Genomic DNA, 144,179 nt, shown 5'->3' on the forward strand with positions numbered 1-144,179 from the left:
GTTTCCAAGGAGTTGGATCGTATGGTCGAAGAGGGAATTCTGTCACCAGATTACCTCTTGGGCGACACCACTGCTTCCCATGTTTAAAAATAACAGGTTATTTCGTTTGTGTGGGTATTTAAAAGTGACTGCAAACGCCGCGTGCAACATTGATCAATGCCTCTCACCGCGAATTCGAGACATTTTTGCATACGTGAACGGCGACGAGGTATTCAGTCCTATTGACCTGGAGGACGGTTATGATCAACTACCGGTAGATGAAGATTCGAAAAAAATCTTGGTGGTGAACACACCGAAATCATTATCTTATTACAACAGGTTGCCCTACGGTGTTACTTCAACCACGGTGATATTTCAGAGGTGTATACACGGAGGAAATTTGCGAGGTCGGACAGGCGTGCAAGTTTACTTTAGATGGTGTTGTGATTGCAGAAAAGCGGGACAACTGTGACACATTCCGCGAAGTGTTCCGGAAGTTTCGTCAGAATATATAAACGGTGTCAAGCTACACCTAGAAAAGTACGAGCTCAGACAGCCAGAGCGTGAGTATACTTGGGGTACCGTATCAATGAGGCTGTATTGTTCCCGAAGTCCGAAAATTTGGACTATGACCTTGATAGAAATGCCAAGGTCAACTTGCGTTGCAGAAATGCGGCATCTATTGGTCTTGCAACGTACTACACTATATTTTTGAGGAGCCTGTCGACCCTACTAGCTCCGCTTTAGGCCCATGCTCAACAAGAATGCCCGCTAGCAGTGGGCGACGAGAGGAAGAGGCGCATTCGAGGCCGCCAAGCGAGCAATAAAAGGTGCTATCGTTTTAATCCGCTATGATCCCAAAAAGCCACTGGTCTTGGAAACTGACGCGCCTTCACGCGGCGTTGGGTCTGCTGTTCATCATCAGACGGAAGGAGGCTTTCGACCAATTGGTTTTCGCTCACGCAGGCTCACAGGCGCGGAACGAAGTAGTCTCAAATTGAGCGGAAAGTCGTTGCGATGGCGTTCGGTGTTACAAAATTCCGCGTGTACTCCTTGGAAAACCATTTTAATTATACTCTTATTATGGATCTAGGAAAACCAGTTCCGGCCATGGCTGCGGGGCGGACTCAGTGTTGGTCTCTATACTCCTGAGCGCCTATTCAGCCCAAGCAAGGAAAGGAGCACTGTACCTAATTCCTGTGGTTATATGCTCAGCCGCTTGCCACTGCAGCAAACGTATGGCCACATAGCCGCGGTAGCAAGCAAAACGGCCGCTCGTGAGCACGTGCTTCTGACAAGTGGTGTTGACACTGCCCTCGTGTCATCAAGGAATCTCGCCAGGCTAACTGCCCGCGGCAGGGTATTGACACAAGTAATCGGGTGGTTAGACGCGAAAGTTGAAGCAGTTCCATAAAGTGCTTCATGATTACATCAAAAAGAAAGGCGAGCTTAAGTTCAGCCATGGAGGAGGAGGAAGAAGATGAGGAGGAAAGGCAGGGAGGCTAACCCATAGAAAAAACCGGCTTGCTACCCTGCACTGGGGGAAAGGGGTGAGTGGATATAAAAGTTGTAAGAGAGGGATGGGTGAAGTTAGTACAATCACATCACAGACATGTCACATCACATCACGTCACAGTAATATCACGTAACGTAACAGAAAAATCATAGGCTTTCGATTAGGCCTGCGCTTTTCACAAAGCGGAGCAGTGCCTGGGAGACCTTCACCGCAGACGATCGCCGTGGCCAGAGACCTAAAATCTTGATTTCAGTCAATGGGCTTCCATCTAGACGCTCCAGCGCACGGCATAGACAATGTCTTTCCTCGCTGTATATGGATACGTACTCACAAATAATGTGGCCTATAGTCTCATCGCACCCACAGTTTGTACATGCAGGGCTATTTGCCATACCTATCACAAAAGAATAAAAATTTGTAAATGCTACACTAACCAACAGGCGGCACGTAGCAGAGTTTCTTCACATCGGGGTAGGCCAGGTGGAAGCCGGAGCTTGAGGTCAGGGTCCAGGGATTTTAAGCGGCAGTTCGCAAACTGGCCAGAATTCCACAAGGAGATTCAGCCATGGACCTCTTTACCTCGCCATTGGGCTGTAATGGGTGTTGCATGCCACATAACGATGAAAAAGTTAGCTCGCTCACTCCTCTGGTACCCGGCACTCGACAAAGACATTGAAACAATGCTGAACACGTGTACAATATGAATCGAATAGAGCAGCATGCAGTCGGCCAAGCGGCCCGCTGCTTGGCCCGAAACAGAAGAGAAATGGTCGATGATCAACGTGGGATTTGCAGGACATATCGGGAGGGGCAAGTGCTAAGTTGTCGCGGATTACCACAATAGGTGGATAGAAGCAGCTCCACCCAGTGCTAGTGCTGCGAAGACAATTGAAGTCCTACAAACATTGTTCACCAGGTCCGGCCTATAGCTCGGACTGTCATTTCGGACAAGTCACCAGTTTCATTCCTTTGAAAATGAATGCGCTATCCAACATTTGCGCACAGCCCCGCACCATCCGCAGTCAAATGAGTTAGATGTGAGGGCTGTAATATTTGAAGGGCGCCCTTCACAGAAAGACGCAGTAAGCCTTGCAGTCAAAGTTGGACCGTATCTTGCTCTACTATCGCCGAACACGGACACAAAAATGGGAAGACTCCTGCTTGACTTGGATGTGAGCCATGATCACTGTTGGACAACGTGGCGTCCCGTCCACTTCCGTCCGCAGGTGGCAACAGCGAACATCCATCAGGCTAGCAGCCCTCATGACCAACCGTCTTGGACCGTCTTCGTATCACTAGCATTTCTGAGTACAACAGCCTATAACATTTTGGTGTGGGAATCCGCGACAACTGGTAGCCCCTCGAGAGGTCCTGCAAAATCAACATAGATCTTTAGTCATTTCTCAGGATCTATTTCTCGCCAAGGAGCGGGCTGTTTGGCTGGTGGCATGCTTATTCATTGGATACATATCGGGCCCGAGTTCAGCATTGTTTCAATGTCCTTGTCGAGTCCCGGGTGCAGAAAGAGCGAGCGAACTAACTTTCTCCTCGCTGTGGTTCCCTGTAGTGTGTCTCATGCGACATGTCTAACACATGCTTATATCACGCGGTCACATCCACATGGTGTAATGTGCATGCTGGAGATTTTCCCCAGGTGTTCTAGAGATCTTCAGTCGCTCTGTAAGCTTGCTCAGGTGTGACGTGAGCAAGCTCAAGTTTGTGAAGGGCGCGAAATGACTGAGGTAACTAAGCCAGGCGGGCTGTTCGCCCTGCTTGAATTAAGGGCACCTCCGTTATCATTAATAACAGCGCTTCCGTCGGCTCTAAACTGCTTCCTATCCTCTTATTAGACACCCGCACAAATTAAACGCACGTTATGCAAGTGGGAAAGGAATTCGCACTGGGTACGTGCAAGGAACAAAGGGAATTAACTGAGGACACATACACCTGCTCAAAATTCCACTTGAAGCTGGCTGACTCCGTGAGTACATGCACACAAGTCTCTGCGCGCGTGTGGGCGGGTATGATGACCACGCCTGCACTGATTGAGTCTTGCATCCCCGTCTCACAGCGGTAAGTCAGTGGAAAAAGCAGTGGGGGGGGGGGGGGGGGGGGGGGTTGAAAGCAGAGGCGGCCGGGTAATGAGAAACTCGCGCATCGCGAACACTGAGTCTAAAACTGTCTCCGAGTCATCCACTAGAGATGCCCCCTGCCGCTGGCACGCATGCAGCGTCGCCGTGGTCATTTGCGGAGAAAGAGGCCAAGACCACCGGGAAAGCAGCGGCAGTACTTGCGTCGAGGGTGGCCTAGCTTTGCGCACATTACGCATCTACCGGTTGGGACGCCGATACTTTCGCGGAGGTCCCCGCGTTGATCGAATCGCGCTGCCAATATGACAGGAACAAGAATAAAAGGAGGGCTGGTTTGATCAAGAGGACGAAACTCGCTGCGGTAGGTTGGCGTCAACGTTAATGGAACGTTGGATTCGCGTATGTACAAGCAGTGCGCTTTGCTCGATGTTGGTGGCCCACCGTAGCCGGCTCAGTATAGGGCCGGCGTATAATGCAACAAACCGTTCTTTTTTTTCTTCTGTGAATTCAATTGCTTCCTTATCACCTGCCGCGCAGATTTGGCGGGTCCTGAAATTTGGGTGGATGTTAATTTCTACGTAACACCCGCACAAATAGATCAAGCCAGTGCCTTCAAATCCCTTCAGGCAATACCGAAGAGGGGGAGAAAGGAATATAAACGATCCAGGCCAAAGGCCTTTTAGGGGCTATTTCGTAAATATGTCTGCAGCCAGGCCCCAGTGCAAGGCCCCAGGGAGCAAGGCACCAGTGAGATACTGGGCTGGAGCGAATGCTAATAGGCTTTATACAGAGTTAGTGATGCGCCTTTAAAGGCGTATGAAACTTTGGTGCTGACGTACGCGATCAAGAGCCGTTGAGCGGACTCATCTCAATTGCGATAACGTTCCCCGTCTTCGCCAAGCACAAGCTCGACGGATCGAAACAAGCTGACCGACATGGCTCTAAATAAAAGCGGCCTCTTAACTCGCCTGTATCCATGTCAGGTGCTGCCGAGTGGTGACGCGAAAATTTAGTGTAACCGAAGCTTAGAAAATGTTCTAGATAAAAAAAGAAGTGAACTGAAGGTGTCAGCCCGATTGGAAAACGAAGTTCTCATCCAGATGTTAAGCGAAAGTATCGTGGGCGAAACATTATATCCACGCGACTTGGTTTTTTTTTTTAAATAAAATATATGGTATCATTACTTAGACCTTTAGTTTCCCAAGCATTCTGAGACAAAAAAAAAAGTCAAACTTTTTATAAGTTCGAACTCTTTAAACCCTTCCAGTCTTTCAATCTTCAGCGATGATAATCTATTTTTTTTTTTTTCAGGCGCAGCTTAAAAAGTTGTATACACATGTACTGTAACCGCATAGAACAGAAATGGTGCTTTTGTCAGCGTAGTCGTCCTGAACTTACGTGAGCTGTCGAGATTTACTCATTAGGCATTAACCCCGCCGGGGTGGCGCAGTGGTTACGGCGCTTGAATACTGTTCCCAAGGGCGCGGGATCGAATCCTGGCCTCGGCGACCGCATTTCGATGGAGGCGAAAAGCAAGGCGCCCGTATGCTGTGCGATGTGAGTGCACGTTAAAGAACCCCAGGTGGTCGAAATTTCTGGAGTCCTCCACTACGGCGTCTCTCATAGCCCGAGTCGATTTTGGATGTTAAACCCCAGAAACCAAACCATCATTAGGTATCACCTTCACATCAGGTAAACGAATCAAGGCGGTTTTTAATAGCCATGAAGCATGCTATCTTTCTTCAGGGCTTGTGTGCTTTCCAGGCAGCATCAATTAATCGCTTTGGGGTCTACTACACAAGTTAGTCCTTCAGTGCATGTTAGAGCCACGGCCGGTCTCGAAAGAGAGCGAAAGAGCGCGCGCTCTCCCTCGAGTCCGGCCATAGTTAGAGCGAGGCTTCCGGCATGTTTTACGGATGTAGCGGCTACAGACACTGCTAGTTAATCAATGATTAGCTGTGTAATGTTTCGGTTTTTATTCACACGGTAGCGTCAAAGGTCCTGCTCTCAAGGAAATCCGGCATCGGTGCTGAGTGGTGGTGGTTAAAAACTTTAATCTCCAAAGGATACAGGATAGGCGTCCACCTATCCGCCTACACGACGGCCTGGAATCCTCGGACCCGGGCGGCGTGTTCGGCCAGTAGGATTACACCTAGCCGAGTCTCAAGGTGTGAGCTCAACGGTAGAGTATCCCAAAATTCTTCCATTTTTGTCCGCTCATTGGGAGCGAAACATCATGAGCAAGGCTTTGGCATGCAGGTGACATGGCCGAGATTCCAGGAGCTGCGAATTCGGGGCTCTCCTTTGGAATTGGAGATCGACATGAAGATCCAGCCCACCGAGACCTTTGGATCCGAAGTCAGACATGCTACAGAATAAGTAGAGCCGACACCAGGCCGCCTCTGACTGCCTTCAATCACCGGATTCCTGTCTTGCTCAGAGCCTCTGAACGTCCGCCTTCTTCACGTTCGCAAGGCTTGGTTAAAGATGATGCGTTGTAAAGCGGGTCTCAACGTCAGACTTATTCTGACCTAGAGCCTGAATAGCGCGACGAAGCCAACAGATCTATGCGATGATGATGATGATGAGAATCACCTAAAAGTGATAAGGATTAAAGATACGTGGACAGGCGATCACACTATTTAGGGTGTTATTTTTTAACAACATTGTTTATTGTCTTCAAGCATAAAGGGAGTTGAGAAAAAAAAAAAAGGTTGTCCAATCGAATGAAGTCGATGTGGGAGCGGTGATTACGTCCATGCGTCCAGGCAAAACTGGGTGGTCTCTCGCATAATGTGTTAACTAACGACTGTTTGCTAATCAGTATGTGTGAGTTACTTCAGGTACAAATTAGGGGATTAGTGATTAGGGAGGGACGTGTACGCGAACGAATGTTCGCAAGAGAAGCCGGTCCATTAGAAACGCTGTCGGATCCCTTAAAGGCGTAGCTTAAGTCTCCCCCCATTTGGCGGACTAAATGTTTTTTATTGTTCCAGAACGCCGATTTTGCTTTGCTTTTTTTTTTTGTGTGTGTGTGTGTGAAGATCTTTCTCGACAAAAAAGATAATTGCTGACTTTATTTGCAATATAATTTAGCAATCATGCGGGAACACAAGTAACTTACATTCTGTCTCGGCGTTTTTGCCAGCATGAATAGCTTTCTCCCCAGAATATAGTTATTGCTTAAATTCTAGTATTTGTAGCTGCTAGCAGATGAAAATACTATCACGCAGACAAAATAGGCGTACGTATATACGTATATATACGAGAGTGAAAGATCGTATGAATCCGGTAGAACATAAAAGAAGATGCAGTGACGCAAGGTCTAACAGTGAACGGCTTTACTATTATATGGATATACGTATATGTTTCGACTATAGCCTCTGGTCTTCGTACATCCGTGATGATACGATACACAAAAGACAGTGCTTTTATATTTTCACTTGTGGTCTCCTCGAACAAGATTGGCTGGCGAATCACAGTGGTAAACTATACACATTTATATGACATAACATGGAGAATAAAGCGTGGTTCGGCATAAAAAAAAAAAAAAGCAGTATTTGCAAACATGGCATGTCAATTCAGTAGGCAAAATATTTGACGAGCATTGCATATTAACTAGGGCAATGCGTCTGAGTCAATGCCAGTTGACATGTTTTAAGGAAAACTAGGAAAAAAATTGTCTTGAGCGTCAAGGGGCAAAAAGCGGAACTTTTCTCAACTGTGTGTCCGCTTTTGTTTTCGTCATTGTTGCGATGTAATCACACTATACTTACGTACTGCCGAGAAGCTCTGTACTATTTGTTCACTCTCAATGGCTCCAAGGCATGACTTTTCAAGGCGAAAGCCTGATGTGCCACTTCTCAATCATCCTGACGACGTTATCAGAAGAGTAAAAATCCTGTCCTCACCGGGAATCGAACTTCCCTCTCTCGTATACCAAGCCGAGCACTTGAACCAACTGTGCCACGTCAGAGATTCTTTTTTTTTTTCAGCAAGCTATTCATTATACGCGCTTAGATGCAAAAAAGAGCTATATACATTAATTACAAAGTAATCAGCCTGTAGCTGAACAAGTTCAATTGAAATATACGACATCACACAACTAAAACTAGTCTTAACACAACTCCACTGAAACAATGGCAAAGAAAAACAACACATCGATAGTGGGAGCCAGTCCGGTTGGTAGACAATATTTTCGTAACTGTCTCTCAGCTGATTTCCATCTGACCGAAATGAGTACTGGGGGAAACGAGAGGCTCAGCATTCCGCTCCAACATCCGCGTTTTTCAAATGTAGGCTGTGCAGTCCAAGGCGGAAAATCATGTCAAAGAGTTCATGTTGGGTGGCCATTAGGTAATTCAAAACAAAGTCTTTCTTCAGTGTTCTTTGTAGAACGCCCCAAAATATTATCGCATCTTTGGAGGCAATAAAACAGCGTTCGAAGGTTTTAGGTGTGTCGCATAGCCAACAATTAACAGAAGAAATTAAAAAATTAAAGAGCACTGCTGAATCTGCATTGGAGTAATGCGAAAGTACGGATGCTGCTGTTGGTTGCTTCTAGTTGCTTAATTCATTTCTTGTTTGCCCATTTTAGTCTTCGGTACTTTCAAATTGCGCGCCAATCACTTCATATGCCCTTTTTCGGCTCTAGTTCCAGTTGCGTGACATCACATCTTTGACGTCACCCTAATTGACTGACTTAACTTTTAGTCTTTGGTAGTTTCAAATTTCACGCCAATCCCTTCATATGCCCTTTTTTGGTTCGACTTCAGGTTGCGTGACGTCACGTTTCACTTCTTGGGCTCCAAGATTACCCCGGAAGATGAGTGCAGTCATGAAATTAGGAGACGCCTGCTTCTGGGAAAGAGAGCCATGGCTAGCCTTGACCACCTACTGCCAATCAAGATCCGTATAACTCGCGCTATGGTCTTTCTAGTTGTGATGTATGGATGCGAGAGTTGGACTGTAAAGAAGGCTGACCGTCGAAGAATTGACGCTTTTGAATGGTGCTGGCGGAGACTCTTGAGAGTTCCTTGGAGTGCCAGAAGATAAAATCAGTCGATATTGTCGACCATAAACCCTGACTGCTCATTGGAGGGTCAAATTCTAAAGTTAAAGCTCAGATACTTTGGTCATCTGATGAGAAGAGAGGAGTCGCTGGAGAAAACTTTGATGCTGGGAAAATTTGAGGGTAACAGAAGGAGTAGGCAGCGAACGCGATGGTTAGATGGCATACTCGAGGTGCTGCAGATGAAGCTATGTGATATTTGAAAGACAGTGGGAGACCGGAAAGCTTGGCGTGATATGGTTCATAGGGTCACGAAGAGTCGGACACGACTGAACTGAGTGTTATTACCCAGTGAAAGCTTTTTAGATGCAGTTGCGGCTTCGCTACTTATTTGCCGGCAGTCAGATTACGATATATATTCGCATAAAAAAAAAAGACGACGAACGCAAAAACAAAACAAAACAAAAAAGGGCACATTCTGCATGGTGCACCGCATCCATGGATACAGTATCCATGGCAGACCACAACAAATTAAAAAATGGCGCCTCGCAACAACAACGAAAAGAGCCCCATTATAATAATCAAAGGAGAAGGTTCATAAATTTAAAACAGTATAACTATTTATTAGATAAATGAAGACGTTTCAAACGTTATCACATCTTTTCTGTCATTCTTTTTCTACTTCTCTCTTCACTCTCAGCACAGAAGTGCAGAGTAGCAGGGGCCATTTTTTTACCTTACACCAGATACAAAACCTCCCTGGAGATATACCTCTATGGAGGTATAGGAAATTTTCTACGCTGGTGCCTGCTGGATCCTGGAGCGAACAAAGGGAGCACACCGTCGCTGCAGTTGCGTGGCGCCGCCACTCATCGTGGTGGGGGCACCACACTTAGGCATGAATCGTAGTTAGGGGCTATATTTAAGGGTCACAAAATCCTTTAGTTTTGCGGTGGATACTTGACTAAAAGACTGGAATGCGATGTTTTCATTTTTTTTTTTTATCTTTATTGAGCTTGCCACATGGTAGGCTTATTGCTTAGTTTAAGATTTCACATTTGTCTTGATCGAATGAGTGCTTAGGAGCTTGTTTTCATATTGAGTTGCATAGTGCTGAATGTTAGCTTTCATTGAACGTGAGTACCAGTAGTTAGTCTGCATGAAAAGAATACTATTACTCCAAAGGACATTTCTGTATATACCAGGTGTTTTTGAATAATTTATGTATTCAACATACACTCAAAGGCCGCCTTAATTGATGACATTAGATAGCGAAATTACAATTTGTGAACTACAAACAAAAATAATATGGGAGTTTGTGTTATAAACCTAAAGTTGCAGTTAAAGAAATAAGACACTGAGAACAAGGAAAAATTTCGAAGCTAGCCACTGAAAAGATCAGTCATTGCTATACATAAGAAACTAGCAGATTTGTCCTTATTCTTAGGGCTATTAATACTTTTCATGCCTGTTTTGATGTAGGGCAGCGTGGACTGGACTTGATGCGGTCTATAAGTGATGGTCAGGAGCAGCAGAAATGCTCGGTGAAGAACTGGAGGTGTGCAAGAGTAATGTGCAGTGAAGTAAATCGGTCACTAGTTCTTTTTTTAAATTAAAATTCATAAGCTAACAGCATGGGATGAAACATGAACACAGGAAGAAGGCAAATGAACAGACTGGCAAGTCATTTGTCGACTTCATAGCCCCCGCCTGGTTCTCTGTCGCCACCAAATATGGTTTCTGTCTTTTGCGTTCCACTGTGCCACATTTAACAGATCGTTGGTTATCGGTTTTTGCATCGTGTGTGCCTTGAAAGCCCTTTTATCGACCCTAAATTGTGCTAAAATATTGTTACCTGGTGAAAGACTTCGTGAGGACCCGGGCACAGCTTCCAAGCCAAGAACGCAAGGTCCACACTGACCACTAAAGCATCAAGTAGTACTGACAGTGGAAACACGTGCCACTGAAAGAGTTCATTCACCTCGATGTCATGATTATTCTTAGCATGGCCCCCTGGCCTCAAAAGCAGAGCTTCAGTGTATAAGAGTGTTGGCACAGAGAATGGTAGGGCTATGGTTGAGTGACATATGGCTGAGGCACAAAATTTTATGACATTGAGCTAGGTCTGAGATGATTTTTGATATGGCCAGAGTGATCTCGGGGCGATCTGGTACAGCACACACTACTGATCATAAGAAGACAAAAGGTTTTCGAAGAGCCTGATGCTATGAGATGAGGACAAAGTAAACCAGGGGAGAAAGACCATGTAGTGGTGGTGCTCATAGTAGTCCCGCAGTGATGTGTGGGACAGAGAGAGAGAGAGAGAGATATTTTAATGGCAACAGGAGATGTCTGCCTGGTGGTAAGCCTAGCATGCTACTCCTGATGAGGGTTGAGGGTGACAGAGTGTGGGAGGGGAAGGGGAAATAAATGAGAAAAAAAGAGAATCGGTGTCGCACACCTTCACACGCACATAATCGCACACAGATGAGTTTTAAAGGGTATTGATATACCCTGTGTCCTTAAGAAAAGTTAACTTTCACATGCACATAATCACACACACACACATAGTGGAGTCCTCGTAGCGGGTAAGCTTCTACAGGACTCCACTATAGACAAATGTGTGGGAGGTAAGTAATTGTAACGATGCTATTTGGCGGGTGTGGTCGGCACGATCAAAGCTGTACTCATATGGCGGAGCAAGAGGTGTAGAAAGCCGTGTGTCCACAGAAACTGATGCTCTCGTATCTATACAAAATGTAGAAATGTTGGGGTGCTGCACATGCAGTTTCAGGGGTGCATTGATGGTAGGTTCCGCATTTTTCTGTTAATTTCTGAAACGTATGCTGAAGGGTACATGCATGAATATTCACGCGGATAGCACATGCATGCTAAAACAAGGAACTTGCACTTACCACGTCTAAAAAGCATCATTTTAAGCGAGAACTTTTACAGCTCGTTTGGTAGCAGCTGTTGTCGGCACCGCATGTCGGAAATAATCAGGGGCTGCGTAAAAAAAAATTTATCATGGTAATTTGTATCTCTAGTAATTGATTGTTGTGTGGTATAGCTAGGCAATGTCGAGTAATGTAATTGATGAATTGAAAAATAAAAAAAATGCAAATATTAAAAAGGGGGTTAAAACGTGTTAAAATGCTCAGAATGGGAAGCAAATACTTGATGATGCTAATTAACGGAATAAAAATTTTCATTCCGTGAATAACAATTAAAGCGGTATTAAAGGCGCTACATCGGCATCTTCTCTTAAGACAAAGCTTGAGCGTCCCTCTAATTTTTAGGTACCTGAACACTGCATGCACATCAGACAGAAAAATCAAACTTCTTTTTACATTCATACAGAACAAGGGAAAAAATTTATTCCCATCTTGGAAAGGAAACACAGTGAAGCATCAATTTATAACTTCACATACTTTCTTCACAGTGGCTTCTGAAAGTATGTTACAAGGAAAAAAATTATTCCCAGCTTAGAAAGGAAACACACTGAAGCATTCATTTACAAGTTCACATACTTCCGTGACAATAGTTTCTGGAAGAAAGTTTTGTAAATGTCACTCTTATCAGTGGCTGCAAAGGCATAGTTCACGAGCAGCGTAGGTTAGGTTAGGTTAGGATGGAAGTAATCGTGGTGAATATCAGAACGATGGCTGGCTCTATGGATGGGCATTCGTCTACTCAAAGGGCAGTGTTACCTGATTAGCCGGGCACAAAGATAGGCGTATACGAGTGGGGGCACTTGTCTATAAGCTAAGGGATCAATATACACTTTTTTTTAATATAATGTTGTTTATTGCCTCAGGGCGTAAGGGAAAATGTAAAAAAAAGCGGTTTTATAAATCTTGAGCACACCAACTTAGCTACATCATGATGGCACTGGCAGTTGGGGCAGTGAAAAAGGCCAGATTTTGAAACAGCTGCTACTGCTGCATCTAAGGGCGTTTGCAGTGGTTTGTGAAGCGTTGGGCATTTTTGAAGTGCTGTCTGGACAAATATCTGCAAAGTCTCTAGGACATGAAGTAGGCTATCTGAAGGGTATAACAATCCACCTCTGTCCAAGTGAAAAGTGAGCATTTCAAGAGGCTGCTTTGTCAAAGGTTTGGTGACGATTGCACTGCAGTTATCACATTGCATATGCTCCTTAACAACACGGGCAATATATCCACCAACATAAACTGTTGCTGACACTTGTAGTGTTGCAAACCTTGCCACATTTGGCTGCTTTAGATGTTCCAGTACATTTACAGCTTGCTTTGGAAGCTCAGCTGAGATTTTCGACACCTGTGGAGTTTCGAGCAAAACACCCGTTGATGGCCCAGGCTCTTCAGCGCAAAGAATGTTACTGTTCTTACGTTACTGTTCCTGCAATGCTCGTCTTCAGAACTTTTTCTAGCCCCAAGATCGCAAAACGGACATCCAGCTGGTCATTGCAACCCACCGACCGCCTTATTGCTCCAAAATATTATTCGATGGGGTCACTGCTAAACCTCCTTGTTAATACAAAACCAAGCTTTTTTCTAGTAAGAAGGTAGCGGACGCAATGAACAGTGGAGTACGGTCGTGAACAGGAGCGCTTCATATGTTTCAGCCATAAGGAATCCACGAGGAGATGATGCATTGCTCTTCAACTCCTCCATGTACGAGGGAAACGCAATTTATAGCCACTTAAGGCGATCATCATCTGGGCTGTCATAGTGTCTCACATCAGGAAAGCGTTGCTGGACATGTTGCACAGTGTTGCTTGTATCATGCAAAAGGAACCATCGATATACATTTCGCATGAAATGTATTGTTGGGCCTGCAGCAGCAAAAGCAGGATGGCAGCTATGGCCCGCTTGCTTCACGAGAACTTTTAGTGCTGAAGTAACATTGAAAGAGAATACCTCCACTGCCCTCTTAACGCTAATTTTTTCAATATTATTGGGGTAGACGTGTTTCCTGCTAAAGTTCTTCACTGGCCTGACCAGCCATGTTTTTTGCATTTCATAGAGTTTTTTTAGGTGGGAAGAAGACACCTCACCAACTTTGCCGAGGTCTCGTGACAAAAACTGGGACCGCACATTTTTCATTATGTGACAGTAATCGAAGCTTAGGAAAAGTTCTTGGTCAGGATTGCATGAGTGTTGGATTCTATAGGCTAAAAGCCACCACAGAGCTCTTTCATAGCACTTACGTTGACTTTGTGATTATCTGTCACCAGGCGCACTATTTGGAAGCCTAATTCTTCCACTTTTTTCATCTCATAGAGAAGCAACTTTGATAGCTGAGAGCCGCTTAACCCTTTCGTAAAAAAGTATGCAACATGAATCTTATAAGTAGTGCTGAGCCCATTTATGACAAAGCAAAGCAAGGAGTTTGCCAAAACAAGCTCACTGTTAGGTGAATTTGCTATGCCCATATCAACTTGACCAAATTTAGAAGCAATCTCGTTGCTTGTTGTATTGAAGTTTGGGCTTTATCCGCATCTCATCTACTATCAGTGAGCAGGTTCTAGATTGGGGTGCATCAAGCTTCTCTAATTCTGCCTTCAGTCTGGCTTGCACTAAGTGGTTGACAATTGTCTCACCTGAGCTGCTTCCAAGGTAATTCAGAAGGGTACTTCTGCTAGGTAGCTTGAGTAGCATCTCCCTCTTTGCGTGCTCGCAAACTTTTGTGGACAGGTGGCGCAGGATGATGCAATGGTGCACTACGTCTTCAGTCCAAGTTGGTTTCTTGCGGTTAAAGTTTATTATTTGATCCCATAAAAAAGACCTGAAATATTCTTCTCTTCTGTCTGCTGACGAATGTACTGCAGATTACAGAAATCACAATCATTTTTCAATTTTTCAAGCTCTGTTTTGTAGTGGTCTACAGTGCATCGAAGCTTTTCAATTTGTTTTTTGAGATCCCTTTCTCTGCGTTTCCATCTTGCTCTTTCAGTTACAAGTAAGCTGAACACTCCAACGTTCACTTGTATTGCTTGGTGTGAAAAATTCGCATGTGTGCTATTCGGAGCCTCCTGTGGTTTCTTTTCATTTTCAGGTTTGGCCTGTTCATCTCTTTCTGGATAAGACGGGCTGGCCTCTTGAAAATTGTCCTCTGACATTTCTGCATCTGTGCCGTCCTGGAACTTCTGCCGCTTTGTAGCCGGCTCAGGTTCCTTTTCATTGATTTTCAGAAACGCCCTTTTCCTGATGCTTTCTGTACTCCTTTGCTGTAACTGCCAATTGGCTTCATGTACGAAGGATATTCTGGAAACAAAGAAGGCACTACACTTTTCTTGCCGTTTGCCCTCCGCAAAGTCGGTTTCCTTGAAGTGCCGGCTACACACTTGAATAATTCGAGGTTGCGCTCGGCATAGTTGTCCCTCCGTATGGCTTTCAACCACTGCTCCCGTTGCGCCGTGTCCGCCGGAATTTTGTGGAACGAGATTCCTGGAACCTTGCTTTTCCCATCTGAGCGGTGATGCGGCACATAGCGGTATGCAATTAAGTATCTACAAGGCAACTGTCAGCGACTTGACAAAGCGCTTTGATATTACAATCGTGTACTTAAAAAGTTCCGTGCAAGCACAAATTCGTCGAGCACAAGTACAAAAACAAAACTAAGGCTGGCAGTCTGAGAAAATATGACCATTAATATTGATGTAATTATGGACAGGGTACGCCACAGGCAGATTTAGGCAGGCTACAAATAACATCATTGCTATCCGGACAAAAGAATTCTTGGCTCACCGTTGGAAGGGAGCAGACGGTGCTGCATGCGTTGATCGTCGCCGATTTTTGGGTCGCTGACGCACGAATTTAGCGTCTAAGCAGTGCTGTCACAATAACGAACGCCAGCAAGGTTAAGGTGTTTGCACGTATGAGCCAAAGAGACTGATTTATGAGTGTACAAGGATCAAAGTACGCGCGCGCGACTGAGTGACAGCGTGGTGCAGCCGCGGCGAATGCAGACGAACCCCAACGTGACTAGCGCCACCACTCTGCACTATGTGGCGTTCAAGCCGAGTCGCGTCGACGGCCGCGCAGAGTTAAAAAAATGCTTTTCCTCCTTAAATACATTTTTATGCTTTTTTTCTTTGTTTGGTAAAGGTAGATAATTATAGATTATTGACACGATGACCCGCAAGTCACCTGATACTTGATAGCTCAGCAGGTCAGCAGCATCAGCGGCTGATGCGAAAACCATGGAGGAAAGAACAAATTGGATGGCGGGATTGCGGGGTGTTTTGTTCTGTTTAGCCACCGTAATGTACTCTGTGCTAGAGGAACGGTGTCTTTCCAATTCATTTCACGGCAGCCTGCTAAAAGCAACGTGCCTGGTGCAATGGTGCAATGCTCAGAAACGCGCCGTGTGCCGACCTCCGTATGCGAGTGGTGCTGCCGTGATCCATTTACCTTGATGTTGTGCTGGCCTACAACTACAACGGAGAAGGTCCGAGTACCGCACTTTGGTGCTTAAATCTATTGTGTGATTTGCAAAAAGTGCATGTGCCAATGCAATCCAGCAGCGTTGAGTACAATCTGTCGGGGGCAGAAATTCACCCAAGTTCCCTACACCAGTTCGCAACAGTTCAAACAGTCGGTGTTTTGATATCTGCCATGCGGGACAAGAAGTCGTGTACGTTTCAGAGGTTGCAACACGCAGTTGTATCGCTTCAGCTAATCCTGTTTGCCTAGCACCAATAAATTGTTCTGTCAGCATGAATCGTAGTTAAGGGCTATATTTAAAGGTCACAAAATCCTTCAGTTTTGCGGTGAATACTTGAATGAAAAACTGGAATGTGATGTTTTCATATTTTTTTTAAATTTTTATTGAGCTTGCCACATGATTGGCTTATTGCTTAGTTTGAGATTTCACACTTCTCTTGATCGAATGAGTGCTTAGGAGCTTGTTTTCATATTGAGTTGCATAGTGCTGAATGTTAGCTTTCATTGAACGTGAGCACCAGTAGTTAGTCTGCATGAAAAGAATACTATTACTCTAAAGGACATTTCTGTATATGCCAAGTGTTCTTGAATAGTTTATGCATTCGGCATACACCCAAAGGCCGCCTTAATTGATGGCATTAGATAGCGAAATTACAGTTTGTGAACTACAAAGAAAAATAATATGGGAGTTTGTGTTATAAACCTAAAGTTGCAGTTAAAGAAAGAAGGCATTGAGAACAAGGGAAAATTTGGAAGCTAGCCACTGAAAAGATCAGCCATTTCTATACATAAGAATGTAGCAGATTTGTTTTTGTTCTTAGGGCTATTAATACTTTTCATGCGTGTTTTGTGCAGAGCAGCTTGGACTGGACTTGGTGCGGTCTGTAAGTGATGGTCAGGAGCAGCAGAAATGCTCGGTGAAGAACTGGAGGTGTGAAAGTGGAATGTGCAGTGAAGGAAATCGGTCAGTAGTTCCTTTTTATTTATTAAAATTGATAAGCTAACAGCATGTGATGAAACATGATCACGGGAAGAGGGCAAATGAACAGGCTGGCAAGTCATTTGTCGACTTCATAGCCCCCGTCTAGTTCTCTGTCGCCTCCAAATATGGTTTCTGTCCTTTGCTTTTCACTGTGCCACATTTAACAGATTGTTGGTTATCGGTTTTTGCATCTTGTGACCCTTGAAAACCCTTTTATCGACCATAAATTGTGCTAAAATATTGTTACCTGGTGAAAGCCTTCGTGACAACCCAGGCACAGCTTCCAAGCCAAGAACACAAGGTCCACACTGAGCACAAATGCATCAAGTAGTACTGACAGTGGAAACACGTGCCATTGAAAGAGTTCATTCACCTCGATGTCATGATTATTCTTAGCATGGCCCCCTGGCCTCAAAAGCAGAGCTTCAGTGTATAATAGTGTTAGGGCACAGAGAATGGTAGGGCTATGGTTGAGTGATATGGCTGAGGCACAAAACGTGCACCATATCATGTTGAGCTAGGTCTGAGATTATCTCTGATACGGCCGGAGTGATCTCGCGGATGACGGCAGCGATCTGGTAACAGCACACAGTACTACCCATAAGGAGACAAGTTTTTCGAAGAGCCTGGTGCTATGAAATGAGGACAAAGTAAGCCAGGAGAGAAAAACCATGTGGTGGTGGGGCTCATAGTAGTCCCGTAGTGATGTGTGGGAGGTTAGTAATTGTAAGGATGTTATTTGGCGGGTGTGGTCGGCACGGTCAAGGCTGTACTCATATAGCGGAGCAAGAGGTGTAGAAAGCTGTGTGTTTACAGGAACTGATGCTCTCACATTTATACAAAATGTAGAATTAGGGAGCAACCGGTAATGTCATGACAGGAAGAGTTACAACCAAATGTAGTGCACAGGTACACGAGAATGGTATACTAGTCACTGTGGTCTTGTGACATGTATATTGCAAGCATATTTGTGAGAATGTATTTGAAGCGCTGAGTGAGGCATTTTGCTTAAGGTTGACATGCAATAGATAGCTTATGTTAACGCGACGGCATCAAAGAACACATTCTCTACAAAATCTGCTGGCGTTGGCATTGGCGTTGGCATATGCCACCAGCACGAGCTGGTTCGTAGGTGACATGGCTCTCACTGATTCGTTGGCGAATTATGTGAAATCATAAGTCACTGTTTTGAGTGGATATGTGAGGTGGGAATCGAACCTTATGGGACCCTTGGATCTTGAGTCAGACATGCTAGATAGACATAAGTCGCGCACACACATCCATAGTACTTTGTCAAAGCGGGCTCTGGGTCTTTGTATGATGGTCTTTCACGTAATGAGATAGCCTAAAAATGTATGCTGACGAGAATATGCGAGATAATAGAGGTGCAAATTAGTGGTTTAGTGATTGAGTAGCAAGGTACATGAACTGACTCTATTGTGTCATATTCTTGAGCTTAGGTGTCCCCCAAACTTTCAGTGGAGCAGGAATGGAGAGTATCACCAACAACTTTTGAGAGAGTGCAGCACCTTGGTCAGTAAGAAGTTCATTAAGAAGACGAGCTCATTAAGAGACGAGCTCAGTAAGAAGACGAGCTCATTAAGAGACGAGCTCAGTAAGAAGACGAGCTCATTGAGAAGAAAGAGTCATAAATAGGAGTATACATAAAAAGCTTCTGCGTGATGATGTAGTGGGTAGCATAGTCTGTAGCAGCCACAATTTGTTTGTCTCCGGCGGTGGGCTCAGGAAATGGACCCGGGAGGTCTGAGTCAGCATAGTAGAAAGGTTTAAGTGGGACATCAATAGGTTGGATTAGGCCTGTTGAAAGAGTGGTAGAGCATTTCTGGTGCTGGTACTGGTTATATCGGTTCTACACTCCAATGCGTCTCTGTCTGTCATTGTTACTGGTCACATGCCTCTCTTTTGGCCCCTCAGCACTTCTGTTTTGTGTTCACTAGAACACACCAGCACCTTGCTTTGATTTTGACACTAGGGGTGGTTCAAAGAATCCAATGGGGTGCGACTACCCATCTTCCTGAGTGTGAGTTTTCTGTGGGAAAGGCACCATCGGCCTTCATTTTTTCAGTGGAAAAAATTACAAGGGTTCAACGCTGCTGAACCAAATATTGAGCGAAAGCATTAGCTGCGGGTGACCGAGTGCTCTTCTTTTTATCTTTTTCTTCTCCCTCAGCCCACATATAAAGCCCCGTTTTAACCAAGCCATATGAACGTGCCTTAGTGGCCTATAGGGGTAACGTGAATGCCAGGGCCCTAGCAGGCTAATTCTGACATAACCGTTCCATGTGAAACGAGAGACCCAAGTTGGCAGCTCCTGCCAGCCCGTGTGTCACGTGGGGTGTGATGTCACAGCGTCACGTGGGTAAGACGTAACTGCGGCCGGGTCACGCGAAGGGTTGAAAGTGCGAGTAGTATTGCTTTCTCAATAAAAAAATGCATATGCAAGCAGGACTGCCCGCCCATCTGCTCCCTTCTGGCGTTGCCCATGAATCTGTTCCTATATAACGCCTTGATTGTGGTGGGCAAAGTAGTCTCGACCTCATTCCATCGGCCCATTCACATACCAACCAAGGGGCAAACCACCATTAGACACTCTTGTGACGAGTTCTTCTTCTCCGAATTCGCGCATATGCAGCTCAGGCTTGCTAAGCCAACCTCATTGCTGCCGAATTCTGGGTCACTCGTGTGCATCTGGAATGCACATAGCATGGCCGTTTTCACTTCTTCAAGCCCTTTGACATTTTGAAAACATTTAATGATTGTACGGTGCATGTACCCTTAGTAGTGTTTTTATTGCATCGCCATTTGTGCAGCCAGCCATGGAGACTCCTGCTGTGGCATGATTCACAACGTTGAGGGCTACCCAAGTAAAGGCCCTGACCATTTTATGCATTCTCGATTTCACTGTCGTCTGTGCCTTCATGATGGGAGATGGGTGAGATAGCACATTTTACATTTCAACATACAGTCTTTGTAAAAAATTTAGACCCCAGGAGGCCTGTTTCTTGGCCATGTAGTGATGTTCCTGTAACATTTGTAAAAATCTTCCCATTGGAGAGGGTAGGACAAAAAAATTCCTTATCTTCACGAGATTTGGAAGACTGGGAATGCTATACAAGCCACAGGGTGTGGCTCAGAAGCAAACCCTCTGAGCTCTAAACTTTTCACAAAGGCTGTACCTTTATATTTTGTGCTGTCTATTGCGGCTTTGTTGAGTATGACTCTCTTTCCGCACTACACTAGGCTAGTTTTGTTCAGTCGTCTCAACGCTGGCCGCTTATTTAATTCAACTATATATTTATTTTACTGGGGACCTGCAGCATCTTATGAGGGCAATGTTGCATTTGCAAAAGGTACAGGCGGAAAGTTGGGATGAAAGTAGGACACTTGTTGAAGAAACAAAAAGTGCATTCTCAGAAAGCAGTGTGCATAAATAAAAAGATACAGAAACAAAGTGGGCCAACATTTACACCCTTTTGCATCCATTATTTCCAAAGGCATGCTCAAATTGAACTGCACGGCATGCCCAACTCACTGTAGTAGCCTGTATGCCGTGAACTTCTACAATTATTCATTCTTTCTAACAGCCAAGCGATCATGACTGTCCGTTCACCCTTTCAACCATTACATTACCAGCATTTTTTTACCAATGTATACGTGTATACATATTGTTACTTAGCGGTATTTGCTGGTCGTGCTGAGGATGATGAAGTGCAATAGACTCCCAGAAGAAGAAGACGCTGAGGGTGGTGAAATCGGTGCTGTGATCAATGTTAGTTGTGCGGACAGCTTTCGGACTGTGGATCTTCGCCGTAACATCTCTTGGTGGAGGTGAATCCATTCGATCCCTTGTGACAAGCTGGATCTCCGCACGCGGAGTGGGGACGGCACAAATCTTGTCAGGGTCAGGCTGAATGCCGGAAGCATTTACCAATTGACCAAGGACTTTGATTTCTCGATGACCAAAGCTGCACTTCCTAGAGTTTAGTTGAAGTCCGGCGCGACCAAAAAGCGAAAGGGTTGTAGAAAGGCGAAGGAGATGGCTGTCAAATGTAGAGGAGAAAATAGTTACGTTGTCAAGATAACGCAAACGAGTGGTCCACTTGAAGCCTCTGAGCAAAGAGTCCATCATGCGTTTGAAGGTTGCTGGGGCATTTCAAAGGCCAAAAGGCATGACTTTAAATTGATAGAGGCCGTCGGGGGTGATGAACACTGTTTTTTCACGGTCTGTCTCATCGGCAGAGATACACTAGTAGCCGGAATGAAGGTCAATGGACGAAAAGTAGCTGGCTTCGTGCAAACTATCAAGCGTGTCGTCGATACGTGGTAGAGGATAGACATCTTTTTTGGTTATCTTATTCAAATGGCGGTAGTCAACGCAGAATCTTCAACTGTTATCCTTCTTCTTGACCAACACGACAGGGGACGCCCAGGGTATACTGGAAGGCTCGATTACATCGTTCGCTAACAATTGAATTAAGCACCTTAACGAAGTCATGCAATAGATCTGCACTGCTTTTAGACAATTTTATTCACTTGTTCGAGAACGAAAGGTAATACACGTGTACCACTGCCCTTATGTGTGCAGTCACTCACTTATGGAATGGCCTGAAGCATTTAAAGCACAACCCAGAGGCTTCTCCAGCTCGCATTAAGCTCTCAGAAAAATACAGCAGGTTCCAGGTTCTTGGTTAATGAGCCGCCTTTGTAGGTGAGGTTTCAAAAAAAGGTTCAAATTTTATTGTTGTCTTCCTCAATAATGGCTCATTGTATGAGGGAAAGGAATACTGATCCGGTCATCTTTCTTTTCTGTGGCCTCTCTGAAAAGTGTGCTTTTGTTTTTTGGATCATTGATAATGTAGGGCTTTTCAAATTCTAAGTTCTTCATGTGCGAGTGTCTGCATTGATCCCATTAATGCCTGGCCGTTACCATAGTTTCATTCATTGCTCAGTTATTGAGCAACTCGAAAAAGAGGGTGAGAGCCCATTTTTGTGCGAGATGTCGATCTGTAACATATTCACTTAGGTCCATTAGGTTCACACTGTTCTGCTGCTAAGGTGCATCACTATTTCTTGAAAGAAAACATGACTCAGATGAATTAACCTCTGGCCAGGCACCACCTTTGATCTTCACTCCATTATTGAAAGTTTGCAGCAACTGACATGTCAGTGAGATCATCACCTAGCATTGAACCTCTTGTAACAGTAGTTGAAAAGGGCCAACCGACACATTTTCCTGCCATCATAAATCGAAGACTCAGGCTTCTATTTCTATACTGAAATGTCGTCCTAGAGTGGCCATACCAATGTACAAGTGCAAAGATGTGATAAAGATAGCATACTTTTTGTGAGAAAGAAAAGTAAATTCTAAAAAAAAAATGTACAAAGAATATGATGACACTGAGTGGGCCAACATTTGTTCTATACTGAGGACTGACTTCATGGCTTCACTTACATACAGCATTTTCAAAGCTATGGTCAAGATGTCATGGCTTCACTTACATACAGCATTTTCAAAGCTATGGTCAAGATGAACGGCACAGCACACCCACCTCGCTGCGTACACTTCAGTGGTCTGTGAATGTGCAGCATGCACAGGAAACGTCTGTGGCAGAGAACAAAACGCTTTGGGGACACTTATAAGCTTTAGTTTGTTGACTCTCATCAGCAGCTCGCCGTGTGGATCGTCAGTCATGTGCAGGAATTTAGTTGCATGTTTAATCACCAATTCCTTAATATGTATCTCTCTCATACTGTCACAACATATTGTCTTAAGCTGCAACATTTGTGAAAGACCACCTGACATAGATATAAAGTGCCACTTTACGCAAGCCGTATGAGCCTGCCTGTGTGGCTAGGGGTAGTGTGTCTGACTTGGGATCCACGGACGGATCCCAGAGGGTTCGATACCCATCACAATCACAAAGGGATTACCAGAGGCAGCTCCTGCCATTGTGTGGTCTTGTCTCACAGCTCACTGGCCAATGAGTGCAAGGCCATTTCACCTGCCATCTCACCTGCTTCTTTAACATCATGCTAGATGGTGGTATGAACTGAAATGGTTCATTATGTACCACTACAAGAGCTTGAATTGTGGAGTATAAGTGGTGCCTGTCTCTACCTCTGTCCTACAGATGGTCAAGTGAGTCGAGAGTTTACCTTGGTGACCTGTGAACGTCTCCGCCGACTTCATACGGCTGTGCAACTTACAGCAAGTCCTGGGGTCGTGCCGGCAGCTAGTCCCACCACTGGGCCACCAACGAGGGGATTGTCATCGGGACCCTGTTTAGGCATCCCTGCTCTATGTTTGGTGACTGTTCTGGCTGGCGTGGTGAGTTGGTCTTCTGTCCTGCCGTTCTGCTCTCATTGCCTGTCACCAGAGCCTCATCTTTTGCTTCCCTCTTCTCACGGTGAACCCTCATCTGCACTAACATCTGCACTAACATCTGAAACCCCTGTACTCCAACTCAAGATGTAAATACAATAAAACCAGCCCCGCCGGGGTGGCGCAGTGGTTAGGGCGCTCGACTACTGTTCCCAAGGATGCGGGATCGAATCCCGTCCTTGGCGGTCGCTTTTCGATGGAGGGGAAAAGCAAGGCGCCCGTGAGCTGTGCGATGTCAGTGCACATTAAAGAACCCCAGGCGGTCGAAATTTCCGGAAACCTTCACTACGACGTCTCTCATAGCCTGAGTCGCATTTGGACGTTAAACCCATAAACTAAACTGAATAAATCACAGGAAAACCTTGTCAATACACTCCTGTGACACATGTGCAAAAAAAACGAGGTGTACAAAAAATTCGTAATCCAAATTGCCTGGTTTTGAAAATTTTAACCGTCAAATGAGGTACAGAGGTATTTAATGTTGACGTTTTCATCGCATAAGAGTGTAGATTGACACTTGTCGACATGAAATATGAACAGCTCCTTATTTAGGTCTTACAGAATTCAGTTCGGTGCCCTAAGTGCAGAAGAGATATAGCAACAAATCCAGTCCGTTGACAACAACACAAAGTTGAAATTGCTTTGGTTTCTTTCGGATGCTTCGCCCCCTAACGCCAATGCATTGTGGAGAAGCCATCATGCTAGCTGACGGTCACATTTTTGTTGTTCATACTGTGTTCACCAAACACTACCCACTCGTAAGTAAGTGCATAGTTGTAGTTCTCAAACAGTTCAACTCTATTCCCCTAAGGCACTGCAAAGAAGCCACTGCATGAAGCCTCATGAAGTCGTCCGGAGGAATAGGCACATCATATATTGGTTATTACTATTTTTTTTTCCTTTAGGTTTTGTTTCGCCCCTTGCACGTAGGCACTGCAGGAAAGCAACCGCAGTGGGTGAGTGCCACTGTTCTGTTCACATTTTTCATATCGCGTGCCCCCAGGTTTGAAACCCTTGTATGCTACCATATGTATAGTTGGCCGCTAAATGTATTATACAACCATAATTTGCTGAACTTTTGAACAATATAACCGGGAAATCGGATGAGCCGGAAAGGTATCGATGAGGTTCTACTGCACATTCCTTCCTGCAGACATGACACTCCTTGACCGCATCACTAATTTTTGGCAGAATTCAATTCCTTGGTCTCTAGGCTTAATACTTTCATGGCCATTGGAGGAAGACTTCCTGGCTCACAGATGCTAACCATTTTAGAGGATCAGGGCGCGAGACGTAGCTCAGGAATGTGTTAGGTTGTTACCAAGCTTGGACAACTTATCCACGCCGTGAACATAAGCTGTAGCTTTCATGTTTGTCTTTGCATGTTGATAAGTTCTTATTCTTGGAATTCCTCCACCTATGAGGCCACTGAAGCAACTCAGGGAGACGATAGTGTTGATTTACACTACCACTGAACGAACACAAAAGACTGATGTTTTTGGCAGGGCAGTTGCCCAATCATGGTTTAAAATATTCATAGTTACAAGCAGGCATATTCAAACTCGCTGAGGTTAGCATCTCTGCACATACTCTCTCAGTAAGCCTTACCTCATTTGTAGAAAGAACCCAGAGGGAAAAGTTGCACTGGTCTATGAACCAGAGTTCCACTTGGTAGTTGCGCCATGGCTGCCCGGGTCTGTCAGTCATGTTCAGCTAATACCTCAGTGACTTCTACTATCTGTTAGAGTTGCTATGGTAACAGATGCTTGTAAACTTGTTCCTCTTTTCTTGAGGGCATTAGATGATGTCGGTACATTGAAATGTGCAGTGTGTGGACTGGTAGTCCTTTTGCCATCTGTGCCAAATATGGTCAGCCATCCTTTTACGGTATCGGCGATTGTTGTCGAGTTCATTTGACTGAGATTGCTCAGATGTGGAATTAACTGTGACGGACAGAGAGGTCAAATGCTTTCCCACCGGAAAACGCAACAGGGTTGGTCGAATGTTTAGGCAGGGAGGCCGCCAAGGTGGAGTAGATTTGTCAGAAGTGAGTGACTACTCATTACTCATTAGTATTCATTCGAGTGCAGCCATGCAGTTGCGAAGCTATACAGCTCTCTCAGAAACTTTGTAGTTAAAGAAAAATTCATCTTGGTCTAGGGTTTGAACCCGGGACCAGGACGAATTTATGAAGTTTCTGAGAATGCGGTATATCTTTCCTTTGTAGCCATGTGGCTGCTCATGGTGGGTGCTGATGTGTAATTACTCCCTTGTTGCAAAATGGAGTGAAATGAGACATTATGGTTCATTAGCTTTTGTGTACACCTACGTCAGTGGCGCAGAATTGGTGACTAGCTTACGTTCTGTGAAGATCATTGCAAGCTGTTCATAATTGCAGTACCTGGCTCCCAGCCCTTTCTTCGAGTGTAGGCTTGGCAAGCCATGTCATTCATCTTTCAGTGACGAAGATGCACTGGACTTGATGGTCAGAAAAATTTCTTTGGAGCTCTTTTCCATCAGCGGCTATGCACATCGTTTTTAGATTTCATGGTGCGCAGGGAGATGTTTCTGCATCGCCTTAGAAAATAACTGGACATGTTCTTCGCTTTGTGCCATATTTAGTTAACCTTTCATGAAGGTCCATTATCAGTACAAGATGTCTTTTCCCTTGTGACGTCACACGTGAAAAGGAGAATTTAATGATTCTTGTTCTTGTCATTATTTCTGGCCACTTGCAATCACGTAATTATTCAGAACTGCTTTTTTAGCTAAGTGAACATATCAGATGCACAAGCATGTTAAAGACAGGAACCAACTGCTCAATGAAGGGATGGTTTGCTGAGAGAACAGCGGGATATTCGGCATTACAAGAAACCTCGGTATGCTTGAGACAGTCCCCATCTCTATATATTACACCATTGTTCAAGAAGGCACTCAGGCCATCCTTTGGAGTGACAAATGCACTGGAATCCTTCAGGAAAGGTCTCACATCATACATCCTCTTCGATCACACGTATTTGAGCATTGCTCGTTTCTTGTGCCGTCAGGTATCCCTTGTGTATCTTGGAGGGATGTCTTGAGTTGTGAGAAAGTGGTTGAATCCAGGCAGCAACTCTGACCAGCTTAGACAAGGAGGTGTGCCATTTCAAAAATAAAACAGATTCTTCTGCCTTTCGTATCATGCTGCAGACATGAAATGGCTTCCTCTCTTTACCTGCAGCATGGTCTTCAAACGTGACTTTGTTACCACACGTTTAAACGAGCCAAGGAGGTCCCATCCACCAAATCATCGTTGACCGGTGCAAGGAGGTCAGCCGGTATTTCCCCTGCTCTGCAGTGGTCTCAAAGGTGATCATTCAGCTGTTGTATTCCCTGCATGCGGTTGAAAACGAAAGATTTTTGCTTTTGAACACAACCCCACAGCCAGTGCATTGCAATTTTTGAATCAACCCAGAGAAACTACTTGGAGAGAGAGTGATCATGTCAGGTAGTCTTTTAACCGGGCACCTGTTAGCATTCCCATGAATTCGTCTTAAAAGGAATGACTTTCAATGGGGCCACTCTCGGTTTGCGCAGGGTCAAAATGGCTATCAGCATCAAACTGTGTTGCTGGGCGAATTGATGACTGATCATGGTAGAAGCAAATAGCGCTCGTGTTGTCTACTGCCTTGTTCCGTCTCTCACGCTATTTTCTTCTATGACTATCAGTGTAACTCACTAACGTGAACAAAAGTATGTAATGGCTCCATATGCTCTGGGGTTTGCACCTGTGTAGATATGAACTTCCAGTTGATTATCAGCAGCACTGGGACACCATATTGAAACAGATATCTCTGCCGAGTTGTGTGATGCTGTTTGCCGCTGTATCCACATGCATTGCTTGCACTTGGTCGAGAGGTGTTGAGTACAAATCTACACATGGCACTCGGGGCGCTCGGAACATCAACCTGAATTTCACACTGATTGGAGAGATCCCAAGGGGCTTCTTAAAGGGATACTAATGACACCCAAATATGCTATCAAAATCTGATAAACTACATTTGGTGACACTGTCACTGCATATCCGGCAGCAAAAAATCGAAATATTGCTGAGATATTGCGATAAAAAGCTGAGGTTTTCTTGTTCCCGCCGGTCGAATTCAAACTGTTTTCTCCTACTACGTAGTAGGGTAGGATGACGCACACTATGACGCAAGAGGAGACTTCGTGATTGCTGGCGCGTGAGGAGTGGAGAATACTTCTTAGATGCCTGCCGAGTCATGGCCTTCATTCGATACGCACTTAGGGTAGGCGCATTTGCTGCTCCGAGCTCGTATTTCAGGCGCCGCTGGTCCAAAACAAAAATATCAGAGCACGCACAAAGTGCCTGAGCCGGAACATAACTGAAACTGAAGTGGACACCTGTGGTGCCGCCAAGTATATCTTTATATTTGCCTTGCAACATTTACGTTGTCCTTTCATCTTTTCGCCGTTGTTTATGGGTGATAAAAGCATGTTATCATATTCAAGACAAAATCGACTACCGGTCAACATAATTTGCATTTGTTAGCCTCTGGGATCCCTTGCACGTCACGTGATTTGTAGTTGTGACCTCGGCCGTTTCGGTTGTGGCGGCGATACCTGTATTTCTGTTCTTTCTCTTTACTACCTTATAACAGTTCTGTTTTCTGTAAGAGTGTATTTTTTTTGTAACCAGGAATTGCCATTCTATCGATGCAAGCCCACTTCACTTCATTTCTCTCTTTAGTGTCCCTTTAATACATCTTGATTCTTGTAAGATAAATCTTCAGCCTATACAACATAGAGCAGAAAAATGGAGACAAACAGGCACAAGGGATAAGACAGGCACTAACTTGTGTGTGTGAAATCTTTGTTTTTCAGCTATGTGTTGTAGTAAGAGAAAGCAAACTAGCCCAGCTTTCTGTTATTCTCCTTGTGCTGAAGTTTCAATCTAGGGACGCAAAGACTGGTTTCACTGGAAAGCCCCAACAGTCTTCTTTTTTTTGATGCCGTACAAGTCCTAATGCATGTGTGATGCTGGCTGTGGAACGTTCCACTTGTCTTCTAGGGCATCCAGTTTATTCCCCTTGGAAGAGGGAGTATAATTTGGCCTCTTGAAATTGCAATTCCAGTGTCAAAGGGTCATGCTTGCGGCTTTTGTCCTGTGCAATGCCTGTCGAGAAAAATCTTCTGTTGCTTCTTCGATGGCTGTACATGTGAGGAGGTAATCAACATGGAATCTCTTGACAAGTGTGGTTGCTGTGTTCGGACAATTACTAATTGTACGCAGATTTTGATGTATTATCAGCCTATGCGACAGTCTGGAGATGTGCCGCACTTCATATGGAATATGCGTACACACACACTGGATATAATGTTAGCAGAAAGAGCTTTAGTGCACATTGAAAACCTCCTTCTAGAACTTTTCACCTTCGTGACTATAATAATTTCGCATTCACACTCATAAGCAGTGCTGAGTGTTTCTGCCAAATTTTTTTACTTTGCTCAACAGTGCCTATCAGATGCCCTGTGAGTGCTGTTGTACGAGTTTGCTGAAGTTTGCTCTCAGAGTGAAACTTATTTTAAGCAAAAAATGTGCGACGCAATTCATCTTATACAGATTTTTTGTTTTTTTTTACACTGAGTCGTATGGCTAATCAATCAAGTGGTCTTGCAGTTTTATCATTTTATCCGAGTTTGTCTTACCGAAAGTCTACTCTAGTACAGTCTTCTCATTGTCTTGCTACTGTCATTCTTTGGGAGCCTCTCAAGAAACCTCCGTTGCAGGAACTGATGCATGGTCTCATTGTACGTGGCCAGTATTGCCTCATCTGTTAACAGCTTCTATGTGAGGCTGGCCAGCTTTTTCCTAACCATTCCTTTATTTTTGGTGAGAAGAACCACTGGGTAGTACCTCCATTGATGGGCTCAACAGAAGATTCATAGGCCTTATGAACTTATATGTGAAGGGGTTCAGCTGTGGAGACCTCAAGAATTGCTTATACCGGGGCCTTGCTATGCTAATGCATGCACACAGATTGGCCACGACGCATTGACGGTGTGCGGTAAAGGCATGCATCTGAGCTCAGAGGTCAATGCATTTGTATTTTTCAGTTGGCTTAAAGAACAGCTATGGCTGCGCAAGTGTTGCTGCAATGAACCGCTACCTAGCTAGGCTGCCCTGCATCTTCAGCCTTTGCTGGTCTTGAGTTTGATAATAGCAACGTACAGAATGCCAATGCCATTTTGCAGGTGGTGTAGCAACTTCTGCAAGGTCGGTCACGTCTTTTTAACATGTTGTGCAATGTTCCCAGGGAAAATAAGCCTAAGAACAGATCTCGAATAGTGGAGGCCCGCTATAATAAACTCAGGTACAGTAAAAACTCGGATTCAGTAAAGTGAAACTGAAGCCTCAGTTCATCTTCCATAGACTAGACGACTCTACATTTTCTCCACATTTTTGGCATAACCGGTTATAGTGAAGTGCCTCCGGCCGCGGCAGTGACATTCCACGAAATGATATCGCTGCACGTGCGCTGTCGAGGATCGCAAGGCATCAAGTGTTTTGTTAAAAGGCTTTACCATTGGGCTTAGCACCTTTCAGAAGAAGCTAACTTTATGTAGGCCTTGGAGCCGTGAGGGAAAGCATGCAGCACATAGAAAAAAAAAACAATAAAGCTGTCAACAAACACGGAAAGAAGGTGATGCAGACCATTCAAAAAGTAAAAGAGAGCAATAGTGCAGCAAGAAATAGGGAAGGGAAGAAGCGGCTGAACATTTGCAGCACTGTGCAGCACAAATCACGATCGAGGCAATGGTGGCGAGAACTGGAGGTTGCGGCATGTGCAGTTTTGCGGCATTTGACTGCCACACGCATTTCTCGTCTACTGCCTTTTAAAACACAGAAACAGCAGAAGATGACACAGTGTTCATGCAAGGCTTTTGTTTTCACATGAAATCAAACTTGGTTGTATTCGAGGCCACGTTGCCGTCATGCTTAAGAGGTACAAGATGTAAACGAAAAATCTTGTAACTGAAGAAAATAGCGTGAAGAGATGATGGGAGAGAAATCGGAGATATTTTAGAGTTTTTTTCATTAAGTAATAAAATGTATTCAGCAGGTAGGCATTTAATTAGCAGACAGCATCTTCAGGGCCATGCCATGACCAACAACTGATACAGTAAAGACCCTGTTACAGTAAGGATATTTGCCAGTCCTTGTGACTTTACTATAAAGGGGTTCTACTCTACTATTTCCAAGACACTAGACAGTGATCTCTTTGGTCATACTGGCACCTGAACCAAATTCTCACTTGTCTTCACTTTTCTTTCATTATATATTGCCTGATCCATTGACAGGACAGATGACAACATGACATCTTTTACGCTCACTATCTCTCAATGCAGGTGACGAGGCAGTTCTTAACTGCGCAGGTTTGTTGACTTCCACCGTCAAGAAGTACACAGGTGAGGACTCCTTCACTGGCTACCCTTTGCCTAGACATGAGTTTTTAATTTTCTAGAGTTGCATGCTGGAAGGCTTTTCTGCCTTATCGTGTATCGCAGAGTGCAACTTTAGTCGTCATACTTTCCGGTCTTTCCAGTAGTAAATCGCACATCATAATGAAAGATTCTCTCGTGTGCAACCGACTTTGGAAGTTGTGCCCTGGAATCTTTCTGCACATTTTAACTTGATGATGGTCAGTTAGTTAGGATGACAGAGTTCAGTTTGTTCAGTTGCGTCTTGCACTTAGCTGTGAGTTGCATCTTAATTTGCTGTGCCAAATCGGCAATTACGACAGGGCTGGACACTGGGAATGGGTGTAAGCCTATTCAAAAGTTGCACGCCATAACATTGATGTAGCTGCAATTTTTCTTACCATTTGCGATGTGATTAAAGAAACATTCGTTTAATAAATGCCTCCAAGGGAGCATACATTTTATACATCATCGCTGCTCTGGTCAGTGTCCACCTTCAACCATTTTTCAAATTAATCCAAGTTTTGATGGAGGCGAAATGGAGAGGTATCCGTGTGCTGTGTGATGTCAGTGCACATTCAAGATCCCCAGGGGGTCGAAATTGCTCCGGATTCCTCCACTGCGGCACCTTTTTCTCTCTCTCCGCTTTCATTCCTGTCTTCCTCCGTTCCCTTACTGAGGGGCGTGGGGGTTCAGTTGTCCACATAAAAAGTGTGACAGATACTGCGCCTTTCCTTTCCTGTGAACCAATTATTATTATAATTATTATTATTATTATTATCCAAGAGAGGAGCAGCACACTTCAATCCTAGGGCACCATCATAAATGTGAACAGAAGCTCAGGGTTAATTAATGATGTGTGTAATTGTGCTAAGAATAAAAAAAAAACATGGATTGGCTATTCCTGAAGTGTTGGCACCCCACACTCTCAGTTTCATGTAAATTTACCACTTCTTGGTGGATAAAAAAAGAGTATACTTCACTGTGTAGCAGTTTCTTCTCAAGAGACCTTTAACTGGCGACTCTTATTCAGTTCAAAAAGCACAATTCACATTCCCCACTGCAGAGCAGAAAAATTTGTTCCAGACTGACTAGTGGCATTCACCATTAGTAAGCGCAGTGTTGTCATGACTGGCCTGCTGAAACTGCTTGCCAGAATGGCTGTCATTCTTTTGCATCACCTCCATTTTGGCTGTTTCACCTTTCATGCGATGTTGCTGTCGCCTTCCTCAGGAAGGCATGTTGATTCCTCGACCACCACTCTGTATAGGTGAGCCTCTTTCACTTCCTGCTCCAACTTCAATACCGACATTGTGGTTGCTTGGAGGACACCACAAGACAAAGGTTCTGTTGGCCTGACTGTTTACCTGTTTCGGTTTTTGTGTCACGTCTGGATGGGGTGCTTGCCTGATTCGGAAAGAATCTATTCCTAAATCCTCATTGTCTGGCATCGTAACCTTAGCATCATTTGTGCCTATTGAAGGAACAAACGGTCTACTTTGAGTGCAGTGAACAAGCGTTATATGTAATAAAAGTGCAAATTGGCGCAAGTTCTACTGCCCTTTCTGGCCTCCATGACACGCAGTGTGCATCGAAAACGGCATGTGGCTACTTGCAAGCATAGCTGTGGTCTGCAAGCACTCCAGCGCCATATTCACAGCGACACTTTCACTCTGCACAATTTTCATTTTTAGAATGGTCATTCAGGCCACACGAGCTAGGAAAGAGAATGTTTGAAACAGAAGCCTTGTTGCAAGTTCGCGCAAGAGTATCCAGTAGAATGTGGCCCATGCGCTCTCTTTTTTCCAGCATATATAGTTTAAACTCCTTTAGATGTGACCACCACTCTTTGGAACTAAGCTAATCCTTGCACTTCCTGCAGATTTTTTTATTTACCGTTAGTTGGTTACAAAATCCTTTTGTCCATTTGCTAGTTGTTTTTTAGCACTGAGAATTTTAAAGTTGGGTTTATGATGTTTCGTGTTAATGGTTTGAAGGGGGAGGAAGGGGGGGGGGGGGGGTTGATCACACTGACAATCTACACTTGCTGTTATGAAAAGCTAAAATTCTGCTTAACTCCCTTTTTTTTTTTCTGTTCTACAACAAGCTAAATTTTTTTGGCAAAGGGCAGTTCTTTTCTTGCAGTAAAACCAGAAACATATGCTATATAAATGTCTTTAAAACCTAAATATGCTGCTACAAATTACATTTTTTTCCGCTGCGAAAGCTGCTGCAAGAAGCCCACTGTCAGTTCAAACACTACCAGTGTAATTGGAGCAGGGTAAGCATGTCTGCCTGATTTTCTGCGGATATCAGGTGCTTGTGCTGGGTTATGTGGTAAGGATCTCGGGTGACGTGTGCATACTCTACTTTGGTGAACAAGACTGACTGGTGTCAGAATAGGTTTGAGGAACGGGAGATGCTATGCTAGTGGTATATTATAATACTGCTTCATTTTATTCTGTTTACTAAGCTGAGCATATCGGAGGACCAAAAGATATGAGAGGTGAGGTAATTCAGTTAAGCGGGACATTGATGCCTAAGTACTCTTGTGAAAGTGTGGCGTTTATGCATAACAGAACTCTAGAATCCTCTTTGGGGGTCGTTTATACCTCTAAGTAGTTTTTGGATTTAGTTTAACTAGAGGCATGTCACATAGTTCTATGCAGGGCCACTATGCTGCAGGTATGGCTACATTGGCTGCCTATTTGAAAGAAATTGTCAAAATTTCATGTAAAGGGAGTGTCAGAGAAGTAACAAGTAATTTTTTTTTTCAAGTAATTATTCACAACCCATCGAAATCAAAACCCAGAAGAATGTTAGCATTCATTTTACAACATAAGGGGGAGCCATACATCTTCATGATTTTTTTACTCAGTTCTACAACCGCTTGTGCCACCTCCCCCCCTCCCGCTTTTTTGACACCTACTCCTTCATTCACGTTATGGTTTCTTATCATGTCAAGGTTGCTCTGGAACTGGGCAGTTTCCTAGATGACGAATAAAATGGCGCCTGATAAATGATGCACATCATTGTATCATAGTTGCCATTTGCTGTTCGCCTTATCAATTAAAGTGCGGCACATAGTGCTCCTTCTGTTTCCATTTTCTTTGGCAGGCTGACGGATGCATCATGTTTCTTGGGTCCAGGTGAAGTGCCCAAAGCATGTCCTTTTCATATCGAGGGCACTCTTTGTTGACCTGAAGTGTGGCCTACGTAATTGTCCCGATGCTGTCCAGTGCAACCACTCCATTGCTGTTCAAGGTGAGGTGACAGCACATTTGTTAGCAGATTGCAATTTGAGGTCAGCCCACATTGATAGGCTACCAGAGCCAAAGAATTCGTTATCACTGAGAACATAGCTTTTGTAAGCCATCGAAGATGAAAAAGTGAAATATGGCATTTGCTACGAACCACAGCGGCAGCAGTACAGATCTTAGGATATGGATTTCTTGAGGCTACAATGCATCGGCGGTTCACACTGTTGGCGGCGATCAAAGAGCTCTTTCTTATACTGATGTCACAATTTTAATCCTATTGGAGAGGAAAGGAGGGAAGGGGCTGGGGAATAACAATGCAACATATTTATTTATAATATTATTTGTAGTAAGAGTGTGTTTTGCCCCCGAACAAACATAAATGTAGCTCAGAAATCATGAGAGAATCTGTTTTTGCCAAGAACTGTCATTAGATGGAGTTAGCACTCTTAGTGCGGCTTTGACACCTTGTGTTCTTATGCTATCATGGTTAAAGTTTCTCTGTGGCTGATCGATTAGGTAGAAACCAGGTTATTTCACTGGACTTCTACCACTTCTTTCTATGTATGGAGCTGTCACTATTGAACCTGGCTGTGCTTGTTGCTGGAATGTAATTGGGTAAGGCTGTTTTGCTCGAAGGGCTGCCAAGTGTGGGACGACGTGGGATGCTCGGTGAGGTTACGAGGACTGGGGAAGTAGGCACGCAATTTGAATGTAGCTTCTGTCACTGCTGCCTCTGGGCCGTGGACTGGCCTTCAATTTTCTGCTGTGGAAAACTTTCTCAAAGTGAGAATGAAGAATCTTCAATATTGTGCACGAAGTTTTTCATGCATTAACACATGTCGCTTTGCACAGAAGTGGCGGCACTCTTCACCTCTGTTGCCCAAGTTTGCTGAGAAATTACGTATCTCTAACTGAAGCAAATGACTGGAGAAAGGCAAAAAAAAACAAAGGCTCAATACATTTGTACAAACATGGTACATTATACGTACTGTTTTCAATAGGAGCTGGTATTGTGACTGATTTCATAAAAGCATGTGGAGACGTTGGCGGCAGAACCACAGCACGTGGTGCACTAGCTTACTTGAGCATACAGGGGAGCAAGCATTTCGAGGAACCAGTAGAACTTCATTTGTTTTGAGAGTCTATGTTAAAGTAATACGCAATTAAATTAACTGCATCTCTATCCTTCTATTATTTCCGCAGACACTGTATATAAAAAAAAAGGGTGGCCACTAGCACACAATTCCCCTAAAATTTGTGAAATCCGCAATTTTTTTTTTTTCGTAATTGTGGGATACTAGGGACCTTGCCTTGGGCTAAGATCACCACCTGGGAAGGTTGCCGTGAACTTCCTGAATATATTTTTAATCAGTCACTGCCTCTCTTCTTCTGGGGCTTGACAAGCATGAGAAGAACATGGAGTAACTTTTTGATCCATTAAGAAATAGGAAGAAGGTGGGAGAATGTTTTCTGACAAGAGAGATGCAGTTGTTGCAGGGACGCTTGTTGTGAAGTAACGCTGGACACCTCGTGGGAGTGTGCTCCAATATCCAATCAAATGATGTTGGGATAGGCAAGTCTTGTGAGGGTAATGCCGAATTGGTGATGTCTGGTGTGACGATCTGGTACATTGTGAAATAATTGGTCACTTCCGCAAAATGCATGAAGAACCTCAATTGCCCTTTATGTTTCTCTGCTATTCCTGATCTATTCAAAGTGTAGAGGTATTTCAATGAGTGTCACGGCAATGTCATTGTGAGATTTGCATTAGTGTGGGTTTGTATAGGAAGCAGACAAAAGACATTGAAAACATTTAGACCAACTTGCTAGATTGGGAATACATGCTGTAATTCTTTAAATTGAGAAAACCTGTGTCACATTGTGAAGGACAGGCTTAGTATAATAACACTAACTGGATTAGTAATCTTGGGAATCCATAGCTGTGTGCTGTAGGGCAGCCAAACAGTACATTGAATATGTTCCCCAAGAGATAAAGGGCTGTAGTAAGGAATACCCAGAGCAGAAAGTTTCTAGCCCAAACATATGGTACACCCATTGTCAAAAGTTTAGAGCCCAGGAGGTCTACTTCTGGGCCATACTATGTGGCTCATAATGCATTCCCAGCTTTCCAAACTTATTGAAGGGAATAACATGTTTCGTCCTACCCTCTCCAATGGCTAGGACTTCCACGATTGTTATAGAAGTCATAATGAATGGCTTAAAAGCAAACCCACTGGGCTCTAAACTTTTGACAAAGGCTGTACATCTAGCAGAGCTATCAGAATAGCTAAGCAGACAGAAAGCTTGGACTTGGCAGCTTTTGGTTGGAACACACAATGGCAGCAGCAGCAGCAGCCTCGATTGCTCTGTGAATGATCATAAAGCCATTTCAGTTGCAAAACGCGTGTAAGCAACGGATGGTGATGTTTGGCGGCTTGAAAAGAGCATGACTTTTTGGCAGCTGTTGGGGCACCGAAAGTACATAGCGAGAAAGTATATACATGGCTCTGATGCTATGATAATGAATCTACCAGGATGATAAGAACAGAATGGGAGTGCTTTTGGCAAGCACTTTCAGGTTGTGAACAATGTGTTACCAGCACTCTCTTGGAACGAACATGCACTGTACAACCGACGTATTTGCCGGTACTCACTTCTGCTTTTCAAACCTGGAGGTAAACCACAAGACCTTGATATAACACTAAGGGTACTTGTGGTGGGAGGTCGTTCTTGATTTACCTGCTTTGACTTCCATGGCTTTTGGAATGTGAATCGAACTTTTGGTGTGATCAGAATTAGTAGGCTCGGGTGACACCATATGTCACTGAAAAACTTTGCTAAGACAAAATTTACAGGTGCATCAAGTTACTGCATCGCTGGGATTAAGGTGCTGTTGTGAACTTGTGGTGCTGCGGTATCATTCAGCGGTGTGCCACATGGAAACTGAGAGCACTGAGAAGCGTGCAGAGCAGATGCTCTCGAGATGCTAACTGAACCATCATTGGAGCCAAATCTTTTCAGTGAAGCTTTCTTGAAGCTTCCTTGGAATGAAGGAAGGATGCTTCCACTGGTGGAGCTTCCTTGCAATGTGCGCTGCTGTTCCTGGACGCTTTATGAGATACCTCTTCGACTTCTAACGTGATGGTAGCTATGTACTAGTCAAGCCGTTTGGGATTTTCTTTCTCTATTAATCATAGATATGTGGTATTGAAATAAGCCTCTGAATTCTCCTCATTTAGGTGAAAGTAAGCTGGATCATGTTCTGTTGTTGTTGGGAACTGGTGTCATTTGTATTGAGCCAGGACCGTCTCAAAAGCACGGTTTTCTCACCATTTTCAGTGACTACACAAAAAAAAAAGTCAGCTTTTGAACTTGTACAGCATATTTTGTTAAAACTTTTCATCATGAGGAGTCTCGAGAGTTGCGCAAAATGTAAATAAATTGGGGAATCGAAAATATTTATCAAGTTGTCCATCTTATGTGCCACTTTCTCTCAACAGAAACAGAGGTGGGGTATATCATGTCTCCACGTCTTTGGTGACACTAGTAGTTTCATTAAACTGTACACTTTAATGTTTTACTGCATTAGGTAGAAGATTTCATTGAGCACAGGTTCTGGTGTAGTCCTTTTTTTTTTTTTTTTTTTTCAAATGCTTTTCATTTTTTTTTTTTTTTTTAGATATTTATATGAGACTGTCAGCTGGGCACACACCCAGTGGGATTGCTTGGAAATGAATGCGTGTTAATGGTTTGGTTTGGCTTTATAGGGTTTATGTCGTAATGGAGGGCTCTGGACAATTTCGACCACCCTTGGTGTTGTTTAACGTGCACTGACATTGACGCGTTTGAATTGTGGTGCTGGCGAAGACTCTTGAGAGTTCCTTGGACTGCCAGAAGATCAAATCAGTCGATATTGTCGACCATAAACCCTTACTGCTCATTGGAGGGTCAAATTCTAAAGTTAAAGCTCAGCTACTTTGGTCATCTGATGAGAAGAGAGGAGTCACTGGAGAAAGATTTGATGTTGAGAAAGGTTGAGGGTCGCCGGAGAAGGGGTAGGCAGCGAACGCGATGGTTAGATGGCATCCTCGAGGCACTGCAGATGAAGTTATGTGATGTTAGAAAGATAGTGAGAGACCGGAAAGCGTGGGGTGACATGGTCCATAGGGTCACGAAGAGTCGGACACGACTGAACGACTGAACTGAACTGAACTGATATTGCACAGCACATGGCCACCTTGCTTTTCGCCTCCACCAAAAAGTGGCCGGTGCGGCCATGATTCGATCCCAGGTGCCCTGGATGAGTAGTTGAGTGCCCTAAGCGCTGAGGCACTGAGAGGTTTCAGTCAAAGTTATTTCTGAGTAGTGCGCTGGCCTATCTACCTCTGCAGTGTCTCTTCCTTCATAACGCTGTACAGTGCTGCATGAGCAAGCACTGGCATTTACATGCCTGTAAACTGCCCATTTGGGATAGCTGATACATTATGATTATTAGGTCACTATTTTAGTAAGAAACATTGGGGGAAAGTCCCTCACGATTATCTCTGTGAGAAAAGTTGCAGGAGCCTTCATTTCTGACTGTACCTGAACTTTTGTCTTCAGTTGATGTCTCGGGTGCTTATAATGAGCTTATCCATACATGTGAACAAAGCCTAGCACAGTATATTATATATCTGTCTCATTCTTGGGGAAAAGAACGTGTAGAGCCAGGACACAGTGGGAGGTAGTACTTTGATCACCAAATGTCGTCGGTTTCTGCCCCTCTCAGCAGCAGTCATCACTCAGTGCCTATAGATCCAGAGCTGTAGGTATTTGGGCTGCAAGGTTAAGTTTATAGCGAAATCGGTCTGCTAGCCTGATATCCGAAGGAGCCAAGCTTGGTGTCAGAGCGTCAAAATGGTATCTGAGTTGTAAAATTAGCTCTTGTCACTGAAGTATTTCAATCTGAGACATTTACTCGACAGGTTGTGGAAAATCCTGCAGCAAGTCGTGCATCCTGTTGGGAGACACCAGCTTCCAGCAGTGGGTGATGATGGTCTTGGTCACCAAGGGCCACCACGGTGTATTCTAGGATTTCGCATGACTACTGACTAATTGGTCGCCTTGTTCACTTGATCTACTGAAGAGGCTCGTGTGCCAGGTAAGCAAGAGAAATGTCTCCACTTTCTTGAAGCGCATCTAAATCACTCTCGCATTTTTCTAAATGCTCAAGGCTGTGCTGTATTGCAGCGTCTTAAATGGTCTGTGTGCCTCAATGCCGGTATCACCATTCCAGGGTGGTGTGACATTGGTGGTGCTTTTTGGTAGGTGCCATTTTGGGTCGCAAGACTGTAGGCATCTGTTGATATCACAAAGGCTCTGAGATCCTGCAAGCCCTGTTCTAATGCTGTTAGGCACGGACATCAGCCAATTATCTCGACAAGATAGTTTTTGTGTTAAGGGTCTACTTATTTAATGTGAAAAGATTATTAATAGGAAGACAGCTCCGTCAGCTGTTCTTAGAGTATCTCAGCTCAGCTGGGGTGTCTGTACTGTTGCCGATTAGTCTAGCCTTAAAAGCAGTTTTACATACCTGTCTGCATTTGTTGCAGCCTGGTTATTTTCTGTTATTTGCTTGCTAGTGCTACATGTCACCATAGTCGTTAATCATTGTTATTAGTACTCTGTCATCTTTCTGTCTTGCCACGTTCAGAACCATCAAGTAAACCCCTTTCTTAGTTTATCAAGCTTTCAGCTGGCAGCATGCTTTGTTCATCTTATGCTGCCGCTGCCAGGTCCCCGATATTCATGGGGGATCTACACTTGCGACCAAGTAAGCTTGTACTCTGAGTATCAAATCAATCTAGGATCCACAATATTGAATTGATTTTTCCCAGAGTTAACAGTTGCTCAGAAGCGGCATGCTGAGCGTATCTTATTCTCGAAACGTTTTGATGTCTTTTGATGGAAAACATGCTGATACTGTGGTGTCTGTTTAGTTATTGGATGGTGAAAGTGTTTTATGCTTACCTACGTTGCTATATACTCCCTTAAAGCAAACTTGGTCAAGCTGAGTTCTCAGACAAGCTGAACAGTGTCAGAACAATTGGTTGGTTTCAGATCTAGCAGTATTTATAAACTGAAACTCTGCGTAAGAAAAACTGTTTCACGTGTCCTTCAGTTAAGACGAAATTACTTACCAAGCATGACCCACTGTGACGCCACGCAGCGGGGAACGTCTGCTAAGCGCACTCAAGGCAAGCAAACTGGAGAGAAAAACCAAAATAATAGCGCCTTACAAAAAAACATGACCCGCCGGAGAGTTTCCTCGCATCTCTTGCCCATTCGTGCAATGTGGCTTCTCTATGTATCTGAGGAAAGGTGCGATGAAGCTTCTTTTTGAGTGCGGGTTGGGATGTCAAGGTTCCTTCGTGGCGCAGTAATCTGATACTTCCAGGCCTCTGCATCGCACACATGTCACAGTGGGGAAAAAAATATGGGGAGTATACGTGCTAGTCGACATGCCGCTTAAACAATTAGGTGGAAGCTGAATTTTTACAGAATTTGTTTTCATGGCACAGAGATAGCAACATACCAGTGTAACTTGCATGTCGTTGGCAGTGAATGTAAAAAATTACACAGCTTCAACGCTGCTGAACCGAGTGTGGAGCGAAAGCTTTGGCTGCAGGTGACCCAGCGTTGCATTGAACACAACCACCGTTCCGTGCATCAAATTTCACCGGCGTTTTAGGTGGTGCTGGTAAAGGCGTTTATTGTATCTAAATATGGGGACACTTAAGCTCCGCCTTTAAGGGTATGGCACGATAGCGTAGGCTACCAGCCCACATATAAAGCCCTGCTTTAACCAAGCCGTATGAACGTGCCTTTGTGGCCTATAGGGTAACGTGAATGCCAGGGTCCTAGCAGGCTGATTCTGACATAACCATCCCATGTGAAACGAGAGACCCAAATTGGCAGCTCCTGCCATTTGCGGCTACGGCATACGAGCATATGTGGCGAGCTGAGCTGGCTGGCGTAGTGTTGCTTTCGCAACAAAATGTAAGGTGTGCTTGCTCGTCTTGTTAGTAACAGCCATGGTGCATAAGGAGTTAAGGAATGTAAGAGAGAGAAAGGTACTCGTATTCTTTCACAGCTTGTACTGCCGGCTTTGGTGCACGTGAGGGTGTTGAGAAAATGAAAAATGGGAATAAAAATGCAAATAGTGGTCACTTCGGAAGGGAGAAAAGGAAACTAGACCAGTTCTGCTTTCAGCTAGGATGACATGAGCTTTCACAAACCATCACATCGTGTTCGCTTCGTGTTCAGTGCTCCCTTTGTCCATTGTCCTATCATTAATCTTATTTTCTTCTCATATAACACATATCATTACCACTCCTAGCTTGCTCTTTTGGGGGCACATTTGAAAAGTAAGCTGTGCGGCATTGAATGAATTTTTGCCATGAGTGGAGGAGCCAAGAGGCCAAACGCAGTGGAATGCCTGTCAGCAATTATGTGATGGGCAGATCTCATTGTGAAACTTCAGCTGTCATTGGTTAATACTGCATGGATACCGCCTCATTATGTGCATGCTGTATGGTCTGACAGCAACCATTAGGCAGCATGATTTCGCCTCTGCTAAGTTTGTTTAGAGTGTGGTAAACGGCCTTAGAAACTTAGCTTTATGTGTATTGGGGGTGAGATAGTTTCCTTCATTGCATGACCAGAGTTTGTTTAAAAGGAACGTCCATATTTGGTCCACTCTGATAAGCAAGTCGACATGGTTGCCTTCATTTGAGCGTGGCAAAAGCAAGCAAATACGTCAGCAAAATATAGTTCTTCTGAATGAAGCCAGCTTCAGAATGAATACTTAAAGGGACAGTCTAACTGCCGGAGATGAGTATACGAATATTGGCATATTCTGGTAGATCTTACCACTTAGTGACAGTACTGAGGGTAGAACACGTGGTTTAACTGGGAATTTACCGTATACACGCGTGTAATGGCCGCACCCGAACTTTAAAAAGAAAATTGGGAAAAAAGCTTTTAAAAACTTTCCAGAGTAAAAGCCGTACCATGAGTTTCAGGAAGTTGGGCAGTGCCGTCTACTGTGCGGTGCAAGAAATACGGAACGTTTTGTGGTTACTGCCGCCAGGTGGGGCCCAAAAATCAAGTGAAAGCCAAAATGAAGCGTACAAAGGGGGCGCTCCTAGCCGCAGCAATGCCCGCCCGTTACAAAGGGTGAGGCCAGCAAATCCAATCCAGTCCAATCTAAGTCTGTTCGCTCCTCCGTTTTACAGCCATTTCCTCGATCGCCCGAGGCATATCACGTGCGATCTCGCAATCGGAACGCATCGCTGCCCTGATTTGTTCTGCGCTCGTGAGCTGAAGATTTTCTTTTTCCTCGATGGGAAAATACGTTAGTTATACCTCTCACTTTAAGCTGAAGGTGATTCACTACGCGAAAGAAGAAGGAAAAAGAGCGGCTGTGTACGGCGATGGTTCTCCCAAGAAGATGCCCTCAGGAAAACAAATGTTCAGAGGCACACTTTCCGAGGGAAGCAGAGCATGTTTCCGGAAGTTGAAGACTCACTTCTCGAGTATGTGATGAAGACGCGGCGCAACGGCTTTCGGAGGAGGAGGACGACGATGACGAGGAGTGATGTTTTGGACACGGGACGAGCCTGAAATCCCGACGAGTTTAGCGGAGGAGGACGAGGAGTTTTTTGACAATAATAAAGGCAGGTACCACCGCACATAATTTTTTTTGCTGTCTTTTTTATCATGTAATCGCCGCACCCCCTGATTTTCACCCCAATCTCGGAAGTATATTTTAAATTGATCAGGAAAGTCAGGTTTTAGCAGATGGTGGCACTATACTGTGTCTTTTCGTTGCTACTAACATGTCATCTGTTTGGAGCACCTGAAGTGAATATTATATACATCACCATACAGAAACGGATTTGTGTTCATATCAACTTAATAAAGCAGCCTACTTTTTCTCTTTAAATAATTCCCAGCTACTTTTATTCTTTAATATTGCCTGATTCGCTCTTAAAACGCGTTCAGAACAGAAAATCACTAAACCAAAGACACCGCCATACTTGTAGCGGCGCCGCCATTGACTCCTTTGCTATAGGCAAAAACGGTTGTTGGTATCTGCGTTAGATGTCACCGGGTTTACTTAGCTTATTTATTCATTTCATTCTGTTTCAAGCAATTCTAGTATTCACAATTGTAGTATTAAAAAAATCTGTGCATCTTGTTAATGACACGCTGTGCACGCAGCTGATGCATTGCAGTAGTCGCTGCGTTCAAAGAGCTGCACAGTGTTACTGTATTAAATTTGCATGTCGTGTCCACGATGCGAGTGTTTGCAGATGCGGGCTACCACTGAGAAAACGAGACTACCATATGGAACAAATTTGATTTTAAGTGGTTCTGCCGTGTTTCTCAGCTTCACAGCCAGGCATTCATTGATTTGGAGATGGTGCTTCCCAATAAAGCGAGAAAGAAATTGTTGAAAAAGTCAGTGCAGTAGTCTGTTCTTTTAATGGGCACACTTCAGTTCATTGCAGATGACGGGTACTTTGATTGCCTTGATTTTATGACCCGCCGCATTGGCTCGACTACTGAACCCAAGGATGGGACGAGGGATCGAATCCCGGCCGTGGTGGCCGCTTTTCGATGGATGTGGAAAGCAAGGCGCTCATGTGCTATGCGATGTCAGTGCACGTGAAAGAACCCCAGGCGGTTGAAATTTCCAGGGCCCTTCACCCCACAAACCAAACCAATAAGGTCCTTGTGCAAGGCGTAGTGCACCCCGCAGGTCTGAAGATTCTACGACATTTCTGAATCGCCCACGATTGTAAGGGGGAGAAATATATTTGCAAAAGAAGAAAAAAGATATATACATTGGAGAGACAGCCAAGGAGCCAGGCAATGAGGGCCCAGCATTCGACGTCCTTCTTTCTTTCCACCTTCGATGCACGAACACACCACTTGGTCCTCATCGTTCTCCACCCGTAACAATATAGTATCTAGTCGCATTTTTTGTCTCGATGTTGCAGATTAGCTGCGAGAGGCACCGCAAGGAATGATTTGGAATCAGTTTTATACACGTGAAGTTCCTGATGCACTGTAGCATCGGGCAGCACACAGATATTTTTTGCAATCACCTCCATCATAAGCGGATTACACAAAAAGACGATAAAGTTCAATGAGCAAGCAACGTTTTAGTGAAATGGAAAAATTGTGAAAGGCATGGAGAAATGCCTCATTAAAACAGTGTTTCTGGGCTGCAATCGTTTACTGCAATGGTTCTACAGCGCACATTACCTTCTTTCTTGTACACACAGTTTCTTCCATACAGCCCCGGCTAGGGGTGCTGGCAAGAAGTGTGAACAGCAGATCGAACGCGTGGAAAAAGACCCAGTTCAGGCCGTCTGGATGTCATCATCTGAGATAGGCGTGAGCATCCGGTTACTAATAGTTTTGCTCTTGTTCTTGTTTTCTTTTACATTTGATACCTCACTTTGCCACTGGAGTGCCACATTCATGCTTTCCACCAATCACATCTGGCACAGCAGTTTCTTACGCGGCAGTGGCTGTCGCCAGCACTGGTCAAGCGGTGCTCAAAGCTCCCCGATAGTGGTCTGATCTCGCTTCCTTCACCCCAGTGTTATCGGCTTCTTGATGCGGTACGGACGAAGGGCGAATAGATTAACAAAGCTCTAGTGTATATACGTTGAACAGCTACCTGCGACATACTACTGTCTCGAACTCTGTTGGTCCGAAGAAGCGAAAGCGAGCTCTCACTGACGCCGCCTCTTAAAATGAACGTCTGGGGTGCACATACTCCCACACTCATGGAAGCTCTGGTGACCATATTATTTCAGTATTAACATCATCAGTTCCGTCGACATCTATTTTTACTGCTGGGCATTTTTTAAGAACCTGAAATCCAAACCTGCTTGCATTTTATATACTTGGCGGGCAAGAAGTTGGATCTACCGTATACACGCGTGTAATGGCCGCACTTTTTTTTCCGAGATTGGGGTGAAAACCAGGGGGTGCGGCGATTACATGAGAAAAAAGACAGCAAAAAAAATTATTTGCGGTGGTACCTGCCTTTATTATTGTCAAAAAACTCCTCGTCCTCCTCCGCTAAACTCGTCAGGATTTCAGGCTCGTCCCGTGTCCAAAACATCACTCCTCGTCGTCGTCCTCCTCCCTTCTCCGAACTCATCGGGACTTCAGGCTCGTCCTTGTCCCAGATGAGGTCGTCCTCCTTACCATCCAGCCTGTTTGATATCCCTATCACCTTGAAAATTTTTTCCACAGTCTCGAACGAAACCGTGGCCCACGCTTCGAGTATCCAGTGGCAAACGGCCACAAGCGATGCCCGTTTCAGCTCACGAGCACAGAACGAATCAGGGCAGCGATGCGTTCCAATTGCGAGATCGCACGTGATATGCTTCGGGCGATCGAGGAAATGGCTGTAAAACGGAGGAGCGAACAGACTTGGATTGGATTGGATCGGATTTGCTGGCCTCACCCTTTGTAACGGGCAGGCATCGCTGTGGCTAGGAGCGCCCCCTTTGTAACGGAGGTGGTGGCCGCTGCCCCCATGCTTGCCTTTTTTTTTCCTCAAATATTTTGTTCTTAATTCTTATTGGCAGTTCTACTTCTAACCTTACGCTTCATTTTGGCTTTCACTTGATTTTTGGGCCCCACCTGGCGGCAATAACCACAAAACGTTCCGTATTTCTTGCACCGCAGTGTAGACGGCACTGCCCAACTTCCTGAAACTCGTGGTGTGGCTTTTACTCGGGAAAATTTTTAAAAGCTTTTTTTCCCAATTTTCTTTCTAAAGTTTGGGGTGCGGCCATTACATGCGTGCGGCCATTACACGCGTGTATACGGTATGTACGACAAATGCCAATTCTTGTGTAAGGGTCTTATTAGACTGGTCGTAAATACTAATGCACCAATATTATGCCATATGTTTTTAATGATATTGAAAGCTGAAGTAAAGAAGACAAGGACAAAGTTCAGCAAATATCAAAAGTGCTTCTTTTTTTTAAAATTGGCCTCAGAAATTTTCATTGTTCACTGTTTTCTTGAAATTAGCGCGATCGTGTCTCAGTATGTTGATAGATAACTATGCTGAGAACATAGTGTCAAATTATTGCTGCTTTTTTTTAGATAAAGGCCTGCAAAGTAGGTAAAATTTTGTTTCCTGGGCCGGATTTGAGAAAATTTATAAAAATATCTACAATACCCATTAAAGTGATGATTAATTGAATACAAATAAAAACATGCATATGTTTAGTCAGACAACTTTAAGCTACCTGGCTTTAATATACATATATTTTGTGTAATTCATAACTAAAATTGGCCAAAACAGCAGAGAAGATAAGCGCGGCATTCCACCTCTTCGTCACTATTAATTCCGTGTGCCTCAAAAAAATTTTGGCAGCAAAACCAATTGCAGATCTATTCTTTCCAGTCATTAGGCAGCAATATAAAAAATTATGAAATAAGTACAGACCGACCATACTTTCTTTGATCTTACATGGAAAGATCTTGGGTGCTGTTGATTCGATCTTGGCTGCAAAGATTTGAGTGGTGCCTGATCCACTCTAGTCTTTTGCCATGCCAAGCACTAACTGAAAATGCTAGGCAAAAGTGTAAAACTGCAGCGTTCTCAGAAAATTCGCAATTAAAGAAACATTTATTCAGGCCCGAGGCTTAAAAGCCTAGGCCACGCTGCCTGTTTGGGGCAGTTACTTTACCAACTAAGCTATGGGCGTGAGATGTGAGGACCCTACCTTGAAGTGGGGAGAATCTGCCATCTTAAATTGTTACAGAGAAACTGGCAGACCATTTGGAGGTGGGAGCATGTGTAATGAAGAAACTGGCGTCCTCATACAAATGCATCAGCTACAACTTCCGAGTGACCTTACTGACTAATGCAGAATCATTTCAACCACTTGTTCTTGTTAACCTGTAGCCTTGCTTATCCAAGGTCATTACTGTAAGCCAATTTGTCTCCCAAACAGATGCGAGCAACAAGGTTAAGATACAGGTTATTAAGCAGTTAGTGAGAATGAGGTCAATATATCTACTTCCCCACTGCCCCACTAGTTATGGAAATGTTGCTCCAATTATGCCAATCTATGCCATTGCATATTAAACCTGCTACAAATCGGCGTTTTGCTTAATCCATCCTGGCTTTCCCTAATCGAGTTCATTCAATTGGAGCATTTTGAAGGCTGCTGACGCCATGATGCAGGAGTGCAGTCACGTGCCATTTTTAAAATCTGGCAGGCCCTTTTTGAAGATTTTAAGACTAAAATGATGTTTATGAAAGGAACTAAGACGGATGTTTTTCAAAATTGCACTCTTTCTTTGTAAACAGTGAGTTAATTTGGGTGTAATTAAAAAATATGCAAACCTGGACCTAGTCAGATTACTGTGCAACTCCACACAGTTTAAATCCTTGTGCAACATATCGTCATTTTTTAAACTATGGCTCATGTTTGTTGTCGAAGCACCCTGTATTTGCATTTATATTTTTTACTTCTGGGCTCTTGCTACAGAATATGTGGAACCACTGTATATATACCACTGCCAGTACATTGAGGAGCAGTGACAATAATTGTAATCTCATGTGCCTTGACTTATCTGTATAGCAGTGTACTAGAATCACATGTGGCAGCACATTGTGTGATCATAAATAACTGCATCTCTTTTTTTCTTTTTCCAGGAATGAGCTTGAATGGTGCCCTAGAACAAAGGAGAGATGCTTTTGTTGAATCCACTGCTCGGTTTTGAACTTCTTGTCAAGGGTGCTCAATTTCAAGCACTTGTGACAGCACAAGGACAGCTGTCTGCGAAATATAGTAGAGTTTCACTCGACTGCAAATAAACAAAGGAGGTTTGTTGACAGTTTTCTTTGTTGCAGTGCATTGTTTTATCTCTGGAGTCATATAGCTTTGGACTCCAGTTAATGTGCATCTTTGCCATAAAAAACAAATGTCTTCTTTTCTCTGCACATCTGGGATTATTCTAGGCTTAGTGTAAGGTGTCAGTTTCTTCAGGGGGACATGGCAGTTAAAGCACAGTTAGGACTTGGTGCTATTTAGACACACTGCACTTGTATCAGCTGCACTTCTTTTCCAGACATGAAATGGGTGTAGTCTTCCTCTTGAAGCAAACTCAAGCAGCCGCCATGTCGAAAGCAACGGGTGTTGCCAGCCACTTGCTAATGTTTGCATCCACCACAGTGAGACATCAAATGAGGCTGCAAATGGAAGTCATGTATTTCTCCGCAATCGTCGACTTTCTCACAACCTTACAAAGTCCCACAAGCTGAAGACACATTGCACAGAGGGCGACAAACAGCAAGAGCTGCACATGGAGCATGACGACGCACTGCCTCGAAAAAGAGTGACACCGAAAACCACATCACGCGTCGATTCCTGCACATTAAGAAGCAATTATAAATAGATTACGCTGCCCGACACCAGCCAGCACGAAAAGAATTCATGCTACGTAGATCACCATGACTAGCAATGAGATTTTAACAAACACTGCTGTCGAAATGCGTGAACACTCAGTGGTTACAGGGTTCGACTGCTCAGCACGAGGCCATAGGATTAAACCTTGGCCGCAGCAGCAGCACCTTGATAGAGACGAGACAATTAACCAGAAGCCTTTCACTAAAACACGTATCTCTCTCCTTCGATCTTTCTCCCGAAGCCTTCCACTAAGACATCGGTCTTGCAACATACTTCAGGTATCTACACTGTATGGCGCAGTAACTTCACCTTTCCTTTCGCGATAACCAGTTTATTATTACTGTTGTTGCAAACTCTGCTGTTCATTGAAGCACTGACCATAGCACAGAGTCGGGACAAGTCACGCAGTTGTCACTTGTTCTAAAGCTGAAGTATGATGGCTATGATCTTTGGTATTTTTTGCTTGCCCATGGTGTGGAAAAAAAGGGTTCACTGTTCCAATTGATTCTTATCAAATTATGCCAGTTTCACATTTTGCCGTCTCTGAACATTAATTCATGGGTAGAAGTGCTGCTCCATTCTGTTCCAAACTGTTTTTCCGTGCTCCAAGAGAAAATACTATTGCTCCAAAACTGCTGCAAACCAGCTGCTGCAATGTTTTGTCATCAAATTTAACCGAACGCGAGAATGATGGCAGTGCACTGCTGGCAGAGGTAGGATGCATCTTGCACTGGACTCAATACAAACGAAATTTTCAAAAGCTAGGGAAGCGTGGAACATAATAAACATTCGTTCACAAGTAAATTTAATGTGACCTACAAGCCAGAACTTCGTTGTAGGGTTCGGGAACCGAGGTTAGCGCTAGCGAAATGACGGCTACGGCCGGTGGTAGCTTTAATTTGGGCTACTGCTACACAGCACCGCTCCTTGCATGCCAGCAGTCACAGAGTCTCCACTTATGTCATAGTTTGCGTCATTTTATCCCACTACGTGTTTGGGGAAAAAACATTATGAATTTGACTGGCATTCACCACCGCGCCTCTTTGCCAATGACAAACGTGTCGGGCGTACGTCAGACAAAAGCATACTTGAAGAATTCATTATGGGATGGTGCGCCAAAGGTGCCAATCACTAGAAACTTTGAGGGCGTTGAAATGCCATACAGTGTATATCGCCAGCATTTTAAAGGCCCACTGTCCACCCTCCGGTCGAAAATATTTTCTTCCCTGGTGACTGCGAGACTTCGCCCCTAGAACGCAAGGCCGCAAAATGTTTTTGAAAAGAGTAACTAATACCGCAGTTACAGCCACAGCAATCACCCGGTTCTGTCATGCCTCTCTCCTTCCGTTCCCTCGCAAAGGTTTTTCACTCTCCTGCCCGTCTAGCCTCCGCAATACAAATTCCCCTTCCTCCTCCGCGTTTGGCGGGAGGTGGGGCGTGGCTCTCCGCGAGCGCGAAAAAAAAAACGGTCGAGGGAGCGCGCGCCGCTGGATTCAGTCTGGCCGTGGCGAAGGAAAAGCGCGGTGCGAGCGGTAGACACCCATCCTTCTCCCTTCTGTCAGCAAGACGGACCAATGGACATCGTTCGCGGTACGTACGTCATTGCTGTGGGCCGTCGGGCCAGCGCAGGAAACGGGGAAGCTGGCTTCCCGGAGGAGAGCATGAGAGAGCTTTGAATTGTATTTTCGATGCTTTGCGGCGCGCGTGTCACTGTAGCATTTTGCACACACTATCTCCGGTACCTGATCGAAACACTGGGCTCCTTTGCTTAAAAGGGCCTTCCCTGGACAGTGGCCCTTTAAAACCGAAGCCCCAGACCTGCTCAAGCAAATACACAAGCTATTGGCGGGAGGCAGCAAACTAAAGAGGCTGAAGGATCAAAAGCTACCCTTCAATGCCATCTATCCTCCCTGGAGGCATAACTGACCTGTGCTCAGGAATTTATCAGCACAGGCGTAGGATCATAAAGGATATGCACAAGATATCGGAAATGTTGTGCCCGTCGATGTGAACTCGGAACTAGTGGTGCTGCTTGAGCGCATTGAAATGGTAGCCTCCATGTTTGAATCAATTAGGTCAAAATATACTCCAAAGGCTTAGGTCAAACTTTGTGTTGATTTATGAAGAACATAAGAAAGCATTCCATTTGCTGCAAGTCTGTTCTGAATTGTTGCTTAGGTCAACCTGTGTTGTTTTAAATATCTTTACATGATTTGGCCGTTTGCCCCGCCGGGGTGGCGCAGTGGTTACGGTGCCCGACTACTGTTCCCAAGGATGCGGGATCGAATCCCGGCCTCAGCGGCTGCTTTTCGATGGAGGCGAAAAGCAAGGCACCCGTGTGCTGTGCGATGTCAGTGCACGTTAAAGGACCCCAGGTGGTCGAAATTTCCGGAGTCCTCCTCTACGGCGTCTCTCATAGCCTGAGCTGCTTTGAGACGTTAAACCCCACAAACCAAACCATGATTTGGCTGTTTGTTTTTTCTAGTCAGGGATGTGTGTGTAGAAAAAGGAATAAAATGAATAAGGAAATGAAAAAGGAAAAAGGAATAAAAAGGAATAAAATGGGGGACTTTGTGTGTCAGGAATAGAAAACTGAAATTATCAAAGATGTTTGACCTTACAAACATGCTCTAAATCTCATTTAATTGCTCCGAAGCTGCTCCAAAATGGTGTTACCACTGCTCCTCGAGCTGCTCCGAAATACTTGAACCTGCTTCGAACCCTGTATTTTGGTCAACATCTGTTTTCAACCCTTCTTTCTAGTAATTTGAAAGTAATAATTATTGTGCATTGTGCTGTCATTGCATGACATGCTTGTACAAAATGTTCTTAACTTGCGAATGTTTGGTTTTATAGTCACCATGCCTTCAGTATCTTATTGTTTGCTTATTTTTGCTTCCAATATTCTGCTCTGACACTGCAGGATACCTATAACAGAAACGTTACAGAGCCATAGCAACAGAAATGATTTATCCTAACCATGATAAAAGTTTGGGCACCGAAATTTGCATTTTTATCTCTTTCAAACCAAGTTAGGCTTCAAATGATGCGGATCAATGGCATGAGCAATAAAAGAAGCCCACGTCAGAAACTCCCTCACCGCTCTGTGTGTGACAAGTGTGTGACTAGTCTGTAATGCACTAAACGTGGTATTTCATGAATTTGGGAGGATACTTAAGTTCGCCTGAAGAATGCTACATGGACAGCAGCATTAGGATTTGGACACTATGCATTGATGTACTGTAACCTACACAATGTCTGAGACACGCTGCTTTTTGTTAAAAATGCCTCCATTCAGCCTCACTGAACGTTTCTTAGTGGCATAGGGGTAACCTGCCTGGTTCACGACCCAAAGGTCAGAGGTTGCATTCCAGTACTTGACCACATTTTTTCCTTTTAAGCAATATCATGTGCAATGTCGAGCCTCGTCATGAGCCCTCTTGACCTGTCAGGATTTCTGCCCTAGGGCCGAAACTGGATCATCTGCTGAAAGGCAACTTTAAAGTAAAGCTATCACGTAAAAAAAAAGGACTCTCAGATGCTTATAAGAATGTGATACGATAGATACGTGCCAGCTGTAGTGGTTGTATGTTTCACCTTCACTTTTTGCCCGATTTTGTATAAGTCATCGCTTTTGGCTTCCTTGCCATGTGGGCTGAAAGGTTTAGACGTAACTCACTGAAGCTTCTTACGTCGCCGTTTTAGGGGATGCCAAATGCAGCAAAATGTGCGTGAATGAATATCCTGTTTTTCTGAGATTACATACAATATCCACAACATGCACAAGCAAGCTTTCATCGTTTTAACGCAGAATGCATTTAAGCCTATTCTTCCGAGTTTTTTTCTTTGTCCTGAGCCTTTGAAATGAAATTTTTTTTAGAATTTTCTGCGGTAAGAACCCTCACAAGGAGTGCAAAAAATTCACCCAGGAAGCAGCAAAGTTCAATCTAATCGTTGACTATGCAATTTTTGTCGCTAGCTGCACCTTTGCTCAGGGTTCTTAGAACAACTGCTTAAGCAGCACACTTGTTTTCTCCATCTACTGGCACTGCAACCATATTATCAAAATTTTAGCAGAGCGGCAGAAGAAAGATATGTACATTGACATAACAGCAAAAACTAATATCTAAATATACACATCGAAGCAAGGACAAAGAATTTAAAAAGCATAAAACCTCCGCCTGATTGCCTCTACTCGCTTATGCTTTGTGCGTATTATTACTATGTGTGTATTATGTGAAAATTAATGAAAATGAATGAGGTTGTTAAAGAAAGCACTTCAAACTGATAAATTATGCTTGTTGATCAGCTGGTTCTAGCTGAAGCCTATCGATGCGGAAATGCAGCCTGGTAGCATCTTCCACAGGTCAACATGCCTCCTAGTTTTGCCATGTCCTGTTTTTCATTTCGTGGCTATGCCATTCAGATCAGCTGCAGTCTTGGACCAAGGGCCACGGCTACCTTTTAGAGACAATAAAGTTTCCTCGTCCCCCTGCTTGCCTCTGTTCTTTCCTTTTACAGCGCTATATATTAACAGAGTATCTCCAAGCATCAAGGCATTTGATGCTGTTTGCACAGTGCGATAGTGAAAGAGTGTTATAGGGTGGGATTGTGAAGTGTGTCAACGGGAATGACAGGTGGAGTGCCTCTGCATAGAATACCGAGACAGAATGGCACAATGTAGCCGGGTGAAGCCGGGTTCATTTCCAACTGTGGTGGCCAAATTTCAATGGAAGGGAAACTCAAATGGAACCTGATGCTATGGCAATGTCGGTGCACATAGGAGTTACTCCCAAGCCCTTTAGTAGGGAAGTGCGATAGTTGCGCTGCCCTTTCCTTGAAACCAGTTCTGTACTTCTTTTCAACAGAACCACAGATATCGCCACACCAAGTTGTCATTAGGGGCACATGCATCGAGGCACCCTAATGGCAGCTGTGGCAAGCCACCATGCGGTGGTGGCGGGAGGAGGAAAGCACCACAGTGGAAGAGCAAGCTATAGAGAAGGATGCAGTAGCTGAAAACGAAAGAAGCTGAAGAATGGCGAGATTGTTTGACTTGCCTGTAGACAGACTACTCATTCAGGACAACAATTTGGTACAATACCTCGAGAATTTGCTGATGGCCACACAAGACTCGCCCTTTTGGATGAACTGTCGCTTCTGTGTCCATTAAATACAAAAGCATGTGACAGGGCACTCTAGGGTGCAAAGAAGACAAAGTGACGATAGGGCAAGTTAAGCGCATTCCTCTGTATTCATGCAATGTTGTGAGGGAGTGTACCAAAGCTGGCTCGAGCAGTGGGAGAAAAACGCAGAAGGCAACAATTCAGCTAGCAAACGCAAAGTCTGCAGGATATTAATGGGATAGCATTATAGGCCCCTTTCTCCAGAAAATCTGGTGTCACCATTGGTTGAAAATCACTGGCAGTTCACACTGCCAGGCATTCCATTTCATGAGCCTAGAAAGACTTTTGCCTTAAAAACAAGAAAACAAGCCACGATGACGCCCCACCACGCCCTGTCCCACCCTCGCAACTTGGGAGCATCCAATGAGCGGGTGCAGCCCCGCTTGACGTCTGTGGGGAGGATGTGAGCAGTCACTCGGAGCACTCTTTAAAAATTTGTAAATTATTGGCTTCATGCAAAGCTTTCAAATTTGACTCTAATAATTACAAAGACCACCTCTACGAATTGCACGCATCAGAATTTTGCTCCAAGCAGCATTCCAGGGGCCCTTTGAGTGTCCCCAATTTCAACCGGATAGTGACAAAAAATGCGGCATTGTAAGCAAACAATCACAGGCACAGTGACATAGCCAGGTGCTTATTTATCATCACACTGTGCGATGTCACGAGAACACGGCATGACAGGAACTGCCAACCTGGGCTCCCCCTTCAAGACGTGCGTGAGATGGGAATTGAACCATCCAGGACCCCTGGGTATCAAGACAAGCTACTTTGAAGCCAAGCAGACACATCAGTATGGCTTGGTTTAAAACGGGGCTTTATAGAAATCTATGTCGGGTGGTCTTTCACATAAGTGGGCAGCTTATAACAGACAGCTCATAATGAGATAAAAAAGGCACAAATTAAGGGATTAGAGGTCAAGCAGGTAGAAAAGTGGATATAGGGGAACGAGGATCCACAAGAGGAACGGCAGATGGCAGCCATTAATGCTATTATCTAATTCTCTTAAAGCAGAAGTCCTCCTGAATTTTTCGCCATAGTCAAAATGTGAAAGCTGGCGGCCCCGAATGCATTTCTGCTTTAAGTCACTGGTATCTAAATGGTATAACTCTACCCTCATCTATACAGGAGGGCTGTCACATTTTAGAATACTCGCATCAATTTATTAGGAGAAATAAGGTTAAATGTCGCACTATTCAATGGCTCCCAAGATCATTATCACACATCATTAGCTTGCAGCTCAGTCTACTCAATGGCTCCCAAGATCATTATGACACATCATTAGCTTGCAGCTCAGTCCAACCTTTCACTCTGTAGCCATTGGAGACCCTTACAGTTCTCTATCAATTTGATACTATGAGTTTGATTATAGTTGCCAATGCATTGGTCGTTGTCCACACGGCAAAATCACTTCTTGAGGAACCCTGGTATGCTACTTGCCTCAAGCATGCTTAAAGAGCACCGTCAACAAATATGCACCGGCAAAAACCTTTCCATGAATATCGACATCTGCAGATGATGCGTGGCACAAATGACACAAGCACATGTAATGCAGGCTTGAGAAGAGCACACCTGGCTTGGCTGAGTGCAGGCGGTATAGGTACAGTTCAAACATTCATCAACACAAGCGGGCACCAAGCATGTATATTACGAGTTTCTCCATGACCAAGGGCCACCAAACAAGCACGCACAGCCCCTTGAAGTGCAGCATTTTCTCCTGTGACAGGCCATTCTTCCACGTGAAATACAAACTATCACAACGAGCTTGTTCTTCCAGTGGCTGAAGAGCGCACTCAGTGGTGTAGTAGTCTTTATATTCGATGAAAACGCTGCAAAGGCGAACTCAGCAGAAAGCGCATGTAGCTGACCGCAACCACAAACTGCCGCTTGCCGCCAGAGGATGGCATTGTCAAGAGACGGGGCTAAGGCTACTCGCTCGTCAATACCACAAACCGGCATAGTTGCCCTGGAGGCTGGCGGGCAGCGGCCCACCGGCAGTAAACAGCCGCAGACCAGACGGGTCATAACAGTGTGTGTAAATGGCTGGGTTGTACTCAGTGTTCCAGAAAACCTCGCGATACAGCTCGTCCGCATGAACCCAGCCCCTGTTGGCCTTGAGCATGCTGTAACGCGCCCGGTCGGCGCACTCCAGGTATTTGGAGGCGCGTAAATCGAAGAAGAGTAGCACGCCAATGCCTGTCCCGATGGTCAGCAGGTCGTCCATGAAGCTTAACGAGCGTATTCCACAGCCGATGCACTTGGAAGGCACCTTGTGCGTTTGCTGCAGCGTCCTCGAGTCTAGGAACGTCACATACGACTTGGAACCGACAGCGTAGACGTTCCGCTCGGGCTGTTGCGCCAAGCAGACGTTCTCCTGACAGTAGGGCATCTTGTGGGACGCCTTCCAGCGCAGCGCGCAGGCATCCCACAGGTGGATGTAAGCGTTGAGCGAGAGTGCGACAATCTCGCCGTGCCGTCGACTGAAGAGCAGGGCTCGCACCTTGTCGGCGTCTTTGCAACCACGCACTGCGAGCGCTCGCATCTGCCTCGGCATCAGCGCGGACTCGTCCCAGGTCATTACCCGCGGCTCCCGCACCCTCCACAGGGCAAGCGTGGCGTCCCGCGAGCCCGTCACGTAAAACTCGTCGTCGAGCCAGGCTAGGTCGAAGATCCAATCCGTGTGAGCCCAGTCGCCGACACACACGGGGTCTAACGTCGGCAACCTATACACGGCCGTGTCGTTCGAGTGGTGCGCACCTGTGGCGAGCAGAGTTCGCGACGGGTTCATCTGCAGCGCATGGATTCCGCAGTGGTTCTCAGGCGGTAAGCTGGCACGCGAGCTCTGCAGGCTCGGTATCTGGCAGAGCTTACCGTTCTCCGTGTCGAGCACCATGAGCTTGTTGCATTTGGTGCCGAACACAATCTGGCGCTCAGAGAGCCAGGCCGAGCAGAACACCTTGTTGATGCGGCCCAGGGTGATCTCACGCTCGCGGTACAAGCCATTCTGGAGCAGGTGTCGTGTGCCATAGGTTTCGTCCACGCCAAGACGCTGCCGATACTGAAGACCGAGCTCACGGCACTGAGCGTAGTCGCCGAAGTTGCGCGACGTCCTCCTGGAGCAGTACAGGTCACCTCGGATGAGCGACTCGAGATGCGCCAGACGGAACGCGTCTCTCAAGAACCCTGGAGTCGGCTGTTCGCTACTGACCGTCGACTCGCCAGGCCAAGCGAACTTGTAGGATACATTGAGGGCATCAGCGCTGTCCTCGTCCGAACGGGATCCGCTAACGTTCAGTTTCCTGACATGAGCCATCGCCCTTGCTGTTGTCGCCGTTGACACCTGCACGGTTTTCTTTCGACAAACACAACTGCGCGGAAACAATGCTGGAGTCTACTTGCACTGATTTCCCAATTTTAGACTTCCCAGCTGATGACTGCCATGACAGAAACAAATTCACTGACGACCGCTAAGCGTCGCTCGTGCTTTTGTGAAGTCGAAACCGAAACTTATGTAGAGCTTCCAATGTTTTGTTCTTATAGTCAATTTGTGATGGTTTCGAACGCATATCAACACAGGTTGTCCTTTATAAAATGACGAACCGTATTAAACCCCTTGGGAAAACATGTAACATTTATCGGGTAAACTTAACGCTACATCGTGTACCAACTGCGCTGCAGCCAAGAGGCTCCCAGGGTCTGTGCTTTCTTGGCTGGAGTCCTTTGTCCGTGGCAGAACTCGGCGCGTTGTATTCCGAGGGCACACTTCCTCGTCTAGCGCCGCTCTGTCCGGCGTACCCCAAAGCAGTGTCCTTGGTCCTACTCTCTTACACCGCGGCCGCCTCCAGCTCTGGCGCGTCTGCTAGTGACGGCGCCGGTGGTGCTTGGTCGTCTGCAACTGTGCGCGGTCAGTTTATCGAGCTGGGAACCAACGTCACTTGCTGTGAATAGTCCCGTAAATCGTCGGACTTGCAGTGATTGCAAGGGAATGTAGTGTGCGCTGCAGCAACGTCGGACTACGTGAAAAGCTTGTCGTAATCGGATAAACAGCGCTACAATGAAAAGCTGTACGTTGACGGCGTTGTTAACCCGGATCCATTTGCTGTGCCTGAAACACATTGGGAAGTCTTCTGGAGTGACGCGGGAGCTCTGCCACCATTGGGCATAGTTTCCGTCCAGGCATACAAGTCACTGGATGCATACAATTATATTATTTTGAATCAGGTGGGTGCGTGCAAGGTGATCAACGAGCATATATGCTAATTAACCATTTTTTTCGTTTATTTTATTTTCCCCCGCGGTATCGCTATGGTTTTCATCATATATCGTTTTGCGCTTTCTGTGCGGTTTCCTCGTCTCCCCCCCCCCCCCCCCCCCCCCGTCCGGCGCAGACCACGCAACGCCTGTACGGACTCGGAATATAAAGGCTGTCAAAATGTTTGTTTACGACTTGCTCACCACGTACATGTATCGTGATCTACATATGCATGCATTTTGATACTTACCGCCTCTACTTAGCCACGATCGATGTTTTCAGAACTGATTGACGTCGTGCCCGTTATTTTGCGTTTGATTCATCTCCACTTACAAAATGAACCGTGTCTCGGCAGCATCAATTACTGTCTTACGCGACTCAAGCGCTTCGCCAACACTTGGAATGTTTTTATTTTACTTGCGCTATGTAACATAATGTCAGGGCGTGGTGCAAGAGGCTCACAAAAAACAAGAATGCCGCTTGGGCCGCACATATTTATAGATAAATATGCTTTACAGAGATATCAGATGCGAAATCTTGTTGCATACGTATATTCATGGTCGTAAAATAATGCACCAACTTTTAACAAACGACTGGCTTAGTAGGCGCAAGATCAGCTTCTTCGCGAACCATTCTTTGCATATATATTGTATACGGGCCGCGCTATAGCCACCATAGCCGCGCTACCGCAGTGAATTTCTAACTCGGATTCTTGGCTCGGATTCTTGAGCATACTTTGTCACACACTTCTTCAAAGCGCTAGACAACGTTTAACGACCGGCCGCCACTTCTGATGCTCGGCGAAATGAGAAAAATGTTGCGGTAAGTTGTGTTTACATGTGTTTCTACGGATCGCCCTCCCAACTCGTACCCGCCTACGTTTCGCGGTGTTTTAAAAATACTTCGCCTCATTAATGAGATTTCATACTTTCAAAATCTGTTTTAGGATGTTCATGGTTGCTCTGTACCGAATAATAAGATCCTAGATGCGCTGTGAAATTGGAAAATTTCTTTGAAATGTTTTGGGTCCATGAATTCCTATGGGCGCTAAGCCTAGTTCTCACCCCCCAACCGGCCCAGCCAGGGGACAGAAGCGCCACCGCATCGCGCTTACGTCACAGATCGGTGTTGGTCCCGATTCTCTAGTTATGCATGCTGATGACATTTCGTTACTGCAACCAATTCGCACCCTAGTAGACTACTCCGCTTTTCAGAACGACCTCAATACCTCTCACTCATGGGCACTACAACACCAGTTTAAACATCTTGAAGTCGTCCACAATGACCTTCTCAACCCTGCGTTACCCTCGCCTTATTCCACCTTTGCTGACCATTGGAGAGAGAGAGAGAGAGAGAGAGAGAGAGAGAGAGAGAGAAAACATTTATTGCTCTAAAAAGTTTCTGGTTTTAGCGGCGGGCCGATGTCTTCATATCTTCGGCCTCTTCACAAGGTCGGCGCCCCTATTCCAGGGCACCGCTGAGTCTTGCTGCTTCGCAGGCGTGCCGCACCAGTGCCCTTTGGGCCGTGAGCTCGTTGCTGGTCAGCAGACCCTCCCATTGTTCCGCACTCGGGTTATTTAGTTTGTGGAAGGCTCTGTTTCGTTCGCATTCCCATGTGATGTGGTATAGTGTGCGGGTTGCCCCGCACCACGGACATGTGTTCCTGTATTGTGTAGGGAACATCTTGTGTAGTATGTATAGATTGTGGAAAGTCCCTGCTTGCAGTCTTCGCCAGCAGACCGCCTCGTGCTGTGTTAATGATGTGTGGGGTGGTGGGTATTTGAATCTCCGTCCTCTGTGGCAGTTTAGTATTTCTGTATACGTTGGTTCCACCGTTATGGGGTCCTCCAGGGCTTCTGACTGCCCTGCTCGGTTCGTGATCTCGCGAAGCCAAGCCCTTCAGCGCGACGTGACAACCACGACAGTGCTGGGCATTGAACTGGATGCACGCTTGTAATTTTCATGCCATGTTCACCGCACACTTGCAGAATCGAGGCGTATGCTGGGTTTTATCACCCGGCTCACAGCAGACATGCCTCCCGGTACGTTTCGGGGCCTCTACACGACCCTTGTGCTTCTCATAGTGGAGTATAGTGTTGTGCAGTCTGGCTACCAAACTCTGCTGCTTTACGTATCCGCCTGTGTCCAGCGACGCGCAGCATATTCCTATTATCGTCGGACTACTCCACGAAATCAATGCCTACCTTACGCAAAAGTCTCATCTGCGACTCTCCTCCGACACGAATCCTGGCAGCCCCTCTCCTCACGCGTACAAGCTTCTACGATGCGCCACTTTTGCCACTGTGCCTCACCAGGTCAGCAAACACTGATTGATGGCCCGCGCCCCCACCGCCGCACTGCTACCATCCAACCGCTCCTCGCACGCACTGTGCGCCACGAACAATCCTGGCTCCTCCGTGCCGTCTCTATGCGGCGATGGTTGCCTGCCACCATCGCCGGATCTTTCCCACCTCAAACCTTTAATGTCTCCACCACTGCGAAGGCGGCGCAACGCGGCTCTCATAGTTTCATCCTCTTTCTTCCTCATTCCTCATCTCATTCCCTCTCATTTCCCAGAAAAACACGCCTACCGCGAAATCGACGCCAAGTGAAGTACTCATGCAGAAACAAAGACAGTGTGAAAAGCCATCGAGTCAAGCGAGCAGAAGTGCAGAGCTTTCCCTGGGGTGCCTGCAGTCGATACAGACAGGGCAAGCACGGTGATGTATGCTGTGCCGTCACTGCAGTCTTTGCTCAGCTGACTCCACGTCACAGTTCTTTGATGACGTCATAATGTTTACCTATGTACACGTTTTCGTCACAGGGATGTCACTGCCGATGGGTGTTGAAAAACGGAGACTTTGCCTGGCTAGTATTTAAAACCAAAATATGTTCGCGGCAAAATGAGAGGTTGGGTTCACTCGGGGAGCATCTCTGTATAACCAGGAAAGCAACCTTACTCCTTCTGACGCTTCAAAAATTGGTGTCTACACTCCTCTAAGTTAAGGTCAATCGATGAGAGCTACCGAAGCTTTGTTCTGCGTATTCTGCTGAATTAAACGGGCAATGAGCTATACTCTGCGTTTTGTGCATGATACATTAGGAAATTGTGATGCAGGGTTTACTATACATCCTTACATTGTTCCCGCTTTTGACGCGCAGGAAGGAATCCATGCATCCGATGATAAGGAAAGTGTATTTTCATGCAAACCCCGCCTATCACGTAAAGGCGTGCGCTCTCTGCGAGTATAAATTGGCTTCCGCGGTTACTTGCTATCGAAAAGAAATATCGTTTCATGGCTGCGCGCGCGCCCCGAAATCCAGTTTCAAAGAGAAGAGTGCACAGCAATGTAGTAAAAAGAATCAGCGAAAACATAAATGAAATATAAATAAATATTTGTTTGTTCTGTCGAAACAATAAATATTCCCTATGTATCACCGGCTATTCTGATTTAATAAAATTAGCTATTTCATTAACGTGATCAACAGTTTGGGCATGTGAGTGTAGCATGACAGGTATGAACAGCGCGCGGACGCAAGGAAAGGAACGACGAGGCACACGAGCGCTGACCTACAACGGTTTATTCGAGCCTCAGCTTGGCATATGCAAGAAAAAAAAAAAAAAAAAAAAAAAAGAAACGGCCAGCGTCGCGTATGAGCGGCAAGCGGAACATTCAGGGGCTGGAAAAGGTGGAAAGGTTCCTTTTCGAGGACAGCGATCGATGTCTTTGATACGCAAGGATTAGCTAAACGATCATTTCGGCTTCAATAATTTCGCGAGTTAGTTACATCCGTTTTTGGATATTACAGTGTAGTTCTCTTTTACGCCACAGGGTGCAAAAAAGCGCCGAACCATGTTCATTACCCCGCCGGGGTGGCGCAGTGGTTACGGCGCTCGACTACTGTTCCCAAGGATGCGGGATCGAATCCCGGCCTCGGCGGCAGCTTTTCGATGGAGGCGAAAAGCAAGGCGCCCGTGTGCTGTGCGATGTCAGTGCACGTTAAAGAACCCCAGGTGGTCGAAATTTCCGGAGTCCTCCACTACGGCGTCTCTCATAGCCTGAGTTGCTTTGGGACGTTAAACCCCACAAACCAAACCAAACCAATGTTCCGGCTCAGTTGCATACAGCACTCCTGTCATGACGGAAAATCTGCATTGGCCCAAGCAATAGATGTTTTAACGAACGACTCCGGGAACATTTTGACATTTTGAAGTCCTGCTTCGATGTAGTGCGCCGCACCTTATACACTGCCTGGTGACACTCGAAGTTTACACAAAAGCGCCTTCGGACGGCACTCTATGCGCATTTCATGTGTTGCATTTGAGACGTGTTTCAGTGCACAGTGTGTGTAGTACATTGTTCGAGTGGGCCAGCTCATGCGGCTTTCTCGCGCCCGTCCACAGGCGCGAGGTTAAAAGCGCTAACAGAGATCGCAAAGCAGCTTGCGGTAACCGTGGCTAGCGGCGTGAGTTCTGGTGGTCCGCCACCTCGGTTTCGCGTAACCGCGGCTGACGCTGCTCTTGCACAGAAAATGCAGCAGACGACGCGGCGTCTCTTTATGTCGTCACCGGCTACGCCGGTGGCTGCAGATCAGCAGGCTGTTCATGAAGAAACGAAAATACTAGTTTTAAAAATATCTGCAGCTCCGGTGGAGCTGACACTTTCAGGTTTAGTTGCTTGGTGCTTTGGGAACAAGATTCAATAGACAGTTAATAATCCAAAATTGATGCCGTGACCTCTTTAACTAATATGCAATAGTTAACTTTCTATTTATCGCAATCGGGTGGTTAGTCTCAAAAGCGATTTCGCAGCTGTGAACAACACATGCCATACCAGTTTTTCAAACAAAGAAAACATCATTTTGTAAAACCCCGCAATGCAAGGAAATCTCTCCGAAACCGAAACTGACCGCAAGAATGCACAGGATACTTAATCCGGTGATGATGATATTTAACTATAGAATATTTGAATTCTTGTAGGCTCTATAACTGTATCTGTGATGCAATGGGAATGGCGCCAAAATGGAACTATGTGATGTATTTTATTCCTTCGCTCTTGAATGTAGCGACCACGTAGCTTGTAGTGACCGGCCGTTAAAATGCACCAAGCTGCGAAGCGAAATATCGCACGCCACGTGGCGCGCAATACCGTTTGCAGTTCGAACAACGTTGTAATTGATGATTACTCACGTTGTGAATCCTGTTTTTGAGGCAGGATGTCTTCAGCTTTTCGGTGAATTAAATAGAGCAAAGGTTATGTAGCAGCATTGTCATCTATCACTTTCACGACACACTTCACGACTTTCACGACACAGGTATAGCTCGGCTACATCGCAAAATCGGTTACAGACAATTTAGCGGTCGTAGGCAAATATTAGGCAGTGATTCATGTACAGTAATGTAATGAATTGCACATAGTTACAAATAAATATAATAAAATACGAACCAAAAGTTACATGCGTATACTCATTGAATGACAATACATAAGTTACCGGTGCCGAATAAAAGCTGTGCCGTCCTTCGTACATATTACGCTCACGGTATATGAAGAAAATAACATTAGCAATTTGTTTCTCTAAGTAGGAACGTAAGAATGTTTAACCTGCACCTTGGAGACGTTTAAAAATTCAAGCTGATATTTAACAGCCTTGTTACATATGACTGCGCGTTCAAGCTAATCGTGTACTTTCTACCATATTTTGTAAGCAGGCGTGCACGTTATAAAGCGCAAATGTATGACACAATTGCTTCGTCCGAGTAGAAAAAGCGAAAACAGCAGAAACCGCTTCGTTTCCGGAGCAATGACAATGGATCTGAATCTTATCGAGAGCAGCAGCTAAAAGCGGCTGACTTCTCTATGAACGAGAACAGTAAACCGAGCACTATCGTCAAGATAACACCTGAATACCAAGCAACGAACCAACATCGACCGCAAAACTCAAGGTGGAAAACATGGCAAGTGATAGATCGTTCTGCGAGGCTGATAAGAATTTTTAATCAGCCCGCATTTCTTTCCCTTTCGGTTCTTATATTGGTCCCCAGCCGTGAATTCGGGTGATTCCGCATCGCAGCGGACGTGAGCTTCATATGGCAGAGGGCAGTGACCGTGACCGCTTCGGAGTCAGGCTGAACGGCTTCGGGGACTTTCTGGACGAGAAGGCCATCCACTTCGTAGGACGCCGTCCCGTACGTAACGAATGCGTCTCTTGCGGCGTCGTGTACTGCTGTGTCAAGATTTCGAAGTGCATGCACAGCTTCTGCCTGGCATGCAGCGAGAGAATCACGAGATTGAACGCGCTCTGCCCGGTGGACGGCCGGCGAGTGGTCTTCGGGAAGGCTGTTTGTCACCTCGACGAGTCTCACCTGGCCTTCTACACAGTGCGCTGCCTGAACTCACCACACGGATGCCAATTCGAGGGAAGTCTGACGGACTTGGAAGAGCATGTCCTCAAACGCTGCCCCTATAGCCCAGTGACCTGCAGGAGGTGCGGGGAACCGATGCCTCAGTCCCAGCTTGCGGACCATAGAGCAGCGTGTCGCGAAAAACGAGTCACCGCGGCTTCTGGTTTTTCGAAAAACGCATGCCGGAAAGTGGACAAGAGTAAAGGTGGCTCTGATATCATGGCAGGCAGTTCGACCAGTGCTTCCGATCTAGCAGAGGGAGCAGTGCAGTCGACATTGCCGAAGGAAGTTGCAACCGAGAAAGATAGTGATTCTTCCTCTGAAAGCTTCTTAGAGCCGATGCCATTCGGCGACGGCGTCATAAAGGATAACCACCGGTGCGCTCTTGTGAGGCAGCTACTCAGTGTCGAAGATGTTGACTGCTACTTTGTTCACTCAGAGGCGGCAACCATTTCTCCTGGCTCCATCGGTGGCGCAGGAGCATCAATGACTGACGGGAACAGGCCGGCCACTAGCAGCGCAAAGTCTACCGGTGAGGGGAATAACAAACAAAACGGGAAGCCTCCAGACCCACGCAAGATCTTGCGTCAGATACACACGGATGCGTCGACCGTCACTCCAGAAGTACTTAAAGAAGCCTTGCAGTATGCTATCCTGCGGTCTTCACCCAAAGCCAGAGCAGCAGCAGCAGCCGCATTCGAAGGAATGTTGGCAGGGATAGAGCGCGAGATAAAGGTGATAAAGGTACGAAACTCATCTGCACTGAAAGCTGCCATGATGGAATCCGTGAAACACAAAGGTAACCAAGAAAGCCTGGCTCACGACAACCCTCAAAGCGAGCGCACAGCATTGGCTGCACCTTCAGCGTCTTCTTTCGCACACGTCCAGAGTACTTCGACTCCGGCTCCTTCCGCTTCCAAAGACTCCTCCGATACTTCTGGAAGATCGACCGCAGCTCCTGAGAAAACGCTTGATGATCTCAGCACCGACGAGGAAGACACTGCGCTGTGAATTCGGCTAAGCAGCGCGACAGCCAATGGAAGTGCTTGTGAGAACACTGCTTTTCGCACATAGTACACCAGGTCGTTATAAATACCAGTGCGTACAGGCTAAGCAAACTTGACGGCCCCGCTGAATGCTATGAACGCAGCAGAGGAACCCTCGGCATTGCTCGAAAGTTTCAACGTGACTTTTAACCAGGACTGAGCATAGCGAAAACACGACCAAGTAATGACCAAATTCTAAACAGGTTGAATGTGATACTGCGAACCCCTGTTGTTGGCAAGCATTCCCGGGACAGAGGACAAGGTAGTGGCGGTGGGTGAAAAAGGTATTCACTGCGTTTATATCTTCCGAACGGCTGCCTATTACGAGCACTCACCCTGTTCTCGCTAGAGCTACCCTTCCTTTTGGCAGTTTATGATCCTTTCTACTCTTAACCAGCCTACGTATCAACCGTTCATCCTTCTAGGGACCCAGTTTGATCAAAGTGTAGCTTCATCTGAAACATTCAAGTCTACCTACAGCGGTTGTGTAACCTGTTGCCTGACTGAGCGAACCACTGCTGTGTATGTGAAGAATATTCATGGAACACTTCTGGGACAGCAGTCTGCCACCTGTAGTTCTCAGTTTATTGACGTGACGTTTTTAAGCTTTATTTTATTGACCAGCTCACATTTGAGAATAAAGCATGGAATGACCAGCAGTAGTTCTTCCTTTTTCGCGCGTGCCCCAGTGTTTTTGAATACACTGAAAACGCGTAATAACGGCCGAACCATGTAGCAGCATGAGTCAGCGCCGCATGACTGTTAGCCCCAATATATGCGTTCAGTGCGCTTGTGCTGGACACATAACGCCTCTTCTAAATGTTCTAAACGGATTCAGCTGGGCCCTTGGAATAGCCCCGTAAGCAGCAACGTCAAGCAAACACTGCCAAATTGAGTTGTGTCAAACACTTCTCATTCAGGCATGTGGTGCTCCCTTCGCGAAAAACATCGATTGATTCGCGCGGCTCTGTTATTTATCTTTTGTATTATACACACACGCCAGGAGATAAACGGTGCGCGCGGCGTCACTACGAAAGAACTGCATCGTGCAAGCTCGACCTGCACTCCGTGGCGTACACTGACGCAGCCACCGGGAAATCTGGAGCAGGAGTGATGGCAGTATTGGACGGAACCGGAGCCCCTCTAATCACGGCATCGATAAAAACAAGAAATGCGGTCATCGCTGAAGAAGTAGTAATTGCGCTAGCCTGTATCGGTACAAAAGCTAAAGTGATTATAAGTGACAGCAAAACAGCCATTTCGAATTTGACAAAAGGAAGAGTATTAGCCGCGGATAAGAAAATTCTCGAATCCAGAGAGATCTCATGGAGAATCACAATAAAATTAACCCCAGGCCACGAATCGGTGTCTGGAAACGAATTCGCTCACGCGCTCGCCCGAGATATCTACCACCGGACGAACGTCGAGATGGTCGACAGCCCAGAACCCGAGGAAAGGTTAAACACTTACCACGAGATCTGTTATTATACAAACTCAACAGAAAAACATTCTCCACTGCACATAAAGAGCTAAACAACGAAGAGGCCAAAATCTTTGCAGACTACAGGCTGGACATTACCCTAACCCATTATAAAATAATTAGGTCAATAAGTTAATTTGGTAATTAGTTACAGGTAAACATGTAAAAGTAAAGGCGAAAATGGTCTCATTAGGCAATGGCTTAGTGCCACATTTAAATGTATCAAATAATAAAATAATTAAGTCAGTCAATTAGGATGACGTCACGACGTCTCAAATACTAAATAGTTAGTTATGTCAGTCAATTAAGGTGACGTAAAGGATGTGATGTCACGCAACCTGAAGTCGAGCCGAAAAATGGCATAGGAAGGGATTGGCGCGCAATTTGAAAGTACCGAAGACTGAAATAGGTAATTAAGTCAGTCAATTATTGTAACGTCAAGGATGTGACATTACGCAACCGGAAGAAGAGCCGAAAAAGGGCAAAGGAAGGGACTGGCGCGCAATTCGGAAGTACCAAAGACTAAGATGGGCAAACAAGAAGTGAATTAATGTGACGTCAAGGATGTGACATCGCGCAACCAGAAGGAGAGACAAAAAGTTCATAGGAAGGGATTGGCGCGCAACCAAACGGCTACAAAAACAAACAAAAAACAAACCCAAATTTAAAAACAGCCAACTCCAATGCAGATTCTGCAGTGCTCTTTAATTGCGTTGTTCCCACGTGTGACTCATTTGTTGCTGTACTTCCCACGCGACTACTTACTTTGATGACAAAATATACACTACGTCTCCTTGCGCTTGATAAATTTAAAAATTGTTTGTTTCAAAACATGATACAGCATCATTTCTTCTGTGGTTTCGACTTTATTATCGGTACCAACCGCTAAGATGTGTTAAACCGCCGTGCGCGAAAGAAAAAAGTTAATTAGTAACTTTTGACAATTCCACTACATATTTCGAATTATTTTTGCGAATTAAGGCCTCCGCGGTGGAGGATATGTGCACGAAAGTATTTTATTTTCGAAGTATTTTTAAATGATGACGATGGCTATTTACAAGAGAGAAGGATGAAGACGAAGCTGCATGCATGTTAGAAAGACGAAGCTCCATACAGCACTCACATTCTTCATTACTTTAAAGTGGGCACTAAAATATCCGCAATACACGAGAAGAAAAACGGCGAGACAGCGCAGAACGGCACAATTTACAGCGCGACTTTTGATGCAGTCAGCAATGCTCTCGATCGTCGAAAGGGAGCAATTTATTTTGCGCCAAAAAACTCGCAACATTTTGTCAACGTTACACAACAGCTAACATTTACATATTTGGTTTGCACACTGGTACTCGCCCTGCAAATTTTCCCGTAGTGTTCTTTTCACTCCCATAAGGCTTCTCGCCTGACGCGATATTTTGACTTTTTACGCTGGAAAGCGTGGTACAACAACACCACGTGCCGCGCTTGTAGCTTTGGATTGTCTGGCACTGACAGAAAAACAGGTGTTTCTCAGCTTCGGCCGCCGTCATTACCTTATATGCCAGCCACCAGCTGCGCCCGGTATCCAGCATGGGGGATATTCGACATTGGCTGTACTTCGTGCCGTTAAAAAAAAAAAAAAAAAATCGTTTGATTTAAAAGCTCTGCTAAGCACCGTTCCGGCCCTGGATTTTTAAAATTTTGAACATAAATTTTTTTCATGCCTTTTATATTTATCAATACGTCCCGATAACCACGTAGCAAAAATTTATTGCTATTTATGCTATTTCATGCGTACTAAAAGGTATTTGTGGATTTAGATAAATGGTGTCAAAAGTGGACATCAGGGCTCAGTGGGTGTAAAAAACGAAACGGGCCGCTTGGGTTACCGCAAGTCAATACGAATAAGTTAATGAAAATGTTGTTACAGTATAAGCAGTCACGGAGACGACGACGAAGTGCTGGAGTAGTGAACAACGACGACGCTGAAGCTAGGCAACTGCTGCGGTTACGTCGGAGTGTGCCACGTAATATTGTGGTAGAGCTTGCCTGGTAAGACACCAATACCACAATCTGGATCTCCATAGCGGCCGCCAGCTATGTGCTAGCATTATGCTATCCAACGCAGCGCCTTCCACAGCGGCACAACCAGCGCCCACTGTCGCCGTGGCACAGCCTCGGGATCTGGGCACCTTTTACGGCACCGATGACGCGTCGACATCGAAGGCTCGCTATGTACGAGCGCGTTTGTAAGCATAACCGATGGGACGCAACCTTGATGTTTGCGAACGTAATTTTCTACCTGGCGTGTACGGCGCGCGTCTGTTTAGAGGCGCACGAAGAAGATCTGACATTATGGGATATGTGCAAAGAGAAGCTCCAGAACCTCTTTGGCAAGCCGATCGGACGCAAGCTCGGCGCTGAAAAGGACCTAGCAGCTCAGTCGTCGACCGAATCATATCTGTCGTACATACAAGACGTCCCAGCTCTATGCCGCAAAGTGGACAGCGCCATGTCCCAGCCTGACAAGGTGGGCCACATCTTAAAGGGAATTGCTGACGACGCTTTTAACTTTCTCCTTTGCAAAGACTGTAGGACGGTCAACTCCGTCCTCGAGATTTGACGGCGGTTTGAGCAAGATAAACACTGTCGCATTGCTCCCCGCTTCGACCGCTTGTCAAACACAACTGCCACGTCTTCGTACGAGGATCTGCCAACACTGCAGCAGCCGTCTCGTCAGCCAAACTTGACCATGACTGTTCGCAGAGAGTTGGAGGCTATGGCTCTCGTTGCCTTCATCCCTCAGCCGGCGGACTCTACTATAGCCCTGATCCAAGCTGTCGTTCACCAAGCATTCTCGAATGTGGGCCATAAATGACTATACACATCTAATTTTTGGGTTCGTGTTTTATCACTTGTAATCATGCCTAGGACATTACTATGGACGAATCACCACGTCGCATTCGCCTACGACTGCTGTATAATTTATAATCGAATTTCTTCTCTCACCTGTTTCGGCTTCGGTTTCAACAGCCGAGCGATGGCACTGACGTCACAGTCAAGTCTAGGTCACGCGAGGGATGAAAATACAGCGATATAATCATTGCTGCGTAATTTGATTTCATTACTGTGATAAATCCAACCTGCCTCAAGAACAGGAATCACTATAAGTAAAGAATGAGCGATTATATTGCCGCAAATCCTTCAAAGCAGTATTTGTTGTTTTTAATAGCCGCCGGCATACGGCCTTATCACTCTGATTCTGCATGGCGTAGCAGTTCCGTATTCTTTGTTTGTTAATGCTCGATGTCGCGAGTCACACCTTCATCAGTTTTCGTTGTAGGGTAAGATGCACCGAGATCTGTCTCGAAGGTTCCGGCCACTCGTGTGTCTTTCCACACTGTTCCAGCCCGTGCTGGTAGCTGTGTGCGACGTTATCTAGATTGTTCTGAGCAGCCTTTAAATTGAGCGTTGACGAGTGTGACGGGCATTCTTTGTTCGACGATCGACGAGCACGTTTGCGGCTAACGCCGCCGCCGAGTTGCTTAGGTCTTTTGCGGGCGCAAGTCAGCCCAATAAAAGAGTTTCTTCAATGCAATCACCGACTCTTCATTTGTGTCATCGACCTTGTCACCACCACGTGACAATATTGCTTTTTTTTTATGCCGCGCAACATTTTCAGGAGAAAGCCGTGTGCTGGATGTACTCACCAAGGACCAAAAAAAGGACTACTACTTTATGATTCTAATCACTCTAAGCTAGTCGAGAGAAGCAATGAGAAGACCTGCTTTAAAAATGCCGTGGATAAAAGTTTTTGCCATACCGTGTCAACCAGTGTTACTGCGCAGGTCAACCGGCTGTGTGAAGCAGGCTACCCTAGTGGATTGACGAGAGCTGTAGCTGAACGTGTGTTGAAAGAAATCAATGGCAATGGGCTGAAACGAAGGAAACATGATAGTGAACGAAGAAGGAAAAAAGAAAGTTCTTCCATATCCACAAATTGGCGCACAATGTTAAAAAAGTCGCCAAGCGCCAAGGCGTTAACGTGGTTTTTTCGGCTCCCGCAAAGCTATTGGACCTTTGCGCATGGATTACTCCAGGCGGAAAAATGAAGCACTGCAGGACGAAACATAGAATCATGTATGCGAAATGTGATATGCGCAAGTCCTCTACAAGCTTCTTCTGACTTGTGGAAACTTTTACATAGGTCAGACAGGTGACTGTGTTAATGAAAGAATGAGCCAGAACCGAACAAAAGTAGGTGCAGGAGAGGACGGTAATCTTGCCTTTCACTGCAGCAGGTGTCCCAGCAAATGTATACCCCACGTTTCGATGAAGTGTGCATTCTTGGCCATGGAAAAACACGCAAGGTACGCGAAACCTTCGAGGCCTTTCAAATTGTAAAACGTGGCGAGTACAGCATCCTTAGCGCTGACGATGAAGGAACTTGATTTTTTAAATGAAACGTAGATTACGTGTCTTGGCTTGGCGCATGCGTTTCTCGGCGGTACGTTCCTCGGCGGTGTGTTTTTCCAATAAAAAAAATCAGTTGTTAGCCCCTGTCCTGTGAAGTTCTCTCTCGTGTTTGCGTCTCTTTTGGCTGGTTCATCCTTTGAATATGAATTACCAACAGGCCCACCATTAAGCTTTGCATCAAGACATAATCGTGACGTCACAGCCATCTCTCGGCTATCGAAACCAAAACTGGCGAGAAAAGAAAATTTAATTATAAATTATTTAGTGGCCGTAGGCAAAAACCGCGTGCGGATCATTTATACAGTAATGGCTTACGCGTCATTAACAAGAAGAAAAGTGCCACCAAAATTCGGTGTCTATAGTCCTTTAATGCGTACGTAAGCCTCAGCTCTGGTCAGTCGTCCGCACACCCATCTGTGCAGCCAACTGTTCCAGTGGTAGCTGCTGCGGCGCCTACGCGCGCCCTTCCCGAAGCGATACCGTTACCGCAATCGCAACACGGAAGAATGGCGAACCTTGGACAATAGACCCATTTGCTTCAACTGCTCACCTTTCGGCAAAATTTTTCGCCATTGACGCAGCCGTTGGGTTCCGCCACCTCGACCTTGCTACTATCACGATCGCAGCGCCGACTGCAGACCACATCCAAACTTTCTTCGTGATACGCCCTCTTGCGACTTTAATTCTCCAGCCCCGTGCATCTCCAGCCGCTCGCCACCTCCCCAAACCCGCCGCCCCCGCTCGCCCCCAACTCGCGAGTTGGGAGCGAGCGTCCTCCCATTGATCGTCCTCCCACTTTTCTGGCTCTCTTTCAGAAAACTAACCAATTCAGCTCCCAGAGGTGCAGCTGCATTGACGACCCGGCCCGAAAATCCTCTGCTGATCCTCGCTCTTCGCCACAACTTTCCAGATATCTGCGTAGATGGTGTCCCTGTTACTCCCTCATCGACACTGGTGCCCAAATTTCCGCCCTGAGCGCTTCGTTTCGCCACCGTCTCAAAAAAGTTCTCACACCCGCCGCTTCATCAGCCGTTCGTGTCGCCGATGAAGGCATCATTGCCGCCTTGGGACTGTGCATTTCGCGCGTGAGCATTTGTGGTCGCACTACCCCTGTTCTCTTAGCTGCAATCGACCGCTGCCCTCACAAAGTGATCCTCGGCATCGACATTTTACCGCCACTCCGCTCTGATTGATTGTTCATGTGCCCTTTTTCGCTTAAACCTGCCTTTCTGCTCCTATCACACAGATATCAAGCAACACCACCGATACATCAATTTTTTTTTCTCCTACCGCCCAAAGCTGCCATGCATGTTCCTTTGGCCACGTTTCCTGCTATTCCTGACGGTACATACATCACTTGGCCAATCACGGATGGCGTTCTCCACCTTAACGTCATCCTTCCTCATACTGTCATGACCGTCAGGGTAACCGAACCTATCTTCCCGTCCTTATCTTCAGCCGCTCCGTCCAAGTTTTACCCCATGGCATTGAACTCGTTGACCTGACTGCAAAATTTCTGCCTCAAGTCTGTGCTTCTGTCTGAGCCCCCCCCACCCCCCCTTGCATCAGCTTCTCGTTCGACCCTTTTTACTCCAATGATAGCTGCGGATTTGACATCTGACCAAGCCAGTGCTCTCTCCGACCTTTTGTTTTCGTACAGCGACATATTTCATTTTGGGGTCCGACCTTTGGTCCAGACTTCCGTCGCCACTCATCGCACCAATACTGGTGATGCCAGCCCCATTCACCGAAGGTCTTACTGAGTCTCCCTTGCCGAGGGCCACGTGATACAGGAAAAGGTCGACAAGATGCTGGCAAAAATATTACTGAGCCTTGATGCCGTTAGCTGAGGGCAGGGCTTTTTATGGCATTGGAGAGGCATAACTTTGCAATTCCCCTTTTTACAAGTTTGGAGTGCGCAGAATCACACGGGAGCCGTGGCTGAGTTCTTGCGTGGCAGCAAGTTTTGCTGAACAAGTACAGAGGCTAAATGATTCAGGGTTTCCTATGCATGTCCTTGCAAGTATTGCCGAAATCCTTCTGAAGCAGAAATGTTCCCCTAAAAATGTGCCACCTTCTCTTTCAGCAATTAAGCAAAAAGTTCGTATTATTCAATACATTCACGTCTCGTTCCATCGCTTGGATAAGATTGGAAAACGGGCCAATGTAAAAGTCGTTTTTTTTTCAGCTCCTGAATGGCTGCACAAACTGTGCAAGTTACCAAGACCTGTCCCTGCTAAGAAGGGTGGTTGTACTGCGAAGCATGCAGCAAAGTTCGTTGAATGTATTGAATCAATAGTATACAGCATTCCATTGACACGTGGAAAGTAATATATTGATTAGAATGGAAGGTGCCTGAGCGAACGCCTTCTCGAACATCGCTATAATGTAAAAGAAAAAAAAAAGATATAGCTTTTTTGATGTGCACTGCAGAAACTGAGAAGATTGTCTAGCTGTTTACGAGGCACGCAAGATCATCACCAAGAACCCCAGCAAACTTACCCGTGAAATAATTGAAGCTGAAGCCATAAATAACTTAGGTGATTTGTGCATCGCGAGACCGTCTGTTCGTGTATCTCAAAAAGAACTAAATTATCTGAAAAACTACTAAAATTGTTTGTCCTTCTGCGCCCGCAGAATGCATTGCCACGCTGTGTATATTTACCGCCCTGCGTTTCAAATAAACTGTTGGAAGTTAGCGCTCGTCCGTGTTCTCGCTTGTCCTTGTCCTGTCCCTGCGCTATTTTAGAGCGCAGCTCTTTGGCGTCCGTTCCTGGGTTTCGCGTCGGCGTCGTCGTCGGCCTCGTAACCAGCTCCGCCCCCCTTTCATCCCCCCAGCGCTAGCAGCGACCGACTGATACCGCTGGATGCCGCTGACGCATCATCATCATCATCATCAGTCAAGATAACGTGACTGCATAGAACACCGTCGCCGCCATGTAGAAAGAGGAGGGGAGGGTCTCCCCCCCCCCCCCCCTGTTCCTGTGTGGCGGATAGGGTGCTCTTCAGTTGCCGACGCGCCGGTTATTTCACGTAGGCCCCGGCACGTCGACGAATACGTGACCACTTTCCCACGGCTAGACCTGGTTCTTGGCGCTGCGGAAGCGAGGGTATCATATTGTTTGCGTCGGCATCGGCGGCGTTGTCCCTGAAACCAACTCCGCAGCTGGGGTTGACTCACTATCGGCGTCAGCAGCATCAGTCAGTCGCTGCTATCTCTTCCCTCCTCCCTTTATCGCGTTGTCCGCTTGCTGCGCGCGCTTCTGCCCCCATCGTTTGCCGCTCGGTGTACACGCCGCCCCCCTCCCCCCTCTTCCTGCGAGTCTCCGGTTGTCAAAGCGCCGGCTCGAACTTAATTCCTTTCTTCGCTCCCCCTCCAATGCAACCCCTGTGCGGTGGCAATCAGAGAGCCAGGTCGGTGGCGGCGGATCTGTATATGTGCACCGCCCGAGCCGAAATTGCCGCTGCCGTTCCCGCCGCTGCTGCTGCTGCTGCTGCTGCTGCTGCTGCTGCTGCTGCTGCTGCTGCTGCTGCTGCTGCTGCTGCTGCTGCTGCTGCTGCTGCTGCTGCTGCTGCTGCTGCTGCTGCTGCTGCTGCTGCTGCTGCTGCTGCTGCTGCTGCTGCTGCTGCTGCTGCTGCTGCTGCTGCTGCTGCTGCTGCTGCTGCTGCTGCTGCTGCTGCTGCTGCTGCTGCTGCTGCTGCTGCTGCTGCTGCTGCTGCTGCTGCTGCTGCTGCTGCTGCTGCTGCTGCTGCTGCTGCTGCTGCTGCTGCTGCTGCTGCTGCTGCTGCTGCTGCTGCTGCTGCTGCTGCTGCTGCTGCTGCTGCTGCTGCTGCTGCTGCTGCTGCTGCTGCTGCTGCTGCTGCTGCTGCTGCTGCTGCTGCTGCTGCTGCTGCTGCTGCTGCTGCTGCTGCTGCTGCTGCTGCTGCTGCTGCTGCTGCTGCTGCTGCTGCTGCTGCTGCTGCTGCTGCTGCTGCTGCTGCTGCTGCTGCTGCTGCTGCTGCTGCTGCTGCTGCTGCTGCTGCTGCTGCTGCTGCTGCTGCTGCTGCTGCTGCTGCTGCTGCTGCTGCTGCTGCTGCTGCTGCTGCTGCTGCTGCTGCTGCTGCTGCTGCTGCTGCTGCTGCTGCTGCTGCTGCTGCTGCTGCTGCTGCTGCTGCTGCTGCTGCTGCTGCTGCTGCTGCTGCTGCTGCTGCTGCTGCTGCTGCTGCTGCTGCTGCTGCTGCTGCTGCTGCTGCTGCTGCTGCTGCTGCTGCTGCTGCTGCTGCTGCTGCTGCTGCTGCTGCTGCTGCTGCTGCTGCTGCTGCTGCTGCTGCTGCTGCTGCTGCTGCTGCTGCTGCTGCTGCTGCTGCTGCTGCTGCTGCTGCTGCTGCTGCTGCTGCTGCTGCTGCTGCTGCTGCTGCTGCTGCTGCTGCTGCTGCTGCTGCTGCTGCTGCTGCTGCTGCTGCTGCTGCTGCTGCTGCTGCTGCTGCTGCTGCTGCTGCTGCTGCTGCTGCTGCTGCTGCTGCTGCTGCTGCTGCTGCTGCTGCTGCTGCTGCTGCTGCTGCTGCTGCTGCTGCTGCTGCTGCTGCTGCTGCTGCTGCTGCTGCTGCTGCTGCTGCTGCTGCTGCTGCTGCTGCTGCTGCTGCTGCTGCTGCTGCTGCTGCTGCTGCTGCTGCTGCTGCTGCTGCTGCTGCTGCTGCTGCTGCTGCTGCTGCTGCTGCTGCTGCTGCTGCTGCTGCTGCTGCTGCTGCTGCTGCTGCTGCTGCTGCTGCTGCTGCTGCTGCTGCTGCTGCTGCTGCTGCTGCTGCTGCTGCTGCTGCTGCTGCTGCTGCTGCTGCTGCTGCTGCTGCTGCTGCTGCTGCTGCTGCTGCTGCTGCTGCTGCTGCTGCTGCTGCTGCTGCTGCTGCTGCTGCTGCTGCTGCTGCTGCTGCTGCTGCTGCTGCTGCTGCTGCTGCTGCTGCTGCTGCTGCTGCTGCTGCTGCTGCTGCTGCTGCTGCTGCTGCTGCTGCTGCTGCTGCTGCTGCTGCTGCTGCTGCTGCTGCTGCTGCTGCTGCTGCTGCTGCTGCTGCTGCTGCTGCTGCTGCTGCTGCTGCTGCTGCTGCTGCTGCTGCTGCTGCTGCTGCTGCTGCTGCTGCTGCTGCTGCTGCTGCTGCTGCTGCTGCTGCTGCTGCTGCTGCTGCTGCTGCTGCTGCTGCTGCTGCTGCTGCTGCTGCTGCTGCTGCTGCTGCTGCTGCTGCTGCTGCTGCTGCTGCTGCTGCTGCTGCTGCTGCTGCTGCTGCTGCTGCTGCTGCTGCTGCTGCTGCTGCTGCTGCTGCTGCTGCTGCTGCTGCTGCTGCTGCTGCTGCTGCTGCTGCTGCTGCTGCTGCTGCTGCTGCTGCTGCTGCTGCTGCTGCTGCTGCTGCTGCTGCTGCTGCTGCTGCTGCTGCTGCTGCTGCTGCTGCTGCTGCTGCTGCTGCTGCTGCTGCTGCTGCTGCTGCTGCTGCTGCTGCTGCTGCTGCTGCTGCTGCTGCTGCTGCTGCTGCTGCTGCTGCTGCTGCTGCTGCTGCTGCTGCTGCTGCTGCTGCTGCTGCTGCTGCTGCTGCTGCTGCTGCTGCTGCTGCTGCTGCTGCTGCTGCTGCTGCTGCTGCTGCTGCTGCTGCTGCTGCTGCTGCTGCTGCTGCTGCTGCTGCTGCTGCTGCTGCTGCTGCTGCTGCTGCTGCTGCTGCTGCTGCTGCTGCTGCTGCTGCTGCTGCTGCTGCTGCTGCTGCTGCTGCTGCTGCTGCTGCTGCTGCTGCTGCTGCTGCTGCTGCTGCTGCTGCTGCTGCTGCTGCTGCTGCTGCTGCTGCTGCTGCTGCTGCTGCTGCTGCTGCTGCTGCTGCTGCTGCTGCTGCTGCTGCTGCTGCTGCTGCTGCTGCTGCTGCTGCTGCTGCTGCTGCTGCTGCTGCTGCTGCTGCTGCTGCTGCTGCTGCTGCTGCTGCTGCTGCTGCTGCTGCTGCTGCTGCTGCTGCTGCTGCTGCTGCTGCTGCTGCTGCTGCTGCTGCTGCTGCTGCTGCTGCTGCTGCTGCTGCTGCTGCTGCTGCTGCTGCTGCTGCTGCTGCTGCTGCTGCTGCTGCTGCTGCTGCTGCTGCTGCTGCTGCTGCTGCTGCTGCTGCTGCTGCTGCTGCTGCTGCTGCTGCTGCTGCTGCTGCTGCTGCTGCTGCTGCTGCTGCTGCTGCTGCTGCTGCTGCTGCTGCTGCTGCTGCTGCTGCTGCTGCTGCTGCTGCTGCTGCTGCTGCTGCTGCTGCTGCTGCTGCTGCTGCTGCTGCTGCTGCTGCTGCTGCTGCTGCTGCTGCTGCTGCTGCTGCTGCTGCTGCTGCTGCTGCTGCTGCTGCTGCTGCTGCTGCTGCTGCTGCTGCTGCTGCTGCTGCTGCTGCTGCTGCTGCTGCTGCTGCTGCTGCTGCTGCTGCTGCTGCTGCTGCTGCTGCTGCTGCTGCTGCTGCTGCTGCTGCTGCTGCTGCTGCTGCTGCTGCTGCTGCTGCTGCTGCTGCTGCTGCTGCTGCTGCTGCTGCTGCTGCTGCTGCTGCTGCTGCTGCTGCTGCTGCTGCTGCTGCTGCTGCTGCTGCTGCTGCTGCTGCTGCTGCTGCTGCTGCTGCTGCTGCTGCTGCTGCTGCTGCTGCTGCTGCTGCTGCTGCTGCTGCTGCTGCTGCTGCTGCTGCTGCTGCTGCTGCTGCTGCTGCTGCTGCTGCTGCTGCTGCTGCTGCTGCTGCTGCTGCTGCTGCTGCTGCTGCTGCTGCTGCTGCTGCTGCTGCTGCTGCTGCTGCTGCTGCTGCTGCTGCTGCTGCTGCTGCTGCTGCTGCTGCTGCTGCTGCTGCTGCTGCTGCTGCTGCTGCTGCTGCTGCTGCTGCTGCTGCTGCTGCTGCTGCTGCTGCTGCTGCTGCTGCTGCTGCTGCTGCTGCTGCTGCTGCTGCTGCTGCTGCTGCTGCTGCTGCTGCTGCTGCTGCTGCTGCTGCTGCTGCTGCTGCTGCTGCTGCTGCCGCTCGCCGCCAGAATCCAGAGCAGTAAGCGAGGCTGAAGCAGAAGCTCATCGCCGCCGTCGAGAAGACCTTGCCGTTCGCACCGCCGAAGCGGAGGCTCACCGCCGCCGTGCCTCAATCTATCGAAAAGGGGAAACAGCTTATTTGCTGCGCTCAAATTTCTCATTAGGAAGTAACGTAATCGTCGGTAATTTTTTGTTCACATGTGTTACCAACAAGCCCAAACTGCCACCTTAATACTATGTTCTCCTTCAGAGCTGGATGTTTTGGACGAAGGGCACATCTGTTTGGATGACACGAAAGAAAAACCCAGGATGGCGAAACAGCAAAGGCTTCATTCCGCAAAATAGGAAATAATGTTATTTTTTAATTCGATCTGCACAACACTGTGGCGAAAATTGAAGAGATTCGAAACGAACCCAGGAAGTTGTTGTTTTTGTTGCTGTGGCTGTAGGAAGAAGGAAAAGAAAATGCACGGGCCTGCTACTGACTCTGTAGCTGAGCCACCTCCGCTGTCTCGTGCGGACAGAAGAGAAAAAAACTGATTTATTTATAGGGAGGGAAAGGCGCGGTAACTGTCTCGCTTGTTTTTCTGTGGACACCGCAACCGCGCCGTAAGGGAAGGGAGGAAGATGGGAGTGAAAGTCGAAAGAGAGAAAGAGGAGACGTAGTGGAGGGCTACGGAGTAATTTCGACCACCTGGGGATCATTAACGTGCGCTGACATCGCACAGCACGCGACGCCTCTTCGTTTTGCCCCCATCGAAACTCAGCCACGAAAATAGAAAAGAAAGAAAAGGAAGAGGGAAAGAAAGACGGGCGCCGCAACAACAGCTGTCGTCCACCACCGAAACGGTGGCGGGTGCAATGACGGCCTACCACAGATAAAAATTCGGTGGCTGGCTAGCCCCCGCTGTAAGCGACGGTGACCTACCTGCCCCAGCCCCATCAGGGGAGAACAGTAAGAATGCAGAAAGCTACCGCAGTAACGAAACAAACCAAGGCGGCGTTCATTTCTAGTCGCGAGACGCTGTCGACGTGCGATATGCCAAGGTCCAAGGGCATCACCACTGCAGGCCTTATGGCGTCGTGCCTTTCGTGGCGCATGGGGCTCGCTTATGGATGGATTGAAGAAATGAGCGCTGTACAGACCGTCGGCTGTTGTCATTAAAAATACAGCGCAACTCAAAATACAGCGCAACTCTCATGAGTCAGGAGACATACACGAATTAAACATAAACAGGCAAGGTTTGTTAAAACACGAGGAGGAGAACTCTTCAAGGGGATAATACTGTGTTCGAAGGATCTTCGATTCAGCGCACTGCATGAACTATGTGCATAATTTACGAATCCAACTTGACCAAATGACATGCTATAATATTTTAAGCAAATATCCTTAATACAATTCGTGCTCGGTTGGTTAATATACTTATTCCTGTACTCATTAGAGCCATAGTAAAACCATCCTCTTGTTAGTTCATTAAGAAGCCCAGAAGATTTTATCTGCCTGTTCACAGAACGCTGTTCTAAAAAACAACAACAACAAAAGAAAAACAAGCTATTTCTTCTTTTGGGCGGCCAGTAGAATGTGGAGACAAAAGATAGACTCCAGCTTGCATATTAGCTCGAAAACAATTGTTACAAAAGTAACGGCAAAAGGCATCGCTTGTATCGATTAAAAAAAAAAACCAAAACAAACAAACATAAGAACCTTATTGCACGGATTTGCGTCTCGGGATTCAAAGGTCATAAAAGAGGCACCAGTCGGCACCAGTCATTTCTAAATGTTGAAGAGTAAGCAATAAGCGATCACAGAAGAACTAACAGGTGATAAAGTATATTATTTCGATTGATCAATTATTCACCATGTATGCTCTTGCTTCTGGCGAGAGAAATGGGGCATTGACTTCAAAGAAAGTGCTTATCTTCCGATCTCGTCTCTTCGTAGTAATAAGAAGAAAAACGGGGGGGGGGGGGGGGGGGGGGGGGGGCTCCGTTGTTGGAAATACTCGGAATTTCATTCAGCCGGAGCCACGAGAAGATGCGATAAGATGGCATCTTTCGAAGTACGGGAAGCTCAGAGTAAAATATTATATGAGGAACGCCTGAGGAAATTGGACAGTAACAGATGGGCAGCTAAAGTATTTAAATACCTGTACCTAAAAGCGTTGGCTCACAATGGAGGAAAAGAACTAGGAAACTAACTAGTAAGTATGCTAGTAACAAGGACGGAGAAATAAAGAGCATTAAGCAACAGGTGAAAAACACAGAAGGTAAAAATTGGATAAATTCGATGGAAAAGAAACAGAGTGTGGAATTATACCGAAAGTGGAAAATGCAGATCAGGAAGGAAGATTTTTGATAACTCAAGAGGCAGTGCCCTACTTTTTGAAGCTAGATCAGGGTGCCTTAGAACACGCAGCTACAAAAAGAAATTGAACATTGAAGATGACGCATGTGCTGTATGTGGAAACTCCAGTGAAACAATTGACCATATTATACTCGAATGTAATGGTATCCATCCGGAAGTTGGTGCAGGCGCAGTCACTGTTCCTGAAGCTCTGGGGTTTAGAGATAACAGTGGCCGGGTGATTTGTGGAAACTAGCAAAAAACGACTGGAAGATTGGTGGCTTAAAAGCAGAGTAATGACATAATGTTAGTAATGTAGGAACGAAATTTAATGAATAGAATGATGGTTTAGTTAACCATTCTAAATCAATAATTAAGATATAGGGAGAAAAATGAGCATGATAGCTACTGCTACGACACCGTTTCAAAGGGGACGCTTCTATATTCCATCCATCCATCCAGCGCAAACGTTTTAATGACCTTACAAGACAAGCAGATATTTGTCCGAAATTACAGTGTATATTTTTTAAAATGTTCATCGCGGCACAAATGAGGACTCGAGGTTGGCGATCAAACAAAAGACAAATCGGAACAATTGTGAAAAACTGTGGTAACCTTGGCCATTTTATTTGCTGCGCCCTCCCTTGAGCTGCGAGCTTTCGTGCAACAGATAAAAACAACTGACACAGGCGCAGTCAAGCAAGGGTATGATATGGTCGAAAGGATCAAATACAATAAACCGATCTGGAATACTAAAATCATGCAATAAAAACTAACGTAGTTTAGAGCAAAAATAAATTATCAAAGAAAAATTTTATTTATCGACTCGGAAGCAATGCACATTGGAAACGCACTCCATCCTTCTTCCGAAGCACTATTTTTGTTATGCGATATTTGGCGGCAACGAACAGCACGGAATGAGGAAATAAATAAAAGCGCTCTCCACCTTAATAGTAACATTACTATTGTCTCGAAATGAGCGAACACTATCGGTTGAATTCTATACTAGGAAGAGGTCAGAGCGCAGGTGCTGTCATCGGAGGTTGAGGACCACAGCGTTTCGTTTTGTTCGAGCATGTCTAGCATGGGGTCGACAATGCACAATCATTAAAACATCAAAATTCTGGGAGGAAAAACATATATCTAGATACGGCATCCAGTTTGGAGGTTCTTCGCGTGCAGCATATGCACTCCTCACCAAAGCACACTGCTCCCGAAACACGAATTTGGACTACCTTGGTGGCCCCGCCGGGGTGGCGCAGTGGTAAGATGCCCGACTACTGTGCCGGAGTTCCCGGGTTCGAACCCGACCGCGGCGGCTGCGTTTCGATGGAGGCGAAACGAAGAGGCGTCCATGTGCTGTGCGATGTCAGCGCACGTTAAAGATCCCCAGGTGATCGAAATTACTCCGTAGCTCTCCACTACGGCTCGATGTCAGCGCACGTTAAAGATCCCCAGGTGGTCGAAATTACTCCGTAGCCCTCCACTACGGCTCCCCCTTCTCCCTTTCCACTTTCACTCCCACCTTTCTCCCTTCCCTTACGGAGCGGTTCAGGTGTCCACAGAGCAAATGTGACAGATACTGCGCCTTTCCCTTCCTGTGAACCAACCAACCAACCAACCTTGGTGGCTCGGCATGCCTGTCTTTAAATTGGTTCACAGGAAGGGAAAGGCGCAGTAACTGTCACACTTGCTCTGTGGACACCCGAACCGCGCCGTAAGGGAAGGGAGGAAGGCGGGAATGAAAGTGGAAAGAGAGAAAGAGGAGCCGTAGTGGAGGGCTACGGGGTAATTTCGACCACCTGGGGATGCATGCCTGTCCATCATACGGCTTTTCCGAAGACTGAACAGTCCCATAAACACGAATAGATCGTAAGGCACGAGACCCGCCGGGGTGGTGTAGTGGTAAGACGTCCGACTACTGTGCCGGAGTACCCGGGTTCGATCCCGAATTCGGCGGCTGCGTTTCGATGGAGGCGAAACGAAGAGGCGTCCGTGTGCTGTGCGATGTCGGCGCACGTTAAAGATCCCCAGGTGGTCCAAATTACTCCGTAGCCCTCCACTACGGCTCCTCTTTCTCTCTATCCACTTTCACTCCCACCTTCCTCCCTTCCCTTACGGCGCGGTTCAGGTGTCCACAGCTACAAGTGTGACAGATACTGCGCCTTTCCCTTCCTGTGAACCATTAATTTAATTTTAATCGTAAGGCACGACAGAGTTTTTGTAGGGGGGCAAAAATGTGGCGCACATTTAAATTGCGCTACAGAAGCGACGGGTAGTGTGGTGTTTACATGGTCCATATTCGTTTTGGTTCAACGTACTGAAGATGGCGCGACGGACGCAACTGGGCGTGATCAGAGGATTACTGCAAGCGATTTTAATCGAGCAAACTATTTTATTCCGTATGTATTTTAGATTATGCACTTCAATGTATACTCAAAAAACATCTTTATCGACTTCCTTTTTGCTGTGATTTATTTTTTAGCGACTTCACCCGATACTTCTGTTGCTGCAGTTTTCTGGGAATGGCAATACGCGGCCCCCAGGGGAAGCAACGCGCTCCCGCTACAAAGCGGAGGAAGTTAGATGGCGACGCCTACAGACAGGTACTTATAACACACCAGCCCGTTTAAACACAATACACCCCGGGTTCTGCGACCCCAAATGCAAATATTGCGCGGAAAATGCAGGCCTGCACCACATGGTGTGGACCTGCCCACACAATCCTCCAGATGATTTGAATGCAGCGCCAACAATTGAGGGGTGGGAGGCTGCCCTATCCAGCTCTGGACTAGAGGCCCAACGGGCCCTCGTGGCACGTGCGCGGGTAGCAGCGGCAGCCGCTGGAGTCCCGGACTAGGGACCCCATCTACACATCCCCCTCCCTTAAATATATTTAATAAAGTTTTTCACTCACTCACTCACTCCCGCTACAAAGGGCATAGCCACCATCACCATCATCATATTCGGGCAAGGAAAGAAGAGAAAAGGAAGGTGACGTCATGATGAAGCTGACGCAAGGCGGATGGCTGACGTGGCAGCCGCGATAGAGAGCTTGTCATGGGTCTTTGAAGCGGCACACGAGGGAAGAAACTTTGCCACCGATTCAAGTGTAATGGACCAAACAGCTCTGAAGAAACCACACTGCCCGCCATATCCCGTTGCCGGTGTCGTCCCACGCGCGTTTCAACAGCTTGCTCTTTTAAGGGAGCTGCACCACGATGAAGGTGAATTGGCAGCGAATGCCTCAGCACCGGTTTTTCTTGAGCACAGCGGGGACGGAATACCCAGAACGAACAGGAGCTCACCAACCACAAGCGGGACACAGTCTGGACGCGAGAGAGGTCAGTCAAAAAAAGTGTCTGACTCGACCTACGGAGGTGAAGTAGCAGCGAATGCGTCAGCACCGGTTTATTCTGAGCACAGCGGGGACGGAACATCCAGAACGAACAGGAGCTCACCAACCACAAGCGGGACACAGTCTGGACGCGAGAGAGGTCAGTCAAAAAAAGTGTCTGACTCGACCTACGGAGGTGAAGTAGCAGCGAATGCCTCAGCATCGGTTTATTCTGAGCACAGCTGGGACGGAACATCCAGAACGAACAGGAGCTCACCAACCACAAGCGGGACACAGTCTGGACGCGAGAGAGGTCAGTCAAAAAAAGTGACTCGACCTACGGAGGTGAAGTAGCAGCGAATGCCTCAGCACCGGTTTATTCTGAGCACAGCGGGGACGGAACATCCAGAACGAACAGGAGCTCACCAACCACAAGCGGGACACAGTCTGGACGCGAGAGAAGTCAGTAAAAAGTGTCTGACTCGACCTAGGACTTTCATCTTGGGGCCTAGACGCACCCCTAAGTTTACGCTAGCAGCACTAAATGCGGCCCTCGCAAATACTGCTTTGACGTTGAGGCCAATTGAGAATAAGGCAGCACGTCTCAACATGCTCAGTTATTTACCGGGTGCCCACAGAAGCATAATGGGTGGACCCTCCGAAGCTTCCGCACCGCTACATGCAAATACAGACGAAGGTGTCCGAAACTTCTTCACCGACACAGCTGGAGTTTCTGAGCGTTCGCACGGAGGCTCGACTGTGACACCTCAACGATGTTCGAACAAACCCGAAACAGAAAAGCAGAAAAGGAAGTTCTTCGTCTTGAAGAATGGTTCACCCATCTCGACGTTCCGAGTGCCGAACGCAACAAGGATGCTTCAGAGCACAGTGCGGCTCTCGGCAGCTGGGAAAATCTGCGCGTCCACATGACGAGTATTGCGTTCCAGCCAGACGGGGCTGGCAACTACGGTTTTCTGAATACAGGCAAGGACGTCCTCGGTGCAGCTGGCGGCGGCGGGGTTTCAGACCCCGGTCCAAGCCTCAAGGCAAGGTTAGAGGTTGGATCACAAGAAAGACTTCAAGTGCGCGAGGATCGGCGAGCAACCTTCACATTCTCCGGCATCGGGCGGTGATCTTTGCTCTGGAGACAGAAACCGCAGTGACTATGAAGAGCGAGATTCGAGTTGTCCTGTTCGACTAGACGTTCTATGCAACGTGCCGATTCCGGAGATTGGGTGGCTTAACCATCGTCTCGTTTCGCCTGTCTTTCTGCGTGGGAGTACGACAACTTTTGTCGTTGGCCATTACGCATGACCGTTTTCTTCGAAGTATTTCACCCCTAGACAGATCCCAGGTACATGAAAGCAGAGCTACATCAACGGGGAGCAGTGTCCACAGATGCATTTAGGAAGCTAGTGGCCTGGACGGAAAATCCCGCCATCTTCTGTCAAGTATATGCTTGGGTCAGCGTTGTAAAGGCCGGATTAGTTGCCGACGACGCCGTCTTCTGTCAATTGTGGTTTGAGTGACGTGGTAACGCTTTTTAAAAGAAGCCTGCTACAGAATAACAGTGCTGTTCATAATTACGTTTTTCGGTCTATCTTCCCGATTATCAGCGTGTATTTTATATCAATATAGTATTCATCTTTGCGAATAACGATCAGTAATAACCCATTTCATTCTACCGTATCGTTGATTTTGAATTCAAAACAGCAGAAAAATCTTGCATTCTTTCTCTGGGAAACTAGGAGTATGGACCTCCGTCCCACCCTATTGTAAATGAAACCCATACTTTGCCTTACTAGCTGCTATGAAACAAAGCTGCTGAAATATTTACTCAGTCCGCAAATTTGGGTCCTAAATTGTCTCTAGCTAAATGGCTCCCCTGAGAATTCTGTTCTACATATATATAGGTGGTGAGGCTCTTGGAGGGAAGCCAGTCCACGAGAGCGACCGCGTTATTACAACTGCCCCAAATGTGTCTACTGCCGAATGTTGTCAGCTCAAAAAATAACAGGCCATTCGGAACAATAACTGTGGTGTACATCTTTGCGTCATGTCCCCTCGTTTCGGGTTTTTATAAGCGTGGTCACTGAGCAGCTCACGAGCCTTCAGTTATCCCTTCCGCCTGAGCGATGACAGAATAGGTTGTTTGGTTTGGTTTGGTTTTGGGGTTTAACGTCCCAAAGCGACTCAGGCTATGAGAGACGCCGTAGTGGAGGACTCCGGAAATTTCGACTGCCAGGGATTGTGATTACTGGTTGTGGCGGCGAACGACGTTATCCTAGACGAAGTCCATCACGTTAGGGCCCCAATGATCTGGGCCCTATCAGTGGAACAGCAGATTCCTGCCCATGCCCGTTCCCTGTTTTGTCACGGTAACATGGTGTTTCAGGGCGAGCAGGTACACTCTGTCGGCTACTCTGGAGTTTGTGAAGTCTTTCGGGAAGCATGGCCTCAGCTTGCCGTCGGTAGAATGAATGCATTTATAAATCGCAGATTAAGGTTCATATGATCGATCAATCCAGTCAAGTGCGAACGCAAAACGAGCAATTTACTCTTGCGACGATCTGCGATAAGCAGCACGACAGCTTGGAGGGGGAGCCGCTTTACTTATCCATGACATGCGTTCACTTCCGTGAATTGAAGCAAATATCTTGCAGCACGGACGTGATTTTAGTTTTGCACGGTGGATGCATTTATACACTCTTTCTCAGCGCTTTATTACGCAGAGTTAATCTTCGTCTAGGCAGTGGACAAGCGTGTTACTATGTCCGGTGTTTCTATGGAAGGGGCTGCGTTATCGGAGTGTAGCGATAAGTAAATTACGGGGCCCACATCCCCCTGGAGCAAATATGAACCACTCGTCAGATTACAGGAAAGAAAGCAGGAGATAACAAATTAAGCTGTTTCTATTATGTTCTTAAACTATGCATTGTACGCACCACACCAGTTGGTAATATAGTCCTTAAAAGGCGTTTACTTGAAAGCATCTTTCTTTGTATGTTCGCACGAAATTTTTTTTACGTATGTCAGGCACGCTTTGATTGTGTCTGTTTCTTTGTTTCTTTGCTTTCAACGAGGTCCATAGAAAATGCATGTCAAAGCGCAGCTGCTATGAGCCTGCACGGCGGTTCAGACGTGTCGGCATCGGTGGCATTGCCGGTGAAACCGAAAGAAAGACAGCCACGAGGGATTCTCAAGCCAAATGTATTTTCTTATAGAAGAGAGAGGAGAATCAAGAACTCTGCACCGCTCACTCGTGGCCCTTCCTTTTCATCTTCTCATAATTTTCTTCGGGGCGTAGGGAAAATAGTGTTTTACGGTAAAAGCCTTTAATGCCTCATCGTTGTCGACAGAAGGTTGTCAGCAGAGATGTCATGCTTCCGAGAGCGAGAGTTAAAAATAAATTAATAAACCTTGTATTCACCGGGAATCGAACCATCATTCCATCGGTCATAGCCCAGCGCTTTAACAACTGCGCCAAGACCCTGATCATGTTGTTGTGGTTGTAGGAAGAAGGAAAAGAAAATGCACGGACCTGCTACTGGCTCTGTAGCTGAGCCACCTCCGCTGCATGATTGATTTATAGGAAGCTAGGGAAAGGCGCGGTAACTGTCTCACTTGTTTTCTGTGGACACCTCAACCGCGCCGTAAGGGAAGGGAGGAAGGTGGGAGTGAAAGTGGAAAGAGAGAAAGTGGAGGGCTACGGAGTAATTTCGACCACCTGGGGATCTTTAACGTGCGCTGACATCGCACAGCACACGGACGCCTCTTCGTTTCACCTCCATCGAAACGCAGCCGCCGAGGTCGGGTTCGAACCCCGGTACTCCGGCACAGTTGCTGCACATTTCCCACCGCTGTAGAACCATGTGCTGCTCAGTGAACAGTCTTGTCTAGATAACGACACAATACGTGGACCCAAATTCAAAACATAAGGTATCGCTATGGTTTCCGCGATATCAGGATTACTACAAAAAAAAAAAAAAAAAAAAAACAGGAAGGAGTGGAAAAGCCGTCAGGTTTTCAGCGAAAATGGTTGTGCATGAAGTAATCAAGCCGTGATAAAAAGAGCACACGTAGCACACGTTTAGTTTCGCCTTCTCAACAAATAAAACAACTATTTTAGTTCCAATTTTCTGCCAAGTAATATTTCTCATATATTATCTTATTGAAATGGTGTCTGACTTCGGGCTATTCCCAGTGGCAACTGAGCCTTCCAAGCAGGCTGTCATGGCACTGATGACGTGGCAATGCCCGTTGGCCCAGGATCCATTTGTTTTCTATGTATTTTATTTACACACAGAAGGTGTAAATCATGCTCTGGACGTTGTTGTTGTTGTGGGTGTAGGAAGAAGGAAAAGAAAATATGCACGGGCCTGCTACTGGCTCTGTAGCTGAGCAACCTCCGCTGCCTCGTGCGGACAGAAGAGAAAATAGAGAAAAAAAAGAAGAGGTAGAGAAAGACACGCGCCGAAACAACGGCCGTCGTCCACCACCACCGAAGCGGTGGTGGGTGCAATGACGGCCTACAAGAGATAAAAATTCGGTGGCTGCAGGCTAGCCCCCGCCGCGAGCGGCGTTGGCCCACCGTCCAAACCCCGTAGGGCCAGGAACTGCCACCAGGACAATGGACGAAAAAAAACCTCAAGTACCCATCAGTGGAAGCTCAGGTGGGAGGGGAGGTGGTGAAGAGTGGCTGTTCCTGGCCCTACGGGGCTGGGACGGTAGGTCAACGCCGCTTGCGGCGTGGGCTAGACAGCCACCAAATTGTTATCTATTGTAGGCCGTCATTGCACCTGCCACCGATTAGATGGTGGACGACGGTTGTTGCTGCGGCGCACGTCTTTCAAAGACTAGCCAAGGTGGAGGAAACTATCCAGAAATTAATACCACAGCTTAACAAAGTAACTGACACAATGGAAAAGTTTCCGACTACTTTCGAAACTGTCCTAGCTAAACTCGACACGCTTACAACCAGGGTTAACGCACTAGCATCCCCTAGCAATCTGATATCTCCTACGCCAAATGCAGGCTCTTTGCCTCCCGCCAACACAGCATTCTCACGCCCAGCTGACGGTGCTTCGGCGCGTCCGTCCCCCAGCAGCATTCTCCGACCCAGCGTATTGCAACCCGCGCGAGCGGAACCTTACCCGATACGCGATGGCTAGTACACCTGTTATAGTGTGGCAATGGAACTGCAGGGGATTCCGAGCCAAGCGCAAGGCTCTGGAATATGCAGTTTTGGCCCAAACAAACAGGCCGGTAGTCATAGCACTTCAAGAGACGAATACAGAAGTAAAGCTTGCAGGGTATACAGCATACAATGAGAAAGTGTCGGCTGAGTGCCGGCCGATCACAGCTACACTTGTACACCGTAATCTAACTGCAAACCAATTAGATTTGGAAATACCGGAGGTCTCTCATACATTTATACAAATCCTGCCGAACAAACGAACAGAATCTCCCCTTTACATTCTAAACGTATATAGTCCACCTAAAGACAACAGCACGAAAATAGCCACACTCTTCCGTAAGGCGCATGTAGCCGCTCATAATGAAATGTTGCTGACTGTTGGAGACTTTAACGCACCCCATGCAGAATGGGGCTACTCAGTTAACAGTAGAAAGGGAACTAAATTATGGGAGACAGCCCAGGCGCTAGGGCATACCTTACTCGTCGACCCTGATAAACCTACGCGCATTGGTAACAGTGTAACCAGGGATACGTGCCCTGACCTTACCTTTGCCAGAAATATCCCCGATGCGAGATGGGAAAACCTAAATACAAACATAGGAAGCGACCACTATGTACTATGTACCACTTTCCGAGCTACGCAATGCAAAATGCGTCGCCAGGAAGTGAAGCACACGAACTGGGACGCCTTTAGATATGTCCGCTCGCAAAGGCCAGCGGAAAGTATAGTAGATTTAAGACAATGGACGGAGCGTCTGTTGCAAGACGCCGCAAACACTTCAAAAACTGTTGCCCTTGAGGACAGCAGCCCCAGTCCGGACGCTAAGCTAGTGCACATGATTGAAGCACAAGGAAGTATCCATGCTCGATGGCGTAAAAATAAGCATAACCGACGTTTAAAAATTCGGCTAACCCGGCTTGAAAAGGAAATCGAGGCTTACTCGTGGGAACTTAGCCGAGAACAGTGGCATCAGACTTGCGACCGCCTTAATGGGCAACTGGGCAACAAGAACACGTGGTTTTTACTTAGACATTTACTGGACCCTACGAGAACTAAGGCAGATTCCCACAAGAACCTACATAGGATCTCGCAATCTTTCCAAGGCACCGACGAAGAGCTCATGACCACTTTAAAAGATAAATACATTAACACCTCCCAGGATATACCCACGCCAGATGGGTACTCAGGATTGGATAATCCTCGCATGGATAGCGTCTTTACCGTAGCAGAGATTAGGGCTGCTCTTAACAAAATTAACACCACCTCGGCACCGGGGGAAGATTGCATCACCAATAAGATGTTGCGCAGTTTAGAAGACCAGTCAGTAGAGGCTCTTACGGACCTCTTCAACAGGTACTGGACAGAGGGCAGCGTCCCTGAGGAATGGAAGCACGCTAAAATTATTTTCATACCTAAACCGGGCAAAAGACTCGAGATGGGGAACCTCCGCCCAATCTCGCTAACGTCATGTCTCGGGAAGGTAATGGAACACGTTGTCTTAAACAGGCTCCTTATGCACACCGATGCGGAAGGCACGTTTCCCCCGTCCATGATTGGGTTTCGAGCAGGTCTTTCGACTCAGGACATTATGTGGCAAATTCAACAAGACATTCTAGATACAAATCGCATAAGAGCCACGCGAACCATCCTGGGACTCGATGTGAGTAAGGCCTTCGACAATGTGTCACACGCTTCCATCCTCAATCACCTCTCACAGTTACACGTAGGCAAACGGACATACGACTACATCGCTGCCTTTCTGAATGCGCGTACGGCTACGCTCCATTTCGTTGACAAAGTTAGCGACAAAATTACACTAGGGACGAGAGGAACACCGCAAGGCGCCGTACTTTCACCTTTTCTCTTCAACATCGTTATGAGCGGCCTCCCGCGTCTGTTAGATGATATCCCACACATACATCATTCCATATACGCCGACGACATCACCATATGGACCAATTCTGGCTCCGATGGAGATATTACAGATTCATTACAACGAGCTATCGACACGGTACAGTCTTATGTGCAGGAAAACGGCCTTACCTGTTCACCGGCTAAATCAGAACTATTAGTTATAAGGAACAAACAAGCTTCACAGGTAAAGCCAGATTCTCGAGAACCTATCCAGTTACACATTGACAACCATCCGATACCCCCGGTAGCCACGATCAGAGTTCTCGGAATGTTGATTCAGAATAATACGCAGAACACAGAAGCTATACGCCGGCTACGCGTCACGGCGCACCAGATAGGTGGGCTGGTGAGACGCATTGCCACACGTCGCAGGGGTATGAGAGAAGCCGACCTGTGCAGGATTATCCAAGCCTTTATGATAAGCAGAATCATGTACGCTTGCCCGTACTATCATCTGCGTCGTAGGGACGAACATGCACTTAATAGCATAATTAGAACAGCATACAAAGCGGCCCTTAGCTTACCAGTATACGCTAACTCAGATCGACTACTGCAGTTAGGAATTTTTAACACACTATCTGAACTAATTGAAGCCCATAAGACAGCACAAGTGACCCGCCTGTCACGCAGCCTTGCGGGACGCGTAATTCTCGACAAGCTCCACATCCACCCCACTGAGGAGGTGTGCGCAACATCCCATTTATCGGCTGACATAACTAGTAGACTAGTTGTTAAACCAATAGCCAAAAACATGCTACCAGGTAGACATGATGCCCGCAGGAAGACAAGGGCACAGACCCTTGAGAAACAGTACGAGGACGATCCACAAGCAGTGTACGTGGATGCAGCTCAGCACATCAAAAACGGAGCATACGTGGCATGTATGGCCACTCCAAAGTCAACCTTCATTAACGCTATAACATTTCATGCTAGCTCCATATGCGAGGCAGAGGAAGTAGCTATCGCACTGGCCATCGCGGATCCCCACACCAAAACTATTCTAAGCGACTCAAAAAGCGCCGTTCAAAATTTCGCCAAAAATTCTGTAAGCGCACTCGCGGCGCGAATTCTGCGCAACCGATCTCTCAATCACAACATCAATCTCGTATGGGTTCCGGCTCACGCGGGTAACTCCGGAAACGAAGGGGTCGACCGTCTAGCCCGAGGCTTAACCAACCGGGAGACGGGAGATCTATCGGGAACGGACGCGCCTGTGGAGGCACCGCGCACATACGCGGAGGTAACAAACTTTTATCGCGAGCTAAGATGCACGTACCCCGCCCCTCACCCCGACCTCGACCGGGCGCAAGCCACGACACTCAGACGCCTACAAACAAAGGCCATTCTTAGCCCCTACCGACTATCGTTAATTACAAACGGAGAATTCAACCCTGCATGCCGGCACTGCGGTGACGGGACGCAGGCCACTCAAGACCATATACTGTGGGAATGCGCCAGCAATCCCCCTCCAAAGACACTCTTGCCAGCTCCCTCAGCGGAGGAATGGGACAAGCTGTTGGCCAGCCCAAGGAAAACTACGCAACTGGCCCTCGTCACGCGAGCTCAAGAGGTCGCTCCAGACTGGAGGCCACCCTAGACTCGCCCCAGCCCGAAATAATTCCTTTCATTTCGTGGCAATAAAAGTTGTTACCACCTTCTCTCCTTCTTTTTCTTCTCAACTTTCTTCTGTCTGCACGAGGCAGCGGAGGTGGCTCAGTTACAGAGCCAGTAGCAGGCCCGTGCATTTTCGTTTCCTTCTTTCTACAGCCACAACAACAACAACAACAGTGGAAGCTCAGTGTAAGAACGCTTGGCCGCTGATCCCGAGAACGCCGGATTGATACCCGCCACTGCAGCAGTTATTTCGATGATGGAGGAACGCTAGGTGGCAGTGTAATTTGCTTCTTGAGTGCACGTCAAAACAACCCCAGGTTTAGCTTAAATTATGGAAGCCTTCAATTACAACGTCCCTAATCGCCGATCTCGCTTTGGGACGTTACACTCCATATACCATAACATGCCACATGCGTGAAATAATCGCAATTTTCAAAAGTTTTTTTTTTTAATGACACCATGCAGCTTCCACAAGACATACACTCTTTGCGCAAAGCATAAAAGCATATCTATACGTACAGAATCTGTAGGAGCTATAAGGCGAGGAAGAACCAGCTCTTCCAGAGTTGGGGCTAGAGAGAGAGAGAGACAGAAAGAAAAAAAGAACCAACTTTTATTGTTCAACAGAGAAGGTGCGCACCCTTCGGCCACAGGCCAAGGGTTCCATGTGGAACACCGCCTTAGGTGCTGGCCGGGATATCTTGTTCCTCGGCGCCCTCCTCGACCAGTGCATTTGTTTGCAGAACTGGGTATGTATAGGTTTAGAGTCTCCTCAAGGCTTCAGCCAATTCATGATCTAGCGAAGTTTATGGCTGTGGTACCAGTCTGCGCTCGAGTCTGTAGTGTTGTGCAATCTACCTAAATTTTGGAATGTGCTCTCCGCTCTCTTAATCGAAAGGTTCGGAACAAGTCCGTCGGTAAATACCTCCGGCTAGCTAATATGCCATCTCATTACCAGAGATAATGAATTGACAGTCGTCCGGATCAGCTCGATTTATCGCCCAGTGTTCCAACAGCTGGTTTAGTTGTATTGCCCTCCTCCAGTTGCGGCGTCTAGTGCGAACAATCTCTGATTTGTCTGGTGCCTCTTTGTTACTTGCGACCAGGTAGCGGCGCTAGTGCACTACATAATTATGCAGTACTAGTATAGCCTGCGTGAGAATCAACTTGAGCCGAGCCATGCATTTTCTTTCTTTTCTTACAAAAGCTGCTGGAAAGCGTCACAACTGCTCTTCATGTTTGCAGCGTCAGGGCGATGATAGATCATAATCAGCAAACTGAAATATGGCCATGAACACTGCGAATAAGAGCAGCGAGGCGAATAGATAGAGAAAGATACTGCCGGCGCCGGAAGAGATAAAACGAAATCTGTGCTTGAAGGAAAGGTAAGGGAAGGAGAACGCAGGCAATGATAAATCGGCAAGGCTGATGGGAATATTTCGTTATGCTCCTTTTTTCTGCTTGTATATATACTAGTAGTGAACCTTAGCCTGAGACTATTTTAGAACGTGCCTACGAACAGCTACAAATGGCTGACAGAAGAAACACCGACGGTTTTGGCTTCGCGTTATACGGCTTCACTGACGTCCTGGAGGGCGAGACCGTCCACTTCGTTGGGCCTCATCCCATGGAAAACGTGTGCGTGTGCTGTGGTGGCCTGCACAGACGCATCAAGGTGTCGAGGTGCTTCCACGCCTTCTGCATGCCTTGCTGCAAGGAGATTTTGATGGCGGGCGAGCACTGCCCCGTCGATGGCCAGCTGGTGTCCTTCAGTACCCTTACCGGCAGTCGCCTTGAGGACTCCGCCATAGCCGAGTACACGGTACGCTGCCTCAACGCACTGCACGGGTGCCCGTTCGAGGGAAACTTGTTCGACTTGGAGCACCACATCCTGCAACGCTGCCCGCACGAACCGGTTACATGCCCCAAGTGTGGAGAGCAGATGCCATCAGCGCAGTACGAGGACCACATGGTGACGTGCGAAACACCAACTGCGGCAACGTGCTTTCCAGGAGAGGAAAGAAGTGAAGAGGAAGATGAGGAGCCTGCTGCGATAGACCGTTTGTCATGGACCTTTGAAGTGCCACCCGAGGTGGGAAACTTAGCCGCAGATTCAAGTGTAATAGGCCAAACAGCTCCGAAGAAACCACACTGCCCGCCGCAACCCGGCGTCGTCGTACCCGCTCTTCAAGAGCCTCCTCTTTTGAGGCAGTCACACCACGATGAACTACTGGGAGGTGAATTGGCAGTGTTAGCCTCACCGCCGGTTTCTCCTGAGCACAGCGGCGACGGAACAAGGAAGAACACCAGCTCGCCATCCACAAGCGGCACACAATCTGAGGACGCGAGAGTCGTCATTCAAGAAAAGTCTCCGACTCGACCCACGAGTTTAGCCTTTGGGTCTAGACGCACCCCTAAGCTTACGGCAGCAGCACTAACTGCGGCACTCGCAAATACGGCTTTGACGTTGAGGCCAAACGAGAGTAAGACAGCACACTTCGACATGCTCAGCTCTTTGTCGGACGCCCTCAAAAGCATAATGGGCGGAACCTCAGATGCTTCCGCACCGCTACAAGCAAAGACAGATGAAGGTGGCCAACAGTTCATCGCCGACACAGCTGGAGGTTCTAAGCGTTCGCACGAGCGCTCGACTGTGACACCCGAGCAAATTTCAAACGAACCCGAGACTGAAAAGGAAGGCTATTGTCGTGAGGAACGGTCTGCCCAAGTACATGTTCCGAGTGCCGAACTCGACGAGGATGCTTCAGAACACAGTGCGGCAGTCAGAAGCGCTCAAAATTTGCGTGTTCACAAGGCCAGTACAGCATCCCAACCTGACGGGGCGGGCGACTCGTGTTTTGTGGATACCGGCGAGGAAGTGCTCGGTGCAAGTGGCGGTGGTGGGGTTTCAGGCCCCGGTCCTCGCCTCGAAGCAAGGATAGCGGTTGTACCGCAGGAAATGCGCGAGGCTGGCAAGGCCACCTTCATATTCTCCGGCATCGAGGAGGTGAGCAGTGCTCTCGAGACTGAAACCACAGTGACTATTAAGAGCGAGATGTGGGATGTCCTGTCCGGCTACACGTTTCACGTGGCGTGCCGGTTCCGGAGATTCGGTGGCTTAACGATGGTCTCGTTTGGCCTGTCTTTCTGTGTGGGGGAGTACGACAACTTTTGTCGTTGGCCATTCCGCATGACTGTTTTCTTCCAAATCTTTCATCCTCATCGCGATATCAAGTACATGACGGCAGAGCTACATCCACGGCAAGCAGGGCCAGCATTTAGGAAGCCATTGGCCGGGACAGAAAATCCCGCCGTCTTCAGTCAAGAATATGCCTGGGCCAACATTGTAAAGGCCGGATTTGTCGCTGATGATGCAATCTGTTTTCAAATGTGGTTTGAGTGACGTGGTAGTATGTTCTTAAAAGAAGTTTGCTACAGAAATGGAAACGTGCTGTTCCGCAGTCTGTTCTTCGGTTTATCTTCCCAACTGTTAATCTGTATTTTATTTCATTGACGTGCTCGTCTATGAGAATAAAGATAAGAAATGAAAAACCATTTCTTCGTACCCGATGGCTGATTTCGCTTTGAAAATCGCAGAAAAAGATATCTTTCTTTCATCCTCGGGAAAATATGAAACTCCGTCCTACCCTGTCGTATGAAAGAATACATTTCGCACTACTCGCTGCCTTTGAAGGAAGACACTAAAATATCTACTCTTACACCATAATTAAAACTTAACGATTGTCTCTAGCTACACTGCGCCCCTGCGCATCGTATTCTACACGGGCATTTCACTCAACGCTGCTCTTCAGCCTCATGTAGGGAAACCTAATACATGAGTGACCGGGTAATTACATCTGCCTCGGGTGTGCTTACTGTGGAATGCTACAACCACTAAAATATAAAAGGCTGCCTGGATTAATCGCTGTTGTGTACGTCTTCGCGCCTTCTCTCTTAGGCGGTTTTTACTCGAATGGTCTCAGCAGCTCACGAGCCTTCTGTGTCTTCTTCCGCCTGAGCGACCTGTGCCAGAATAGATTGTTTTCTGGCTGTGGTGGTGACCGAGGTTATCTTGGATGAAGTCCCTCATGCTAATTCCACACTGAACCGGGCTGTATGAGTGGAAAAGTAGAATTCCTCCCATAACCCTTCCCCTTTTTGTCATCGTAACAGGGAGAGCAAGCGCACTCTTTCGAGTACTTCGCAGTTTGTGGAAGTCTTACAGGAATCATGGCCTCAAGTTGTAGGCAGATTGAATGCATTCGTAACTGCATGATTGCGGTTCATATGGTCGATCAATCCAGCCAAGTGCGAATTCAAGGAGAGCAATTCAATCTTGCAGCGATGTGCGATAAAAAACACAACAGCTTGGAAGGAGAGCCGGTTTACTTATTTCTCGATACCGTAACAGTAGAGTCGCGTGTGGATGTGATTAGTATCGGGCCGCGAATTTTTGTTTTATCAGTCCCAGCATATTATCGCCGACATGGTGACGGCAACGTGCGACGCGGGGCTGCTAATTGACCCTATTTCAAGGTCGCGTCTCTCAAACGAAAGCCTCGGCCGACCTTCGCTTTCTTTCAGCCGGTGGCCGAAATACCTGCAGCCTCTATGACCTGTTTTACTTCCGTGAATATGAGCAGTTACCTTGCAACATAGGCATAATTTATTTTTGCCAAGTGAGTGGATTTATCTACGACGTTTGATACCCTTGCTCCGCGCATCTTTATGCAGGGGTAACGCTCGTCTATGCAGTGGAAAAGCGTTTAACGATGTTCGGTGTTTCTATCGAAGATGCTGCGTTACCAGAGTTTGTCGATAAGTAAGCTGTTTTCCCCACGTCCCCCTAGAGCAGATATAAAGCATCCGTCAGATTATAGGAAAAGAAGTAGGAGATAACAAATTTAGCTGCGTCTCTTATGTTCTTAAATCACGCTGCGCACCACTTGGAAATGTAGTCCTTACAAGGAGTTTATCTTAGTACCTCATTCCTTGCACATGCGCACGAAACAAATTTGCAGTTCATGGCTGGCACGCTTTACTTGCGTCTGTCTATTAGTTTCTTTACCTTGAACGAGGTCCATAGAATATGCATTTTAGAGCGCAGCTCATATGAAGCTCTTCGGAGGTTGAGATTGGTGGCATTGCCGATGAAACCGAGAGACAGAAAGTCACGAGGGAGTCACAAGCCAAAGAGGCTTTCTTATGCTCGTAATCTTGTTCCTCCTATCTGAGTGATGTTGTCGCCGTAAAACAAAGAGCAAACCTGAAAGTAGGGACACATTTCTACTCGATCCTATAATCACTTACCACGATTCCAATATGCCGTACCTATACAATTAACGGTACGCCGAGTGTTTCTAATCCGGACTGCTAAAGTAAAATTTTCAAAGTTCGCACCGCAATACCTTTGGTCATACGCTCATCAAGTTGCCGGTACGATTGCCAATTTGTTTAAAGTCAACCGCCGCTGTTTTAGCCTACATGATAATTTTATTGACATTACATGCAGTTTGGAATAAAATTGGTCTTAGTCCGCTAGATTTGTAAGCACGTTGTCCCGCGCTATACGAAATTCAGCCGACTGCACCGGAAATGAGCGTGTAACAATGTTGCTGCTTCGCCTACCGTGAGGACAAGCAGTGCTGTGAAGTGCTGCAATGCTGCGGTGAGGCGTGACGTATTAAGGGAAGCATATCAATAAAGAGGCTGCCAAGGGTAAATCACGGCTAGGCCCTAACAATTCCGCGAAAGCCTAGTCTCGGGACGCCGAGCTATCTGCTGTTTGACGGAGCACGCCATTCAACTAATGCGCACTTCGCAAGCGCCATCGATGACCCGGGTATGGCTAAGGGGACAGTTCGATCGGATGCTGCCTTTTTTTGATAAGGTTGAAAATCTGCTCCTCTAACGGCGATGTTCGGTTGCAGCGCGAAGCCGAATTGTGACGCACAGCACGATAGATTGATTTGTTTCATGATTTGCTTGAAAAAGCCTTTAAGGACCGGTTGCTGAGCCATTTTGTCTCCACGTCTCAAGATTGCCTTCAGGCACTCATTAGGTCGCGTTGCGTTCAAGGGCCGAAACTTGCGAGAGCTTGAAAGGCGCGGGGTTTGAATCCTAGGGTCCTCGGAGTTATTATCAACAGAGGTTGACGAGAAAAGGGTGGTGATAGGAAAAGCCGCCCTCCAGCCGCAACGCTGGGTCGACATGTGATGTTGTTAGGAAACGTGTGCATTCTTAGTGTAATTCTCAATTCCATCGGGGACGTGACAGCAACCGATGAAGTCCGATTCGGAGTATCTCTATACTTGGCCGCCCGAGTGTTAATCTCCGACGAACGTGGTTTACGAGCGGATTCCAGCGTGTGAGCTGCCTTAATAAGCGAATGTCTCGCGACAGTGCCGTCGCTGTAGGGTACGGTGTTCGACTACTGTTCCCAAGGACGCGGGATCGAATCCCGGCCTCGGCGGCCGCTTTTCGATGGAGGCGATAAGCAAGGCGCCCGTGTGCTGTGCGATGTCAGTGCACGTTAAAGAACCCCAGGTGGTCGAAATAACTCCGTAGCCCTCCACTACGGCTCCCCCTTCTCTCTTTTCACTTTCACTCCCACCCTCATCGCTTCCCTTACGGCGCGGTTCAGGTGTCCACAGAGCAAGTGTGACAGATACTGCGCCTTTCCCTTCCTGTGAACCAACCAACCAACCAACCTCCACTACGGCGTCTCTCATAGCCTGAGTTGCTTTAGGACGTTCCCCGCAAACCACAAACCACCGATGTAGGGCACAATGTGAAGAAGGTATACTGTGACCTTTGCGTTCGTGTTCGTGCGTTCACATTATCGCATCTAAGTATTCTTAAACGAACGTCATTTCTTATTTTTTAATTGTGTGAATATTTATGCCGAATCATGACGTTGTTCACATAGTGACTCCGGATAATAAATTGCTACCCAATGAATGAATTATTCTCAAGTTTTTCACGTGTTACCCTTCAGTCCTTACATTGCATGGTAAAGGACGCTTTTTTCGTGCTTTCCATCCTTCTTCGACGTCATTTCAGTACCTACCGTTCCTCCTTGTGTGCACATGTGTTTTGTTGTTTTCAGTTTTTTAGTGAACCAGAGTAGCAGGTAAAGGCTTGGTCAAAGAGGTTGCGACGTTCGGCCGACGTATTGTTTGTTAAGCTCTTCCACACTTAGTGTTCGTGACGAACAATCTCTTTGTGTTGTGGTACGCAGTGATGACATGCGACGCACAAATGATTATTTACCATCGCAAATTCGGCTGACGAAGCTCTCATTAAGCTTTTCCACACAAAGTGTTCGTGACTTATTAATACGCTCTTGGAGGCTATTGGTGCATAATTTAAAGAAAAAGACAGTGCGCAAAACAGATGACACTGAAGGAATAAAGAAAGAGAGTAGAGAGTACAAAGGCACCGTTTGTCACGATGCCTTTGTATTGTGGTACACAGTGACGACATGCAGCGCACAAATTATTATTTACCATCGCGTATTGTACAGCGGTGGCTTAGAGGTAAAACATCCGCTTCGTATGCAAGAGAATTGTGGTTCGAATCGCGGCGCCGCGCAATTTTCCACCGGATTAAAAAAAAAATTCGTGTGTTGATGGAATTGCATAAACAGGCTTGGCGTGCGACCTGATGCCGGTGAACACCTCCGGCAACGCTCACTCACCAGAACAGGAGTTGGCCACCCTGGTGCAGTAATTGGCCGCAACCTCCCATGATTAGTTCTATAAAACTCCGGCCCTCAGTCACCAGCAGCTGCGGAGCAACTGACCACGGCGGCGGTCAGATCTGCAACGCAGCGGGGGGTGCTAAGAATCTGGCTCCGCTGGACAGGCCACCATTGGAAGCTGACCCTGGCAACGTTTAACGCTAGAAACCTAGCTAGTGAAGCTAGTTTAGCAGTGCTGTTACAGGAACTAGAGGGTATTAAATGGGATGTCATAGGGTTAGTGAGGTTAGGCGGCCGAATGAGGCATATACTGTACTGAAGGATGGGCATGTACTGTGTTATCGAGGTTTACCAGAGAGGCGACAACTAGGAGTAGGTTTCCTTGTCAATAACTAAATAGCGGGTAATATAGATGAATTCTGTAGTATTAATGAGAGGGTGGCAAACATCGTAATTAAGCTTAATAAGCCCTATAAACTGAAGGTTGTACAGGCCTACGCACCGACATGTAGTCATGATGATCAGGTAGTTGAAATCTTCTACGAAGACGAAGAATCGGCAATGCGAAATGGAAAGACGCAGTATACTGTACTAATGGGTGACTTCAATGCCAAGGTAGACAAAAAAAAAAAACAGGCAGGAGACCAGGCAGTGGGTGACTATGTAAGTGACTCTGGGAATAGCAGGGGGGAGTTACTAGTTGAGTTTGCAGAGCGCAATAACTTAGGAATCATGAACACCTTCTTCTGTAGGCGGGAAACAGGAAGCGGACATGGAAAAGTCCTACGGGGAGACTGGAAATGAAATTGACTTCATACTGTGTTCTAACCCCGTCATTATGCAGGATGTAGAAGTAATCGGGAAAGTGCGATGCAGTGACCACAGAATGGTAAGGTTTTGAATTTGTCTACATCTAAAAAGGAACCGAAACAGATGAGTAAGAAAGAGGTCCGTCAACAAATTAGCGATGAGGGGGAGGGCAGAAGAGTTCAGGATCTCGCTAAAGAATAGATATTCCGCTCTAACTGAGGATGACGACATTAGCCTAGAAGCAATGAACAATAATTTCAGAGATATCATTACTGAGTGTGCTGTAGAAGTAAGCGGTAGGTTAGTTAGGATACCGGTAAGCTGTCTAAGGAGACAAAATATTTGATTAAAAAACGCTAAAGTATGAAAGCTTCCAATCCAAACGACGAGATAGAATTGGCAGAGATATCAAATCTAATCAATAAGCGCGAAGTGGCCGATATAAGGAAGTATAACATGGAGAAAATTGAGCATGCTTTAAAGAACGGGGGAAGCCTTAAAACGATGAAGAAGAAATTGGGCATAGGAAAAAACCAGATGTATGCGTTAAGGGACAAGGCAGGCAACATCATCACGATTATGGACAAGATAGTCAAAGTAGCAAAGGAGTTCTATTCAGATCTCTACAGTAGCCAAATTAGTCAGGACCGTAATGAGATTGGCGGTAGGGAAAAAGAAACCAGACGTTCCGCCAGTGACGACGGCCTAGGTTAAAAAAGCGTTAGAAACTATGCAAATGGGGAAAGCAGCTGGAGAGGATCAGGTAACTGTAGATTTGTTGAAGAACGGGCGATATCGGGCTAGGAAAACAGGCCACCCTTTATACGCAGTGCCTCATCGACGGTACCGGAACCATGAAAGAATGCAAACATTATCCTCATTCATAAGAAAGGGGGCGCATTAGGAGCTGAAAACTTAGACCAATCAGCTTACTGCCTGTTACGTATAAGGTATTTACTAAGGTAATCGCTAATAGAATCAGGACCACCTTAGACTGCAATCAAGCAAAGGATCAAGCAGGGTTTCGGAAACGGTACTCTGCTATCGATCATATCAATACCACCAACCAGGTGCTAGAAAAATGCTCGGAATATAAATAGCATTCGTTGATTACGAAAAAGCATTTGACTCAGTAGAAACCCCGGCGGTCATGGAGGCATTGCGAAATCAGGGTGTCGACGAGCCGTATGTGAAAGTACTGAAGATATATATAGTTGCTGCACAGCAACCATAGTTCTGCATAAAGAAAGTAACAAAATTTCTATAAAGAAAGGCGTTAGGCAAGGAGACACGATCTCCCCAGTACTATTTACAGCTTGCTTAGAGGACGTATTCAGAGACTTGGAATGGGAGGAGTTAGGGATAAGGCTAGATGGAGAATACCTCAGTAATCTGCGATTTGTAAGCATAAGTATGCATAGGAGCAGTTAGAGATAAGTGTAGGTGGAGAATAACTCAGTAATTTGCGATTTGCTGATGACATTGCCTTGCTAAGTCTGGGGATGACCTACAAAGAATGGTTGGTGACCTAGACAGGACTAGAAGTAGTCGGTGAATATGTCTACTTGGGACAGGCAGTAACTGCGGATCTGGACTGTGAAAGGTCCCTAATTTGGTTTATAGTCATGCGGCCTAGTTATAGACATAGATGAGGAGCATTTTTTTTTCAATGTTTGCTAGAAGCATCCCAGATTGGGATACCTAGCCAACTTGCCGGTACCGGTGAGCAAATCCAGTTTGGTTCTAAAAGCTATATATATGTACCTCTGAGAAAGCATATCCAGTTTGCTCTGCGATGTCAGTGCACATTAAAGAACCCCAGGTGGTAGAAATTTCCGGAGTCCTCCACTACGGCGTCTCTGATAGCCTGAGTTGCTTTGGGACGTTAAACCCCACAAACCAAACCAAACCAAACCAAACCAAATCAAACCAGTTTGGTTCTAAAAGCTATACATATAAGCACAAATAGTCGCTGCGCACATGAGGTGCATCGGAAGAAATTTCGCACAGCCCCTTAGTTTTTGAGGTCTTGAAATTTTTAGGGCGCTGAATTTTTCCACCAATATAAGTACTGCAAATATTAGGGGAGGTCCGGGAAGACACAAAAAAGCGTGTGCTAATTTGTGTGTGGGCATGTGCGTGTTGCAAATACATTGCATGATAGGAGAGGGTCATCAGTTATATGCGGCTCCGGTTAGTTATGGAAAAGGAATCAAGTAACCCTTAAGTACAAAATATATCAGCTTTCAGTGCAACCTCTGATAGGAATCATGCTCAAGCCACGGAGCGCCGCCGATGAACGACGAAAATGTTCAGCTTTTCACGCGTCGCGAGCCAGGTGGAGAAAAAAAGCAGGCGCAGCACGAGGGTGAATCGGAACCGCCGCACCGACGCCGACCGAAGCGTCAATCAGTCATCCCTAGCCTTAGGACATCATCGCTCAATTCTCTTTCCTCTAAGGTTCTGCCTCCGTTCCGCAGCAAGTGAAAGACTTGCCGTTCTTTGTAAGAAGCAGTCGCCTCCCAGGAGAGTCATGGAAGACCCTAGCGTCGACACCACCGAGTCCAGAGAACGCCGCGCTGCTGCCCGAAGGTTCGCCGAACAAGAGTCCACACTCAGGTACAGGCTCCGCAATCAGAACTTCTGTCTCATTGTCCTCCAGCTGGTCGGCGTGCTCATGGTAGCTTGCGCTTGTGGCGGCATCGTGTCGGCCGTGATCGAGCACTTCTGGACGTCCATCAACGACGCCGACGAACAACGAGCGGGTTCCAACGCTGCTTCAAACAGTGGCCCAGGGCAAGAAGGCAAGTTACCCGCCCAGATCGTCATGCAACAAATGTCCGGCGAAGAGGCGAACCGCGCCGTCTTCTGCTTCGTCAACTACAGCGTCTCATCTGGATCGCCGCATCGGTTCGACGTCGACAACGCCACCGCAGAGCTCTGCGACGCACTCGTCTTCGTTTCCGTAAGCGTGCATCCAGCGCAGAGCGGACTGCGCTTCAGGCGAGCCGCCGAAGATTTCGAAGCCCTGCAGAAAATGGTAACGCTCGCCGCATCGTCGACGCCCACGTGGGCCTGTGTTGGAGGTGAGCCATCAGACAGCGCCGACTTCGAGGACCTGATCAGCGACAGAATGACGCGCCTGGCCTTCGTCCACAACGCCGTGGCCTGGGCACGACAAATGGGCGTCGCTGGTCTTCTCCTCTATTGGAAATACCCGAGCGGTGAGCTCCGTTCCAGCTACAACACCTTCATCAACACCATGCGCGCCATCTTCGAGCGGGACTCGCTTCGCGTCAGCGTGGTCTTGCCCTGGAAGTCTAGCAAAAGGCGCGAAAGCTACTTCGTCCACGCTTTATATAAGCACCTCGACTTCATTGTCGTTGACACGCATCGGACTGTAGACCCCGCCTCGTTCCCGATGACAACATGTCAGACTCCTATGCGCGCACCGTTCAGAGCCCAGAACCACGGCCAGAATGGCCTGGCCTCTGTGCTGGACGACCTCTCTCTATCTGCCGACCACTTTTTGGCCAAGACAATGATGAGCGTCTCATTTGCCAGCATCACGTTCACCTTGAAGTGGCCCCGACTGAAGCACACAAGGCCTGGTATGCGGGCGCTGGGTCCCGGACGTCCGTTTGGCCGCGCCAATCAGTCGGGCTTGGCCAGCTATTACGACGTGGCAAGAGCCATTTCCCACAATGTGTCTTGGTACCGCAATGTGCACTCCTATTCGCGCTGCTCGATGGCTCGTTTGGGAGACCAATGGATTGGAATCGAGGACTATCATAGCCTTCGAGGGAAGAGGTCCCTGGTGCGCAAGACGGCGGGGATCGCTGTCTGGGACCTGCCGATGGATGACTATGCCGGTGAAGCTGGAGCTACGTGGCCCCTGTTGCGCCAAGCTCACGAGTTGGTGCATGGTTGAGGGCTGGTCCAAGGGCTGGTCCGAGATGACAATGGACGTAGGCCTGCTGCATTGTGCTCTTTTACCTGCATCTCACGGCTGTCCATTCCCTTCCTTCACCATGCATTCTCCTCCCCTTTTCTCATGTTGAATAAATAAGCACACTTTTGCATTGGGCATCTTGCCTTGAAGCTTTTGGGTATACTACCTTTCAGCAATTATCACGATCCTATTCTGGTCCGCATTCGACCATTCATGTTTCTGAATGAAAGCGGCGAGGAGTTACTTAAGCAGAAAACACCATGCGTACCTTCTGGCTCTGCACTAAAGTGTAGCGTCTGTTTCGTAGGGGTCGTGGCAGTGTTGACTGATTTAAATTGTTAATGCTCATGCGTGTTCATAAGCACAGTAGAGCATGGCACAATCAGTCAAGGGATATATTAAGCCAAGTTTTGCCGACTAGGCGTGAAAAGAAGACACTGTAAATACAAATTACCCTATACGGGTGTTAAGTGGAGTAATGTATCCTCTAGGCAGGTTATTTGCAATAGTTAGCGTGGCTCTATTTGCCAAACAGATTAGAGTAGCATCAACGTTTCCCCGAATTCGGCGTTCGCTGTATTCCGGCATCCCGTTAAATTGAGTTATTCTCCTAGCCTCGACATCCGCTAAACGTCTGCTTTTCCTCTCGTCTGGCTTCTCTTTCGCTCGAATAACTTTCGTGGCATCGGCTTGGAGACGGTATTTCCTCTACTTTTAGGAGCGAGTACAGCCTCTGGTGATCACCTTTATGTGACACGCCGCTCTCTGATTGGCCGCAGCGGTGTGACGAGTCAACGACGACACTCAATGCAAACTGCAGAGTGAAAACGAGGCATTCAAAGCGGCTTAGTGGAAGCTCCAATTCTAGCGCACTAAAATAAGTGCGTCGCAGTAATCACGTCCACCCACGTGATTGCTGCGGCAGCACACATACCCCCAATACATTGAGAGATTATTTCAAGAACCGGCGCGCAGCAGCAACCAAATTTCCCTGAAGCGAGAACTACACCCAGTGCCTAGCTGTCAAGTGATATATGCAGTACTTGTGTAACGGTTGTTGTTGTGTCTGTAGGAAGAAGGAAAACAAAATGCACGGGCCTGCTACTGGCTCTGCAGCTGAGCCACCTCCGCTGCCTCATGCGGATAGAAGAGAAAATAGAGGAGAAAAAAGAAGAGGGAGAGAAAGACCACTTGTGTAACGGTAAGCTCGCAATTAGTGCAATACTGAAAACATCAGCGGAGTTAAAGCATGCGCGAAATTTATGCGCAGTGTAGCGCAAGGGAATTGTATGACAAAGAAATCCTGAACGTTACCAAAACACAAATCGTTTCGAGGCGGCCAAAACATTTGGGAGGTTTAAGCACGGCTTGAGCCTAGTGATATCAGCGAAAGCTGCATTGAGCATGGTTTATATGGCTTGACGGTTTGCATTATATATATATATATATATATATATATATATATATATTGTAGCGTGTGCAACAGCAGCCGCTAGGCGGCTGCTCATCGAGAGTATCATGCGCGGACTCGAAGAAGTGGCCCCGTGGCATTCGAGAAGAAGCTGAAGTCTGTTGCTGTCTCTCAGTGCTCTCTGGACCTGCTCTTCTGTGCTTACTAGGTCAACCCCTTATTAAAACCAACCTTCTGGTGACGGGCCTGAACGGCTACGTGACACTGGTGGAGGTGAGGCCTTGAATTACATGTCTCGGGCCTCTCGCAGCCGCTCATCGAGTCCCAACCGGCTTCCGCTCGTGTCGACACCCGTTCATCGCAGCAGCCGTCGCCTCCGAGGTCTGGCGCCGGAATTCGCTCCTCTACCTGAACCGACGCCGGTTGACCAGCAGTTCGAGACTTCTGTAATGGCACAGGCAAGTCAGTATCAGTTGCTGCTTCAGCAGCCTCGTACGCCCCCCAGTTTCCATGGCGCTACTGCGGAAGATGTCGACGACTGGATCGACCAGTTCGAGCGAGCGGCGCAATTCAATCAGTGGAGCCCTGCTCAGAAGCTGTGCAATGTATATTTCGCCCTTGAAGACTGCGCAAAAACGTGGTATGAGAATAGGGAAGCCAGTCTTCAAAGCTGGGATTCCTTTCGCCAGCAGCTGCGGGACACTTTTGCCATTCATGACCGCCGTGATCGCGCACGCCGCCTCCTAGACGCTCGTGTGCAATTACCTAACGAGAGCGTGGCCATGTTCGCTGAGGACGTGACCCGTCTCTGCCGTCGGGCTGATCCCGACATGACAGAATCAGCGAAGTTGCGCCACCTAATGCAGGGCGTAAAAGAACCCCTCTTCGCTGGTCTGGTTCGCAGTCCACCCCAAACCGTCGCGGACTTCATCAATGAAGCTACCCTCATTGAGCGAGCCCTGCAGCAACGATACCGGCGCACGGAGCCTGCCTGTCGTCAACACTTCAGCAGTGTGGCCACATTGAACGGGTCCACTGAAGATCACTCTCTGCGTGAGCTGATCCGCGAGGTAGTTCGCGAGGAGCTCCCCAAGTTCAATCTTGGATCGTCGAACCCGACTGCCGCGGCTGTCACCGAAGCCATGCGTGAAGAAATCCGTCAGACATTTTCACCGCCTGAGTCACTGTTGGAGCCACGCTCTATGAACTACGCAGCGGCTCTTCGTCGGCCTGCAGTGCCTCCTGCGCAACAGCTTCGTTTCGAAGCACAGCCGCCGCCCACTCTGCAGTCACCGTTCTACCAACCTTCCTACCAGCCGCCAACCCCGCAGAGCCTTGTCATGCAGCCGTCCGCTCCTCAGCCACTATCCTACCAGCCTCCCTACCAGCCACCATCCCAGCAGAGCCCCGTCATGCAGCAACCGGTTCGGAAGGCAGACATCTGGCGCACTCCTCGCTAACGGCCGCTCTGCTACCACTGCGGAGAACCCGGCCACTTGTACCGTCGTTGTCCATACCGTGAGCTCGGTCTTCGGGGTTTTGCTCGTGATTCCCCGCGTCCCCGGGTCGGCGAACGCCCTCCAGAAATCGAAGAATATCTGGCAACCCGGGCAACCTCTTCGAGCGACAGTACACAGTCTTCCCCCGTGCGCTACCCGTCACCCGGCCGCTGTGAGTTTAATCATGTGTCGAGGCGCCGGTCGCCAAGCCCACACCGGGGAAACTGAAGGCGGCGACCTCAGGGGGGCAGGTTGCTGACGAACGGAATCGATGTCCCGAAGACCCTCCCGTGACGACTCAGCCCGATGCTGTGACTACGATGCCTCCGCCGCCCCATGAACCCGAAACTCCTAATCAACCCCAAGCCGATCACGTTGTTAGCGCCGACCTTTCTGTTCTCGTCGACGGACACCCAGTAACCGCTTTGGTAGACACCGGAGCAGACTTTTCAATAATAAGCAAGAATTTCGCAGATCGGCTCTCCAAGGTGAAAACTGAATGGCTGTGGCCGCAAATTCGTACTGCTGGCGGTCACCTTATGACGCCGATCGGACGATGCACTGCCCGAGTAAGCATCGCCGATTCAGCCTTTGTAGCCGTTTTTATTATCCTGCCGCACTGCTGCAAGAACCTCATACTCGGCATGGACATTTTACGTGAGCATGGGGCCATTAATAATGTTCCTCGCCGTACTGTAACGTTTTCGACGCCTGCAACAATGACCGCTGACTCAGAACGACGCCACGCACCTTTACGCATCTTTGACGCGGATGTACCATGCCGCCACGTTCGTCTGCTCCCGTCACAGTCAGGTGCGACGACCAGTCCTGTGCTGCCGGTGTTGCCGAACAGAACACAGAGCTTCTGTTACATCATGGAGTCTGTGTTGCACGCGGTATAGTTCATCTGACTAATGGCCTAGCTCACGTGCTGATTACGAACTTCGGAAACGAACGGCAACGCATCGCTAAAGGCACTACGGTAGCTTACTTTGAAGGTGTCGCAGAAGCTGCCCACGACTGCTTTGTTCTTGAGACCAACACGTCTGCCAGCCAAACGCCCAACTTCGACCCTGATGTGAATCCCGCTCTATCATCGGCAGAGAAGGAAAGACTCGTCGGGCTACTCTTTCAGTTCCAAGACTGCTTCTCATCCGCCTCCGCGGTTAAACAGACGCCCTTGACCAAGCACCGCATAATAACCGACGACCGCACCCGACCAGTCCGACAGAACCCCTACCGAGTGTCACCGCGGGAACGCGAAGTCATTGCTCAACAGGTCGACGAGATGTTAAATGACGGTGTCATCCAGCCATCGAGGAGTCCCCAGGCTTCGCCTGTTGTCCTCGTTAAGAAGAAAGACGGAAGTTTGAGGTTCTGTGTGGACTACCGTAAGCTCAATCAGGTCACGAAAAAAGACGTCTACCCGCTGCCACGCATTGATGACTCATTAGACCGGCTGCGCCACGCGTGCTACTTTTCATCGCTTGATCTTAAGAGCGGTTACTGGCAGATCGAAGTCGATGAACGTGATCGCGAGAAGACAGCGTTTGTCACGCCCGATGGACTTTATGAATTCAAAGTCCTACCTTTCGGATTGTGCTCCGCTCCAGCGACATTTCAGCGAATGATGGACGCAGTTATATCTGGTCTTAAATGGCAGATGTGTCTAGTCTACCTGGACGACGTTGTTGTGTATTCACCAACGTTCGAGGAACACCTCCAACGTCTCTCCGCTGTGCTACGGGCTATCAGATCTGCCGGCCTCACGTTAAAACCACAAAAGTGTCACTTTGGCTATGAAGAGCTCCTGTTCTTGGGCCACGTCGTCAGCCATTGAGGAGTTCGTCCCGACCACGCTAAAACAACAGCCGTCACCAAATTCCCTACTCCATGTAACAAGAAGACAGTTCGCCGTTTCTTGGGCCTCTGCGCCTATTACCGCAGATTTATTGAAAAATTTTCACGCATTGCCGCTCCGTTGACACGTCTCACCCGGGATGATGTCACCTTCACCTGGACGGACGAACAGCAAAAGGCATTCGACGAGTTACGGCACCGCTTGCAGACAACACCTGTGCTTGCCCATTTCGATGCGAATGCCGAGACTGGTCCACACAGATGCCAGCAACGTGGGTCTAGGCGCTGTATTCGTCCAGTGGCAAGACGGTTCCGAGCGAGTTATCGCATACGTCAGCCGGACTTTGTCCCGTGCCGAATCGAACTATTCCACCACCGAAAAAGAATGTCTGGCTGTTGTATGGGCGGTGATGAAATTTCGACCCTATCTTTATGGCCGGCACTTTCGGGTTGTGAGTGACCACCACTCTCTGTGCTGGTTAACGAACTTGCGAGACCCCTCCGGACGCCTTGCCCGATGAAGCTTACGGCTACAGGAGTTCGACATGACCATCGTGTATAAGTCTGGACGTCAGCACAACGACGCTGACTGTTTGTCCCGTTTACCTGTCGAGGCTGCGCGGGAAGACGAAGAACCAGACTTTCCCCTTATCGCAGCCGTCGACGCGCTCACTGTTTCGCAGCAGCAACGTAACGATCCGGCTCTCGCACCACTTATCGATTTTCTGGAAGCGCGCACTACAGAAGTTCCCCGTCTCTTCGCCAGAACGCATTCATCGTTCTGCATGCGAAACAATGTCTTATACAGGATCAACTTTGCTCCGATGGGAAGAGATTACCTCCTCGTCGTACCACAGTCTCTTTGCGAAGAAATCTTACAGGCATGTCATGACGAGCCCACCGCGGGTCACCTGGGGTATGCTCGAACTCTGGCCCGAATTAAGAAGAGTTACTACTGGCCAAACCTTGCGGCCGCAGTACGACATTACGTGAGAACATGCCATGATTGCCAGCGACGGAAAACACCGCCTGTGAAATCGGCCGGTTTACTGCATCCTGTTCAAGTGCCAAGATGCCCATTCGAACAAGTTGGCATGGATCTGTTGGGTCCTTTTCCAATCTCTGATTCCGGCAACAGGTGGATAATTGTCGCTACAGATTACCTCACGCGTTACGCTGAAACGAAGGCCCTCCAGCGTGGTACGGGAATCGAGGCAGCGAAATTTTTCATCGAACGCATAGTCCTGAGGCACGGCGCCCCGACAGTTATAATAACGGACCGAGGCACTGCTTTCACTGCCAAGCTACTGGAATCTGTCATGCAGCTAAGCGGCACTACCCATCGCAGGTCAACCGCCTACCATCCACAAACTAATGGCTTGACAGAACGTCTGAACAAAACTCTCGCCGACATGATGTCCATGTACGTGGATGTTGAACATCGGTCTTGGGATGACGTCCTCCAGTACGTCACGTTTGCGTACAACACGGCGCAGCAGGAAACAACGCAAATGACGCCGTTCTCCTTATTGTATGGCCGCGAAGTTTCGACAATGCTCGAAGCCATGTTGCCCCACGACGGCCGTGACCTCGAAGTTGGCGCCGAGGAGTTCACTCAACGCGCAGAAGAAACGCGACAGCTGGCGAGGGCACGCATCCGGAACAAGCAAGGCCAAGACGCCCAGCGTTACGATCACCGCCACCGTGTAGTGACTTTCGCACCGGGCTACAGAGTGTGGCTCTGGACTCCGATTCGACGTCGGGGACTATCTGAAAAACTTTTGAAGCAGTACTTTGGGCCATACAAAGTGCCCCGTCAGCTGAGTGACGTCACGTACGAAGTGCTTCCGGACGGCTTTTCTTCTACTCGTCGCCAGCAGAAATCCGAGGTTGTCCATATCGTGCGCATGAAGCCGTACTTTTCGCGAGAAAATTAGCGCACCGCCTAACGCATGTTTCTTGCTTTATTTTTTTTCTCTCTGCTTTCAAATTCATCAAGTTGACATTTATTTTTTTTTTAGAGAGGGGGTAATGTAGCGTGTGCAACAGCAGCCGCTAGGCGGCTGCTCATCGAGAGTCTCGTGCGCGAACTCGAAGAAGTGGCCCCGTGGCGTTCGAGAAGAAGCTGAAGTCTGTTGCTGTCTCTCAGTGCTCTCTGAACCTGCTCTTCTGTGCTCACTAGGTCAACCCCCTATTAAAACCAACCTTCTGGTCACGGGCCTGAACGGCTACGTGACAATGTATATATATATATATATATATATATATATATATATATATATATATATATATATATATATATATATATATATAAATGGTTTAAAGAAGAATAAAGGCACAGTATCAGTTACACTTTTTCCTAGGACACCTGCAACGCGCCAGCCCACCGCAGTCGAATTCGACCTCTGGCGGCAGCGTTTCGATGGAGGCGTCCTATGACGTCAAAATTTCGCGGTGTCCCACTTAATCTCGCGAAGTGCGACACTTCTCGCAGATGCATGCGCGGAAGGGCACTCATGAGCATATAAAGGCTTTTGCCGGAATAAGGGATTGCAGTGAACTTTGAGGTGTGTGCATCGCGCACTTATTCCTCCTCCTCCGTCACCTCTAACTCTCAACAACCTCGCGTGGTTACAGCTCATTCGAGCTGAAAGCCATCGGCGACGTCGTACAGTTTTGGCAGGGAGTGTCAGAAATAATCGACGGCTTCGTAAAAAATCGTACAATGGGTAATTTGTAGTTGCAGTGATTGATTTTCGATTGGCGTGTGATAAGCGATGACGATCGTAATGGAATTCTCGTAATTATTTGATTAAGTAATGAATTAAATAAATAATGTAATTGTTTTTTAAAAGCGGAGTCACAGTGTCAAAATAATCGGAATGAAAAGCAAATAAATGCTCGATGATGCTAATTAAGAAAGCATATAGGTATCGACCAATAACCTATTTATAATATATGAAAAAATAAATTCGAAAGAGGGGTTCAAAGGTGTCAGAATGCTCAAATTGAAAAATCAATGCTTCATATGATGCTAAATAAGAAAGTGTAGTGGGTAATTGTCTAGATATTTAATTAAAGTAATGAAAAGTTGTATTTAAGCAGGACTTGAACCTAGTAATAGAGCGAAAATTGTGTGTTGCAGTGATAGCCTCTTTAACATCCGGTTTTCAATCCGCGGATTTTTTTTAATAATGTTTATTTAAATTAGGTTTAGGGGATACGAAGCAGGATACGATACACTGTGCTTGATGACGTCACAGTCGTGCAAGGGTATCGAGCAGACGACGGCGACAATGCAGCAGCTCTACTGGGCGCAACTTGTGCGATGTGGCGTGGCCAGTACAATCCTATGAGGTACTACTGGCACAGGACAAGGCGATGGCAGCGCTATTCAGAAACATCCTGGTACGACGTATAGGCACAGCCGACAGCTTGCTTCCAAACAGCATACATCTTGGAATACGTCTTGTAGATTCAAGCTCATACGTTAATGCGTTGGTTTGGTTTAGTTTTGGGGTTTAACGTTCCAAAGCAACTAAGGCTATAAGAGACGCCGTAGTGGAGGACTCCGGAAATTTCGACCAGCTGGGGTTCTTTAACGCGCACTGGAATTCCTTTGCAGCGATGGGGGGTAGTAAGTGTTTTGTTGTTGGCTGCATGAGTTATTCTACAACACTGATTTACCGCCAATTTCCCGGGAAAAAAGCTTTACGGCAAATTGAATCGTGTGATCCGGCGTCCCCTCCGCAGCGTTAGATCTTGATTGGCTCTGCGTCTCCGGATTAGTGTTCTGGTACTAAGTAAATGTTTGCATCTACGTATTCTGACGACGATTCTCCACAGTCGTCGGTGGCCGTGCACACTCGATGGTGTTTCGTGGCCTTCGCTATAATAGGATATAGCCGCTATAGCCTTCTGTCACAATAATAAGACTGTGGCTAAGACCTTGTCTACAAAAACCGAATATGCGTGACGTCGTGACGTCAAAGAAGGAAAGGATGTATACGATGTCAAATCCCATTGCCGCGTTCTAGCGGCATGATACAGCAGACTTTTTGTTTGCCGCATCAATTGCAGTTTATTCGTTATACATCCTAATATCCACGAAAGCTGTCCCTATAGAGGATGCATACGCGAGCTTCATATTAAGAGTTCAAGGCGAGCATATTGTTGGGAGTAACAAAAAAAGAAAAGAGAGCACGGAACAAAAATACACTTTTAAAAATAAAAGTACCTGTTTGGCCAGAGGGATGAGGTGTAACCATAAATGGGAGACAAGAAAGGTGGAGGGATTTTAGAATGGCTTATATATGGCGCCACCGGGAAGGAGCCAAACGAAAAGGTTTTCGGTTGCTTGTCGCCTTGTGTTCGAACTGAGCAGTGCGCATCGCCGTTCTGCCGTCTTTCGGTGCTTGGAAATCTCCACCACTAACTGTCGCTCTTAGTTGCACAACTGTAGTCTGACGCCTGATTTATGCCAGTGGTAGTGAAATCTGCCTGTTTAACTGTTTTAGGCACCACAACATCGCTTTCTCTTGATCGGCCTTACGTACCGGGAGGTTCGGCTGCCTTCTTCCCCCCTGTGCAGCGACGTAAAGCTGAAATTGGAAATACAGTCCAGTATCTAGGCAACGCTGGTTTAGATACAGAGCCATGGTGAGAGCGATGAAGGCCTCGAGCATTTCAACGCGCTTAATGAATAGCTGGAGCAGGCTGAAGGCGAATAACATTTCCATATGAAAGGTTGCGACTTGTAGTGCAATTAAACCGTGTTGATGATATTCTGCTCAAAGGCGTCAGAAAACGAATCGAGACTCATCACCCGCAACGATTTGAGGCGATCTCTGGGTTCGGGTATATATGATGTTTTGTTTTTCTTCTGGCTGTCATTCGGAAGGATAAACTTCAGGTGTTTTAACAAAATAAATATACGAAATTCACCTTGAAGTTCACCACATCTCGACCATGTTCAGCTCAATATTTGTAAGATAGGTAATATTGCATTTCACGCTTGAAATAAAAAAAATTGCAGGAAGATTTGTAAAAAGCAACTCCAGGCTCATTCTGAGATTCTAACTCCAATTACAGTTTCACGTTTTCCTCCCAGTCCCGAACATTACCATGCTTGGAAGCCATGCGGCAATTCATTCTTCACTTGTGTAACCTGCCAGAAAAACTTCTTTCCAGCAGCGACCTTTCACCTGCCATAGTCGGCAGGCGGTAAAAGGGAGAGGGACATCTTCCCTCCTCTTCATAGTGAGGGGATGAAGAGACCAGAGTTGTCTCTCACAGGAATAACAGAATGCCTCCTTCCTCTCTTTAAAGAAAGCCTGGAAAGGTGACAATCACAATTTTCAGATGTCAAGTCATAAATTATGTGTGTGCATTGTATGCTGTGTGTGTGGTATGCGTATGGTGGTATGCACGGTACACTTAGTAGTACGTGGCAGCTCGCAACAAGATTCTTACACTGTCACATTGTCACAGCTATGGGTCAAAAGTTTTTTCCTGCTTCGAAATAGTGCTATTTTTCAATTTGGAGAATAAGAATTTGTGCCGAAGAATGGGATGCTAAGGAGTACGATGTCGTCATTAACCTAAATGTTTTAAAAACCGCTGTAGATGCACTTTAACGTCAGCTGTCCGAGTGTTTGATGGTACAGTCGGCATAGAGCAGTCACCAGTCAAGCGACACCTTTCACTTGGTAACAGCAGCGTATGTGTCTGTGTCCTGCTGAGCGGTTTGAGTACTTCCCTCATGGGGCCGGGGCAGGGAGGTCACCGCCGCTTGCGGCGGGGACTAGCCTGCCATCGAATGTTTACCTGTTGTAGGCCGTCATTGCACCCGCCACCGCTTCGGTGGTGGACGACGGCTGTTATTGCGGCGCGCGTCTTTTACTCCCTCTCCCTTTTCTTTCTTCTCTATTTTCACTTCTGTCTGCACGAGGCAGGGAAGGTGGCTCAGCTACAGAGCCAGTAGCAGGTCCGTGCATTTTCTTTTCCTTCTTCCTACAGCCACAACAACAACAACGTCCTGCTGGTTAAAGTGATTTTACCGACTCTGTCTGGGCCGAAATGGGAGATATAATTTAGCCAACCTGTCACACTGACCACTACTACTGCGTTCGTGTCACCCGGCCCACTCACCCTCTGAACATCGTTTCTTTGCTGCAGTCTTAGATTATTATAATTTTTCCCACAAACTGATGTATTGCGAAATGCCTTAGATGGCTCTGTGCCGACTAACCAGTTTCAGAATGAATTGCGTAACCATGTTACTCGGCACTGTTGTATTCAAATTCTCTATTGCCCACCCCTGCTACGTCTCTTTCTTCGGATACAGCAGCATTTGTATATAATAACAATAATAATAATATTTTCCGCCCCAGAAAACTAAAAATGAGGTGAGTGCCATCGAATCATTAAAGCAATTAGTGCTGGCCAGCTCAAGAATATGCCCACGTAATTATTAATCTGGGCAGAAACTGAACCCTGCGCTGCTCCCCTGCGCAGGTCTTCTCTATAGAGTTAGCGAATGTTAACGCAGCGTAATTACTAAACTATGTGAAAGCGTAATTGCGCGGCGGAATACCTTTAGAGTACTGCAGTAAGCTTCTTTTGACAAACATGCGGACATTTGTTGGAGGTAAGGTACTCTTAGCCAAACTGCAATGGTCCTCCTTAACTTGAAATGTTTGTAAATGCACCCAGTGGACTTTTAAACCGGACTGAAATTTCAGCGCTACGGTCCAACCACTATCATGCGCTAAATTTATTGTGGTTTCTCGTGTCCGATGGTGACAGAAACTAGCGGCAGGTGAAAACCACACACCACACGTAGCATGTCGCGCATGTTCAGGATGCCTTCCGTGTACCTGGAAAGTTTTTGTTATGCCGCAGAAATGACAGATTTCACTCTATTAGTCTGTTTTCGTAGCCAAAGGTTACGCTGCCCTTGAGGACTTCGCCGGTGTCTGACAGACCGCCAACTCGGGCCTCTTCTTTCATATGGGAGGGTGACATTAGAATCAGCCTGCCATGAAATTTGAGTTCACGTACCACCTATGCCACGCAGGCATGTTTATGCGGTTTATACTTAACGCGCAGCTTTAATGAGTGCTGGTAGCCTACGCTATCGCGTCATACCCTTAAAGGCGGAGGTTAAGTGTGAACCATAACTTTATAGCGAAATGATCACTACGCTGCACTTAAGCATTTGGCCGGTGCCTGAAAGAGCATCCCGTCGCCTAGCAACCGGTTTCGTCGCTGTCGCAGAGGAACAACGACCAGAAGAATGCAAACAAACCGCTCGTGTTAACTCGGTAGTTGTCACCCTGGTAGAGAGAACAGCGAGTTGTTAGGACAGAAGGTTCATTGCAACATTGTGACGGCGGTGTGCGCCGAAGTTCGACGTACAGAGGACGTCATACCACTGGAGGACTTCTACACCCGAATGAGAAGGAAGGATCAATGAGGGGCAAGGGCCCAGGTGTGCTCATACGGGAAGTGATTCCCCGTGCGACGGACCGAGAAGCGAAGTCGTTGCTAATTTCGTGGTGCCTGGAAAAAGAGCGACAGTGCGCATGCGCCAGGACAGGTTGTGGCAACAGGTGCGCCGCAGCTACAGAGAAAGAGGATGAGTATATTGCCGCGAAACCTTCAAAACAGTATTTGTTGTTTTTTAACAGCCGCCGGCATACAGGCTTATCACTATGATTCTGGACCGCGTATCAGTTCCGTAATCTTTGTTTGTTACTGTTCGATGTCGCGAGTCACACCTTTATCAGTTTTGTTGTAGCGCAAGACGCACCGAGATCTGTCTCGAAGGTTCCGGCCGCTCGCTTGTCTTCCACAATGTTCCAGCCCATGCTGATAGCTGTTTGCGACGTTACCTAGATTCTTCTGTGCAGCCTTTAAATTGAGCGTTGCCGAGTGTGACGAGCATTCTTTGTTCGACGATCGACGAGCACATTTGTTTCTATCGCCGCCGCCGAGTTGCTTAGTTCTTTTGCGGGCGCAAGTCAGCCCAAATAAACAGTTTCTTTAGTGCAATCATCGACCCTTCATTTGTGTCGTCGACCTCGTCACCACTACGTGACAATATATATATATATATATATATAAGCAGAAGGGGAAATGAGGGTGCTCGTTATAATACATGAAGGAAAGAAGCCAACAGTACTATATATATATATATATATATATATATATATATATATATATATATATATATATATATATAGAACGCCAGTGAACTTTGATGCGTTAAACTGAATGGTTGTGTTCGATGCAACATTCAGTAGTCTGCAGCCAACGTTTTCGCTCCACATTCGGCTCAGCAGCTTTGAACCCCTCTGATTATTTTTTGGAGCTTTATGTGAAGGACATGCATGCGTGAGGATGCGCTGTTTGCTTATGCCGGTGCTGAGCAGGCCGTACGTCTTCTCTGGATTTCCGTCCTAATCTGAACTGCGACGACGAATTTCTCACCCCAACCTCAACAGCGTGACAATGTCACTTCCTCTTTATGCCGCAGCATTTGATCTCGTATGCGAAGAATTAGCCCATTCTCGCTTTACATAGCATAGCAACTAAACAAAAAAACCAGCGCCGCGTGTGTAGCGATGAGTTTTTGGCGAAGCCCTGAGGAATCGCGAACTCAATGCCAACGCTTTTACGCGGGTTCGGAGCTGTGTCTAAGCAGTTGTCAACTGAACAGTGTTCCGCAAATGGGGGTCCCCAAAGCGATTTCCGGTGTCCGTGAAACCCATGCCCCCCCCCCCCCCCCACACACATACACACACAAAAACGCACTCAAAAAGAAAGGTCGCGCGATAGCCCTGCCTAGGCACAATTTTTTCAATGTTATAAGCACAAATGTTCAAAGCCGACTTTAGTTCTAAGGAGAAGGAGGAGAAAAGGAGGGCGGAAGGCAGGGATGTTAACCAGAAAGAATGCATTCCGGTTGGCTACCCTGCACTGGGGAAGGGGAATGGGGGAAAAGGGGGGAGTGTAGAAGAGGTGAGGAGGTGACAAAGTCACAGTCTGTCAATCAGGCTAGTCTCTATTAAAAAGCGAAGTGTCTAGTAGGCTTTGAGAGCAGATGATTTTTGTGGCCAAAGCCGAAAAAAAAAACATCAGAGGAGACTGGGCACAATTTTGCAGGGCTGACAGGACAATTGGACAAAAGAAGAAGAAGAAAGCGGAAGAAACGTAAGAGGACAGTACACGCGAGAGAAAGTAAGAAAGAGATAGCATCTACGGCGTTTGGTCATTCAAACCTCGGTGAAACCCAAGCTCTGGCTGCGCTGCTGAATGGAGCTGCACTGCAAAACATCTCGGGTGTCTGACGAGCGAGAAACGGGGTGTTGGGATTCGTCGAATACCTTCCAGCGGCATGCATACTGGCGCTCACGCATCGCCTCTTCTCCACGTCCTCTGGGGGCCGTGGCGCACTGGCTTATAAAGTGCTCGTTTTTAGAGGCCAGTTTAGCCTTGACTCAATGCCAATTCTGCGACCTGCTCCCGGAACTACAGCAGCAGTTCGCAAAAGATTTAGCTTCCTATCACCCCCAGCCCTCGTTTCATGGATTCTCCCACCATTTCCACAGGTCCACAAAGGCTCATTAACACGCCCATGGCTGAGAACCATTGGCCTACAAAATGGTCGGCAACTTCCGAAGCGTGAGGAATTCTATTCGTGAACCACACGACTATACTTACAACACTAAGTAATACGATGAAAGGACAATAAATGTTATACGGCCTACAAAGCCTAAAAGTGCCGTCAAAAGAAATAGAAACTCTACTAGATCCAGAAGAAAATAAAAATACAAAACCGCTAGCATACGTGCAGTATTATGTTGGATAAACAGTTCCACGCCTTTATCGTAGGAAATTATAAATTCTCTTAGTATACGACCCGTCCGGGTGACCCTTTAATTTACAGCGCCCTAAATCGCAAAGGCCCTTGCACGGATAGGCGGAAAATTTCAGCAGACTCTTACAATAATCAATATGGCTGCGACACCCTCCTGTTTTACACGAAAAATGTTCTTTTCGGAGGCTGCAGCAACTCTTGAAAGCTTCCACCCCATGGACTTCAGAGATATCCTTCTAGCAGCCTGGCGCGTTGTTTTTTCTGGGCGTATTATCGATGACGAATTCCTCGGAGATGCAGTGATGACTTCTTCACTGCTCATAGGCTTAGCAGCGGCTGATGACGGTGAAGGGATATTCACGCCGCCGAAACCGTGCGAATGCGCGAAGTATTTAAACTGGCCGAAATGGCCGTCACCACCTCCGTTCGGACGGACTAGGTCGGTCATTGTTGGCATGGCCTATACACAAAACCAATCACACAGGAAGCGAACGTTGCGGAATCCAGAATGCGTCGGTTCCTCGCCATGGGGAAATTTTCGTTTAGATCAATATCGAAAGGCTTCCAGACAATCATTATAATAAACTCTTCTTGTAATCAAAACCATTATCATTCATTCACCTTAACATTGAAGGAACACTGTCTGGTCAGGGCAAAGCATTATCAACATGATGATCTGGTCATTGGCCAAGTTAAAAACAAAAATGACGTTTAGGGTCTCGTGTAGGCCTTTGTTCACAATTTGTTGCGACAATCCTGTGAAGAAGGGCTCCGTATGGGACCCGAAAAGTCATTTTTGCTTTCTTTTGCGTAGCCCCGCCGCGGTGGTGCAGTGGTTAAGATCTCCGACTAGTGTGCCAGAGTAACCGGGATCGATCCCGACCACCGGTGGCTGCGTTTCGATGGAGGCGAAACAAAGACGAGTCCATGTGTTGTGCGATGCCAGCGCAGGTTAAATTCACCTGTGCGGTCGAGATTACTCCGTAGCCCTCCACTACGGCTTCCCTTTCTCTCTTTCCACTTTCGATCTCACCTTACTGTTGTTGTTGTTGTTGTTGTTGTAGAAGGAAAAGAAAATGCACGGGCCTGCTACTGGCTTTGTAGCTGAGTCACCTCCGCTGCCTCGTGCGGACAGAAGAGAAAATAGAAAAGAAAGGAAAAGATGAGGGAGAAAAAGCCGCGCGCTCCAACAGCCGTCGTCCACCACCTAAGCGGTGGCGGGTGCAACGACGGCCTACAACAGATAAAAATTCGGTGGCAGGCCAGCCCCCGCCGCAAGCGGCGGTGACCTACATGTCCCAGCCCCATCAGGGGAGATTGATTCCTCCCTGCTCTTACGGTGCGGTTCAAGTGTCGACAGCAGCAAGTGTGACCTGTACTGCGCCTTTCCCTTCCTGTGAACCAATTATTATTATTATTTCGTTTGCGTTCCAAGGGTGTCTCTTCACAGTGAGGGGGCACGCAAGTGCCATGCAGGGTGCTTCGCCCCACTATTTGTATATATAGCAATAAAAGGTTCTCCCCCTGCCACCCTCGTTTGTTTATGATGCATTTCATTTCATGGCTAGCGAACATGCAGCTAATGCATTTCGCTCCCTTAAGCCTCATGACAGCGCTATTCTTAGCAGACTTTCGTTTCATTTAGAGTCATTTGCATTCCGACAAGAGCCAAGCGACAATACTTGCTAAACGTTGTTGCTTCCATGCATGCAGTATTTGGAAAAACGAATGCAAACTTATCTAATTCCTTATGGCGGGCCTTGTGACGTAACATATTCGGGCCGTTTCGAAGACATTCGGCTCTCGCTGCTATATCAATTTCGGCTGATTTCGCCGTGTATTAATGACAGTCTGTTTTTTGAACATCTTTTCAGAATACGCAACTTTATCTGGAGCGCAGCTCAGCATGAAGAAAAGTAACGCACTCCGCTTCGGTCAGTTCAGGGGCCGTTTAGCCGCCGCCGCACCATTTGCGGACGCAGTTCGTGTACTTGGCGTGCTGTTTGAGCCAAGCGGGGTTCCTTCCCGCACCTGGGACGTAGTTCTCTCGGGAGCAACGCACTCCCTTTCTGACGCAGCGCGTTGCTACCTCACGCTTAATGCTAAACTCACTGTCGCCAAGACACGAGCGTGCGCTTTTACCCTTTATGTGGCGCGTATCGCGACAATCCAGCGCCGTGTGACGAACAGAATTGCGTCCCCCAGTCGAAAAAAACTACAGAACTGTCAAAAATACAAAATATCCTGTAGTTCCGTCGTAACCATCAGATTTTTCTGTAGTTCTGTAGTACTTTTTTGTAGTTCTGTAGTTTTTCTGTAGTATATTTCCGTTGTCTGTAGTTCTGTAGCACTTTTCTGTTGTAACTACAGAAATTTCTGATGTTGCTACAGGATGTTCTATTGTCACAACAGGTTTCCCGTCAAAAACCGCACAGAAATTATGTCGTAAAATCAGAAAATTTTCTTTCCTTTTTTAGGGACTTTTGTTTGGGATGGCAGGACAGCGCTAGTCGCCCGTCAAAACCTACACCTTCCGAGGAGTAGGGGCGTCCTTGGCCTGCCGTGCATCCCGACAGTGACTCGGGTACTACTGTTAGGCTGGTGGAGATACTATTAGCTGACGAGTATTACCCTGGTCGCTCGCTCATCCTGTACTGGATGAGCACGGCGCGTCATGTGCTTACACCCGAAAATTACCTCGGTCCACAGGCGGACAGGCCTCTGCCTTTTTACAGCGAGGTTGCCGAGACAAGGTCGACTCTCGATGCAGACCTGTCAGATGTTAATGCAGGCGACTTACCAGTCATACGCATCAGCGAACTAGTTGCCATTCGCAGACTTTCAGATGATGAGCAATGAGAGACCGCTATCCCCGAATGGCGAGCGTGGGCAGCTTGTCGGCTACCAAGTGGTGGTGGTGAAAACGTTTATTAAAATAGTAACATGGAGGTTACTCTGGGGTCAGGCTTAGGGCCCTTTTCCTCAAAAACACTAAGTGCAGTCACTAGTACGGGACCCCAGTGGCTTCCGCTGCCGCCGTTGCTCGTTTGACTAACGCGTTGTGCTGTCAGGTTGGAGCAGGCGAGTAAGGTCGCCTCCCAGTCCTCAAGAATGAGTTTTGGGTTAGGTGCAAATGCAGAGTTGGAGGGGCACGCCCACACAATGGGGAAGAGGTCCGAGGACATTTCCCCACAGTACAGGCACTCCCCGGAAAAGGCACTGTCAAAGTGTTAATTGACGCAGGGCACATCATGGTGTTCGTAAGGAGGCGAAGAAACACGCGTTCCTCCGCTCTCGTTAACCCTTTACGCGGGTGGGGGTAAATATTTTGTCTGTTTTGGTTCAGCTTGGTAATTTCTCTGAAAGTGTAGGCTGGTGTGAATTCTTCTTCTGAGGAAGAAGGGGACGAGGTTGCCCGGTGTTAGGTTTGGGGGTCGCGCGCCCCTCGGTAGCGTTGGCCTTGCGGCTCCGTGGACGGCGGACGGCATCAAAGGTGTCAGCAAAGACGAGGCGTCTTCTAACGAAACAACCTTTACTGTAACATCAGGAAGAAACGGGCAGTGAAGCTGACCCGGAGAGATTAGAGACACTCTCACACAGCTAGTGTCTAGCGTCGTGCCAACGGCGCGTCAAAGTAGTCTCTGTCCCAGCGGAGTCGGCCGCTGCTTTTTATAGGTTTTCCCGTTCACAGGGAAAGGGTAAACCCTCACAGGAAAGGGAGAGCCAAACATGTTGGTTCACGACGAATGACTCAATCGCAGATGGTCCGACCTCATCTCCTCCACCTCCTGCAGACGGGCGAGGGCGGCGCCCTCTCTCACGAGCTCCAGGCTTGGCCGGCGTTTGCCCACACACACGCACGCACACACATTTGGCGCGTGGCAGGATCACGTTGAGACTTGTCGGCGGGAGGAAGCGTTGCGCGGCCGATGAACGGCGTCGAAATGGCCGATCCGCTCGCGGTTCTGCCTGTTGCTGTGCGGTGGCCGCGTCAGCTGTCCCACTTCTCGGTGGAGAAAAGTAACACCGGTTAGAAAACGCGCGGGCAGCGGCATCTGCTGCCTCGTTTCCTCCTAGCCTCGAGTGGACCGGAGTCCAGAGAATGAAGCGGCGGGATGGACTTCCTACGTACGAACTGTTTTGCAGTAGTCGGTAGGCCAGGTCTGAGCCGTTGTTTTTAGTAGCCGTTAGGCCAGATACGGGACCCAGCCCTGTTGAACGTTCCTGCACGCCCCTCGCGAGTCTGTTATGATTGTTTTGGAATCAGAGTGGTGTTGTTGCTAACGCGATAGCGACCTCCTCTGCCTGTGTTACGTTTCGGGCTTTAAATGTGAGCCCATTCACCGTTTTGGACTCGTGGATCACTGCCGCCGTGTACCACCCCTCTTGGTGCCGGCTGGATGTATCCACATAGTACACTCCGGGTTTCCCTCCGTAGTGGTAGCTAAGGCCTCTGCTCTGGCCATGCGCCTACCCTCGTGGCCGTCCTTGGACATGTTAGTGGGGAGCGGTTTTACGTGCAGGGCGTATCGCCACTCCTGGGGAAGTCTTACTCTTTCCTCGGTTACAGTCCTGTGTTGTATGTGTAGACGGGTTACGACGCCCCGACGGTGTCTGCGATAATCGCGTGTATTGACTTGTGAGGTGGGCTTCGCTCAGCTCCTCGAACGAGTTCGTCATACCCAGACCTTAGAGTCTCATGTTCGACGTGGTTATAGGGAGGTCGAGTGCCTTCTTCGCTATTTTTCGCGTGATCACCTCGAGGATGTTCTCGTTGTGTTTCTTGAGGTGGAGATAGGGGGTTGAGTACAGAATTCTGCTTGTTACAGAGGCATTGGCCAGTCGTAGAGCATGTTTGCTTCTCAGTCCCACTTTCTTGTTTGAGACTATGTGGACCATTCGGCCCACCTGGTCTCCCACCAATTTCAGCTTGTCGAGCGTGGACTCAAAACTTCCGTTCTCTCAGGTATCGGCTCTCATCCAAGTCGCAATTCTATCTTGTCTGTGCATTTTTCGGAGGGACAAATATGGACGAATTCGGATTTTTTCGGTGAGCAATGAAGGCCGCATTTTTTCGTTTCGAATACGCACTCTCAGCAGTTGCTGCCCCCTGCAAGCTGGTCTCCATTTCTCTGAGAGAGCCCTGCGTGGCCCATATGGAGGTGTTGTCCGCGTACAGCGCGTACTGCACACCCGAGAGTTTCTCCAGGTGGACCAGGAAATTCTTCATTGCCATGTTGAAAAGCAGCGGGGATAGTACCGCTCCCTGTGGTGTTCTTCTCGTACCTAATGGAAAGGGACGGTGTTCTGCGTTCAGGAGTCTCACATAGCCCTGTCTGTCTGAGAGTAAGCGTTATATATACTCGAACGCGTTCTTTCCACACCCTGTCTCCGAAAGGTGTGTCAGGATCGCCTCGTGCGTCACATTATCGAAGGCTTATTTCAGATCTAGAGCCAGCACTATTTTATCCCCGTTCGGATGTTCTATCGGATTTAGTATCTCTCTGCTAAGCTGTAGCAGGACGTCCTGAGCCGATTTATTTGACCTAAAGCCGTATAACGGGTCGGGGAAGATGCTTGGTTTCTAGGTACTCGCAGAGTCTGTCTCTGGCCATTGTTTCCATCAATTTACCCACGCACGACGTGAGAGAAATGAGCAGGAGGTTGTCCGTATCTAAGTCTTTGCCCGCCTTTGGGATGAAAGTTATGAATGCCGTCTTCCATTCGGTGGGAAGAGGAACTTCACCCGTCCAGATCGAATTAAAGTGTTCCAGAAGGGATTGGTACGCGTGATCTGGTAGGTTTGCTAGGAGTTTTACTGCGATCCCGTCTCGTCCTGGTGTGGGCGTGCGTTTCATTCTCGCTAGGGCCGCCTTGAGCTTGTAGAGCAAGGCGCTCGTGTGCTGTGCGATGTCAGTGCGCGTTAAAGAACCCCAGGTGGTCGAAATTTCCGGAGTCCTCCACTACGGCATCTCTCATAGCCTGAGTCGCTTTCTGACGTTAAACCCCACAAACCGAACCATAAGGTTTGCCTAGCTCAACATTTTCGTTTCCAGCGTAAGCTTCTCCCTTTTGGTCTTGGGTTGTGCTCAAGTACTGGTCTCGGAGAAGCAGCGTCAGCTGAGCCATATTTCCTTGAAATGCGTGAATTGCTCTCTGCAGATGTTTCTGCGTCTCGATGCGCGTCTGGATTGGATCTATGAGCGCTCGGAAGAGACGCCATGGGTTTTTGCCAGACATCTGCCTAGCTGCCGCATTGCACCTCTTTACCCAGTTAGCGTCCGCGAGTTGCGCCGCGTATTCCGCCGCCTCTTTAGTTATCACCACGATCCGGGTTCTTAGCTTGCGGTTATGTTTCTGTCTGCGCCATCTTTTGACCATGCCGCATCTGGCTTTCCAGAGGTGGAGGAGGTGGGTGTCCACATTTGTCACCGCCTCTGAGAGCTTTACCCGTGTTTCCGTCAAACACAGGCTAGTCTGCAGCTCAACCCGGAAGCCTATTCTGCCCTGTCGGTCTGGTAAGGGGTTTAGTGCGGATCGTTATGTTGATCAGACAGTGGTCGTTACCGAATGTTTCCTCTGTATTCGTCCACTCCACTCGCCTCGCGTTTTTCGAAAAGGTTAAGCTCGGACAAGTGTCTTTCTGCTCCGAGTTCCCAATCCGTGTGGGGTACGCTGGGTCGGTCTGTTGGGTTAGGCCTAATGTGGACGCTGCCTCCACTAGCTTCCGTTCTCGTATGTCGTCACGGTTGTAGCCCCATGAGAGGCTCTGCGCGTCGAAATCTCCTAACGCTACTAGCGGATCTCGTCCCGTTTCCCTGATATCCCTGCTCAGGAGATGGAAGAAAGTTACGTTTTTTGCTTTAGGTAGGCAGTACACGTTCAGGATGTTGAGCGGCGGATCATCCTTTTTTATGGGCAGGAGAGTCGCTATCAGTATGAAAAGCTGGCTTGCAATTCCAGATCTATTAAATTTCTGTGAAATGTTTGTGCACGAAAGTGCATGTTAGGAAGGTCGAGTTGGAACGTTTTGTAGTTTATGAGGCTCGCGTTCCCACCTGGCTCCTGTACGGCCACCACTGCCGTAGTATGCTCGTACGTAGAAAGGTACATCCTAAGGTCTGCTCTCTTAGTCATTGATTTAAAGCCTCGAGTATTCCACTGTGTTAAAATTACAGGGCTCTCTTTATTTCGTCCCGCCATGTTGTACCTGGAGATTGTTATTCTGGATGGAGAGCTGCTGCAGCTCCTCGCCCTCACTGAGCAGCCTACGCATATTGTGGGTTAGGGGATACGTGGGTCTCCTTGTGTTAGCATACTTGCGAACCGTCATCGCTTTCGCTATCTGTCGTGATACTATGGAGGGAATGGATTCTCGTTTCTTTCTCATCCTAACTTCTAGTTTATTTTCCGTTAGGATCTGCGTCGCTTTCCATCGCCTCTTCTTGCTGAGGCGGCTGGGATTTAGCTGGTGCAGTTTGTAGTTTGCTGGTTAGCAGTTCTATTTGCGCTTTTAGGGCTGCTATAAAAAAAAGCGTACCTGCCATCGCCCCGCCGGGGTGGAGCAGTGCCGGAGTAACCGTACCCCCGACTACTGTGCCGGAGTACCCGGGTTCGAACCCGACCTCGGCGGCTGCGTTTCGATGGAGGCAAAACGAAGAGGGGTCCGTGTGCTGTGCAATGTCAGCGCACGTTAAAGATCCCCAGGTGGTCGAAATTACTCCGTAGCCCTCCACTACGGCTCCTCTTCCTCTCTTTCCACTTTCACTCCTACCTTCCTTCCTTCCCTTACGGCGTGGTTGAGGTTTCTTTCTTTCTTTCTTTCTTTCTTTCTTTCTTTCTTTCTTTCTTTCTTTCTTTCTTTCTTTCTTTCTTTCTTTCTTTCTTTCTTTTTCTTGAAAATACAAAAAAAGATGTGTCCAACACTGTTTGGACCCGTAGCCACAGGCTAGTTAAGAGTCCAAGAAATGAAATACAATGATGCAGACACTTCGTCACATGCATCATACAAACTAGGAACAGCGGGGAGTAGGATGTATGCATCAATACAAATTCTAAAAAGCAAGCAGAACAAGGAACAATCGCTGCATTTAAAAACAAAAAGAGAAAAACATCGTGCGTGCTAAATTACAGTAATATATCAGATGCCAACGGTGCACAGTATTAGTATCACATATAATGCATGCGCTGAAAAAATGTTTTAGCTGTAGACGCGAAAGTTCGAGCCTGTTTTATTTCTTGTGGTAGAGTGTTCCATATCTTAGCACCTATGAAAGACAGCCGTCGTTCTCCATACACATTATGGGTAGGCGGTAGATTAATGTTTCTTAATGCTGCATTTCTGGTAGTACGTGATGATGTATGAAAAAGGGATGTATGGAAGGGGTGGTTATATCTTACGATGCTGTTAACTACAGTTGCTGTTTTTAGCTGGCGCAGTGAATCGAAGGGTAGTATGTGTAGGTAGCGGAATAATGGTTTGCTGGGGTGATCCAGTTTAGAATGTGTTATGATTCGTAACGATCGTTTCTGCAATTTTCTGATCGGCTCGAGATAGCTGTCGTACGTCCACCCCCATGATTCCAGACATTATGAGAGATTACTGTGGATAAAGGAGAAATATAAAATACGCAGTGTATTTGTGTCAAAGAAGTCACGTGCTTGCAGTAGTTATAGCACACGGATGCCACCTTTGCCCCCACTGCTATTAAATGATTTTGCCAGTGCAGATGCCTATCAAAGATCACACCAAGATATTTAAAATAAGGTGTATATTCTAGTACATCGACCTAAGGTACCTAGCCTAGTCACTGACCTAGCCGACTGACCTAAGGTACGCTCACATTTAAGCACAATGTTTCTAATTTGGAGCCGCCACTCTAACTGCGCGTCGTATATTATGCTCAAATATTCAATAGAATCGACTTACGAATGATACAACAAAGAAATGTTAACAGGTGATGCCAGTGTGAAAATCAGGACGGCGTATTTGTTGGTATTTAAAACTAACTTCAGGGTGCCGAGCCAGATTTTCAGATTATTTAGATATTCTTGCAACAAATTCTACAGGTTGTGAATATTTGTGGCAGAAGCGGAAAAAGCAATATCATCCGCAAAGACATATTTTGGCGGCCTGATGAATAGGGATATCGCACAATAGCACATTAATTAATATTGAGGAGATAACGGAACCTTGTAGTGCACCTCTAAAGTGTAGAATAGAACGTTCCCTTAGTGCGAAAAAATGATATAGCCCTTTAAAATTTCCCTTAACCGCGCGAAGAGGTACACAGGAGGATGTATACCACCTAGTTTACGGAGCAATCTGCTGGGGTCTACGCTGTGGTACGCTTTTAGTACATCCAACGTAACTAGGGCTAATAATAATAATAATAATAATAATAATAATAATAATAATAATAATAATAATAATAATAATAATAATAATAATAATAATAATAATAATAATAATAATAATAATAATAATAATAATAAGAATAATAATAATAATTATTATTGGTTGACAGGAAAGGAAAGGCGCAGTATCTGTCACACTTGTTTCTGTGGATACCTGAACCGCGCCGTAAGGGAGGGAAGGAAGGTGAAGGTGAAAGTGGATAGAGAGGGAGACGAGCCGTAGTGGAGGGCTACGGAGTAATTTCGACCACCTGGGGATCTTTAACGTGCGCTGACATCGCACAGCACCCGAACGCCTTCTTTTTGCCTTTTAGAAACCCAAATATGGCTCTCTAAATTCATGTGCACACTCCAAGCGCACATAGCGGAGGGAAATTGGGCCTGGCAGTAGAGGAGAAGGTCTCACCTATAAGTTTCTGGAAAAGGTTTTGTGAAGAACCAGTTGGATGAAGCGGACTGCACACAATGGTGAAAGCGATTGGGAAGTGGTCACTAGACTCACCGCAGTCAATTATAGACCACGAAGACCAATATTACCTAATGTTAAATCAATAGCAGAATGGGAATTTTCCAGCATATAGATAATGACGTGACTGTTGTAACAACGCACACCATTTGCTGATATTCAAGAACACAGTAAATGCCCAATATAGTCTCTTCTGAAACAACGTATGACATGATGTGAATTGAAGTTCCCAGCGAAAACTACATTTGAGCTAGTACACAACAAAGCATCTAGTCCATCCTTCCTACGGACACCTGGGCAACTGTATAACAGGGCGCCGTGCTGAGCAAGGGTTTAAACTGCAAGTAACTCACAATCAGGTCTCATAAATTCATGAGACACTTACATGCGATGAAACAGTTTTGTTTAAATCAGTCTTAAGCCCCCAACCCTGCCGTTTGGTCGATAAGCTCTAAAAGCAAGGTATTTCTTAACTGTGAAAGGACGCATAGCAGAGAGCGAAGTTTCCTGCAGTAGATAATGTCAGGGGTAATTTTAACAATGAGCAGCTGCAGGGCGTGGAAAGTAGACAGAGACGATTCTCCTGAGATTCCAGCCATGAGTAGTGCTTTAAAAATGAGGCAGCAATAGCCTATCTCAACATAACCGATTTTTTTGTAATTCCTAATGAACCTTTTGTAAGCGTTGACATTTTACAAGAAGAGGAGAAAGCACGAAGCTTCTGTGAACATATCATCTCAATGTTTGACTGACAAGCATTTGAGAGGGAGACGGGGTCAGAATAATTTACAGCTACAGACGTGAACTCAATTGACGTGGTTGGCCCTGGCCCGGCCGCGTATTGCCAAACCATATTCCGTCGGAGCACGCGAGCAGACGACACTCTCAAGCAAGTTAAACGGCGATTGTTGATGAAAGGTGTCTCTGAACACAACCTAAAGGTAACATACACTCACTGAAGCCAGGAAATGATTATAGCGAATTGGTAATTACATAATGTCAACCGCGTTGTTATACCGTCAGATCGTGGCTATGTTCACGGCTGGTTTTAAGGCAGTTAAGATCCAAAAGCATCACATAATGCAGCCTAAACGGAAACGCACCCAAGGAAAGTTGTTAGTAATTTATTTTAATGTTGTGAGCTGTAAAAGAAAATCAGGAAGAAAATTTCACTCATGGGATTCGAACAGATTAGTGGTATTAATATAATGTGCCACAGAAGCATTTCTTTTCTTTGCTACTGTCTTGGCAGAACGAACACAAAATACATTTACATGACAATGAAAGCAACAGTCACTTTCTGCACGATGATAGAATTGATTAAATGATTTTAGTTTGTCGAGGACTGGCAGCCACTCAGGTTGAGGATCTTGCTGCCCGAGCACTTCCTGTGTGTAGATGATGCTTTCAATGAAATACTGACAAGCGCCGCAGAAGCGACACGAGCAACTGGCTTTAAATGCGCTCTTATTCTTTCTTGACAATATTTCCGCTGTTAGAGGAAGAAGCGGGCGGCGAGGAGGCAGCGCACCCCGAGGCACGCAGATGGTCGGCTGAAGGTCGGCTGAAGGTCGGCTGTAGGTCAAACATCTGCGTACACGAAACGAGCCGCAGCTACCCCAGTGAAGCTTTCTCTTCAAAAAGAAACTTGAAATTGCGCATTCGATCAAATACGTTTTCCGAGCCAATTCGCAGCAGTGACAGTTGGTCACAAGCATCATTGCAACAAACACTGAAACACTGTACGCGCCATACGTAGATTAATGCCTGTGTTGACAGATTCCAAACGTACACTCTCTAGCTGTGCACTGCACAGCAATATCTATCCGTACCCAGTGGACCCAGACCACATGCTGCCACTGTGACATTTTTAGGTGAGTTAAGCGGTCACAAAAGTTCAGTGTGCGTTACCACTAAAGTCCCCCATCATCGACTGCGCTGGCCATTGCCTGAAGCTTAACCTTGAAATACTTGCCTCGAACAAAACGTAAAATCACACAAGCTGTGCTGACTCACATACCTAACATCACATTTTTCCTGCACTGCACATACATTACTGAACTGTACAATTTTCCTGCAGGAGATATCTTAGATTTTTCAGTTATCATTGATAATTCAAGGGAAGTACGAAAAACAAGGCCCAAACACGAATGAATGACTGGGACTTTATTAACTCCACTGCACCTTGTAATGCCACCTTATCCGCACTGTACAGTTACAGAAGAAGCATTTTCAATTTTGTCCGCTGCAAAAAAATGTGTCCAGTCGATGATTTCGTCACATATCCTGTGCTTACGGACGATGTTATTCGTATCCACGAGGCAGACGAATCCGGCTGCTGACGCAGATGGGTGACCCAAAGAGCACGTTCTTTCGGCGGCGGCATATACACATTCTGTTGCATGGACGTCCCCAACTTCCTAACGGACACTGGATAAAGAAAATAAGCGATGACAGAGTCATTTTTTCCATGCGTTTTTCCTGCTTACGGGAGAGCGAGATTTTTTGAAGCTGAGCGGCATTTAAGTGCTACTCCAAATGAAATAAATACTCATTGCTTAGACACCAAAAATCAATAAACTTTCTACTCAAGCAAATCGAAGGCGTGGACAACGCGTTCTACGCCGACGATATTACGGTGTGGACGGCTCGAGCCGGGTCTGATGCCTGGATGGAGGAAGCCTTGCAGAAGGGGGCAACGACCGTGCACGAGTACGCAAAGTCGTGCGGACTGAGCTGCACTCTCTAGAAATCAGAGCTGCTTATGATCCAACCGGGAAAATCCAAGAAAGAGCTCCCGCCGACCGCGATCGTCCCCATCGACGGAACGACCATCAAGCCAAGATTAGGATCCTTGGCCAACTACTTCTGACCGACGGGAAGGCACACGCCGCCGTCAAAAAGATAAGGACTACAACCGAACAGATACTCAGTATGATTAGAAGGGTATCTAACAGAAACGGAGGCCTCAAAGAGGACGATGGCATGCGCCTGATACGGGCGTTCGTCGTGTCGCGGATTACATACTTCGCCCCCTATCTCCAGCTGACGAAGGCGAACAGGGACACCCTAAACACGATGCTTCGTAAGGCAACGAAACAAGCACTGGGCATGGCCATATACTCGTCCACGCAAAGACTGCTAGACATTGGTACCCACAACATGGTGGATGAGCTAATTGATGCCCACCTCTCTAATCAGAGAATCAGGCTTAATCACACGGAACACGGACGAGCCGTCATACGCAAGATAGGATGGCAGACTGAGCCAGTACCCATCAAGGAAGCCCTTCTAGAAGACTGGAAAATGACCATTCAGACTAAACCCTTTCCCCGAAACTTGACGCCGGGCAAGGACGACAAGAGGCGCACCGCGCGGGCCATATAGCCGTAGCCCGGAAGCTGGAAGAGAACCCTAGGGTCCTCTACACGGACGCCTCGTTCCGAAAACACAGTGCCCGTGCAGCCGTGGTGGTTACGTCAAAAGACAGGCTGATCGTCAGCGCGTCCATAAAGACAACAAATCCCGCAGTTGCCGAAGAAGCGGCCGTGGCACTCGCACTCGCACAACTGAGCTTGGAAACCGTGGTCACCGACTCAAAGACAGCCTACAGAAGCTTCCGCAGGGGGTAATCTCCTCCGCGGCTCGAGCCATTCTATCCAAGTGCAAGCCTCCGAGAAGAGCCATAGAGCTCGTGTGGGTCCCGGCTCACTTGCAGGTAGCAGGCAATACCATCGCAGACTACCATGCCCGAGAAATGTCAATCCGGGGCGAGCACTAGCCGGAAGAGCTACCGCATCCGGTTACCAGCTTTCGGGGGGTGCAGACTGCCAGAACCACACCCCAAACTCACCAGGCAACAACAGACGATCCTGCGTCGAGCGCAGGCGGGATCTTTTGCGCATCCCGTACTGATGAACCGCATGTACCCTGCGGAACACGATATGCTCTGTCCTTTTTGCAATAACGAAAGGGGCACCCTGCCGCACGCTTTGGCAGAATGCACAAAAATCAAGACCCCCCTCCCCCCTCTCCTCCCCTTCCCGCCAATACCCCAAATCCCCAACCCCTTGAGCGATGGTAGATCTCGTTATCCAGCCCCGCCCTATCGATTCAGCTTGCACTGACAGACAAGGGCCGGGAGCGGCTGTGAACATATGGGTCCCGTAACTAGGGAACCACCCCTTCTGGTGCCTGCATGCACCACCGAATTATTTCAGGCCTAATAAATGTTGATTCCTCCAGCTCCTCCGATTGACTTCGCGTCCTTCAAATGGCTACATTTAAGTATGCTTGGAGACAACAGCTAATACACGCAAAAGAAAAAAAAACAATTTTTTGCTTCTTCAAGCTATAGAACACTTGCTGATCTGAATACAAGCATTCTAGATCGTTTATTTTACGACTCAGCTACAGGCTATACATGACGTGAACAACTAAGACACTTATAATGTTGCGTTACAACTGCTTGTCAGATGCCCCCAGTCAGAGAACTGATTTTTTACAAGCCTCTCGAAGAGTAACAATATTTATGTCCTGTTTTGGCGACCTCCTTTGCGGTTAGAATGTTTCCTTAAACCGGCTGCATGTCTGAGCAGCTGCGCTGTATGAGAAGGAGATCGAATTTTCTTCAAATTATGTTTCGCTTTTTACAAAAAAGTGCGAGGCTTTTATGAAGCGACATTTTGGCCATATGTTCGTTATGAAAAGCCGCATATGCTACTTGATTTAGCGCGTATCATAAAAAACTCTGCCATCGAACACACGTCACAGCCGTGATCCGAGGGCTTGCGAGTTGACGCTTTCAGCAAAGAAACGCTGATCCTGTGCGTTACTATCAAACCGAACGAACCTATAGATGCGCACTTTAGAATTTTTTAAGACTTGCGTCACCGTCGAAGCGCTTACAGCCAGCCTGAGCGTCATTGCCTCCTTGATCGAAGTGTTCACTTTTAAGTCGTGTAATATACGGCGTGTTGTATCGTCATCCCGTCTCGCGATAAAGGTTATCGCGATGTCTGCTCGCGGCTTGTCGCTCTATTACGTGCTTGCCTGCGCATGCTTCGGCAGTTCACGAAGGTATTCAACCGTACGATGATCCATGCACGCCAGCTGCAGGTTTGAGGCTGCCATTTGAGCACCTGGTAATAAAGCTTCCTGCTCCCTGGCTCTATTGTCTGGATAATTCCTCGGAGGAGGCTGTTACTTTTTTCGCTATGTAAATCATCGTAACAGTTGCAACGGGCAATATCGAACGTTCGTTCCGTGTAGCTTAACCAATGCTTCTTTCGTTGATGAAAGTGTATGATACGATACTCTTTTTACGGAATGTCGGAAATGCTTCCTTCATGCACTCAGTTTGACGAAAATCCTAATCCTTTTTGTTGTTAAGCGCCTTCCGAAAATCTGCCGCACTCTCTTCTCCACATAGCATCAAGTCTTTTATGCGTTGAGTTGAATAACGTATGCTCCCTAAGAACCTATTAGAGAAAAAAGTTTGGGGACACTTAAGCCCCGTTGTTAAGGGTGTGATGGCTGCCGTCTGCGGCTCCTTGTCGATTCTTGTTCGTCGAATAACAGAATAACACGTCGCTAAAGAAGAAGAGAAAGACATCTGCTGAGACAAGTGAGGAAAAGAGACATGCGCTTCTATAGTGCTGATTTATTCCTTTCAACATTTACCGATTAACCCGCATTCACCCCCGTCTCGTTCATCACTTCATTACTAGTTCCTCAACTTTTTCTTCTCTTATCTCACTCATACTTAGCTCTTATCTCACACATTATGTGATGTACCACCAGACATAAATACAAAGTTCCGCTTTACGCAAGCCGCACAAACGCGCCTGCATCCCCTATGGGTAGCGTGTCTGATTCGAGATACAAGGACATCCATTTCCATCTCAAACGAACTCCCCAATTTGACAGATGCTCTCAACGTGGTCGTGCGCTCTCTGACGTCGCACCACACGCTGACGAATCAGTGCGCTTCCACATCACTTGTCAGCTACCGCCTGCAAGGTCACTACGAAAGCTTCACTAAGCCATGTAAACCTAAGGTCACCGTGCTGAGCCGGAGGCACTACTGCGCATGCGCCGAGCAACAGGTGCGCCGCGCGGGACGTCACCGCCGCCTACTCTGCCGCCTTGCTGCGCTGAATAGTGTTCCGCTCGGCCGCCGCAGACTCGCTCGATGCGCGTCTTGCACATGCGGAATAGCTACAGATGCGAAGTGCGTTATGTCAGAGTTGCGCCGCCTTCGACTTTACAGGCTCGCTGTGATCGTCGAGCATGTGCGATAGCTACATATGACGTCATTACTAGGTCACATTAAAAAGCAGGACGAAAGCCTTCGCCACAGATGCAGCCACTCATTTATAAAACATTGCATGGACCATGACATCTGCCGGGGTCGAAGGTGTCGCTGCAACCGGAGCTGCAACACCCGGTTTAGCCCTCATACGACATCTTTAGTTTGCCAAGGGACTGACCACGGTTGCCAGCAAGACCGGTTTTTCAATCGTAAAAACGATGCCGAAAACCATTTCAGTTTTAGCTGCCGCACAATACTGGGTAATCGCTGCGTACGTCTTAGCTAAATAAGCGACAAGCAGATGTTAAACAAGCTGCGACTTAGATCTTTGCTACATGTAACTGTGCGTACAAGCTTTCGTGACACACTTAAGGTTTAACTGGAGCTAAACCAAAGCAGTTTTTTCTCGCTCACAAAGACGACAACGCTAGATTTGGGAGGGGGGGGGGGGTGCAGCAATGGGATAGTTAAGCGGGCGAGTTGGTGATACATTATAAAAAACAAAAAAAAAAAAAACAGCGCGAACAAACGGGGACGAAAGGAAGAAACCACAGGAACAAACGCAATGGGGTTACTCTATACAATCTGACTGGAGCTGCCAGCTCGCGCTTCTTGTTCGAGAACGGCAGAGGAGATGTAATTCGAACATTCCAGGACACTTGAGGTCGATAGAGACACACGCTGTCCCTGTGATAGGCCACTTTGGCACGTTCTCACGGCTGGTTTTAAGCGGGGCTTTATAACTACCTATGTTCATGATCCTAGCCAGATTACGCCTGTATATTCACTAATATGCGCGAGATAATACAGGAAGTAATAAAAGAACCAGATATTAACGAGTAGAAAAATGAATATACATGAATGAGCATCCAAAAAAGAGAAGCAGCTGGCCTAATTAACGATCGTAGTAGCTTTGAAGGCAGAGCTAAAGTGCCCTCTTATTGTTTATGTCTTTATTAAAGAGGTTTTCAATGTCTTCTGTCACAATAGTCTATATACTTTAAATATACGTACTTGGCCGGGGCATATATTCTCCTTCAGGGCTGAGTGTACAGGACGGGGGGCACATCTGTTTAGAAAACAGAAAACAAACAACATTTTTGTGGCGAAAGAGCAGATTCTACATTCAGCAGAATAGGCAACGCAGGTTTCGTGAGCTCAAGCGCGCACAATGCTCAGGTGAAAATTGGAGATCAGAAACCTACACGGAAAGAATGCAGAAAGCGGCCGCAGTAACGACACAAATCAAGGTAGCTTTCATTTATAGGCGAGGCGCTGTCAACACGCATATGCCAAGGAGACCACCACTACGAGACTTATGGCGTCGAGAACTTCATGGCGGATGGGACACGCTTATAGGTGGCTTAGCAGGCTTGAGCACCGTACAAACACGCAGCTGTTGTCATCGCAAATATATCACAACTATTATGAGGCAAGAGACGAATACGGATGAAGCATGCACGTTCTGTGAAAACAATAGTTCTTTTCAAAAGAATAATAATGGGCACCAATAATCATCGTTTCGGTGGTCTGCGTGAGCTATGCGCATAATTTATGAATCCAACTTGCCCGAATGACAGGCAATAACATTTTATACACATTTTAAATTTCCATTTTATTTCAAGCTGGTGTATTTATTGATGTGCTCATTAGCTTGAATATGAAGTATTCTTCGTGGAATTATATAGTTAGGTAGAAAGTTAAGAAGATTTTAAAGTCGGCCTGTCTCATGAGCCCTAGTAGAACGTGGAAAGAAAAGATAGGCTCCAGCATGCCTAGTAACACGAAAGAGAATTCTTGTGAAAGTAACTGGCAAAAGGCGCGGCTTTTGTATATGTAAAAAAAAAAAAAGAAGAAATGAGAATGTGGCTACACTGATTCGCGCTTTGTGATTAAAAGGTCAGAATAGAATCATTACACCACCAATCGTTTTAAAACGTCAAATAGATAGCCATCACACAAAAAGGAAATGATGATAAAATTAACTCATAAGCAAATTCCTTCGATGCCTGCTTTATGACCTCGTATGCTTTTCCTTTTTGGCGAAAGAAATGCAGAATTACCACAAGCGGAAGCTCTTATCTTACTGTCTCGCCTCATCGTAGTGACATCAACAAGGAGGTGCTCAGCTGTTGGAAATACGTCACATTTTCCGTGCGCCGGCGCCATCCGAGAAGTGCGATGAGCTCAAAAATTTTGCTGACCTTATATGAAAAGAGGATCATTCTCTAAGTTTCGGTGGCGCATTCTTTATAATCGTTTGTCGCGAGGCAATTAAAATGCGAATTTTGTGAAGAAAAATTGAAATTAATGGGGCGAAGAAGAAATTGGGGCAACTTTGGCCATTTAATTTTCTGCGTCCTCCTTATCTTTATGATGTTGATATCTTAGATTTATATTGTCACAGAGTAAAGTCTCGATAAAAGTCACCGTGAACCACATGCCATGCCAAAACGAACTAGGCAGGCGCCTAAACGTTATATCTTAGATTTCGTCGTCTAGAAGAGGCACGCGCTCGCGATCAGCGCAGAGCGAAGCCAATGACTGCACCGTGTCATTGACCCCCGGGAATACGGAACATAGTCCTGATGGATGTTCGATGACGAGCTGGGAATATGCCTGACAGCAGCAGAAGGGCTCGACGGACAGTCGCTCGGCGCACATAAAGAGTCAACACTACTCTCGTATACAGCTTCAGGAGGACCGCGTGGAACACTTCAGGATGCGGGGAGCGTCGGCACTTTTGAGGTTCCATCCCACACGAACGTGCCTATCAAAGACGCGAGACGGCCAGCCGTACGGCGCGGCAAGACGGCCACTCGCGCCACATAAAATATGAATGCGCACGCTCGAGATTTTACTAACGCGACCCTGGAGTTGAGCGACAACTCGAAGCGCGCGGCGTCAGCGAGCATTCGGGTCGTGCGTGAAACTGCTTCGTCCCATGTGCGAGCCGATACTCCGCTTGGTTCAAATAGTGCTCCAAGTACGCGGACCGCATCCACAAAGGGGACCTCGGCTGGGAATGAACCCTGAAATGACCCAAATCGGAGCGCGTGACTTTTCCTTGTGTTGAGCGGAGCCCCGGACACGGCCGCGTACTCAGAAACACTCCCGAGAAAATGCGGAGGCTATCAGCATCTCGCAAGAAAAGGGAAATGTCATCCGCGTAAGCAGAAAGGGGCACTGTTTCCAGCCCGACGAGTGGAAAACCATGAATGCGCCTGTCAGCTGCAACTCTACGTAGAAGCGGATAGAGTGCAAGAATGAAGAGAGCTGGCCATAAGGGACACCCCTGCCGAACTCCCCGTGAAACAGGAAATCTGCCTGCAATGCCACCATTTAGTAAGATCCGCATACAGTGAACGCACAAGGCGGATAAATTCTTCGCACAGGGCAAAAGAGTGCAGCACAGCAAACAAATAGCTGTGCTCAATGCTATCGAATGCTTTGGCCTGATCTAGAGAGACGAAGACTCCATCTAGGCCTTTAGCGCAAGCGTAAGAGAATATATTTCTCGTTAGAGTTAGTGTAGCAAACACGGACCGTCCAGGAACCGAACAAGACTGGTACGGGCTTATCAGGTCCTGCAAGTGGACCCATAGTCTCTGAACAAGAATCGTGGCCACTAGCTTGTAGTCAGTGTTGAGGAGGGTTATTGGTCACCACGATGATGGACTCGATGCGGTCATACCCTTCTTTGGGAGCGACACAATGTGTCCCGAGCTAAATGAGGGTTGTTTAGTCCCGCTTTCCAGAAAAGTATTTACTACCTGGAGCAAGAGAGGACCGAGGATTTCATAAAACGTTTTGTAGAAACCCGTCAGCAGGCCATCTGCGCCTGGCGAACTGGAACTGTTCATGACGCCTAATGCACTCTGAACCTCCTCCAAAGTTGCTGGCGAGCAAAGTTCCCTATTCAAGTGAGCAGGAAGCTGAGGAAGGGGCCCACAGAAAGACCCGACAGCTTCCTCGTAGTCTTCGCATTGGACAAGACCTTGCGATGTAAAAAGGCGTTCAAAATGCGTGCTGAAAGTGCTTCTGATCTCGGCAGGATTGGAGGACATGGAGCCGTCCTTACGAGCAACAGATTCTACACGAGTGCGACGGCCGCTGCGTTTACATAGAGCTCTCGCGTGTCCGAGATCGGCGCTACCTTTGAGCGACAGACTGTCCGCTCGTGTGGGGAGGGACGCGCACTATTGCAAACACGTCCGCCGATATTATATCCAGTGATTCTAAAACAGCCATTCGCAATTTCGCGAGGGGTCGCATCACGTCTACCTCCCTCCGCATCCTCCAAACCACCCCTGCTCCGGTTAGGGAAATCGAACTAATCTGGGTCCCGGCCCACTTGTATAATCCGGGAAACGAGGCGGCTCCCGCACAAGCCCGAGGTTTCGTCGACCGGGCAGTGAGCGCGCCCTCCGACCCGAATTTCACGAGGGACGGGTTAATTTTTTTTCATGACATTACCCATCACTTCAGGCTGGAAAGGCGCACATATCCCCCCCCCCCCCCCCCCACAAATCTTTAACAAAGGCACAGGAAGTTACCTGGCGCCGACTACAAACACGCTCTCTCCTAAATCCGGCGGTGCTTGCCCTGATGTACCCAGGCCAGTACAATCCAACCTGCAGTAAATGCGGCGAAAGAGCGACATACGATCACATCCTCTAGAATTGCGCAAATGATCCACCTGTGGTGGAATTAATACGGCTCCCTTCTCCCGAGCAGTGGGAAGCCGCGCTAGTCAGCTCGGACCCGCAGATTCAACTACGGGCCATCGAGCGGGCTAATAAGGTCGCCGCCAGCCATGGACTAGCGGCCATCTAGTACGTCTCTCCATAGACCTGCTTGAGCGACGAAGTAAATGTTTTCCAATCCAATGCAAATCTCAAAGATTCGGTGGTACCGAACGCGGAGCGTGTCGAGATACTCGCGCATAGCGAAAGTTAGCTGTCCTCCATCGCGAACTCTGCGCATGCGGCGGAGAATTTCATTTAGCGCTGTGGTGATGCGAACGCACCGTGCTTTCCCCGAGCGCGCAAGGAATCTTACATTCATCCCACACCTGTGCCACAGGTGTCACTGAAGTCATATCCGCAATTGCAGAATCTAATTAGGTTTGCGCGGATTTCTCTCTGACACTTCATCGTACAGTACTAATGCGCCCATCCGCCACATCAGGGGTCTGTTGGAGCGGCCAGGCGCTGCTTGCAATGCTACAAGGACAGGCAAATGATCGCTCATATTTCGAGAACCTGCAGAATATGGCAGCAAGGAACTTACGTTAAAGATCTAAATAGCAGCGAGAGCCTAATGCTTTAAGAACGGCCCAAATAAGTCACGTCACAAGGCCTGCCATAAGGAATTAGGTAAGTTGGCATTCGTTTTCCGAAATACTGCATAAATGAAAGCAACAGCGTTCAGCAAGCGTTGTCATTTTGCTCTTGTATAGATGCAAATGACTCTAAATGAAACGAAAGCCTGCTAAGAACAACATTCTCATAAGGCTCAAGTGAGCGAAATGCATTTGCTGCATGTTCGCTACACATGAAATGAAATGCATGATAAACAAACGTGGTGGTAGGGGGACAAACATTTACTGCTATATATAGAAATAGTGAGATGAAGCACCCTGCATGGTACTTTTGGGTTCCCCCTCACTGCGAGGAGGAGAATCCTTGTAACGCAAAAGAAATAATAATAATAATTGGTTCACAGGAAGGGAAAGACGCAGTATCTGTCACACTTATTGCTGCGACTGATTTATTTATAGGAAGGGAAAGGCGCTGTAACTGTCTCACTTGTTTTCTGTGGACACCGCAACCGCGCCGTAAGGGAAGGGAGGAAGGTGGGAGTGAAAGTGGAAAGAGAGAGAAAGAGGAGCCGCAGTGGAGGGCTACGGAGTAATTTCGACCACTTGGGGATCTTTAACGTGCGCTGACACACACGGACGCCTCTTCGTTTCGCCTCCATCGAAACGCAGCCGCCGAGGTCGGGTTCGAAACCGGGTACTCCGGCACAGTAGTCGGGCGTCTTAGCACTGCACCACCCCGGCGGGGCTTATTGCTGCGACATCTTAACCGCGCCGTAAGAGAAGAGAGGAAGGTAGGATTGAAAGTGGAAAGGGAGAAAAGGGAGCCGTAGTGGAGGGCTACGGAATAATTTCGACCACATGACGATCTTTAACCTGCGGTGACATCGGGGAGCTGGTGAAGGATGACAGTTCCAGGCCCTACGGGTTGTTGTAGTGACAAACATTTATTTGTACAAGGAGGTGTTTGGACCGAGGCACTATTGGCCCCATGGCCCCCACAAATCTAGGTGGAGCTCCTATTCCAGAGCCCCAATGGCGTCTAACGCCGCTCGCGCCCTGGCGACCAAGGCCAGCTGGGACTAGGTCATGGCAGCTGAGCAGCGTCGCCTTCCAAGGTCTCCCTAGAAGGGTCGGTAATTAAGGATTGGGAACGGTGGGGATTGGATGGACAGGCCCAGACCATGAGTAAAATGTCCGAGAAGGTCGCTCCACACTGGCTGCAGCCCCCTCAAAGTCTGTATTGAAGTGCTTCAAGACTGCCGGGCACAGCTTTGTGTTTGTAAACATTTTGAGAAGGAGCCTTTCGTCCGCTCTCCGGAGACCTTTACAAGGTTCCGGAAAGCGGCGATGGCTGTCCTTATAATATGTGGTAATTTCTTTGAATGTAATAAGAGATTGAGTGGAGAGAGCGAGATTGGAGAGAGCGCGCGTGCCGCCTGATTGGCTAACTCATTGCCCAGGAGCACGGTGGAAGAATAATTTAGGTGATGACACTGCAGCTGGCGTGCCGTCCTGGTTGTGTTCGCCGCCGGCGCTGTTTCCGTTTCCCGGCGACAGGTGGCGTTAGTAGGTGGAGGCTCTCGGATTCGCGCTGCGTAGGTTATCGATGCTAAGCGTTGCTCGTTTGTCGCGCTCGATATCGGGGTATATAGAAAAGTATGCACAGGCATGAATACACCGGGATTCTGCAGTAACAAGACTGATTATCTAATTGAATGTGCAACTGATTTCTCGACGGCCTTTTTGTAATAGCTCTGATAGCTAGCATACGTTGAAGCCCGCATATCAATCGTATTTTCTAGTTGCGCCCGCCAATGTTAGCTAATTAAAGCAAAAAAAAAAAAATAAATTGTCGCAGGATTTTTGAGGAAATAGCCCAAGGACAGCTAGCCAAAATGCCGTTCCGAGCTTCGGTCGTCAACCCAGTGATCTTGCGCTGTGCGCTGGCGGTGCGGCTGCCGCCGCTGCTCATCTTCCTCTTTACAATATAAACGTCCTCAAACCACCTTGAACCATTGCACCTCTAGCTTACACATGTACTTGGTTAGAAACTTCTCTCGACACGCGACCCCTACGCAGGCTTCTGCTCAGTGTTAAGGCAATGGCGGTTATACTTTGCGCCAGTACAGCAAGCCGTGTGCAGTACAGCTTGATGAAGGGCATGTCGCATGGTTAAATCCATCGCAACTCTCAAAGCAGTATATCTTGTGCTAGTTGCCTATGAATGGGCATAATTTTTCTATCCTATTCTGTCATTTCAAGAGAACAATGCGCGCTCTTATATCAGAAAAAAAGTCCGACCTGAAGTAGGTCTGGTGGTGTGTACAGTGCTCTTACATTTGTGTAGAATATTAGGAGTGGTATGCTGAATGGGGGGCTGAACATATACTTTATTCTGTCACAAAACTATACATTACACGGCAAAAACTGATTAAAACATACATTCACAAAAAATCTAACAAAAATTAGTACATTCTGTAAACTTGGCAACAGGATTCAGGATGAACAAAGTTTTGCAAGCTTTTTTTTTTTTCTTGAGATTGTTTTTGCAAGTTCATGGTTGCAGCTCTGCAGTGCTGCCTCATTCTCATGGTTAAGAAATAGTGCAGAATTTGTGCGATCACCTCTTCTTTGTGCTGAGCACATGGAAAAGTCAAGGTCTTTGTGTCAAGCGCATGCTCCACTGTTTCCCAGT

The 144,179-nt window shown here is 47.5% G+C and overlaps 5 protein-coding genes and 2 long non-coding RNA genes across 9 annotated transcripts; 4 read left to right on the forward strand and 3 right to left on the reverse strand.

Annotated features, from left to right (window-relative positions):
- Positions 1-12,409: 12,409 nt before the first annotated feature.
- Positions 12,410-15,290, reverse strand: LOC146179065 (uncharacterized). The gene is given in 5 exon segments (XM_084580103.1): positions 12,410-12,933; positions 14,861-14,922; positions 14,924-14,947; positions 14,949-15,086; positions 15,256-15,290. Coding segments are annotated over 5 exon segments (783 nt in total).
- A 465-nt stretch (positions 15,291-15,755) lies between these two features.
- Positions 15,756-48,071, forward strand: LOC146179066 (uncharacterized). Of its 3 annotated transcripts, none has more exons than XR_014700681.1 (9): positions 15,756-16,027; positions 16,879-16,987; positions 23,158-23,433; positions 24,314-24,364; positions 26,629-26,756; positions 30,816-30,875; positions 34,005-34,151; positions 39,112-39,287; positions 47,895-48,071. It is a non-coding gene; the product is annotated as an uncharacterized LOC146179066 (long non-coding RNA). The 3 variants fall into 3 exon arrangements; XR_014700683.1 differs by having other exon boundaries at positions 34,037-34,151; XR_014700682.1 differs by having other exon boundaries at positions 16,884-16,987.
- Positions 48,072-54,659: 6,588 nt separating this feature from the next.
- On the reverse strand, positions 54,660-57,279 carry DCAF12 (DDB1 and CUL4 associated factor 12-like protein). The gene has a single exon (XM_084578774.1). The coding sequence runs from the start codon at positions 57,145-57,147 to the stop codon at positions 55,774-55,776; it is 1,374 nt and encodes a 457-aa protein (XP_084434900.1). The 5' UTR covers positions 57,148-57,279; the 3' UTR covers positions 54,660-55,773.
- A 6,704-nt stretch (positions 57,280-63,983) lies between these two features.
- LOC146179068 (uncharacterized) lies at positions 63,984-66,194 on the forward strand. The gene has a single exon (XM_084578775.1). It carries the CDS (start codon positions 64,175-64,177, stop codon positions 65,498-65,500), a length of 1,326 nt encoding a protein of 441 aa, XP_084434901.1. The 5' UTR covers positions 63,984-64,174; the 3' UTR covers positions 65,501-66,194.
- A 28,042-nt stretch (positions 66,195-94,236) lies between these two features.
- LOC146179069 (uncharacterized) lies at positions 94,237-96,507 on the forward strand. The gene has a single exon (XM_084578777.1). The coding sequence runs from the start codon at positions 94,377-94,379 to the stop codon at positions 96,249-96,251; it is 1,875 nt and encodes a 624-aa protein (XP_084434903.1). The 5' UTR covers positions 94,237-94,376; the 3' UTR covers positions 96,252-96,507.
- Positions 96,508-103,893: 7,386 nt separating this feature from the next.
- Positions 103,894-105,291, forward strand: LOC146179070 (chitinase-3-like protein 2). The gene has a single exon (XM_084579843.1). It carries the CDS (start codon positions 103,894-103,896, stop codon positions 105,289-105,291), a length of 1,398 nt encoding a protein of 465 aa, XP_084435969.1.
- A 26,705-nt stretch (positions 105,292-131,996) lies between these two features.
- On the reverse strand, positions 131,997-137,643 carry LOC146179071 (uncharacterized). Its single transcript, XR_014700910.1, has 3 exons — positions 137,367-137,643; positions 137,176-137,230; positions 131,997-132,278 (listed from the first exon to the last, which is right to left on the reverse strand). It is a non-coding gene; the product is annotated as an uncharacterized LOC146179071 (long non-coding RNA).
- Between the last annotated feature and the right edge of the window lie 6,536 nt (positions 137,644-144,179).

The sequence above is a fragment of the Amblyomma maculatum genome, chromosome 9 (assembly GCF_055883805.1).
Source record: "Amblyomma maculatum isolate TAMU_Amacu chromosome 9, ASM5588380v1, whole genome shotgun sequence".
NCBI lineage: Eukaryota > Metazoa > Arthropoda > Arachnida > Ixodida > Ixodidae > Amblyomma > Amblyomma maculatum.

Bases quoted from the DNA above. Each gene is read 5' to 3' on its own strand.
- DCAF12 (XM_084578774.1), bottom strand. From the start codon at position 57,147: ATGGCTCATGTCAGGAAACTGAACGTTAGCGGATCCCGTTCGGACGAG.
- LOC146179068 (XM_084578775.1), top strand. From the start codon at position 64,175: ATGGCAGAGGGCAGTGACCGTGACCGCTTCGGAGTCAGGCTGAACGGC.
- LOC146179069 (XM_084578777.1), top strand. From the start codon at position 94,377: ATGGCTGACAGAAGAAACACCGACGGTTTTGGCTTCGCGTTATACGGC.
- LOC146179070 (XM_084579843.1), top strand. From the start codon at position 103,894: ATGGAAGACCCTAGCGTCGACACCACCGAGTCCAGAGAACGCCGCGCT.